The 140304-nt window shown below is 44.1% G+C and overlaps 2 protein-coding genes across 4 annotated transcripts; one reads left to right on the top strand and one right to left on the bottom strand.

Annotated features, from left to right (window-relative positions):
• Window positions 1-23503: 23503 nt before the first annotated feature.
• Window positions 23504-121450, bottom strand: PGS1 (phosphatidylglycerophosphate synthase 1). Of its 2 annotated transcripts, XR_015878837.1 has the most exons (11): window positions 121230-121450; window positions 91539-91734; window positions 82990-83067; window positions 82617-82704; window positions 82178-82367; window positions 73471-73649; window positions 62717-63211; window positions 57817-57965; window positions 48006-48132; window positions 39551-39822; window positions 23504-23754 (listed from the first exon to the last, which is right to left on the bottom strand). XR_015878837.1 is itself a non-coding variant. In XM_088475293.1 (10 exons), exons 1-9 carry the CDS (start codon window positions 121319-121321, stop codon window positions 48013-48015), a joined length of 1587 nt encoding a protein of 528 aa, XP_088331419.1. In that variant the 5' UTR covers window positions 121322-121450; the 3' UTR covers window positions 35635-39822; window positions 48006-48012. The 2 variants fall into 2 exon arrangements, 1 of the variants encoding a protein (XP_088331419.1); XM_088475293.1 differs by lacking the exon at window positions 23504-23754 and having other exon boundaries at window positions 35635-39822.
• Window positions 120823-138985, top strand: SOCS3 (suppressor of cytokine signaling 3). 2 transcript variants are annotated; one of them, XM_088475310.1, is made up of 2 exons: window positions 120823-121364; window positions 137317-138985. In XM_088475310.1, the coding sequence occupies exon 2, from the start codon at window positions 137401-137403 to the stop codon at window positions 137998-138000; it is 600 nt and encodes a 199-aa protein (XP_088331436.1). In that variant the 5' UTR covers window positions 120823-121364; window positions 137317-137400; the 3' UTR covers window positions 138001-138985. The 2 variants fall into 2 exon arrangements, with proteins under 2 accessions (XP_088331436.1, XP_088331427.1); XM_088475301.1 differs by lacking the exon at window positions 120823-121364 and adding an exon at window positions 136739-136922 and having other exon boundaries at window positions 137317-138984.
• The last annotated feature ends 1319 nt before the right edge of the window (window positions 138986-140304 follow it).

Genomic DNA, 140304 nt, shown 5'->3' with positions numbered 1-140304 from the left:
CTCCCCATTCTATGATGGCCCGCACACTCAGCTGTCTTTTTTTTAGATCAGTGCTGCGTGAGAAGCCAAAATTCCCATCATGGCTCCATCCCGAGGCAAAGCATTTCCTGACGGTGAGGACCTGAATTTATGACCGTATATGACATGATTCAGAGTAGGCTGCTAGGTGTTTAGATGCTGAAGTGTTTAGATCTTGAGTGTACTGAGCATTTAAAATCAAAATTAGCGTTAGACCAGCGTTCTTGTTAGCTGAGAAGTTACTGCCATCTTTCATCCACAGGTTAATTGACCACTACTTCCTTCAGATGCAACTGATCTATGTATTATAGCATAACAGCAATTACATTGCACAGGTAATATTAGTTGCTGGAATTAGTGATATACTGACCTCACTATGCACAGATTTAGTTAGCACCTTCTGCTGGGGGTGGAGGGCTGTTTGCTAAGGGGTGGGGGTAAATCAGGATGCACATGTTTGTAGCCTTATATATTCAGTTCAGAGTAGGCCGTTTAGGCTGCTAGGTGTTTAGATTTTTAGTGTACTGGGCATTTATAATCAAAATTAGTGTTATACCAAAGGAATCCCAACTGCAAGCCAGCAAAAACACGGATGAACTACACAAGCTATTCAGTGAGTCAACATAAACCTCAAACTACCTCCTGCAGACTGCATAACCTGCACTCTTTACACTGATCTCCCTGGTTTGGACACTGCAAAACTTTTCTCCATTAGCTGCAGCTTCCAGCATTGAAATTTCTGTTTCTGAAACACATCTGAATGCACATCCCAAACAATGTCATTTGCTTTATATGCACATGATTGCCCTGTCTAAATGTACTTCTTACCAGTGTATTATTTACTATTCATTTGACTTTTATTCCTCCACTTCTTACCTACTCTCTTCCACTACCTCACTGCCATAATACGCTGCCTAATTGTCTACCTCCCCCTTAATACCTGCATCCTCTGCTGTGCTTCCCTGCCTACAGTACCACCTATTTGCTCACTTGTCATCCTCTGCTCTCCCTCAACCCTGTCAGCCACCATGCCTCCTCGCCCCTGCCCCATACCAACCATCTCCACCGGCTTACACCTTCCCCTTAGATCTAGCCCACACCCCCTCACACACAACCCAGACAATCTCATCCACACATCCCCGTCCCCTCCCTCCCATTTTCCTGTGCCCTCAGGAATACCAGATCCGTCTGCAATAAACTGCCCGCTATCCACGACCTCTTTATATCCCACTCTTTAAATCTTCTCGCTATCACTGAAACCTGGCTCTCCTCCTCTGACACCGCCTCCCCTGCTGCGCTCTCCTATGGGGGCCTCTCCTTCACCCACTCTGTCAGACCTGACAACCGCCAAGGTGGCAGAGTCTGCATCCTCTTATCCCCCAACTGCACCTTTCACATTATCCCGCCTGAGCCCTCCCTTTCTCAGTCTCTTCTACCCCATTCATCTCCATGTTGCAGTCATCTACTGTACCCCGGGCTCCCCCACCCAATTCCTTGACAACTTTGCTGCCTGGCTTCCCCACTTCCTCTCTGCTGACCTTCCCTCTATAATCCTTGGTGATGTTAACATCCCTATTGACATCACAAATCCTACATCCACCAATCTTCTTGCCCTCTTATCCTCCTTTGGACTTTCTCAATGGACCTCCACTGTCTTGGCCACTCCCTTGACCTCATCTTCACCCATCCTGTGTGCTCTCTCTGACTTCTCCAACTCTCCCTTTCCCCTCTCTGACCACCATCTACTCTCCTTCACTCTCTCAAGTCCTCCACTCCTCCCCTCACCCAAAGCCACCATCACCAGTCACAATCTTGAGTCTCTCGACCCTGCGGTCCTGTCTTCCTCACTTGATACTCTCCTTTCTCCTCTATCAACCATGGCCTGCCCTAACCAGGCAGCCTCCTTCTACAACATCACCCTCATTTCTGCACTTGACTCCGTTGCCCCTTCCTCCTCTGTCCCCCTCCGTCAGTCCAAACCCCAGCCCTGGCACTCCAAACTGACCCGGTTTCTCCAAAAATGCTTGCGCACAGCCGTTGCGCCTCTGGAGGAAATCTCGCTCTTTGGCGGACTTCCTTTACTTGAAGTTTTTCCTCTCTTCCTACAGCTCGGCCCTCTCCCTCGCCAAGCAATCCTTCCAGTCGCTCATCTTATCTCGGTCCTCTAATCCCCGCCGCCTCTTTGGTACTTTCAACACTCTCCTCCCTCACTGCATTTGACTTTGCCTCCTTCTTCTTTTCCAAAATTGAAGCAATTCGTCACACTATATCCTCCAATCTCCCTGCTGCAACCCCACCATCCGCACCTCCCGGTCACCCCACCTTGTGCTCCCTCAGCCCCACCACGGGTGATGAGGTCCACTCCCTCATCTTGTCCTCTCCCCCTTCCACCTGCCCCCTTGACCCCCTCCCTTCTCGCCTTCTATGCTCCCTCTCCTCCACTGCCTGCTCCCACCTTGCTCACCTTTTCAACTTATCTCTCTCCACTGGCATCTTTCCCTCATTGTTCAAACATGCTCTTGTCACACCTATTCTTAAAAAACCCAACCTTGACCCATCCTCACCCGCCAATTACCGCCCCATTTCTCTTCTCCCTTTTGCCTCCAAACTACTTGAGTGGCTTGTCTATAGCCGCATCACCAGCTATCTCTCTGACAACTCCATCCTTGATCCTCTCCAATCTGGCTTTCGCCAACGTCACTCCACTGAAACTGCCCTGGCCAAAGTCACCAATAACCTGCTTGCAGCCAAATCCAGGGGCCACTTCTCTCTGCTCATCCTCCTGGACCTCTCTGCAGCCTTTGACACCGTGGATCATACTCTCCTCCTTCGCACCCTTCAGACCTTTGGCATCTCTAACACCATCCATGCCTGGTTCACTTCTTACCTCACCAACCGCTTCCTCTCTGTGACTTCCTCTGGCTCCACCTTCCACCCTTCCCGTTGGTGTTCCACAGTGTTCTGTCCTGGGCCCACTGCTCTTTTTCCCTGTACAATTCTAAACTAGGAGAACTCATCAGCTCCTTTGGCCTCCAATACCACCTCTATGCCGATGACACACAACTATACCTCTCCTCAACTGAACTCTCCCCTTCTGTCCTCTCTCAGGTAACCAGTTGCCTCTCCACCATCTCTTCCTGGATGTCAGAGCGTTCTCTGAAGCTCAACATGGACAAAACCGAACTCATCATCTTTCCCCCTAATAGAGTCTCCACTCCAACCAATCTTGCTATCACTGTTGACAACACAATCATCTCCCCTGTCCCCCAACTTCGCTGCTTGGGTGTCACCCTTGACTCCACCCTCTCCTTCACACCCCACATTCAATCTCTGGCTCAATCCTGTCAGCTCCAGCTACGCAACATCGCTCGTATTCGCCCTTTCCTCTCCCAGAATGCTACCAAACTGATTATTTATTCACTAATCATTTCTCGGCTTGACTACTGCAACCTTCTCCTTATTGGCCTCCCACGTTGCCATCTTGCTCCCCTCCAGTCTGTTCTCAATGCAGCAGCTAGACTTATCTTCCTCTCCCACCGTTCCACTTCTGCTGCTCCCCTCTGCCAAAACTTGCACTGGCTCCCATTCCCCTACAGAATCCTCTTCAAACTCCTCACCTTCACATACAAGGCCCTCTCTAACTCTACTGCTCCCTACATCTCCAACCTCATCTCCTTACATACTCCCCACTAGGGCACCTAACACTTGGCTGCTTATGCTCTGTTGCTTATCTGGGTGTTATGGTCACTAATGTAGCAATATATATAATCCATGTCCTGGTCCTGTATTGTTCTGTAAGTCGCTTGTTCTACAACTTGTTTATGTGTTTTGTAAGGCGCTGCGGAACATTTGATAATAATACTCCCTCCCGCTCACTTCGGTCTGCCAATGACTGTTACCTCTCCTCCACCCTGGTTACTTCATCTCATGCACGTATCCAAGATTTTGCTCGTGCAGCCCTTCACTTGAATGAGCTTCCTCGCTCAATTAGGCTCTCCCTGACCTTGCAGAGCTTCAAACGTGCACTGAAAACCCACCTGTTCATCAAAGCACACCCTTCCACCACATAACCGTCACCAAGTCTCTGTCCCTCCTTCCTCAGCCATCTCTACCTCGCCTACTTCCTGCACTCAGGTCCCCCTCTACACACTCTTGCCTCATGTCATCTGTCTCCCCTAGATTGTAAGCTCCTAGGAGCAGGGTCCTCCTCCCCACTGTCTCACAGCCTTCTTCTCTAGCCTTCACCTTCCCAGCTGTATTGAGTATGAAGAATTGTGTTGCTAATTGTTACTTGTGCTCTGTTTATAAGTTTTACTATAGTGTAATGTTCTGTGTACCCTTTACTGTATGTACGGCACTGCGGACCACTCGTGGCGCCCTATAAATAAAATATAATAATAATTCAGTATTAAAGCCATATAAAACTCACTATAATCTGTACTACCTAATAATGACGTTACTAACACGGCTGCAGCTGAAAAAAAAAAAAAAAAAAACAGAGACCCTGAACTTTGCACTGACATTATTTCTATTTATACCCGCAAACATTGCCATAAAGAAACGGTTTATTTATAGGTAAATGAGCTTTTCCATTATTTGGAGTATTTCCATTTCCTATGACACAATAAATGTGATTTACCTATTGTTACATAAATACTCTTTATAACTGGTCTTTTTATACATTGCAAGTGCTCAAAAACTCTGCTAAGAGGAGCAGGGCCGCCGACAGCTCTGCCAGGCCCTGATACTGGGCGATGGCATGGCCAACTCGGGGAGGTGTGCCCAGACCGCCCTCACAAATAGTATATTTTTTTTTTATCTGGGCTGGGGAGAGAGGGGTTGCTGCAATAGTCTCTTCTCTCTCCCTGCCCTGACGTGCCGCATCCTGTTGCAGGGGCGCGGGGCTGCAAGACTTGGGCTCCTCCAACAGGTCTGAGTAGAAATTATCCACACAGAGCGGGGACCTCTGTGGCAGGCAGTCAGGCATTGCCAGGCCCATTTCTGCCACAACCCTCTGTGTGTGATTTGTGTTAGGTGATTTTCTTGGGCAAGTTACAAACTACCAAAATTATTCATCTGAAAATCACCAAATGCAATTTTCAAACGTCCTGCAGCAAATAGCCATCCCGATTCTTTTCTAATAAAAAAATTGACAATACATTAACTTGCAGTTACACAAACCGCTGATACACCGTCCACGAGGAACTGTCATAGAAAGTGGTGTTTGTGATAGGCGAGGTACAGCAGCTGCTATCACAGGATGTGTCTGTATGATATGAGAGGTCTATAGAGATGTCACAGGCTGGGACCTCTAACAACATTGATGAGAACAATTATAAATCACTTTTCATATCTATTGGAGGCTTCCTTTTTTTAAATAAAGATGAAACCCTATTCTACCTTGCTGAACATGTGAAGAGACAACCTGCTGCACGGAAAGCTGCAGGGCGTGTCCGGTGCTTCCCAGGGAAAGATATTTCACATAAAGCTATGGGTGCGAGGATTGTTTTATTTATATATATATATATATATATATATATATGCACATCCCTAATATATATATATATACAAATCCATTAGAAAATATAGACAGTATAAAATATCTGAAATACATGAAGGGAGGATATGTAAACTTTTACTAAAATGGAGATAGAAAAATTGCTGTAGTTCTGAATAAAAAAAACATACACGTATAGGCATTTATAAAGTACAACACATTATTATGTTTTGAGTTGAGCAGTATTTAGGTGCATTTTGAAGCATACTTACCTACTTTTTTTTCTCTTCCAGGGAGAAGCCCGGCTAAGAGAAGCAGGAGGGTGGTGACAGGGGCGTGGCCTGACAGGTTGTGTCATTAAGCCATGCCCCTCACAGTAAATTGACGCAATTGGCTCAACTTTAAATAGGGTGTGGGGCCAAATTATACAATTCATGAAAAATCATGTCATTAAGGCCTGCCCCCTACAGAGACCCGCGATCGCTACGGAAATGCTCCCTATTCTTCCCACTTCACTAGGAAGTGGGCAGAAATGCAGGAGAAATGCCTACACTTCCAGGGGAGCGGGGGGTTACCCGAAAAATCGTGAGCTTCTCGCGAATTCCGGGAGGGTAGACATTTATGTTTTCAAGTGTAAAATTTCTTATAAATAAACACCCCAAAAAGAGACCATCAGGGAATACCCTAACTAGTGCAACTTCTAATTAGGGTATAACTGTTCTCTAAGCACATGTTTGTAAGACACAATGAGTGAGAAAAGTGTAGTGTACTTCATATCTACCAAATAATAACTGGTAAATAAAATGTGTTGTGACAGCATTTTTATGTTTACATTTACAGCTACTGGAAAAGAAGCCAGAACATCGCCTCGGGGTGTCAGACAACATCTGTGACCATCCCATCCTGCGCACCATCAGCTGGAGGGACATAGAGAGGAGGAGAGTGACACCCCCATTTCTGCCATTCATGGTACGTTACCACTTCTTGTAAACACAGGGAATTACCGCTAGATGTCTAATCCAATGTGCAATCATAAGGAAGCTGTACTTGTGCTGCACAATTGACATGCACTGACATCAGTTAGGTACAGTAATGCAGCATTGGGGGGGCATGTTACATGTCTTTATAGGTTGCCCACCCTCCCTGACTATCAGGGTTTGGTATTATTCGATATATAGCCAGATAGTTGTATTTTAAACAAAGGCAAAGAGGAAAACATTGGCAGAAGATACATGCTCCTTTCATTGTAATAGCTGTTTGTACACAATTAGCACAGACACAGATTCTATCCCAATTTGTAATTTATAGTATATTTAACCTAATATCTGATGCAATTGTAGACCCAGAAACACACAAAGATGCTGTGCATAATGTACTTTTTGTAATCTGAAATTCATAGTAAATTTATTTTGGTCTCCCCTATTGTCAGCACTAATAAACCCATGCTACATTAGATCTAGTAGTCACTGATCCAGCAGTTACTATAGGATCCATCTCAGCTTGGGTTTATTAGTAATGCATACCTCCCAACTGTCCCGTTTTTCCGGGACTGTCCCGCTGTCCCGCCCGCGGGCCGCAGTGTCCCGTGGTGGGGGGGAAGTTGGGGAGAGCACACCCGCTGCTCTGCCTAGCAGAGCAGCGGGTGTGCAGAAGGTGAACAGATGCCGTGTGCATGCACGGCATCTGTTCACTAGCATAGGGAGAGCCTGGGGGGCTGCCCAGCATCTCGGAGAGTGCTGGGCACGCCCCCTATAGTGACGAAAACGGGGGGAAGCCGTGAGGCTCCGGCCCGTTTTCAGTTGGCTCCACCCCCTTTTCAGAAGCCACGCCCTTTTTCGGACGGCACCCTGTCCCTCCTTCAGCTTTTGAAAAGTTGGAAGGTATGGTAATGCCTTCCATCTGATCTCCCCTATTGTCAGCACTAATAAATCCATGCTGCATTAGATCTAGTAGTCACTGATCCAGCAGTTACTATAGGATCCATCTCAGCGTGGGTTTATTAGTAATGCCTTGTATCTGATCTCCCCTATTGGCAGCACTAATAAATCCATGCTATATTAGCTCTAGTAGTCACTGATCCAGCAGTTACTATAGGATCCATCTCAGCTTGGGTTTATCAGTAATGCCTTGTATCTGAAGCCACAACTGCATGGGTCTATCATACAATATAGGAGACTCCAGAGACATCTCATGATGGATGCCAGTTTGTGATTTCTCTATACACTTCTACAGTAAGCAGGGTGATGTATGAATAGTGGCTTAACAGGTTGTTACCAACAGTATATACTAGGTAAAGTAAAGCTCACATGAGCATACAGTTTGTCAGTTTTAGCCATACTTGCCGATATCCTGGCTGCCCCTTCCGGGAGGGAGGCAGCCAGGTTGGCTTAGCAGGGGGGCGGGGGCGGCAAAAGGGGGTTTGACCAGGATGACACATGGCATTTGGGGTGGGGCCACATACTCGCATATTTTTGGCCCCGTCCCAGCTACACAATGCCGAGATTTCCGGCATTGTGGAGCAGGGGGCGGGGTCATGATGATGCGATTCAGCAAGAATCATATCATCAACCCCCCTGCTGCAGGTGTTTGGGGTGGTATTGTGTGGGGGACTGGAGGGGCCGGGAGACATGCTTGCTTTTCCAGGAGGTTGGGAGCAGCACCCGATTTTCGGGAGGCTCCCGACCAAATCAGGAGAGTAGGCATGTATGGTTTTAGCTTCAAAGTAGCACTGAACTGCATGATGATCTCATTTGCCAGTTTGTACTAAAGGAACCCATATGTACAGGTGATGGTTACATTAAGTTAATAAGAAGAAATTGCAAGCAGTGTTTCTATACTTATTATTATTGTAGCACCATCAGGAGCTCCAGACACTCCCTGGGCTGGAGTACAGGAGTGGCAGCCACCCATTCCCAGGATTCTCATTTTAATGGACACACAGTAAGACAGACTTTATGCACCCCTGTGACATCTGTGATCATATATTTCCTAATCTGCAACCATACTGCACATTGTGATTTCTTGAATACACAATGAACATAATATAAAATTATTATAGCTCAAAAACGTAAGAAATATCTGCTACAGGTGGAGCAGACTTTATAGCATATCTCAGTATGATGCAGCATTCGGACACTTCATGATACAGTGCATTAAACCCAGCAGCGTTATTCATGATACAGTGCATTAAACCCAGCAGCGTTATTCATGATACAGTGCATTAAACCCAAAGCTGTGTTATTGCTCTCCCTAGATTTATCATAGTGCTCCTAGGATCCATCATACTCTGTAAGATACTAATGATACTGTGGCACTAATCCTGTAATACATTAACACAGGGATCCAAACAATGTATTACCTTCTTATCCATTGTTACTTACTGTACTAATGGAATCATCCAAGTACTAGAGGTTACTGTTTTCCTTACAACCAGGGGCATAGCAAGAACTGTGGGGCCCCATAGCAAAGTTTCCATGTCCACCCCCCATGCATTACTCAGAGTAGGGCAGGCGCTCACCTCCTAAGTCCCGTGGGCGGCTTCTCTCATCACTGATGCTGGGAGGTGTAGCCATGGTCCAGGGATGTCCCAGCAGGCTCAGCACAGACACATGTCCCAGCAGGCTCAGCACAGACACATGTCCCAGCATCTGTGAGGAGAGACAGAGGTGGCCAGGACAGCAGATGTGCTGCCCTGTAGCAGCACACTGCTATTATTATTATTATTATCATCATTTATTTATATGGCGCCACAAATGTTCCGCAGCGCCTTACAAAGTACAAAAAAGTAACCATTGACTTACAATACAATACAAGACAGGACATGGATAAACATTGCTATTTTAGTGACATTAACGCCCGCATAAGCAGCCAAGTGTTAGTTGCCCTAGTGGCTAGTAAGAGATAAATTAAATTACAGTAGGGAGAAGCACAAGAGGGTAGAGGGCCCTGCTCGAAAGAGCTTACATTCTTTAAGGGAGGGGAAGACAAACAGGAGTGACTATGAAATGAAAAGTCACCCACCGGGCTCAGGAGATGAGCACCCGCACGCAGGCAGTGTAACTGGGTGCAGGGGGAGGGGCGGACCCCAGAGGTGGTCCCAGGCCCCGCAGCAGCTGCACCCCCTACACTTACTATAGCTGTGCCCTTGCTACCTATACCAATTACATAATGTAGATTCTTCTCCATGGCCTGATCACTAGCTATATTCTCCTTTTCCGGTCAGTGCTGATCTCCTATGGGACTGGCTGTACCTGCTGCTCTGTCTGTGCGACGTATAGATAAGGATGAAATGAGCTATTTCCTTCTAACAGCTACAAGACAGAGAAACAAGTGTAGCTCATCTTATAGCAACCAACAGTCACAGAGGGGAGTGGGAGAGGAGTAGCTAGTGGTCGTGTCACCTACTAGTATAGATTAGCCAGCCCATAGCTTCCTATCTCTTTACAATGGTTTGTATAGCTCACTTCCTACAACACTTTCTTTTTAGGAGTATAAAGGCCTTCAACCCAGGACAGCCAATTGCTCCTCCATCATCACCACAAATTGCCCAGCTTGAACCACCTGAAGGCCCCTGGAGACATCGATCTCCTAGATAATACCTGCTCTATGTTAAAAAAATAAAACATCACGGCCTGCACAAGGCCTATAATTCTTTTAATTCCACCAGAAGATACCATAAACACCTTGGCTGCCTCAGCCTAAATGGTCTTTTTTGCAGTCAGCCTGCAGCCAGACCCACTCCCATATCGGATAACTGAGCTAGCAGGCACCATGCTCCAGTGACATTATCCACCTCCTATCTGCTGCTATTCTGGAGCTTCTCCTTCCACTAGCAGCACTCTATATAAAGAATTCCTGGGACTCCGGCCCTCAGGACTGCACAAGAGAACATTTCAACTAATTTATTCATCAGTTACCAGATCGTTATAAAAATATCTGTCTTGTAAAGGGCTGTTGACAAGGTGGGCCTAGCAATCTCCTTTGGAGCATTGGGCTCACATACACCTTATCACCATCGGACCACTTATCACATTACTTTATTCCAGTGTTCATGCACTTTGTTGCTAATTACATTTTCTGTGTACCTGACCTTTGGCTTGTACTTCGTTCCTGAAACTTTGCTTGTGGCCCTGACCTTGGATTGTGCTGACCATTCTTCTGTCTATCAATATTGTACCTTATCTGCCTGGTGGTCACAGAACCAGACTCACTGACACTCCCAGCTGACTTCTGTATGATCAGCCTGTATATAAAATGTTTAAACTTAAACGAGGCTCCCCATCTCAGTCCCAAGATGTTGCTGGACATGTCACTTGATTTCTACCTCCTGCCTGTCTTTATATATTTCCTTCCTTGATTTTGTGTTTTAGGGTTGGTCCTGTTCGAAAGTATTTTTTTATACAATTATGTTTGAATTTTAGTTTCGATATTGCTTAGATTTTGATATCTTTTACAAAGTGCGATGCTGATTTAGGATTGGTTATTTGTTTTTCCTTCTGCAGCTATTTGCTGGAGCTTTTGATGCAGAGGCAGTTTGCCTTATTAAGCTTTATATTATTGAATGAATATATCTATGCCTCTATATGTGTATATGTTTGTTTGTATGTATGTACATGTATAACAATTTTCTAAACTAGATTCTGAGGTTTGTTAGGATCTCTCCTCCTCTCCTGTTTTTCTCAACAGCTACTATTTTTCGCCAACAGCAAGTCTGGCCATGGGAGTTTTCGGGCTCCTCATGTGTTACAGGGTGATTTTTTGGGGAATATTTTGTATATTTGTTTTCTGATGTTATGTGTTTTTCCCCTTTTTGTTTTATTTGTTTCTGTTTTTGTTACTCTTGTGTCATTGTTTGTTGCCCTTCCAGCTCTCCACAAAGTACTTCATCTCTTTTCACTGCTGGTCTTGGTTCTACAATGGTTTATCCCGCGGTTTCCCCCTCTGAGCTGATATTATGGCTACACTTGAACACTTAAACATTTCTTCTATAAATGCGAAGGGATTGAATATCCCAGAGATATGGTCTTCTGTACTTAGTTCCGTACCGAGAAGCTTGACATTGTATTTATTCAGGAAACATATTTTAAACATGGGAGTGCACCTTCGCTCAAAAAATATTATTATCCATGGGATTTCACTAGTGACAGCTCAGAGGGGAAGACTAAAGGGGTGGCTATATTAATGTCTAGGCGCATGCCTTTTACGGAAGTGGCTACTCATACTGTCTTAGAAGGTTGTGCATTAATTGTTGTGGGGAGAATTTTTCATCAATTGTATACTTTGACCCGTATTAGGGGCATAAATATTAACCAATCTGTTTTTTTTCTAAAGTATTACAATATGTACAACAAGGTATTGTTATTATAGGTGGAGACTTTAATTGGTCTTTTGATCTGGCCCTAGACTCATCTAGATCTACCTCAAATGTGTCCCTTAAAGATTTCTGTAATGTAAGAAGACTTTTTCATGATCATCAATTGCTGAATGTCTGCAAACTACAACACCCTAATGAAAAGGATTTTACTTTCTTCTCTATCCCCCATAATGTGTACTCCCGGATAGATTATTTTTGAGTGTCACATAGACATCTCCATTTGATTAAAAGTACGGCCATTGGTTCTATTACATGGTCAGACCATGCCCCTGTGTCTCTGCATATTTTTCATTCCAAACTCTCGGTCTAAATGCTGGTCCTGGAAATTAAATTAAAGTTTAATTCAGATCCCAGAGTACAAAGAAATTATTAAGAAATCTATAGAGGATTATGTGGACCTTAATAGTATCTCTGATGTTAGCAAGTGCTCCCTTTGGGAAGCCCATAAATGTCTGATTCGCGGGAAACTTATACAATTAGGTTCATTGGCAAAGAAACAAAGAGAAGCTCAGAAAGAGGCACTCCTCTCAGATAATGTCGTGAGAGCTGTACTAGTTCAGACTCTGGCAGCTTTGAATAAACTACTTTCTGATAAATCCAAATTTGGTTTCAGAAAATGGCGACACAAGTATTTTCAATGGGGTAACAAACCCGGTAGGTTTCTAGCGCGCACTTTGAGAGCAAAGAGCCTTAACCTCTGTTTCTAAGATGAAAAACTCTCAAGGTGATGTCAGTTTCCTTACTGAACAGATAGCTGAATCTTTTCAGGGGTTCTATTCTGGTTTATATTCTCTTTCTGGGTTGGTTTCCCCAGATCAGTTATCCTTACGTATTAAGGAGATAGACGATTATTTATCTCTCATTAACTATCCACAACTTTCAGAAGATGCGCATATGCTCTTAGAACAACCTATCTCGTTGACCAAATTGGAGACAGCAATTAAGGCTACTCCAATTGGTGAAAGCCCTGGCCCTGATGGGTTTACCATCTCTAATTATAAATTGTTTCAAGCCAATTTGTCCTCTCTTCTGCTTCAGGCTTTCAATGACATTGATGATGTAAAAAAAATTTCTGCTCAAATGTTTGAAGCTCATGTTACTGTTCTCCCCAAGGCAGGCAAGGACCCTATCCTGTGTTCGAGTTACTGGCCAATTTCTCTACTTAATTTAGACCTCAAATTATATGCGAAAGTGTTTGGCAAACCATCTTAAAACTTTGTTAGCTACCTTAGTCCATAGTGTTCAAGTCGGATTTGTTCCCGGTCGGGAAGCTAAAGACAACATGGCAAAGGTGATTGATTTAATTTATAAGGCCATGTCACCTCAATCCCCCACAATTCTGTTATCAACAGATGCCAAAAAAGCTTTTGATAGAGTAGATTGGCAATTTATGTCTAGTGTGCTTCAACATATGGTTTTGGGTCCAGTCTGCCTTGCAAGAATAATGGCCTTGTATAAAAATCCATATGCCCGGGTCAAGGTAAATGGAGTATTATCTGACCCATTTTTAAATTGGACCAGACAGGGGTGCCCATTGTCTCCCCTTATTTTTATTCTGACCATGGAAGCCTTGGCACGGGCTCTTAGATGCAACTCTGAAGTTAGGGGGCTTGAGTTGGGGTCTACGAAAAATAAATTAGCTCTTTTTGCAGATGATTTATTTGGCGATCATCTCCAACCCAGTGGTTTCACTACCTAATTTAACTATGGAATTTAAGAAGTTTGGTGCTGTCAAACTTTAAAATCAATTATTCCAAATCCGTGGTTTTCAATTTGAATGCCCCCGACTCTAGGATTCAAGGCCTACAGTCAGCTTTCTCATTTAATTAGCATATGGCTCATATCCATTATTTGGGTGTTAAGCTTACCAAGGATGTTAAGAGTTTATTTCAGGCCAGTTTTACTCCTCTATTACGTACAGTGGGTAAAAGACATTCAGACTTGGCAACCTAAGTCTTTTTCTTGGATAGGAAGAGTATATATTATCAAGATGCATGTCTTACCTAGAAATTTGTATTATTTACAGACACTTCCTATATGGATCCCGCCATCATTTTTAGAGATTTACAGAATTTGGTGAGAGATTTTATTTGGTTTGGTAGGAAACCCAGATTCCGCTATGATATCTTATATAGGACTAAGGTAAACGGGGGATTCCAACTCCCCATACTATCAGGCCATCCATTTAAGTAGGCCCAAATTTAACTCTGATAAGCAATGGGTTTTGGTTGAGTAGTGTTCTAGACCTATCCCGTTAGAAGCCCTACCCTGGGCCCAGGTTATTCCATTGATTGACCATCCCACTATCATCCCTACTTTGCAAATTTGGAAGAAATTGAGGATTCAAACCTTAATCTCCTCTGTCCCCTCTCCATTGTCTTCCCCTTTGCGTACCTCTGAATTCCCACTGGGTGTAGGGGGCCGTACTTTCCGACTTTGGAATTCTTTCGGGATTTTGAGGTTAGGTCAATTAGTCCACTCAGGGGGGATCCGTTCCTTTCCAGATTTGAGGACTGAACTGGGTCTTCCTCAGTCGGAATGCTGGTCCTATATGCAACTGATCTCTTATGTTAGGAAGATTGATACGCAGTTTTGACTAGAGATTTGACCCCCTTTGAACTGCTATGTTCCCAAAAGGAACCTATGCGCCACTCCATTTCTATCATTTATAAGATTCTCATAGTGTTTTTGTTTCTCTATCTAAATTTAAAAGTGCCTGGCACAATGATCTGAATATGCAGTTCATGGAACAATGGTTTAAGGCTTTCCAATATTGTCATGTTTCATCCCAGAGTTTATCAGTTATTGAGACACACTATAAGGTTATTACCAGATGGTATCGATGTCCTAGTATATTAAATAAAATGTTTCCAGGTGTTTCTAATTTATGTTGGAGATGCAATGGGAGTCTAGGCTCTCCTCTTCATATTTGGTGGCTTTGCCCTCCATTGGCCTCTTACTGGAAACAGGTCATCCAAATTACTAAGGATATTGTTGGCGAGGGGGTCCCTGATGGACCGGAGTTTGGGATTTTGAATATAATATCTTGGCCTATCTCCAAGTATAAGAAATCGCTTTTACGACATATGAATAGTGTCGCTAAGGCAGTCATACCAGTTAAATGGAGGTCATCATCACCCCCAACTGTTAAAGATTGGTTGCTCCGTTTAGATATGTACATATATGATTATGGAAGAAATTTCTCTGTCTGCAACAGATTTTCTAATTTTATGGCACATGGTTTTATTGGCTAGAATTGAAAGACTCTGCAAAATATAAAGTTTTAATGGTTTAATCTGGCTACTCTGGTGCGCCGTTCCATTTACTGATTGCTTTATCTGTTGGAGACCTGGAAAACCTTCACCTCCCCCCTTTTTCCATCTTTTTGCCCTTTTATATTAGTTTGATTAGTTTATAATATTAATTTAAAAAACTGGATGTACTTGGTTAAATGTATATTGTCTATAAGTGACATATTTGTGACTTTTTTTGTTATGCACATCTTTAAATAAAAAAATATATGTATAAAAAAAAATGTTTCAACTTTATTGGTGTACATGACAAATTAATTCTTCACCCTTAGTATGGTGAAATACTAAAATCGTGAGAACCGCAAAATGAGAATAAAGTGAATCAAGATGCTTGTATTGGTTAAAAATTAAGTAATTTATTGCAGCAATGTACATATATACCAGCTAAAGTACGAAATTCCTCCTCAAAGTCTCTTTATAATGCTCCTCGTTGCTTTGGCTCATTATCAGAAACTGATTGCTTACCTAAGGTATAATTATAGAGAGAAAGAGAGAGAGTACTGTGGAAAAAAATGCTGCAAGTAAGAATGCTTTCAAAAATAGAAGTGTTAATAGTTTATTTTTAGCAATTAACAAAATGCAAAGTGATTGAACAGAAGAGAAATTTTAATCAAATCAACACCCTTTGTCTTCAAAACAGCATCAATTCTTCTAGGTACACTTTCACAAAGTCAGGGGTTTTGTAGAATTATAGTCAGGTGTATGATTAACCAATAATATCAAACAGGTGATAATTATCATCATTTTCATATTTAGGTTGAAACACAGTCATTAACTTAAACAGCTGTGTAAGAGGCTTAAAAATGGGTGAGGAACAGCCAAACTCTGCTACAAAGGTGAGGTTGTGGAAGACACAGATCATACACTATGGCAAGATTGAGCACAGCAACAAGACACAAGGTAGTTATACTGCATCAGCAAGGTCTCTCCCAGGCAAAGATTTCAAAGCAGACTGGGGTTTCAAGATGTGCTGTTTAAGCTCTTTTTAAAAAGCTGAAAAAAACAGGCAACGTTCAGGACTGTAGACACAGTGGTCGGCTAAGGAAACTTAGTGCATCAGATGAAAGACACATCATGCTTACTTCCCTTCGGAATTGGAAGATGTCCAGCAGTGACATCAGCTCGGAACTGTCAGAAACCAGTGGGACCCAGGTACACCCATAAACTGTTTGGAGAAGTCTGGCCAGAAGTGGTCTTCATGGAAGAATTTTGGCCAAAAAGCCATACCTTCGACTTTGTTGGGTATTCGGTCAGGATCATGCAATACCATCAGGGATATGTCTGGCTCCAAATTTATTCTTCAGCAAGACAACGACCCCAAACATATAGCCAATGTCATTAAGAACTATCTTCAACATAAAGAAGAACAAGGAGTCCTGGAAGTGATGATATGACCCCCACAGAGCCCTGATCTCAACATCATCGAGTCTGTCTGGGATTACATGAAGAGACAGAAGGATTTGAGCAAGCCAACATACACGGAAGATCTGTGGTTAGTTCCCCAAGATGTTTGGAACAACCTCCCTGCCAAGTTTCTTCAAAAACTGTATACAAGTGTATTGATTTGATTTAGATTTCTCTTCTGTTCATTCACTTTGCATTTTGTTAATTGATAAAAGTAAACTATTAACACTTCTATTTTTGAAAGCATTCTTACTTTGCAGCATTTTTTCCACACCTGCCTAAAACTTTTGTTTATCACTCTCCAGAGCTTAGTACATCTCCCCCCATGTGTATAAAGTTCACTTCACAACCAGCAATGTCTGTTTAGGTGCCTACACACTTAGCAATATTTTACACGATTTGCCCGGTTCCGACGCATCGTGATGACAAATCATGTAAAATATGCCCAAATCTTGAGTGTCCGCTCACGATCACGATGCGCGTTCCCGCAGGTCGTACATCGCATCTTCAGATCTGCCATGCTGTAGGCAAGATCTGATAATCTCAGTCACGATGCACTGGAATAGTTAGGAGGCACGATAGATCGTTTGTCACATTGGACAGTTTTTAACACCAAATTGTACCGACAACTGCCAGGGAGCTGCTGTGGAGAGTTCAAGAGGAAATTGGACACGATATCGCATCGTGACCACATCGCCAAGTGTGTAGGCACCTTACGAGTATGCACCCAGTTCTTCTAACTCCACAGTGAATGCACAGCCTTGCTCTCCCCTTGGCAGTCATCTCTTATTAAAAGGGCCAATATGTCCCCACTGTCTCAGATTTCCTTTGAAACTGAAGCTGGATGTCGAAGGCTAGATGATGGAGGCTAGACAGCACAGAGCACTGTCTGAGAGCTGCTATTAACCACTGACACTGGTTTGTAGACTTGCAAATGAATTCTGGAAATAAATCAATATACTAATATTGAACAGCGGTGATTGTACTCACCTGTTAGATCTAACAAAACAAAAATGCCTAAAGCTGCCTCCATTTCACCACCTATATCATAGTTTTCTTACCTAGGGAGTATATTGGAAAATGTAGTTATAAAACAGGTTCACTCCTTCCAGCTTCACCAGCCAAAATGAAATACAGAAATGACTAAATTGTTTACCTGAATGGGAAACATTTGGCCAATCATTTGAAAATGGAATAAAAGAAATGCCTTATATCTAGCACAGTATTATTGCAGCCATCATATGGCCCAATGTGCTGCTGTCACAAAAGCTATGATTTGTACATAGTACAGTTCCACAAGAGGGCAGTGTTCACCTTTAGAAATGCATCTCTTAACGGGATTAGCTACTGAGCAAGCGGCAGTCCGACATTTTAAAGGGCAATGCTCTTACTAGCAAAGCATTGCCCTTTTACATTTCAGGAAATATGCTGGGAAGTGGGAGGTAGTAAATAAAACCCTTAGTGTTGTGTAATGTATGGCATATGACACGATACAAAAAGAGAATACAGTTGTGTCCTCCTCATACATCATTGCTGCTGTCGTGCCCCTTTCAGTGTGCCAGGTCGAGCTGAGTCTCTGAATCTATATAGGAAATGCTATGAGGCAGTGGCCTTGTTTTTTTTCATGTCAAGTTCCATTGTGCTGCGTATACAGACTGAGTCGCACACAGTGTCACATATAAAACTAATCAGCACAGTCTCTTGGTGTATCCTAGTACATTGCATTGTGTCTAAGACGCATTTCCAGCTAAAAAGACACCCAGTGCTAGCAGGTTCGTACGGGACCTGGTGGCTTGCTTGTGCCAGGCATCTCACGCCACGTGGCATCTTGAGGCTAGATGTATGAGGACAAATATGTAAGTCCAAAACCATATATCTCGCCTAAGGATGATGGGCTCAACGCATCTAAAGAGACCAGTAAATAGCACAAAAGAGCATAAATCTATGACCGATATATTTGGGGGTTATTGTTGCTAACACCATACAGCATGGAAGATGACACTGGTATTATTTTTCAAACTCCTATATGCAGCTATAGTACTAACATGGCCACCCAAACATTATGCCAGGTACGCAGCTGCATTTTGTATTTGGCACTGGGCGCAAAGCGATCGAGGCTCATAGATCGGCAGCCAATGAGGAGTAGCCACTCCTCTTTGGCTGCTGGTCCGTGAGCGGATCGCGTCCAACGATGTGGTCAAATTCAATTTGCTGCTGCTCCACCAACTTGCGGTGTCACCCTGTCACACAGCCCAGGTCCCCAGCCACTATACTCTCCATCTCTGCACACTGTCACACAGCCCCAGCCCATTGCCTCCTTGTACCAGTCATCTCAGTCATTAGCCCTTCTATATTCACACATAGTGCCCCCCATCCTCACATCCATCTCTCTCATCACCTGGTCGGGCATCTACACGCAGAGCAGATCGGCCATAGCGTGTATAATGATGTCATGTTTTGTGACGTCACTTGACGCTGAGAAAGCCCCATACTGGGTACTGAACAGGGAGGGCTAATAACCCACCATTTATTTAAATCGCACGGGTGGGTTGGGAGAAAGGCGGGGGGCCAGCGGGCTTTGAGTGGACGGCGCTGGCTGGCAGGTTGTACTGTGCAGTGTAACAGGAAAATAAAATCCTGTGTACACTACAGAAGCACAGCTTATTCTGTGGGCCTATTTTGATGGGGTGGCCTGGAGCTGCTGCTCCACCCGCCCCATTGTTAATCTGTCCCTGTCACTCACTCCTCTCTGAAGTTCATATATAATCCAGGTGCCCCATTAACCACCATTAGTGATAGTTGCACTATTTTAAACCCTATGAATTAAATTTATGCATATGACCATATTCTATAGGTAATCTGTGTATATTCTTTATGTGCTCTTATATGGAACTCATACAGGTTTTTAATCATCTATTAATACGTAACTTACTATTTTTACTATAGAATTTTCTGTAGTTAATACATTGTTCAATATTGTATGGGTTACAGCCACCAGATTCATTAGTTCACTACACTGCGCCAACTTTCATCTCCATTTCTCCAAAGATCAGTTGTCTCCGCGATCCCCATCATTGCTACTTTGTTAGCAGAGAAACTTAACACAGCCTCGTCTGACTCGGCAGGTGTTAGTGTGCAGGGGTGAACTGGGGTTCATGCATGCACACGAAGATCCCGATGTCCGACAGAAAGAACCAAAGAAGGTTGGAGGGATTTGAAAGAATCCCTTTATGCAACAAGAACCTCCTTCTTCCCATTGGAAGGAGCGGGGGTCCGGGAATCAGCACCATCTGAAGATGTAGGTTCTCGCTGTCAAGCTCCAGAAATTTTGTAGCTCAATTAAGTTAGGTCCCCATACTGTTGTATGGGTACAGCAGGCCAGATCGGGACTCAAAGGTAAGCAGAAGATATTTCTGTGATATCTCTTATTACCTTTGTTATGAAGCCCAGAATCCCGACACTTGTTAATGTTAATGTAGAAATTAAGTGATTTATGAATAAACCCGAAGGCAGCAAATATCCAAGAGAAAGTGCTAATATATTTGCATTTTAAACCATTAACCACATTGCCCCACCTTTCTGCTTTACAGCACAGTGACAGGAAGTGGTGACAAGGGAGGAAGGTGGTTCTGCCTTCATGTATTTTTAAGGTTTATCATTTTACTGTTGTTTATTAACAGGTATCAACAAAAAACTGTATCTGTAAGACCAGAGGATGCAGTCAGGCAGGATGATTCTTTTTACTTTCTAGTATCCAGTCCTGAAAGGATCAGTCATTTTCCATCAACCATCTATAAAAGGGCTGAGTTTCAAGTTTACACAGAATGAAGATGGTAATTTATACAAGGGCCAGACAACTAAAGGGAAATGAGTACAAAGAGGGGAGCTCCAGGTTTCCGTAGTATTATATTTACATATGGAGGTTTCCTGTAATTACTGCTGTATAGCGCACAGCTGAGTATTGCTCACACGGTGTGTGGTAATGTTGGAGTGGGGCTTCTGGAGACTGTCCTTGAATAACTCTAACTGCCCATGTTTTAAAGATCTTCCACTGGTTAAAGCTATATAAGCAACTTGTAGAGGAAAATTCTCCACACGTGAACCTTTGGGGCTATTTGAGTAGAGGGGTGAGAAACTGGTTAAGACAGATCAAAGTGGCCAAAAGGTTCCCATTCGTGTACATATTTTAAGAAAGCAAAAAAAAGGTGGTCCCTATATAGGAGTACATCTATGATTGCATAGATGTATTCATTCTAAAACTTAACCTTTATTAAATATTGTTAATAAACATACAATTCAGCAAAATATAATGGGTATAGATAAGTTAAGAAAATAAATGTAAAATTAATGCTATGATTATCACTATGTCCCATTATTTAATATGCTGCTTATATAGAAAATATATTGTATCTGGCCAACAGATAAATACAAATGTATTCGGGTCTGTACACAAAGGAGCGTCAATACATCAGGGAATTAATAGTTTATAACATATAAATATCCCCCCAGTTATAAAGTGTATTACAGCAGTGTACAGTGGTGGCCAAAATTGCGGACACTTTTTGAAATTTGAATGTTTTTCAACTTCGAATGCTTATAAAAACTGTTACACTTCATGCAGTGCAATGATTCATATATCAAATGAAAGGAAATGTAATGCTGAATTCAACACAATAAACAGAGGTCAAATATTTGCATTACAAGGGAAGTTATGCAGTGAAAACAACACTTAAGGGTGAAAATCCCTCTGTACTTATGATGTTACTGTCCTATCAGTATTTTGTTGGGTATCCTTTATTTTTCAAGACAGCAGCACAGTGACGTGGCATTGAGCCAACCAATATTTGGAGCTGTTCCTTCCTTATTATGTGGTGACATGAGACAATTATAGCCTCAATTAATTGTCTTTTATTGGATGGACGCCTCAGATGTACCAGTTTTTTCAAACTATACCACAAATGTTCTATGGGGTTCAGGTCTGAACTGTTTCTTGGCCATCCCAGCAGCTGTATGTCATTCTCCGTGAACCACTGTTTGCATATCCGTGCAGTGTGGTAGGGAGCTGAATCCTGATGGGAAAAAAAATGGGGCATTATCTGGAAAAAGATCCCTGATAGAAGGTAGAAGTTTTGGTTGTAGGATGATGTCAATGTACTTTCTGCTGTTCAGTGTGCCATCTATGACATAAAGGCGGCCTACAGCATCTGCTGTCATACATGCCCAGATCATAACACTTGTAGGATTCTTTGTTGTCGCTTGAATGCAATCTGGATGTACCTCTTCCCCGATGCGACGTCTCCGATATTTTCTCCCATCACTACCAAATATCGATATCTTAGTTTTGTCACTCCATATCACTTGTTTCCACTGACCTTCTGTCCATGCAATGTGTTCTTTTGCCCACTGTATTCATTTCTGCTGCTGCTTTTTATTCAGCAATGGCTTTTTTCGGGGAATCCTATCTTTTAGGCCAACCTCCGTTAAGTCTTCTCCGTACCGTTTTTGCACTGACAAAAACACTAGTTGCACGCAGGTCACTGCTAATGGCCGCAGATGACATCCACCTGTCCCTGACGCAAATTCGTTTTATTCTCCTATCATCAACAGCTGTTGTGCACTTTCCCCGGCCTTTTCCTTCTTTGTTTTGTATAGATTGTGTTTCCTGATAGCGTAAACAAAACTTTCGTACTCCTCATTTTGTCACATTCCCACCAACTTCTCTCACAATTGCTGCATACAAAAGACCATTTCACGTAACACCACAATCCTGGATCTCTTCCTGGGTGACCAGTCACCACTTTGCCTGGATGACATTGTTGTATTTATTTTTTACACCGTCAATAGCACTAAACAATACACACAAACATCCAACCGTAATTGCACTTCAGTAACCAACTTTATTCTGCAAAATGAAACAGCCAAACTGACCTTTCCCACCTTTGAACATGACCTTGCATCTGCTCGTGAACGACAGCTGATTGGTCCTCAGAACGACGATTCCGATTGGCTGGTAGTAGCTGTTACTACAATCCGCTTCTTGAATCTAATGCATCTGTGCTTCTTTGTCTGACTGAAAGTAGCATAACTTCCCTTGTAATGCAAATATTTGACCTCTGTTTATTGTGTTGAATTCAGCATTACATTTCCTTTCATTTGATATATGAATCATTGCACTGCATGAAGTGTAACAGTTTTTATAAGCAGTCGAAAAACATTAAAATTTCAAAATGTGTCCATAATTTTGGCCACCAGTGTATATGAAAAGATACAATGTCTCAAATACCATCCTCAGAAATTCCTGAAACAGTGTCTAAATATTATTGAAACTTCTCAATTATTTCACGTATTCAGCTATGTGCAACTTATTAAATTCACAGTGCTGTTTGTTTCAGTATTTATCTACATATACACTCTCATACAATATAAAATACTAGATGAGGGAACTCAATTTATTATTTTCATTGATTAAACGCTGCTGTTTGTGCCATCAGCTGTTTAAAAGACCGCTATATCATGGTAATATGAATTAGAAAAACTGCTACATTAACCCTTTTATTAACAGCTCCGTATAATAACTATTTAGTAGATTGCAAAGGCTGCTGCATTCATTCTATATTGACAGCTAAACGATTTTTGTAACTTCCCTTAATGAAAATCGTTCAGTTGGTCAGTCAGAATGAACTACAAATGGGAACGCGCATGAACGATAATCGTTCATCGTTATAACTCAGAAACTGAACGATTTTTTCAAATATTGAACGATAATGACGTCGTTATAGTTAAATCGTTCAAAAAATAGTTACGTGTGTATGCACCTTTAAGAATACATAAGTCACTGCATTCATGGATAAGGAACATAGGTGTGGCCTGAAAAAAAGAAACTATTTGAACCAACTTTATTGTGGCATGCCAAAAACACTTGTCATATTAGTAATCAGTTACGAAATTGCAAAAACAAATGTTGAATATTCACAAAATACCCACGGCTCTGGGAGTAGTTTTTGCTTTGCTTTAGAAATCATCAAAAAGTGAAATTTACAAAATAAAAAAAATAAACCATGTTTGTTTCTTTATTCTGGTGATAGTGGACACCACTCCATACCGCCATTCTTCCCACTGTCACACATGATTTTCTTAAATAGAGCCAGATTCTAATTACAAAAAAAAAAAAATACACAAGTTCTTTAAATGTAACTGGCATTCTATACAAAACACACAGTACAGTATCCGGCCCACCAACATAGATTGATAACATTTAATAACATTTCTTAGGCAAAGCTGACAGCCTCATATCATTATGCAGAAAGTAACATAGAGGAGTACATGTGAGCACAAAGCCTCCTCCTGTTCCGGGAATCATGCCATAATTGTATTTCCAGAAACAACAGGCTGTGTGTGTACATGCTTTTTAGCTGCAAATTATATTTATTGTTATGCAACATGTTTCAGAGAATTGAAATTCAGAGATAATTTCTTTCTTCTGGCAAAAACAAACATAATAGTGACAATAAAACGACAGCACGGCCTTTCTAAAGGCTACCGCCAAATGAGAGGATGATTGGACGGGTTCAGTAACTAAAATCATCTGCAAAATACAATCTGTTAATATTGCCTGGAAAATACTCTGTAAGCAAAATTTCTTAAGAAAAACAAGCTGGATGTATTAATGTAATTTAATCTAGAGCCTTTGGGTGTTCGACCAGTCCGGTCGAACAGGGGCGCCAGCTCATAGAGGGCGCACCCCTCCCCAACATCCTGATTTCAGCGGGACAGTACTGTCCCACTGTGCCACCCGTGGGCCTCCAATTAACGTCACTTAGGGGCATAGCCTATGGTAATTAGGCCACACCCCCATTTTCAGTCACGAAGCCATGCACGAGTATTGGGCGCTGTTAACTGAGCCGGCACAGGGTGCTCCGGCCCAGTGGGTAGATTTAGTCCTCCTGTCTCATGTGTGGGACTAGCTGTCAGGAATACTATAGGTCATAGGTTCTCAAACTCGGTCCTCAGGACCCCAAACAGTGCCTGTTTTCCAGGTCTCCTCACAAATTAAATAATTATCTCCACCTGTGGATCTTTTAAAATGTCAGTGAGTAATGACTACACCTGTGCACCTGCTGGGTGAACTTAAAACGTTAGCTTTGTGTGGTCCTGAGGACCGAGTTTGAGAACCATTGCTATAGGTGCTCTGGCCATACATAGAGACCTATAAAGTACGTGGTTTCTGCCATTGCGGTCCATATACATGTTTAACATGTGATGTAAAGTTACCTAAAAATAAAGAGAAATAATCAGGGGCTCGTCTCTAGCATCCAGTCACTCCAATAATTTATTCTGCTAATTGTGCCATGGTCAGGATGGCAAAGGGGGCATTAATCCAGCTATGAATGTGCAGGGCACATGTGGGCAACTCTAGGGCAGACAATGCCAGGACACTTTAGTCACATGGTATTCATGGCAAAACCAGGGCATGGAATGCTGTTGTTAAACAGATTAGCAGCATCTTAGGCTAGGCCTCAATTTGTTGCATCTGTAGGGCCAGTGGGAAATTGAAATACAAGTCAAAGCACTCAGCAATGGTAGCCTGTGGTCAGTGGGTTGTGAGTGTAGAAAGAGAACATATGTAAAGTTATATGTGAACTGTGTAGAGGGGAGGTAATTGGGGAGAATAGCTAATGGAGGTTATGTGGGTGGCTCTGGGATTTGATAAGCATGTCTGAGGAGGATTACAGGGCACCCTTAGAAGGTTTGGAGACTAGAAGAGAATCTTGCTGTGTGACGGAGGGCTTTCCACAGAGTGGGTGCAGCCTAAAGAAGTCCTGTAGATCTGCCCTTTGCCACTGCAGTGTACAGCTGGGTGTATTTACTGGTGCAAGTAAAATAACCAATTTGTTAACATTAGGCAATGTGAAAAAGTGCAAATTCAGTGAAAATGTAAAATAAAGGTTTGACTATATTTCTTACATCAAAATCAAAGTTATTCTGTAAAATATTAAGTGTTCACAACCTGCTAATAAAGTATTATTCACATGTCATTATGTGCACAGAACTTCCTAAATCTCCAGATATTGCTCATGCTTACACCATACCCCTCAGTAGTGCGTATGACGATGGGGCCAGATAGATGTCTTCATTGCACTGGTTTCCAAAGACAGGAAATATGCAAAACCTCAAGTGTGTTATAAGGATATTATTTGTCTGGTCAGCTACGCAGACGTCACATGGACATTGTTTGGTGCATACGCTCCTCGGTAAAACAATGATTGCATATTATTTCCATTGAAATGCAGGATCTCACTATCCACTTGTGCACATACCTCTGTTACAGTGACAAATTATACCTTGTGCAAATAGGTGTGAGATAAAGGCCAGTGTGCCTGTTACTGCAATAGGCGACTTCCTCACACTGCCGATCGTGGGAACCTTATGAGCTAGAAACTCATACCATGATATATTGCTGCCACTTCTATTACACTATAGTAACTGCATAAGGGATTACACACACAATATGGCAATGATGTAGCTGCTACAAGTGCAACTTGTATGGGAAGGTGCTGTACTTGCTGTCTGTGTAACTAGACCTTTCGAGGTGTAAATCAAAATCCATATTTTGTAACATGTTCCTTACATTTTAGCAACATGATTACTGCATGAGGCAAAAATAATCCAGTATAAATGATAAATGGCACAAAAGAAAATGCTGCCTCATGTTAAATGGCTTACTAGTAGATTGATGTGGTCATTGGGGACAGCACAGCAACTATAATGGGTGCATGGCGTGCAGTACATATGGGCCAATACTGTAGGTCAAGGGGGTCCCCACACCAAACTACCAGTACCTAGTAGAGATTTGCCAGTGTGTCTGTGCAGCAGTAACCCCCCCCCCCCCCCCCCCCCCACTTGTTTCTCAATACAATATTCTCTGGACTAGTATTACAATGTAACCTTTATTATTAATTTCTAAAAATATGGTGTTCAAAAATAAGGCAAATATTCAATAAAATCAAGTAGTGTATATAGAAGAGAAAGTGTGTAAAGAGTTCAGAGTAAAGCTGCATACACACAAAGATTTTCTGTCCAACCATCCAACTTGTTGATTGGTTGGAATGAAAATCTGGTAAGGTATGGGAGTAACTGATGATCAGCAATTTGCTCCTAAATGCCAGAAAACAGATAAAAATGGTCATCAAACAAGTTTGTTAAATGTTTGATCTAAATAATTTGTTCAAACAACAGTTTTTGTCCATTTTCCGGCATTTGGGAGCAAATTGCTGATTGTCATTTGCTTTCATACCTTACCAGATTTTCATTCCAACCAATCAACTAGTTGGATGGTTGGACACAAAATCTTTACGTGTATGCACAGCTTTAAGCTGCATACACACACAACGATTTAGTTAATGAACGATTTTAGTAAACGATTTTCTCCCTTGAAAAAATGAACGAAAATAGTTTACTAAAGTTGTTCATTTACTATATTCATTTAAATGTAATGAACGATTTTCTAGAACTACAAACGATTTTTGCATATTCCCTTACTGAAAATCGTTGAGTTGACAAGTCTGACTGAACTACAAACCACAAACGTGAACGCGCATGAACGAAAATCGTTCATCGTTTGACTCAGAAAGTGAACGATTTTTTCAAACAATTATCGTTAAACGATATCGTTTAACAATAATCGTTAAAAAAATCGTTGTGTGTATGCACCTTTAGTAATATATTGTAATTGGCACAGCTGTATGTAGCCCTTGTTACTAATGCCCATTTTCGACCATCACTCGGCTGCATACTATTAGAACAAGGACAGAAATGACCGGCAATAACAGGAAGCTTTTAATCACTTACTCTGAATACTTTACACACTTTCTCTTCTATATACACTACTTGATTTTATTGAATATTTCGCCTTATTTTTGAACACCATATTTTAAAAAATTAATAAAGGTTACATTTTTACACTATTCTAGAGAATAAATGTATTGAGAAACAATTCCGACCTAAGAAGTGCACTGGACATAAATCTGGTCTTTTTTCTTGTTGTACAACACCTGTTATAGAGAGATAGAGAGTGTGAGTGTGAGTGTGTGTATACCTTATCAGCATCATGTAACGGTGGTTTAAAGAAAGTGAGAACATTTAAACAGCCTTACAGGTGACAGTGACCCTGCTGAGTGATTAATAAATAAAAAAGTGAAAATAAATAAATAAAATGTTGCATAAACCACACAACCATAAATGAAGGATAGCATTATTTCCATATGTCTAATTCCCAGATGTAATATTTTGGCCTAGAAAATGACAATACAAAAGTTAAAAAAATACTGGCTGTGCCAGTGCAGCTGGTGAGTGGGGTAATAAGGGCAGCAGCACTACACTGCTTTCTGTAACTGACCCCCCTGCTGGTGTGAAACTATAATCAAAGCACAGCTCCCCCACTACTGACCCGTACCTAGGTCCCATTGTCTTAAGCAAACAGAGAGATTGGTTTTCTCAATAATCTTGTAAGAAATAAAGCATATGAAAATCAGCAAATGACTGCCATGGCAATTCTCACATGTAGTAACACAAAGAAAAAAACCAACCGCACAAGGTATAGATTATATCTCGTTGTCTATATGGCCCCTAATGCCTTCTTATTGGAAATATATATATATATATATACACATACATATATACACACACACATATATATGTATGTGGGAAGGGGGTGCTACCACTTCTTTGTCTTTCCATTTTCTACAATTCTCACGTGTGGGACGGTTAGGTTTAGGGTGCGGGGAGGGGGAGGTTAGGCTTAGGCACAAGGGAGGGTTAGGGAGAGGGGAAGGGTCACGATACCGACCGACATGTGTCGGTATCCTAACCCTGTCGGGATGCCAGCGAGTCGTGATTCTGACCGCCGGCATCCCGTACCCAACCCGACACAGCTTGTCTGAGTAAATTTATACTAAAATTACAATATATAAATCCACATTGTCCTAAACTCGCAAAAGAAAGTTTTCTGCTACCATTAGTATAGCCTCATACAAATCCATATGTTTACAGTAACAAATAACGCGGCCATTAGAGAAAAGGCAAATTCCATCCACAAAGAAAAGAGGCTAGAAGGTCCCTACACACTAGAAGATTTTATAAACTATTCCGACGCACCTTGTTTAGTGTGTACCCAGCTTAACACCCATAAACCTATCACAGCAATCTCTGCCCATACTCCCACACATGCAGTCAGCAATGTATACTTCTAGGTTTCTTAAGTAAAAGCAGACTTGTTACTTTTAAAAAGGAAGTATAAGAGAAATCTATTCACAGGTACATGACTAATCCTGAAATGGCGACAGAAGCAACGGTCACACTGAGAAAGTGGAGGGTGGAAGGAGGTTCAGTTATACAGATATCATTCACTTCATAGAAGAGTGTTTCGGCAGAGGTGGATCTGCTCCATAGAATAGGGAAACAACTCACAGGAGAGATATGACTATACAAAATGTACAACAAGAAATGCATCGAAAATACAGGGACTGGTACATTTTGTTTTTACACTTTATTAATTGTGCAACTTTGTAACCTCATTTAGTGTTAGGAGGAAACCAGCAGCCTGAAGGTTATTTCTAACTGTACTTTAAAAGAATTGGTTTTGCATCACAACTCATTCAGGAAATACCATATTCACAAAAATCAAAAAAAAAATTTCCCCACTAAGCAACTTCTATAGAGGTATTTTGTGCTCAGCAGTTTTGTGCAATGCTAGCACAGAACACACAATAGAAAAATAAATTAAAATGTGCCAACACTACATTAATGGGGATAATTCAATTTTTTGCGCTGGCGACTTTAACTACTGGGCATCCAATCGAGCTATTCAATTGTTGCGCCATTCAAACATAATAGCCACGTCGGTTCACGCCCTCTTGAGGTGGGGAGCAGAACTGTGCGATAAGTCTAGGTTTTGGGTGCCCTAACCAGGAATTTTGATAGGTTTAGCCACTTCATGCGGCTAAACCCAGTCTCTTTGGGTGCAACAAAAAGCATGGGCACCAAAAAACAACTGAATATCGCACCTTGTTCTTCTGTCAATTTTAGACGGGAGATTGGGTGCAATAAAATAATTGAATCTCCCCCTATGAGAGAAGTGCTACAACAAACAAAAAGTCAGAACAGATTCCAGGATCCAGTATGGAGACAGAACTGCTTTGTTGTACAGCTGTAACCTATTAAACAGTGATTAACATAATCTGACTGCAGGAAAACAACTATGGGTCTGTGAAGTGCATAGGACTTAATTTTAGCAATACATGTATAAATTATAATATAATCTGTTATTACAAAACAGGAGACACCAATATCTAGCTACAGCCCCAAAACAAGATCCACGCTGTATCAGTGGAGCAGCATCGGATCCCTGCCGGCTGCGTGACCATGGGATCAGGCAGACCGGCCATCGCAGATGAGGTAAAGAGGCCAGGAAATGGCCTCTTTGCTCCCCTCCTGCGGCGGCAGCACGTCGCCATTTTGGGAAACGGAGGCTGTCCCCACCCCTAAACATTAACAGACTGTCAATCACTGAAAGTCAACTACTGCTTTGCGGGCAATCACACAAGACCCGTACTGCACATGCGCAGGAAGGGGTCTGCCACCTGCACAGATTCCCCATTATCTGTAAAATGCATTTCGCACTGCTGAATGAAGCCCCAAGTGCCTCATGTGCACTGACATTTTCCACTCATGAAACAATGGTGAAAGATCTTAAGCCCACTTATGTACTACATTTCTTTCAAGGAACAGAAGCTCTTGCACCACTTTAGTTACACAGCTATCCACCAGCCAACCTTCAATCTATCCCGGGCAAATCATTCACGCTCTCCTACTACAAAAACAGTATAAGTAGTGTAACATCTGTCTTATGTGTAAGGTACCCAGTTAGAATGCAGGACAGATAAGGACACTACCATTATGTATATCCAAAAATCCCAACACCAGTATCCTGACCGTCGGCATCCCAAAGGTATCGGGGTTAGGGGGAGGTTGGGGAGTGTTACGTTTAGGCACCAGGGAGGGGTTGTTGGGTTTAGGGTGCAGGGAGGAGGAGGTTAGGCTTAAGCACTGGGTGAGGGGGGATAGGGTAGGGGTTAGGGAAAAATGTACCGTTCGTTCCTATGGGTGTCGGGATGCCGCTGTCTGTATTCTGACCAGCGGTATCCCTACAGCCGGGATTTCATACCCAACCCTATCCAAATACCTGTAGCCATGCAACGTATATAGCTAGAGCAATGTGGAAAGACACCAATTCCTGCTCAGTGAAATCTCCTTGGGTGTAGAAAGTGCTTTAGAGTAAATGTAACTGTGTCCCTCTATGACAGCGGCTTTTTTGTTGATGTGGGCCCCCGCATACCCCCACTGCATCTCTGGGAACGCTGGCCTCTGAAGCATCAGAGGCTAAAGAAGCCATTGCTACAGAGGCCAGCGTTCCCAGAGATGCAGTGCACGGCTGACGTCATGACATCACCCGCGATGTGAGGAGCCTGCTGCATCTAGTTAGATCCAGTCAGCAGCAGAGACAGCGTGGCACTGTATATGGAGCACAAATACTGGAGGCACTGCATAATGGGCACTACTACAGGGGGCTCTGTATATGGAGCACAAATACAGGAGGCACCACTACAGGGGGCACTGCATATGGAGCACAAATACAGGAGGCACTGCATATGGAGCACAAATACAGGAGGCACTGCATATGGAGCACAAATACAGGAGGCACTGCATAAGGGGCATTCAAAAATGATTGAAAACAAGGATTGTCAAAAGTCCCACTAATAAAAAGTACATCAAAGTAAAAGAAAAATAAATTTTATTGGGAAGATTATATAGATTGTGTATGTTCATTGCTCTGGGCTCGCCCCCAGCGTGACTAAAAACAGGGGTTTCACACAAGGTCATGCTTCTGCAAATGTCATACCAAAGGCATGCACCACAAATGGGACGTAGCCTTGTGACAGCTAGGACATACAACATTTTTGCACACGTGTCTGCTCTTAAACTTGACTACAGAAATGTTTGGGCTCTTTGCCACCCCTGCTCTGAGCACTACTTCTGTGTGTGTACTGCTTCAGGCATCTTACTAATTCGTAGTAAAAGTTGTAGAGTATAAAGCTACTAGTATAATGTAGTTAATTGCAGCTGTGGAAAGTGGCAGTAAAGGAAGGACTAATAGTATCACAATTAAAGCAGTAGAAGTGGAGTCATGGCATAGAACCATATACCAGTCCACTTCCAGTACTGGTTATATGTAATGATGTCTATATTATATCAAGAGATTCTCACCTCCAATTCAGTATTTGTCCAGGAACAGCGTTTCACCAGAATAGTCTGAGGTTGCCAGGCAGGGTATACATGACAACTAACTCATACCCCTTTTACACCGGAGCTAAAACCCAGGGTTTGAAGGGTTAACCCGGCAGCTCCCTGGTGTAAAAGGGAAGAGGGTTGGATCGCCGGGTCGGGTGACCCGGCAATCCAACCCAGGTAACTAGCAGGGTTTAACACGGGCGTAGCCCGTGAAACCCTGCTGTGAGAACAGCGCACGATGCCCTGGAGTGCGCTGCTACCCGGCTGATTGGTCCGGCTTCAGTGGTGCTTGGAGATGATGTCATCTCCAAGCGACCACTTTCACTCCGGAAAAGCCGGGTCTATGCAGACCCGACTCCGGAGTGAGCGCGCGCCGACTCGGGAATATCCAGAGTTGGCGCCGGCAAAAAAACGGGTCTGATCTGGATAGGAACTTTGTCCCAACTCCGGGTCAGACCCGAAATTTAGGTGGAAAAGGGATATAAGAAATCTTTGGGATAAAGTGCCAGTCAGTGACTAGTAATACATCTTAGACTTATTTTAATTCTTAGGGCTTATAGTGTGCACCTGCTCCTACTCCCCCCCCCTCTCCTTTTTGCTGTAGAACTACTGGTCTCAGCATGGTAGCACCTATTATCATGTTTAATATTAGGATGTGCAGCCCAGCCCCTCCCATTTCCTGTGTGTGTGTATTTAAGGTACATTCTGAAGGTAAGACCCCTTCTTTGGGCTAGCACTCTTCCTGCCTGCCCCAGGTGATTTTAACTGGTATGGGTCCTTGCATTGCAGTACACACATCTAATGGGCTCTATGATGGGTAAGACCTAGATAAATTAATTAGTGTGTTAGTATTAGAGATGTTAGGGACCCACCCCTGTATAAGGTTCAACGTGACGTGGTAGGTGGGCAAACATCTTTGGCCAAACATGTACTAAGAAACCTTACATTTAAAATCATGTTAATTATTGCAGTCTATTATAGATATTTTGATCATTTGTATTCTTAGTGCGTAGTGTGCACCTGCTCCTCCCCCCCTTCTTTTTTGCTGTAGAACTACAGGTCTCAGCATGGTAGCACCTATTATCATGCTTATTAGGATGTGCAGCCCAGCCCCTCCTTTTCGTGTGTTCGTGTGTGTGTGTGTGTTTTTAAGGTACATTTGAAGATGAGACCCCTTCTTTTGGGCTAGCACTCCTCCTACCCTGCCCCAGGTGATTTTAATTGGTATGGGTCCTTGCATTGCAGTACACACATCTAATGGGCCCTATGACAGGTGTCCTAGATAAATTAATTAGTCAGTTTTAGAGATGTTAGGGACCCACCTATATAAGGTTCGCCGTTACGTGGCAGGTGGCCAAACATGTACTAAGAAACCTTACATTTAAAACCATGTTAACTATTGCAGTTTATTATAGATTTTTTTTGATCATTACAATTCTTAGTGCTTATAGTGTGTACCTGCTCCTCCCCCTTCTTATTTTAATCATCTACCAGTGGCACATTATGCAGATGAGAAGACATATTATAAAAGTTAAAGCCAAACAAAGCACCCAGCATTGAGACTGTGAGGCTCCTTCTGACAAACTGTAGTTAGATATTATGCAAGTTTTCTTCAGCAATGGTTTTCCTTAACCACCCATCCCTGGGCTACTGTTCTATGAAGAGTTTCTCCTATCTCATGAAAGCCCACTAGCCCTGTAAGAGTCAATAAGCCTCTTGATGGCCATTTACATAAACCCTTCTCAGCAGGATGCTCAGTTGTGCCACTTGTCCATCATTACTAGGACTAATTTGATTGTGCTATGGAAGATTTTTTATTTTTAAATCCTATATCCATCCTCTGACTTGTGCTTTACAATAACCTTTTATTGGTTGCTTTGCTCTTTTGTGTTGAAACTCTTGTTTATTAAGACAGATTAGAAAAAAAATGCAGATATGTCAATGAAAGGTGAGGATATTTTACTATGCCGGATGTGGACCGCCAGGAATTCAATAGTGCTGCGAGTGTCATGTTTTATTTATTTCTATACAGGGAAAATACCACTTGCTTTAACATGTAACTGCTTCATTTTTACGCTGCAATGTAGAGCTAAGCTATGACGCACTGAGCACTAGATCTCTCTGCACATAATTATCTAACATCTATTTACCATAAGTCAGTGTGGCTTAATATATAGGCAGCTGTATATTAAGCCAAATATAAATACGCAACAATGGACTGTTAAAAAGCAGTCAAATGAGAAACTGTTTATTCAAGTTCAGTCATGGGGAAAAAAAAACCTAAATATTTAATTTTTAAATGTAATAGGACATTGTGCCATATATGTTAATAATAGTTAAAGGAAGATACAGTTTAGTTCTCCAGGAAGAGTTTTTAAAATTGCTAAGAAAACAGCATACAAGGTTTATAAACAGACCCAGGCAGGGAAAAAACCAAAGCAACAAAACGTTCTTCAGATACAGTAGTAAAATAAACAAAATTTTTAAAAAAAGGGAGAAGTAGTTAGGATAAAAACTGAACAGGGTGGAAGAGATTTAGGAAAGATGTACTTACCCCACCATACTGTAAGCCAAACTCTGGGCCTGATTCATTAAAGATTGCTATTGCTAAAGTGTAGGCAGATAGACGATTATTGTGTACTGCGCATGCATCGCAGTGCGCACCACTGATATCGCACTGTGATCACACAGAGCCATTGCAGAGTGATTGACAGGCAGTGAGCGTTTGGGGGTGGTGACGGGGGGAGTGTTTGGAGAAACGCAGACGTGTCAGTCCATTTGAACGCCGTTGCATGGGCATATATACATTAGCCATTGTGATTCCATATGCAGCTTGAGTACTCACTGCGTGCGATGAGGTTAGCAATTTCCAAGTAAAGTCAGGGCTGCTGGAATTCTGCGTGAAGAGGCGATGGTACTCGATGTTTATGGAGGCTTGCAATGTGTTACGGATGTCAGATAGCAGTAGTGGGCGTCTGTATGCTGGCAGTGCGACGGCATTGTAGCTGCAATAGCGATCCTTAATGAATCAGACCCTCTGTCCTCAAAGCAACCTAAGGGCGCACATCCACTAGCAGACCAAAAGACTATTGCACGATTACGACATTGTAATCGTGTATTAGTTTCACAGTCTGATGTGCCTACACTGAATGAACAGTCGTTCAGTGTAGGCACATCCATCATCCCCTAACATGGTCAACCTGACGTTATCATCAGGTTGACTAGTATGTTTGCCTGATGATAGATGTCAGAAACGACCAACGGGAGCACGTATCGCTGGTCGTTTCCGACATTACTGTGTCCGATTCATGAGCGATTGAATGATGAATCGCTCATAGAAATCGGCAAGTGCCTTAACAGTCCAGGTTTAAAGGATATCCATGCTTGACCACATGTGGCTTAATTAGTACCTCAGTCAATTTGATTTAACCACCTGTGCTCAGCAACGGATCTCTCTTAAACCTGAACTGTTGGGGTGCCTTGAGGAACCACATTTGGAAACCTCTGCTGTAGGCACAAATATACCTAGGACAGAACAGGTCTTAATTTAATTCTCAAAATTAAAAGTATATAAGAGAACATCAATAATATTTTTGTTGTATAAATTACAACGTTTACACAGTCAGTGATTGCCAATTCTTTTGGATATGTGCATAGATCAGGAGAAAAGCCAGTATGGAACATAATTCAACGGCATTGTTTTATTACAGGATATTCTTCCCTTTGGCACCACAATTTCTGATCAAACAGCAGATCAATGTACTGATCAGGTATGTAGGTAAAATTTTTATATATTAATATATATTTATTTATATATATTTTAATGTTATCATTCACATGTTCCTCACTGCTTCAGTTCTTTGTAAAACACCTCAAAGAGCAAGTACTACAAAAAAAATAAAACAGAATGAAATAGTCTGCAAACATTTCTGTTGGAAATGTTAGACATAATCCATAACATTTTCAGACATTATATACCAAGACAAACTGCTAATGTCAGACAGGTTACATTATTTGCACAAATAAAATTACAGTGAAAACCAGGTTATAAAAAAAGTGCATCACTTTTAATACAGATATGAAGAAAAATACATGTTTATACTTGGGCATCATATATGCTAAAACAGAACCTAAAAATAAGGCAATTTCTTAATTAAGGCATAGAGAAATACATTGAGCAAACAATGAAATTCAGAACTAGACTTCACTTTACCTACAACTGGACACAGATATGCAACCACTGTGCTGTACTAGCAGAAAATACATTGCATAGTTTTGAGCAATTATTATCAGTTAACTGTATAGTGTACACATATTCCACTGCGCTTTACAGAGAATATTTGGCCATTCACATCAGTCCCTGCCCCAGTGGAGCTTACAATATATATTCCCCATTACATGTACACATACATACACACAGGGGTTATTTTTGTTGGCAGCCAATTTACCTACCAGTATATTATTGGAGTATGGGAGGAAACAGGAGCACACAGAGGAAACCCACGCAAGCATGGGGAGAACATACAAACTTCAGACAGTTAGGGCCATGGTGGAATCAAACCCGTGAGGCAGTAATGCTAACCATTACACCATCTATGCTGCCCCTAAATATCAATGCCCTACAGCAGTGATTCCCAACCTCGGTCCTCAAGGCACACTAACAGTCCTGGTTTTAGTGATATCCATGATTGTGCACAGATGGTTAAATCAAAATAACTGAGGTACTAATTAAGTCACTTGTGCTCAAGTATGGCTATCCCTAAAACCTGGACTGTTAGTGTGCCTTGAGGACCGTGGTTGGGAACCCCTGCCCTACAGGCTTGGGACATCTAAACTTGTATAATCAGTGTTCCCTATATTGCAATCTATAGGACAAAGACCATGCAGAGTTTTATGACCGCCTCAAGCAAACTCATATCACAAATATTTTAACATCTTGTGATTGCTAAAAAAAAAAAAAAAAAACTTAACAGGGAAATAAAACATCTATTACAGAGACCCACAAAACCGGTTTGTTAGGTTTTACTAGGTATGCTGCACTGACTATTTACTTACCAGCAACTTAGTTTAGAATGAGTGTTTAGGCCATTACGGTCACTGTTATTATGAAGAGTATTTATAACTCCTGTCCCCCTGACCTGTCCCATCCTACAGAAATAGTAATTGTGACTGTTTCTTCTGTGCCAGTAACTAACCTGTTTTTCTAGACAAGGAAAAAATAAAAAAGTATGCATGTTTAATTTCAGCCACTTAAATTGTATGTTAAATATATTTGACATACATTGACTGGAAATTAGACCCAGAATGTTAAATGTAATAGCCTGCGATATGAGGATCGGCGAGATCCAGGTGAGTCTACCCAATTTTAAAATAGCAATCATTTAAAAAGACAAAACCTGGCTGGTTTTATAGTGCGAGTTAAGTAGGATACACACTGATAGATATAGCGCCCATTCCATTGAACGGGCAATATATCTATAGTGTATACAGCAGATATGTCTGTGAGCGACTTCATTCATAGACATACCCACTCTGCTGTGCAGCACAGTAGATGAAGATATATCTTGCAAATATTATATATTTGATATATTATTAGATAAATTGTTTCATCTTCTGGTGTGTTCGGGCGATCTGCCCAGTTGTGATGTGAGGCTGTGCGTTACCTGACACTGTTGCAAACAATGCAACCATTCAAAAATAGCCACCTGGGCGGCTGCCTGAAGATCTTCGAGCAGCCGCCAATGGCAGAAGGACCTCCCGGGCCCATCTGCATCCTTGCACCCTCCCACAGTGTCTGCCGTGAAGCTGATCACTGCTGATAGGGCAGCCAGGCAACACCGTTCCACCCGGCGGCTGCAGAGAGGAGCAGCCACCAGGGAAATGTAATTGAAGCAGCCTTCAGCTCCCCCCAGTATATAGCCGGCGGCTGCTCAGAGGGGCAAACATGAAATGCCCGATCATAAATGCACAGATAGATCTCCGTTCGATATTAACATTTATACTAGTGTTAGGAGTTTAATTGAAAAAAAAAAAAAAAAAAGTAATAAATAGATGTTCATGATCTAATTCAATCATAAAAAACCTGACAATTTCTGAGCTGCTTTTGGAAAAATATTAGCCAGGTAAGTACTTAAAGCAATTTGCTGCTGGTCCTAAACACTGCTTGTTGCTTTAAAAACAGCTGTGACAGCAGACAATATGCTCTGAAAAAAGAAAGAAGAAAAAAAAAGGAAAGAAAAAGGAAAAACAAGCAGAACAGAAAAGGGTACCACCCATAGTGGGATGCTGTACAGCCATGGCCAAAAGTTTTGATAATGACACAAGTATTGGTTCTCACAAAGTTTGCTGCTTCAGTGTTCTTGGACCTTTTTGGCAGATGTTACTATGGTATACTGAAGTAACATTACAAGCATGTCATAAGTGTCAAAGGCTTTTATTGATAATTACATTAACTTTATGCAGAGAGTCAATATTTGCAGTGTTGACCCTTCTTTTTCAAGACCTCTGCAATTCGCCCTGGCATGCTGTCAATCAACTTCTGGGCCACATACCGACTGATGGCCACCCATTCTTGCCTAATCAATGCTTGGAGTTTGTCAGAATTTGTGGGTTTTTGTTTGTCCTCCCGCTTCTTGAGGATTCACCACAAGTTCTCAATGGGATTAAGGTCTGGGGAGTTTCCTGGGTATGGACCCAAAATTTCAATGTTTTGTTCCCCGAGCCACTTAGTTATCACTTTTGCCTTATGGCAAGGTGCTCAATCATGCTGGAGAAGGCAGTGTAATCACTTTTCTGTAACGATGCAATACCCTACTCCTCTCACACTTGCAGGCATGTCAATCTATAGAATTGGGGTCCACATGTGATTCTCTTCTTCCTTCTCTGCAGACCTTGGACATTTTTATTACAGTTTTATTTTTGATGATTTTTTTTTTGTGTAAGCTATTCCAGACATTTTATAGTGTAGTAGTGTCTGTTCTCTTAATAGCATTAGGTTATTTTGTTTAATATTAGGTTTAAACATTGCAAATTGCACTCTTCTAGAGTACAAATATAGAAGTTAAAAATATGAATTTAGCTACAAGTGTGTATAGGTTAGTGCAGTGCTTCTCAAACTCTGTCCTCAGGATCCCGCACAGGTCACGTTTTCCTCGTCACCCAGCAGGTGCACAGGTGTATTCATTACTCAGTGACACATTTTTAAAGATCCACAGGTGATTCTAATAATTTCACTTTTGATTCTGTGAAGAGCCCTGGAAAACATGCACTGTGTGGGATCCTGAGAACAGAGTTTGAGAACCTGTGGGTTAGTGGTTCCCAAACTCTATCCTCAAGGCACCCTAACAGTCCAAGTTTTAAGGATAGCCATTCTTGAGCACAGATGGCTTGATTAGTACGTCAATTTGATTCAACCATCTGTACTGAAATATAGATATCCATAAATCCTGGTCTGTTAGGGTGCTTTCAATACAGAGTTTGGGAGCCATTGGCCTTGGTGACTTTTAGTAAAATGACAGCAAAGTCTATAGCAGGCTGGCTCGACAATGTTATTATAGAAGAACACAAAACCATTGTTTTATTGACTTATTGCACAATACTTACAATTCCATATTGTGTTATTGAATAGCTCTTTAAATGAGTATAACAGTTCTCATCAGGAGATCAGGAAGACCCTTTCCCAGGAAATCTTGTGTGGATAGAGAGGAAGAAGCCTAGACCCACGATGCAGTACCTTAGCTCAAGATCTCTTTAACATGCAGAGGCAATAAATATCCCCATGAAAAGGTATCTTGGTTGCTCTTCAGGAGACTGGGAATGTCTGCATATCAGCTGCCTATTTGTCACTGCTGCCTACTGACCACTTGAAACGCAGCCTGAAAAACAATGATGGAAATAACAGAAAATACATAATTTCTTTGTATGCAATAAAGGATAATGAATGATTGTTTTTAATCGTAGACATATGGTCAAAGTTTACACAAACGAAAGAAACTTATGAAAAGCACAGACTACTCTTAAGGCGCATATTCACTACACGCTAAAAATGAACGATTAAGACAATTATCGTTCATTAATTGCGCAGTGAATATCCCGGCAACGACCAGTGATGCGCACTCCCGCTGGTCATTGTTGGCATCTGTCATCGCCTGAACATTCAGGCCAACCTGCTGATATCATGTTCGGGGATGAGGGAGGGTTCCTGCACTGAACGACATATCGTTCAGTGTGGACACAATATCCACTGCACAGTATGATGAACTATTGATCGATTACAATGTTGTAATCGTACAGTCGTTCTACACTCGTGTAGTGGATACGCATCTTAAGTGATCCAACTATACCAAGCAGCTTTATTCTCCTTGGTCCCATTGGCATGGTATTTTTTTTCACCTGTATGACTCTTGCAAAATCTATTTCTCTTAAAACACTTTTTCAATATCACTTCTCATCCACATAAACTAAGGTATATTTAGTCTGTTCTATTATATGTTATTGCTACTCTTAAATACGAGGGTGGTTCAATAAGTAAGGTAACGAGACTTCTCACGTGTGTAATGTTCTCTATTTCATTCTAATTTCTTGCCAGGTCACAGCAGGTAGACCACTGCTTCCCCTCAAGGCCATTAGATTGCGCCACATATCAGTCTTACTGTACCTACATCAGATGTAAGATGGCGGGGCTGACAGAAACCTGGTCAAAGTTTGAGGTGCATAGTGTGATCAGATTTCTCAATCTAAAAGGCACATCTGCAGCTGAAATTCATCCCCAACTTGTCGAGGTGTACAGTGATAACATCACATTATGGAAACCGGTTTGGTGCAGGACAGCAGTTCAAGATGAGAAGCAATCCAGCTGGCCAAACACATCCACCACAGGTCACAATTTGTTCTGTATTTAAGGTCTGATTCAGGAGGTCAGACGCATTTGAGTTAGTGATATTGCTGATGAACTTAACATCTCAGTGGGTACTGTGCACATCGTTCAAGAGCAACCGGAGTACCGAAGCATTTGTCATTTGTGCACCTGGCGCGGTACCATAAGGTTGGAGTGCAGTTCCTGCAGTGTATTGTTACAGGCGGCGAAACGTGGGTGCATCATGTGACAGCAGAGACGAAGCAATCACCCATGACTTGCAACAGATGGTGAAGTCTAGCAAGCCGTCATGTCCTGGCTTCAAGTGCATGACACAGATTTCTTATGTGTCAGGATAGATGCCTTGGTATACCGTTGAAACAAATGCTTAGACAAGTATGAGGACTAAGGGCCTGATTCAGACCCGGTCGCAAGCGCTGAGCGCTCGCAACCGGGTCGATGGTAGCCCAGAGCGCATGCGCACGACTGAGACGGCTCAGTCATGCGCATGCGCGAGACCCGGATAGCGACGGGCAATCAGTCGCTCCAGGTCTCGCACCAAAGGGGGCATGCTATCGATGTTGAGTGACAGCACGCCCCCTTTGGTGGGCGGGTCGGGGAGGTGGCTGCCCAGACGGAGGCGTTCCCATGGGAACGCCTACCGTTTGGGGGCAGCCCCACTGACATCACAAGTGATTTCAGTGGGAGAGCTTTCGGCTCTGTTTGAGCCGAAAGCTCTCTGGGGCTTGCGGCCACGAGACCCTACCACAAGGGTCTCGTCGCAAGCCCGATAGTCGCGATGGTCTAGACCATCGCGACCATCATCCTGGCTGCTCGCGTTAGCTGTGGGTGGCAACCCACAGCAATGCGAGCGTCCAGGAGGCCGCTCTATTAAAAAAAAAAAAAAAAAGACGCCCTGATTCAGAGTGAGCGCTCTTTCAAAGCGTCTGGCTCTGAATCATGGCCTATGTGCAAAAATAATCTGTACCAATGCCATACTATTAAATTATGCATATATGTACAAGCAGAATAAATTTAAGCAATCAGAGGTCTTTTTACCTTATTTATTGTACCACCCGTACCACATACAGCCATGGCCAAAAGTTTTGAGAATTACACAAGTATTGGTTTTTAAAAAGTTTGCTGCTTCAGTGTTTTTAGACCTTTTTGTCAGATGTTACTATGGTATACTGAAGTAACATTACAAGCATTTCATAAGTGTCAAAGGCTTTTATTGACAATTACATTAACTTTATGCAGAGAGTCAATATTTGCAGTGTTGACCCTTCTTTTTCAAGACCTCTGCAATTCGCCCTGGCATGCTGTCAATCAACTTCTGGGCCACATACTGACTGATGGCCACCCATTCTTGCCTAATCAATGCTTGGAGTTTGTCAGAATTTGTGGGTTTTTATTTGTCCACCCGGCTCTTGAGGATTGACCACAAGTTCTCACTGGGATTAAAGGTCTGGGGAGTTTCCTGGCCATGGACTCATAATTTTGAAGTTTTGTTCCCCGAGCCACTTCGTTATCAACCCCCTATGTCTTGTGTCTGTTCACTTAGATAGTCCATCCAGTTAATATCAAACAGCAATACTATGCCCTCCTAGAAAGGTCCACATACTAGAAGGGTGCCTAGGTATGCAGGGACTGCGAATTTTAATGGTCACAAAGTGCAACATTGAACCACTTTATTGCCAACCCTTTCATACCCTAATGCACTTCAGTTTGTCTTATGAGCACTGCTTTGTGTAGCCTATTAAGTGTTATATCAATGAAGAAAGTGAGGGGACACCAAAGCGGTCTTTACTATGAGTCACTTTTCAGATTGTGAAGTATTTGTTTTACATTCAGCAAAGTACATCTAGAAATGCGCTTCTTCGACAAAGTACAAATGCAATGTGAAAAATGTGTCACACAAGAAATACAGGATGATACTTGATCTCAGCCTAGTTAGACAAATATTACTCACATTTATAGTGAATTCCCCTAATTGAATGAGCGGTGATCTTACAAGAGTCCCAAAGGACTTTCCTTTTCTCTCTGGCACTTCCCCTAAATCAGCTGAAACTAGTATTGGTGACGACAAGCAATCAGAGCATAGCAACACCACTGTCCAGGGGCGTACACTAAGGGTACACCAGTACCGGGCCCAAAACAGGGCCACGGAACACCGACTCACTGCTCCAGCCGGAGCGCTGCGGCTGCCTTGTAGCCCGGCGTGAGGCTTTTGAGTCAGCAATGCGGCAGCAGGATATCATAGGTCACGTTGCCGCACTTTGTCCCCGCCCATCAGGCAGGCTACGGTGGTGAGGGGCTGGGGAGATGGGGGCTGAGGAAGGTGATGAGTGGCTTTTGGGCGGAGGATGGTGATGAGAGGCTAAATTTGGGGAAGGTGATGAGGGGCTGAATTTGGGGAAGGTGATGAGGGGCTGAGGACGGCTGGCTGCAGACACCATCCCTCCTACCCCTGAGACATCTATAGCACTGTCTATAGCACTGTCACCATGAAGACCATGGAGAGACTGTAGACAAGAACTATAGCCTGCATCATCAGTGACAGAGATACAGTGTGGTCAGTCATATTGTATTTTTACTTTATAAATGCTGACATTTGTTTCAGTTAACATTATCCTGCTACACATATCACACATGCAGGGGAGGGATGCGTTGGTGCGGGGTTGGTGGTGAGAAGGTGGGGCCACGAGATTTATTTTGCTGGCCCTGCCCCTGGGTGGACAGGATTAAGTTGTAATGTGATTTAACATCTTGATATGTAATTTACATATAGATACATGGTTGTACCTTTCTATAGACTGTAAGCTCTTCAAAGCTCTATATAAACAGTGTATACATTTGAACAATTCAATGATCCCCTGTGTTACCAGCAATTGTTACCCTGATGGTGCACTACCTACAAAAGAGGGGATGTAGTCAGAATATTGACAATCATTGTCGACATTGTTAATATTCTGGGTCATTAGGGTTAGGCCGCAGCTGCGGAGAGTTTGGGTTATGGATGTTACTGCTGGATGACAGCTGTAAGTCATCATCATCATCTGACCGCCAGACCCAGAAGACAGCATCTGAGCCCTACTAGCAGTCAAGCGATCGCTCCACCACCTAGACTGTTTTGTTGACATTCTAATCATAGCTCACATTTCATCAGTGGTCTCATTTACATAATGTGCGGCAAATTGCTTTGGTTCTGCATCAATGAGCCTGAAGGTGAACAAATATTGTCCAAACTGTGACGCCTCCACAAACAAAAAAAGCGGCAAAGTATCACCTCAAAGAAGTCTGATCCAGATGAAAAGCGTAGGAATTGTGCTACTTACTAATTTCTAGAGGATATTTTCCCTTTGGACTGACTAAAGGATTGTATGGGATATTATTTGATCCCTCAAGTATTTAAAAAAAACTTTTGGAATATTTGAACTATTGGTTGCTGGATGTAGGCTTACGCTGCTGGAGGGATCTATCGCATATCCACATAACATTATATCATGTATTTAGCTGTGTACATAGAATTTAATAAACATGGGCTAACAGTTTTTGAATAAAACTAAGGAGCAGTCTGATTTGATCATCATTTTGGTAAGCAAGAACTTGGCTCTTTTACTAGCAACCCGTCCTTGCTTTGCACCGGAGCAATTTTGAATTTAAGGCGATAGTCTTTTTTAACTGACGTCTTAGAAGATTGCCTTGTTAGTCGTTTTTCTTCCTGACATCAACACGAAAAGATTTTGTTATGATGGAACACAAAGTTGTCTATGCGCAAAATAGCATCCACCTAGGTCAACTCCAGCCACATTAAGTGTCTGTCCCTGTGCTTTATTTACCGTCATGCGAAAGCAGACTCTTACCGGGAATTGGACTCATTTGAAATTTAAAATAGTTTTTCACATAAATGAAATCGGAACGGTAAATAAAGGGAAAACCTAAAATTTTGTATCAGTAAACATGGCTTACGTATTATCTGGTTTCTCCAGAATATTGATGTATCAATCTCTACATGGTATAAAATAAAGTCCATCGCTGTGATATATCTATAACTGTTTATACAGTATAAGCCAATATAGTGCTCAGATGTCCGTTTTTTCATTGACTTGCGTCACTAAAAGGTTCCCTTTTGTCATACATTAATGTTTCATACATCGAAACCTTCCTTGACAAATGCTCTATAGAATAGTGAAAACTACATCAAAATCAGTCCAGTGGTTTTCGAGAGCAAACAGACAGACACCTACCAGGGACTTTATTTTATACTATGTATAGACTTTAAAACATAACTACTACACTATTATGCACTTGTATTTTTAAGGGAGGTAGTAATTAGACCGGCGGACTGAATGCCGCCGGTCTAAATACAGGCGCCTAAAGCCCAACACAGGACATAAAATAGGCGTCAAATACCGACGCCTACTTTAATCCCAACGCTAGAAGACAGACAGACGCCGGACCAATCAAGGTAAGTGTGGAGCGTCTTAACTTTTAGCCGCGTGGGGGAGGGTTAGGTTTAGGCACTCCTGGGGGGACTTAGGGTTAGGTACCCCAGGAGAGGGTTAGGATAGGGGAAGGGGAGGTTAGGCGCCACTGAGGGGAGGTTTGGGTTAGGCACCGTCGAGCTTGTGCAGTCGGGATTTGAACCGCCGGCATTTCAATCCCATTCCCTTTTTACACCCTTCACAGATTTTCTTATCTAACCAGCAATCAAATCAGTAAAGGACTTGTGCCATCTTAGATACTTCAATAGGAGTGTATTTGCCTTTTACCGTTTTATCCATTACTACCGACCCACCCTGGCGTCGCACGGGAGCAATTTCTACTCGCCACAGCCCCCTGCATCTCATAACAATCTACGCCATGTCACCAGAGTCTCCTGCTTCTTACGCCTACCAACTGCATCTCACAACAGCCTCCTGCTTCTCAATCCTGCCCCCTGCATTTCACCACAGGCCCTTTGAATCTCACCCACAGGCCCCTTGAATCTCACTCCTGCCACTGGTTCTTACCACAGCCCCCTGCATCTCATCACAAACCCCTGCTTCTTACTCCTCCATCTCGCCAGTGTCACCACAACCCCCCCTGCTGCAACCCTTCAGCTGGCTGGGCCCCGGCCACTGGGATGTGCTGGGAAGGGCAGGAGAATCATGGATAAGAGATTTGTAGGTACACAGGGTTTAATGCGAACTCCCATAGCCTTAGCCCCGGGGACATGCTGCTGATAATGCTTACGGTAGCTGCAATACAAATCTCTCATCCATGATTCTCCTGCCCTTCTCAGCACATCCCAGTGGCTGGGCCCCAACCAGCTGCATGGCTGCAGCAGGGTATGTTGTGGTGACACTGGTGAGATGCAGGGGTTGTGATCAGATGCAGGGGGCTGTGGTAAGAACCAGTGGCAGGAGTGAGAAGTACGGGCCTTTGGTGAGATACAAGGGGCTGTGGTGAAATATAGGTTCCTGTGGTGAGATACAAGGGGCTGTGTTGAAATATAGGCTACTGTGGTGAAATGCAGTGGGCTGTGGTAAGAACCAGTGGCAGGAGTGAGAAGTACGGGCCTTTGGTGAGATACAAGGGGCTGTGGTGAAATATAGGTTCCTGTGGTGAGATACAAGGGGCTGTGTTGAAATATAGGATACTGTGGTGAAATGCAGGGGGCAGTAGTGAGAAGCAGGAGGCTGTTGTGAGATGCAAGGGGCTGTAGTGAAATATAGGATGCTGTGGTGAAATGCAGTTGGCAGAACTGAGAAGCAGGAGGCTACTGTGAGATGCAAGGGGCTGTGGTGAAACATAGGATGCTGTGGTGAAATGCAGGGGGCAGAAGTGAGAAGCAGGAGGCTGCTGTGAGATGCAAGGGGTAGGAGTAAGAAGCAAGAGGCTAGGGACTGTGAAGACATAGCGTAGATTATGGGATGCAGGGAGCAGTGGAGAGATGCAATTGCTCCCGTGTGAAGCCGGAGCGGGTCACTAGTAATGTATGTTATAAATAAGATTCAATTTGGTCACTCAACTGGGACACCTGTGTTGTTATATGCAGGGATGACAGGTCACTGGGTTATTCAAAGTCTCCTGCCAGTGCTGCTTTTGGCAGCAAACAAAAGCAGGGCAAAAGGGAGTGTGCAAGCCCTTAATGAGTCTGATGGTTACTGCAAACAAAGCTACACTGACTCTACATATCATAATATTACAAGAACATCTCTCTAAAGAACAATGACAGGCTCACAGCACTTATTTTCCTGTACTGCAGTGTCAGGGAAACCCACTCTATTTATAGGTAGAGGGTGGGAAGCAACTTAGAAATCCCAGAATTTCAGCCTGAGAGAGCAAAATTATCTAGCCTGGAATTTGCATAAATTCACTCATATCGCACTGTGAGGGAGTTTCTAGAATTCGCCCCTTCAATAAGATTTTAAACTTCTAATTTCATCTGTAATTCTGTCACAGTAGCAATTACATTAATAGGAAGTATGACCTCAGTGATGCTGTTTCTGCTGAACAACTTACTTCTGTAAAGGAGTGGGGGGGTTTACACTAAGGAGTAATGAAACACCAGACCGCTGGCTTTCTTCATTGTAAAAGTCAAATGAGTCATGTCACTCAGAACTAAAATGCATAAGAAAAGCAAAACCTATGACATCTTGGTAAAGGCCGTCAGTATGTGTGTCAGTGCTTCCTCTTCTGAGAACTGCATTGTGAAAGTTTACTCAGTGTTGTGAGGATGCAGTGATAACAGGCATCTTCAAAGTCCCTGCACTTCCCGAGAGACAGCATAAGCAGCCAAGAGCCCTGAACCAACCATATGTGAAACAATAATTGCAACACTCCCAAAATAATATATAGAGTTAGTTTCAGCTATTAAGGAGAAAATAATAAATTTATGTTTTTGCATCTGTTAATTATAGATTACTATGTGTAAGGTATAATCTGTGGTTAGATCAACAAACTACCTGTGGGCAAGTGGCGTGCAAAGTATTGCTCTACGGATTCTTGTAATCCCTAACAGAATATGCTTTAACGATTTCTCTCTTTTTCCCCAATGGAATCATTCTATTTCACAGGTAAGCAATTATTAAACCAGTTCTCAAAGATAGATTTAATTTAAAGATCTGGAGGACGGGTGTTGAGAAACCCTGATAGCGATCACTCCAATAAAGTTCTGATATTTACAAAAAAACAAACTCAGCGGAAATCACTAACCAGAAATTCAAAAAAAATTCTTTATCAGCGGTGTTACCAACTTCACCCACAGCTTCACATAGCGGCTCTGGTGCTGAAAGGTAGCAGGGGTCACTTCAGTTGATCGGTTGTACAAATGTAGCTGCTCCTTAAAAGACAAAATGACATAAACACACTGAAATCTTTCCTTTATTTATACCCCTTTCAGACATACACCAAAAACTGTTTTTTTCCTCTGCACGTGCATCAACCCGGGTCTGAACAGACACAACCTGGGTCGGAGTACTGGGTCTGCAACCCTGCAATCGGCCAAGGTCATTCCAAGGACTTGCAACTCGGGACAGTGCCCAGGCTTATGTCATAAAGGCATAACCTAGGTCTTGATGATCTGGGTCACGCCTAAAAAGACATGATTGGCAGGCATAGTAGCACTTGGAGATGACATCATCTCCAAGCATCCACTGTTAGATGGAAGGCCCAGGGTCCAGTGTGAAGGGTGATGACCTGGGAATAACCCGGGACCATCACTCAGGTGTGAAAGAGGGTAAGTACTGAAACCCCGGCTTCAACCCATGTTCAGTGTCCAAAGTTCCGAGCCGGGGTTTATGTCTGAAGGGGATATAACTGGAATCTCACCAAGAATAAAATAACCAATATTGCCCGATTAGCAGCTCCTAGCTAGCTGGACCACCTCCACCTGCCTCACAACTATCCAGGCACTGAGGCTAGGACAATCATAATGTAAGTGTCTCCATCATTTGCACTGTAATAGTAATACTGCTTGGATGTGGGATAAAGTAAACAGACTTGCAAATTAATTTGCAAGTCAACAGTTTATTGAACCAGGAATTTACATTTATATTAAAGAGATAATAGGGTTAACAGTAGTCAGAACACTAGGGGGGGGGGGATTCAATTAGCCCCGATAAATTTTGGGAGAAAAAAAGGGTAGTAGGCTCGGGCTTTATCGTCCAAGGCTATTATTATCACAACCTTCTGATGAAACAGTTTTTTATATATATATATATATATATATATATATATATAAAAAAGAGAAATGCATTAAGATCTGTTTTGGACATTAATACCGGCTGCTGGACATTTAAATTGTGATTGGTGTGATACCTTGGACACTGAACTGTGCATGTCTGCTAACAGCATGAGCTGAGACCCCCTCCACATTACATTAGGCTGTGGATGTGTTTCTTCCAGGACCGCTGCTAATAATTATTATCATCATCGCCGGCCCCTAGCCAATTTGGTGCCCTAGGCAAGATTTCAACTGGTGCCCCCTAGCTATATATATATATATATATATATATATATATACATACACACACACACATATGTATACACATACATACATACATACATACATACACACACTCAGGTGCATAAATATTGGGACATTGGGCCTGATTCAGACCCACTCGCGAGCGGCTGTCCGCTCGCAAGTGGGTCGATGGTGTGCACTGCGCATGCGCACGACGGAGGGAGCTCCGTTGTGCGCATGCGCGAGACGCGACGAGCGAAGGACTTTCCTTCGCTCGTTGTGTCTGATCAAAGGGGGCGTGCTGTCGATGTTGATTGACAGCACGCCCCCTTTGGTGGGCGTGCCTGCCAGACGGAGGCGTTCCCAAGGGAATGCCTACCGTCAGAAGCCGGCCCCACTGACATCACTAGTGATGTCAGTGGGAGTGATTTTGGCTCTGATAGAGCCAAAATCACACCTGGCCTTGCGGTTGAGAAACTCAACCGCAGGCTTCTGCTCGCACTGGCGATGGTCAAGACCATCGCGACCATCATCCTGCACGCTCGTATAGGCTGTGGGTGGTGACCCACAGCTATACGAGCGTCCAGGAGGACGCTCCATATTAATGGAGGTGGGCCCTGATTCAGAGCGAGCGCTCTGGTCAGAGCCATTGACAGAATTTTCATATTTTGGCCTCTATTCACCACCACAATGGCTTTGCAATGAAACAAACAAGATGTGCTTTAACTGCAGACTTTCAGATTTAATTTGAGGGTAATTACATCCAAATCAGGTGAAAGGTGTAGGAATTACAACGGTTTCTATATGTGCCTCCCACTTTTTAAGGGGCCAAAAGTAATGGGACTATCAACTCAAAAGCTATTTCATGGACAGGTGTGGGCTATTCCCTCATTATTTCATTATCAATTAAGCAGGTAAAAGGTCTGGAGTTGATTCTAGGTGTGACATTTGCATTTGGAATCAGTTGCTTTCGACACTCAATATGAGATCCAAAGAGCTGTCACTATCAGTGAAGCAAGCCATCATTAGGCTTAAAAATCAAAACAAACCCATCCCAGCAAAAACATTCGGTGTGGCCAAATCAACTGTTTGGAACAATCTTAAAAAGAAAGAACGCAACGGAGAGCTCAGCAACACCAAAAGACCCGGAAGACCACGGAAAACAACTGTGGTGGATGACAGAAGAATTATTTCCCTGGTGAAGAAAAACCACTACACAACAGTTGGCCAAATCAAGAACACTCTCCAGGAGGTAGGTGTATATGTGTCAAAGTCAACAATCAAGAGAAGACTTCACAAGAGTGAATATTGAGGGTTCACAACAAGATGTAAACTATTGGTGAGCCACAAAAACAGGAAGACCAGATCAGAGTTTGCCAAACAACATCTAAAAAAGCCATTACAGTTCTGGAACAACATCCTATGGACAGATGAGACAAAGATCAACTTGTACCAGAGTGATGGGAAGAGAAGAGTATGGAGAAGGAAAAACTGCTCTTGATCCAAAACATACCACCTCATCAGTGAAGCATGGTGGTGGTAGTGTCACGGCGTGGGCATGTATGGCTGCCAATGGAATTGGTTCCCTTGTATTTATTGATGATGTGACTGCTGACAAAAGCAGCAGAATGAATTCTGAAGTGTTTCAGGCAACATTATATGCTCATATTCAGTCAAATGCTTCAAAACTCATTGGACGGCGCTTCACAGTGAAGATGGACAATGACCCGAAGCATACTGCAAAAGCAACCAAAGAGTTTTTTAAGGCTAAAAAGTGGAATCTTATGCAATGGCCAAGTCAATCCCCTGACCTGAATCCGATTGAGCATGCATTTCACTTGATGAAGACAAAACTGAAGGGAAAATGCCCCAAGAACAAGCAGGAACTGAAGACATTTGCAGTAGAGGCCTGGCAGAGCATCACCAGGGATGAAACCCAGTGTCTATGCGTAGGCTGTAATTGCCTGCAAAGGATTTGCAACAAAGTATTAAAAAATGAAAGTTAGATTTAGGATTGTTTAGTTTGTCCCATTACTTTTGGCCCCTTAAAAAGTGGGAGGCACATATAGAAACCATTGTAATTCCTACCCCGTTCATGCCCCGCACACCCTGCGCCCATTATAGAAACGCCCTTACACACACACACACACATACATAAACACACATATATACACACACTCACATCCATAATACAGTTACACCAGACACAAATGCATACATACACACACTTACAGACAGGCAGTATAGTGCCACCCCCGCATTACAAGATACGGGTACACTACACTCACTGTTTAAGAGTAGCACCTCCATCCCCTCCTCTCTCCCATGCTGTGCTGGCTTGAGTGAAACTTAGTACCGTGTAGCTCCACCCCCTGCCCGACTCCACCTCCATTTCAGTCTCCCTAGCTCGAAGTGCAGTCCTGCTGCACTGGAGCTGTAATAAATGGCAGGGGGGTGGTGGAGCCTGAGAGAGGGGGCCCCGACGTGACATGCCCTCTATGCCATCCTTAATCCGGCTCTGCAGTCATGCACTAATACTGCAGCAGCTGCAGAAGCCTGAAGTCCTGCTATGCCAGGGCCTGCTAGAAGCTCATTGGTTGGCGTGTGTCAGATGTGTGGGCGGGGCACCAAATGTAAACAAGCAGCCCCGAGACTCTGTGCTCTCCGGGCTGTCAGTGTGTGTTCACTGCAGTGCGCTATGTCAGAGCGGCTGCTGTAACGGAGGTAACACACACTAAACCACCAATGTGATGAAACAAGTGTATTAAAGCAGCTGCTCTTACACAGCGCGCTGATTGTGGCAGATGTGGGGGAGCTGCAGAGCCATGGAATGCCCGTAAGGCATTCCAGATGCCCTAGACATTTGCTTAGAATGCCGATGCCTAGGGTGGCTCTGGGAAGACAGAGAGGCAGTTCAAGGAGCAAATGGCGCTTCACAGATCCGCCATTAGAACGCCATTAAATACAGGCAATAGTGAACAGCCGGTAGCCACACACGTTATGACTGCCAAACATGGAGTGGCTGACCTGAGTTCAAGAATCACTGACCACATACCACATAATATAAGGAGGGGGCAATAGGGGTAAGGCATTACTGCAGGCTGAAACCAGGTGGATATTCAAACTGGACACCCTCGCTCCGAGGGGTTTGAATAAGACACTTGGCCTCCATTGTTACCTTTAGATTCTGGATAATGTACAATAATCCCCATGTATTCTATTCTCTTCTACAATTTTACAATATACACAACATTAGTATAATATTAGTATAGGTATAAGGATACATGAAGATAAAATTAAGTCATGTTATAAGGTGTTTGCAATATTGTCAATCGAGTGATCAAATTGGCTTTTGTTGTGCTTTGAAAGTAACATTGTTTGGATATTTTAAGCATATTATCAATAGTGTCAATTGTATTTATGATTAAGTATTAAACACAATGTTTTGTTTTTAGGTTGCTATGGCAACAGAGGGAAGGCGTGATGGTGACCACCTGGGTGGCGCGGCTGACGACTTCACGAACATGCGCCTCTGAGTTCATGAGCCGCGTGAACGGGAACTGTCGGCAGTACGATCACTGACCTAATTGATGGTTCTGTGGGGTATTTAACGGTATTGCATTGAACTTGTATGTATCCTTGATAACGGACAGCAGCCCGAAACACCGTTGGATTAAAAAGTTCTTCTTTTCATCAGACGCTGAGTGCCGCCAGTTCTTTTCATCTGCATGTATTGGAGCAGCCTTGCTCCTAGGCTGCTCCAATATGTATTCCAGATGCCCTAGGCATTTGCTTAGAATGCCTAGGGCTGGCTCTGATCATCATCCTCCTTTATTTATTTGGTGCCACAAGTGTTCCGCAGCACCTTACATAGTACATAAACAAATTACAATACAATGCAGGACAAGAACGAGGTTTAAATACATTGCTGCATTAGCGATCATAACCCTCAAATAAACAACAGGGCGTAAGTGTTAGGTGCCCTAGTGGGGAGTAAGGTGTAGATAAAAGTATAAGGAGAAGCACAAGAGGGTAGAGGGCCCTGCTTGTGAGAGCTTACATTCTAATGGGGAGGGGCAGACAAACAGGTGTGACACAAATGAGGTAGACAGAGAGGAAGGAACATGTAGCAGCGAGTTAGGATGAGAGCTAGAAGGTAGTGGGTTTTGAGAGCCCGTTTGAAGATTTGTAGAGGTGGAGAGTCTGATGGGGAGAGACTTCCAGAGGTGGGGAGCAGCACGGGCAAAATCTTTGAGGTGAGAGTGGGAGGAAGTAATCAGTTGGCAGGAGAGACGGCATGCATTTGTTGAGCGAAGTGGATGGGCAGGAGTGTGAAGGGAGATGAGGTCAGAGATGTAAATGGGAGACAATTGGGTGAGGGTTTTGTAGGAGAGTGTAAGAACCTCATTGAGTTCGGAAGGGGAGCCAGTGTAGGGTTTGAAGGAGAGGGGAGGCAGATGTAGAGCGTTTGGAGAGGAAGATGCAGCAACATTAAGAACAGACTGGAGTGGAGAGAGGTGGGATTCAGAGAGACCAAATAGGAGGAGGTTACGGTAGTCCAATCTGGAGATGACCAGTGAGTGAATAAGGGTTTTAGTAGCAACCTGGGTGAGAAAGGGTCTGATCTTGGAAATATTTTTGAGATGGAAGTGACAGGACTGTGAGAGGTGCTGAATGTGTGGTTTGAAAGAGTGGGAGGAGTCCAGGATAACTCCAAGACAGTGCACTTTGGGGCTAGAGGAGATAGTTGTGCCATTAATTGATAAAGAAATTGTGGGAAGTGAGGTTATGCGGGAAGTTGGTTTAAGATGATTAGCTCAGTCTTAGACATATTAAGTTTAAGAAAGCACTGGGACATCCAGGAAGAGATAGCAGAGACAGTTGGAGATGACAGTGAGGAGAGAGGGGGAGAGATCAGGGGAGGAAAGGTAGATCTGAGTCATCAGCATAGAGATGATATTGGAGGTCAAAAGAGCTGATGAGTTCACCTAGAGAGGACGTATAGAGGAAAAATAGGAGGGGTCCAAGAACAGAAACCTGGGGAACACATACTGTAAGTGAGGGGGGGGATTGAAGAAGAGGAGTCATGAGAGGAGACACAGTAAGAATGGTCAGAGAGGTAGGAGGGCTGCCAAGCGAGAGCAGTGTAACGTAGAACAAGGGAGTGAAGGATTTGCAGGAGGAGAGAGTGGTCCACAGTGTCAAAAGTAGCAGAGAGGTAAAGGAGATCATTGCTAACTTTCTTGACTGCAGTTTCAGTGGAGTGGAGAGAACGGAGGCCAGTCTGAAGAATGGGGGAGACAAGGGCATGTTTGAATTCAGAAGGGACAGTGCCAGATGAGAAGTAGAGATTGAGGAGGTGGGCAAGATGGGAGCATGCAGAAGGAGAGAAGTAGTGGAGGAGACGGGAAGGGATAGAGTCAAGGGGGGAGAGGACTGGATGAGGGCAATGACTTCCTCTCCACATACAGGGGAGAAGGATGTCAGAGTCGGTAAGATGGATGGGGAGGGGTGGTTCAGGAAAGGAGGGAATGGAATTGTTGAGGGTCTGGTCATATGTCCTGACGTATGGAGTCATTTTTAGATGTAAAGTAGGTGTTAACGTCTGTTAAATGAATGCGTTAACACACATAGGGCAGATGGGAATGAGTATGAGGTCCCGACGCAGTCAGCCCGAAGAGGGAAGATCCCAACAGGGCATGTAAATACCCTAACCCCTCTTTCCCCCCTAACCCTAACCTCCCCTTCTAGTGCCTAACCCCAACCTCCCTCAGGGGTGCCTAACTCCCCCCTTACCGCACCCTAAACCTAACCCTCCTGGGTAGGGGTGCCTAACCTTAACCTTCCCCCTAGGATGCCCAACCCTAACCTTCCTCCCCCCCCCCCAAAAAAAACCTAAGCCCGCTGTGCTCCCTAATCCTAACCCTCCCTCCGCGGCTAACGCTAAGGGCCCCTCGGACTTGCCTCGTTCGGGCTGGAGTCCCGGCGTCGGGATTAAGATAAAATAGGTGTCGAAATACCGACACTTAAGTCCCTTGTTGGGATTTCGATGTAGGTATTGAGACCCGCGGCATCGCGACCGTCGGTCTCATAACTACATCCCGGGCAGATGTGCTAAGCTCTGGAAAGTGAAACATTGGAGAGTGATAAACTGCCAACCAATCAGCTCCTGTCATTTTTAAACACAGTCTACAACATGACAGTTAGGAGCTAAGTGGCTGGTAGTTTATCACTTTCCAATTTATCACTTTCCAGAGATTAGTACATCTCCCCATGAATCCCGGAAAAGTTCACAAACGTGTGCTTTAACTGGTTGCTATTACCAGATAACAGCAGTTATCGGGGATTTATTTTTGGGTCTCATAAAACCCAAAAAGAAATCCTTGTTAAATGGGGCTAATTGAATAGCGGCAATCAATTAACACTCTGTAAATTACTGCAGACAATTGAATCTCCTCCTAGGTAATTAACATTATCTCCCTATAAATGCTCTGTAATTCTGATCCTTGGAACCACAGATGTCAGTAATAATATTTGTAGATAGCAAATCTGTGCCAGTAACTACACAATGCAGGGTGTGTAATCTGGAAGATTATCCATTAGCATCAGGAACAGAGGCTACATCATCACCAGTACATCGCAGTGTGAGAAAAAAAAGGAATTGTGGGATTTCCTGATTTACAGTAAATCTGAGTGAAGGGAGATAAAGGAAAAGGCAATAAAGCTAAAATATGCGACATGTCGTCAATTGTGGCCTCGCATGCTGCTAAGCTCAGAGTTACACAAATAAAATAAACTCTTCTTACGCCACAGTATAATTTGTGTCAATTGTCCGAGAACATTACACGGGAGGAAACGGATACTCAAATTAGCTCTTTTTACAATAACTTACTTAAAACAAGAACTATGAGCTGTTACAAAACCTCCCATGTGGAGTGCAACTATAGCACTGCAGACAGAAAGTTTCCAAGATTATGCTACAGGGGTGAGCAAAACAAAAAATTCAGAAGAACGGTATATTTTGGGGGGAAAGTAGAGGGGGGGGGGGTAGGAGGAAGACCGATACAAGAGCATAGAACACTAAACGAGCGCTGCATGCAGTGTTGCCTGGCACATCTTTAAGGGCATGATGAAGAATAGAAATATGTGAAACGAAAATGTGGCTTTTGTTTGGGATCAATGCTCTGTAATACCTGCTCTATTTTCAATGTACATGTCACCTGAACGTTACAATCTGGCCCCACTGTAGCAAAGATTTCTAAAGAAATACATAGAAACTACTGCCAACAGGCTACGGAGATCTGGCCACTTTTACTATAGATATATCACAAACCAGTATGTGTGACTCCATGGATAGGCAGTATATACCAAACCAGTATGTGTGACTCCATGGATAGGCAGTATGTGGTTACTACATCACGAACCAGTATGTGTGACTCCATGGATAGGCAGTATATACCAAACCAGTATGTGTGACTCCATGGATAGGCAGTATGTGGTTACTACATAATAAACCAGTATGTGTGACTCCATGGATAGGCAGTATGTGGTTACTAGGTATATCACAAACCAGTATGTGTGACTCCATGGATAGGCAGTATGTGGTTATTAGGTATATCACAAACCAGTATGTGTGACTCCACTGTAGGCAGTATGATGTGCCAAACCAGTACGTGTGACTCCATGGATAGGCAGTGTGTGGTTACTATGTACAGTATATCACCAGTATGTGTGATTCCATGGATAGGCAGTATGTGGTTACTACGTACAGAATATCACCAGTATGTGTGACTCCATGGATAGGCAGTATGTGGTTACTACGTACAGAATATCACCAGTATATGTGACTCCATGGATAGGTGGTATGTGGTTACTACATCACGAACCAGTATGTTTGACTCCATGGATAGGCAGTATGTGGTTACTACATACATCACAAACCAGTATATGTGACTCCATGGATAGGCAGTATGTGGTTACTACGTACAGTATACCACCAGTATGTGTGACTCCATGATTAGGCAGTATGTGGTTACTACGTACAATATATCACAACCAGTATGTGTGACTAAATGGATAGGCAGTATGTGGTTACTACGTACAATATATCACAACCAGTATGTGTGACTGCATGGATAGGCAGTATTTGGTTCTAAAGCTGAGCTGGTGATCCCAGTAACTGTAGCAACAAAATTGTGATTGTCCAGACCTAGGTCATTTCACAGCATGAAGTTTCCAACCCATCATCACCAATTTCCCTCAGGCCAAGTCGGCTGTTTCTCAGAAGAGATATAAATAAAATCATCTGTCACAGGAGACTATCCTGGGGAGGGTCACGTGAGGCAAATGGGAGCCCTTTGCAAATTGTAAGTTGACATAACAGGGCATGAATTGCTGGGAACAGCGACTTGGCAGCCACAGAGGACGGATTTTCACTTACAAACATGTTAATGATGACAAAGGCACAGACTCTTGAAATAGAATGAGTTCTCCACTGCTAAAGAAGGAGAGTCCAGATTAAATATAGTACACCCAGAGCCCCCAGAGAAGGCGGCTCACCTCATGGAGCTGCTGCTGTAAGTCTTGACTTTCGGTCACTAAGGCAATTTGGGCTTCTAAATCACGGTGAACTGATCTGTAGCCAAAGTTTGGAGAGCCGATGAGAGTAAGGCAGGGCATTTTTTTACCTGCAGGGTACAGCCACAGACCTGCAGGGGCAGAAAAAGCAGACCGAAATGAGCAGAAAATAGGAAAACCTTATATAACATGCTACAACTATTAGTTGTACAAAAAGGACACACCACTGAATATAGAACTGGCATTGTGCTTATATAACAGAAAAAGGGATTAACACTGCCCACAAAAATATCTATGTACACACATGCATTCACTTTACTGTAGTTTACTGGCAGTCTGAGTAAATTAAGATTTACGGTCACTAGCTTGTCAAGTTCAGCCAGTTTCATAACGCCAGACACCTGAGCGGTGTTTCTGTATAACAGAGAAAGCAGAAGTGGAACCAGAGCCATTCCAGGTATTGTTCTTCCTGTAAAGATCTACACACACTCACGTAAACTTTTATTGAAGCGGAACAGGTCCTGGCTTGACCATGTTAGACACGCTTTTCAATTTCACATGTTAATGGAGACACACAACATGTTTTTACATTTAAATGCGATGCTCACCTCTGAGCTTAAAGCATTCCCTGTGGCCAGAAACATGGTGATGGGGGAGCTCAGGTAATATACACTCTATGGAGGGTATCCAATTAACCACGAATGTTGTTCGGGCACTAATGGATCCCCCAGGGCCATCCAATTAGCCCCGAAGTCTGCCTCATGCCGGCACTTATCTGTTTTTTTTTTCGGGGCCAGATGCGTCCCAAAAAATAATTCACGATAAGTGACGTTTTTTCCACCCCTGAAGTGGCAAAAACTGCTCATCGTGGATCCTATGCGTTTTCATGAGAAATATCCTATTATTTTGGATAAAATAATAGGATAGGGTGAAAAAAACCATCGGCAAAAAAAAATCCCTGTTTTTCGCCGATCGCACCTAATTGGATACCCCCTTCAGACTTTATGTACAGTACTATAGACATAGGAATGTTAAATATTTTGAACTGCTTAATTTTTAAATGCAGCCACTAAATCTGAAATACAAGTTGACTTATAGAAGAAAAAAAAAAAAAAAAAAAGTAATATTGGTAAGAGAATGGTCACATGGGCATTCAATGTCACAATTTCCTGACCAGGAAACTGCAGCATTCTAAAGAGAGGATATGCTCAGTCAGAAATACATTAGTAAATGGGAAACACTGTTCCCCTGTGACACCGGAATGATTTTGCAAGTGCTGGATGCAGTTGCTATGACAGCGGACTAGTTCTGATGACAGCATCACCAGTGCTCCTCATGTACTTCTAAAGCCATTAATTCACGTTAATGTTGCAGTCACTAAATGAACCCTAGATTTAATGTATCTGCGTTTCCTGGCCAGAAAACCATGTGTGTTCTGGAACACCAGCGTGACCTTGCCCAAACACACAATACAGAAAAAGTATTACATAAATACCAGTAATTTCGCAACGTTACCAAAGCAGAATATTTCATATGAAGCATTTAACAGAACTGCACTTACTCAGCTGCCTAGTGACGGTCACTATAAATCTCAAATATATCACGATCTGCCAAGACATTTATATATTTCTCTATCCATACATTTTGATTTACTATAATTATTTTTGACATTTTTTGAATTAGAAGATTTTACAGAATGATCAATATGTTGTTTATATCACAAGAATCCCTTTTATATAAAGGAAAAATATCAGTGTAGCGTGTCTACCATTCTAATGTTACTATATAACATTATATTCCTTATATATGACCATGTTTTGTAGAAAGGTGGTATGCAGGACTAGCCTTTCATAGGAAATAACTAGTGAAAGGCTTGAATCAGGAGCTGCCTAAAAGTACTTCCTGCAAAGTGCAAAACAAAAAAGAATAAAACCTCAAACACACAAAATGAAGGTGGGTACCTATTTATTAATGCCAATGGAAGAGTCATGGAGTGCCACCATACTCATCATTTGGGTGTAAAAGAAAAAAGGGACATAGGCTAAAAGTAATCTTTCAGACTTTGGCTCATAAAAATAGCAACATTAAGTTTTATCTATGTTTCCAAAAAAATAAAAAAATATTTGTGCGTGTCTAATTCCTCCTTCAATGCCTGTGTATTTAGAAAAAAAATAAAAAAATATCAGGCACTGCCCACTCGCAAATTTAAAAAGGTCAGATCAAACGTTTTCCATGGTGAAAAATATAGCACGAAGAGTTAAAAAAACATACCTAAACCACCTCATACAGGATGTACAAAAACTGGTGGTTTTGCCTGTGGCCACACAGAGATTCCCGTTTTAGCAAATTATTGAAACAAAGCAAGAGGAGTTTTATAATTAATTGCATAAAGACAGTGACTACACTTACAGGAATGGGATCATTGATCCCTTATTATACTACTGTAGAAGCTGAAGTCAGTGTTTTCTTAAAACAGTAAATTATGCTGTATATACAACTGCTTCAAATGCCACTGTTCAGTTTTTTAAGTTAGTCATGTTATACATTTTAACATGGTTTTCCTAATGGTATACAAATTAAGTATTTAATGACATAACACTAAATAACATTTGGGTCACATAAAAATACAACTATTATGTTTACTAACAAGCACTTTAGGTTTTAGAGAGGATCACAGGATCAGAGGCAGCAACCCTAACGTTTTGCAACATAAGGTGAGCAGGGTGAGAAGCCATGGTCACCCCAACATTTGCTTAAGAGCTCACACTTGTGTAGCTATAATAGTAGACAAAGGTGGTTGCCAACACCAACCTTCTACTCTCCAGAAGGGAAGCTAGACTGCAGCCATGGACCATCCCTGCATATCTATGTACAGTAATGCTGTACAGCAGAAGACTGATGCACCTGAAAATGCACATGGGAGAGTGAAGTGTCACTTCAAAATGTTTTCCACGTCACATTTATATATTTGTAGGCATTTATTATATCGTTAAATCTGCACCAACAATTATGCTTTGCCACAGAAGTGGACATTCACTGGACACGCCAACTCACCAGCCGCGAACCTCCGGTATGAGGCATGCATTCCACCTGTGTAGGAGGTCACCCGATACGTTTCTTCGCCCTAGACCACAGCAATTCCTTTGAGGAAACCGCCCTGGTCTAGGGCAGTTCCTTTGAAGAAACCTCCATGGCCTAGGGTGGAGTTTTGGGTCAGGTGATCTACACTGGTGATACTTAGGTGGAACACAAGTCAATATCAGAAGCTTGCGGCTGGTGAGCTGGCATGTGCCGTGAACTTGCACTTTCAAGGTGCACTTCTGTGGAAAAGCATAATTGTTGGTGCACTTTTATCAATATAAACAACTACAAATAGATATAAAAAAAAAGTGATACATGGAAAACACTTTGAAGTGACTCATGAGCTGGCGTGTGCAGTGAACGGCGCTTGCTGGTAGGAGCCGTTCGCTGCAACCTTCACCCCCCCAACTTGCACTAGTGGACACAACTGGATTCCTTGCGTCTCCCAGCCACCGGTGATTGCCGCAAAGTCTAGAGCGAGTTTTGGGATTAGGGGCCTGATTCAGAGCCACTCGTAAGTGGCAGCTCGTTCGCTCCGAGCGATGTTTGCCCAACTGCGCATGCGTACGGATCGTTATACGCATGCGCGAACCATCAGTGCGGCCGAAAATCATGTGCTCGCAAAATAGCGAATGCCTGCTAATTTGAGTGACAGGATGAGGCGTATGTGGGTGGTAACAGGGGAAGGTGCTTGAAAACGGGGAGTGGAGATCCGATCGCAGGCGTGCTTAAAGGTCAAAACGGGCGTTTTATGGGTGTGCATATTTAAAACAGCAGCATCATTGACCACGTCACTGGGTTATTTTATAGCCAGAACTGCTCGCAAAATTGTGGTAGCAAAAACCAACCACAAGAATAGCGAGCAGCTCATACCCTGTTCGATGTACTCGATTAATCTAATAAATAGCGGACATGACGTAGGATGTGAGCGGACAGGGGGCGTAGTTTCCCAAAAAACGACCGCAAGTTTTGTTCGCTCGTTCAGACCTAGAGGCGTGAACAGACCGCAAACAGCGAACGGTTCATTTGAATAGCCACCCCTATTTTCTGGACGAGCGAGCGCAAATAGCGACCGGCTCTGAATCAGGCCCTAGGTTCACTGTGTATGCATCCAGTTGCCTAATTGGATTCAAAGAAATCGTTGAGCCCCAGGCACCATCCTCCACCATTAAGTGTCCATTCCGAGTTGTTATCTTCTAAGGGGTAAGATCCATCAGTCTAGAGCTTTTTGCCAACTCATTCTGATTCCATGACTGTTTGGCATCCAATTACCTATTTCATGCCACTTTGCTACTAACTCACTGCAACATCTGCATATTACTACTGCTTATGCAACTTTATTGACTTCCTGGTAATGTTCAATATAGCTGGACACAAAAGTTATTTAATAACAAAGTCTGAGCTTACCCTCGTTCATTGTATGTGCTTTATATGAATTCTATGTACAGTATCTTGATTTTAAAAATATAGAAAACTATCATTTTCATACCAGCAGCTGATTTCAAGCAACCCTAATCCTTTTCTTAGTGTTTCTAGTGCTTTGGGCTACCAGCACTAGAAGCACTGGTGGGGGCAGCTGTTACAGCGAGTTTTAATCTAATTGCCATTAAATGAATATCTAGCGCCCACTATTTTTATATTTAACTTGAATTTTACTTGAGTTAATAGTTTAACTGAAAAAAAAAAAAGTAAAAACAAAAAGAGATTTTAGCGGCAATGATACAGTTACCAGCACTTCTGAGATTCTCATTATGTGAAAGATCAGTAGTTGAGAAATTGCTTGATCAGGCTAAAGACTTACCTTTAGCATGAAACGTCCAGTGGTCTCTGAAGTACTCTCTGAGTTTGACTCGCTGGTGCTGTCCAAGCCTACAGACTGCATTATAAAACTGATGCTCTATGTGCACATAAGCAGCCGGTATAGAACCGGCAATACCCCTAGCCCCAAAGAAGCCATTTACTTCTGGTGAAGCCAGCAGAATGTTGTAGTTAGCTCGAGTACCGAGTACTAGATCCATATATCCCTGTGTCAGGTTAAAATATCCAGTGGTCAGATGTAGCCGATCTCCTCGTTCAGCCTCTGTTAGCAATGTCTCTGTGACTAGCTCATCTATCTGGATGCCGAAAGGCTTCATTTGTACTAGTGGGTAAACCCAGGTATCCGTTGACTCTTTTTCAGAGTCAGGATCCCTGCTCTGGAAGCTGGTGCTGTGTAGCTCACATTGCTTGCGTCGTGCAGTCTCTATAACTTCCATTACTCTGTTCCTTGCAGTTTCACAGTACTTGGCCTTATCACCTGGAAAAAGCAGCAACAATCATACACTGCTATGCAAACCATTGTACATAACGGAGGTAGCCACTATGAGGCGCAGAACAGTTTTTAATTAGACTAATTTATGTAATTTAAGCTCAACAAAGAACATGGGCTAAAAGGACAATATTCTGAAAATTTATTTGATCTTCTGTACACAGATTACTTAGTCTGGATGATCAAAATCTTAGTAACATATCAAAGTGGCAGAAACTGTGCGGCACTAGCTCCTGACTGAGAACAGTGGTTGCACAATATGTAGTCATTATGTCAACATGGACACAACGTCGACAATTGATTTTACAGTGTAGGGGATAGGCTGCTGTCAAGGGTTAGGGCTTCAATCACATGAAAATGCTATGTTGCCATGCAGACTGCTGACATTCACAATATCATGTTGTACCAAACCCTATCGCAAATATGCCCTTCTAATACCATGTTCTTGCTCAATAGAGAACCTCACATGGGATGTATGACAATCTGTAGTCATAGTTTTCCACGATCAAAAAAATATCTGAATGTGTGGCCAGCCACACACCGTGCTGTATCTCCTCATCTATTCAATGATGCATATGCATGTCCAGCGCTACACCTTAAGAAAATCATATTACGAGTTTAAAAATAAACATACAAGTTATGTAAGGAAATAATCGTAAGAATTTGTACTTAATGCCAACTCTACAGGTGCAGCTGGTAGCAACCAAGGGCAAATTCAGGAAGCTAGCATTAATGTGTACTTCTAATAAACAATTTCACTTAAAGTTCACTTGTTATTCAATGCTAGACAAGCCAATTAAAATATATAATCCAAATCGTAACAGCAGTGGCAGGATTCAGCATTGGAATAATCTTGCATTACTACAGTTGTCAGGTTGAAAAAAAAACTGAATAAAGTTAGCAGAGCAAAGAAAAAAAAAAACGGCTAAAGCGGTTATGAAGATTTCAGATCATTTAAATACCGAATGGAACCCTTTATAGGTCTCATTAGTGCTTGGTTTCTAGTTGACGTCTGACTGAGAGCCTTCCTGTTATTTACTTCCTGTTCTGCATGCAACATCGTGTAACTTACTTTCATCTCAGTATATAAATAAGGTGTTTATCATATTGTCAGTTGAGGAAAAATTAGAGTTATGGTAAACTAACCTTGATAACTCCTTTTCTTCGAGGTCCATAGGGACACCAAGGGGGATAGTGTGTTGGAGAGATCCAGGCACCAAACACTTAAAAGCTTTCAGCTCCCAGGATGCCTTGGGTCATCCTCCATATATACCCCACCCCTAGACACAGGCCTTCAGTTTTGTTAACAAGCCTCAAGGCAGGAGAAGGAAAGAGGAAAAGGAAGAGCAATCGTACACCAGAAACTCACACACAAGATGAGGGAATCCGTGACCGAAAGAAAAGAAAATTTACCCAATGCGGCCAGGTGCGTCAGGGTGAGTGCCCTGTGGACCCTACGGACCTTGGAAAAAAAAAAAAAAAAAAAAGGAGTTATCAAGGCAAGTCTACCATAACTCTAATTTTCTCCTTCAGGGTCCATAGGGATCCACAGAGATACCATGGGGATGTCCTAAAGCAGTTCCCCTAGGGTGGGGGACACTCCTGAGCAGAAATGAGAACTCGTCGCCCAAAGGAAGCATCCCGAGAGGCAAAAATATCAAAGGCGTACAACCTAAGACAAGTGTGGACAGAAGAGTACGTGGCTGCCTTACACAACTGTTCAGCAGAGGCACCACGACTAAACGCCCACGATGGCCCTACAGACTGAGTAGAATGTGCGGTCACCCTGCTTGGGACAGGGAGAACAGCCTTTGAGTACACCCGAGAGATAATCATGCGCAGCCATCTCGCCAGAGTCTGCCATCCTAGTTTGTGAAAATCATAGAATACAAAAAGAGCATCTGATTTTCGAACAGATTTTGCGTGCTCCACATAGATATGGAGAGCAAGGACTACATCCAGGGAGAAAGATCTGGAGCCTGAAAAGCTGGAACTACAATTTCTTAATTCACATGGAAATGGAACACTACCTTAGGAAGGTAATTCTCCCTTGTACGAAGAACAGCTCTATCCTGGTGAAAAATCAAAAATGGGGAGTGTCAAGAGAGCGCTGCCAAATCAGAGACTCTGCGTGCAGAAGAGATAGCGACCAGAAAACGTGTCTTCGTTGTCAACCATTTCAAGTCTACAGAGTCCAGAGGTTCAAATGGGGAGCTTGTAGCCCCTTAAGAACCAAAGACAAATCCCACGGTACAACTGGTCGGACAAAAGTAGGCTGAACTCGCAGAACTCTTAGAAAAAAAAAAAAACTAACATCTGGTAATGAGGCAATCTTCATCTGGAGCCAGACTGACAGTGCAGAAACCTGCACTCTCAAAGTGGCCAGGCGGAGACCCCGGTCTAAACCTGCCTGGAGAAAAGCCAGTACCCTGGAAATCCTAAAGGTACCTTAGGTTCATACTTTGTGTGGGAACACCATTGACCAAAAGAATGCCAAACGCTGTAATAGATGCGTGCAGAGGCAGGCTTTCGTGCCCTAAGCATCGTTTGAATTACAGAACTGGAAAAACCTTTTGCTCTTAAGATAGAAAATTCAAGAGCCACACTGGTCAAAGCCAGACGAGGTAAGTCCGGATGCCGGCAGGGACCCTGCGTTAGCAGATCCTGCCATAGAGGAAGAGGCTACGGACAGTCTATAGATAGATTCTGTATGTCGGTGAACCAGTGACGTCTGGGCCAAGTCGGAGCCACCAGTATTACTGTTCCACCTTCCTACTTGAATTTCCTGAGCACTCTTGGGAGGAGGGAAATCAGAGGAAAGAGATACGTCAGCTTGAAGTCCCATCTTACTGCCAGTGCGTCCACAAAGGCTGCCGATGGGTCTCTGGACCTGGACACGTACTTGGGGACCTTGTGGTTGTGACGTGATGCCATGAGATCTATTTCTGGTAGACCCCATTTGTTTACCAGGAGCTGAAACACTCCCGGATGGAGAGACCTCTCTGACCGGAGAGTTTCCATATGGAACTTGGGTACACTGATAAATATTTGTTGAGGGTATTTAGATTTAGAATAGGGCGATGAGACCTGTTCGGTTTCTGAACCAAAAATAGATTGGAATAATAAACCTTCCTGTTGTAACACAGGATCCGGCATTATTACCCCTGAATGCAGCAGGGAAAGAATGGCCGCCTGAAGGGCCACCATTACAGCACCTGATGGAGGAATTGTGCAAAAAAAAAAAACTTCAGGGGGGGGGATGCCCCAGGAAAGTGACAGCATACCCGAGAGACCACTTCTCAGACCGAGGCATCTGTTGTTGTTATTGTTTGATGCCAGCAATCCACAAACTGAAGAAGTCTGCCCCCACCCTGGGATACCCAGGAGGAGGCCCGCCCCATCAGGCCAAGGGTTTGTCATCCAGCTTAGAAGCTGGACGTCTGACCACCCCAGACCTCTTAGTTTGTCTCCTGGTTGTCCTGCAAAAACTAGACTGCCTGGAGGAAGACTGTTGCTCGTCCATGAGGACGTAAGGACCGAAAAGAAAACTGCCTAGACTTCAATGTTGCCGTAGATGGCAGACCTGGAGATTTTGAAGCTGCCAGAGTAGCTATTATCTTATCTAACTCTGCTCCAAAAAAGTATATAGCCATAAAAACAGGAGATATGGTAAGAACTTACCTTTGTTATCTCTGTTTCTACGAGGTCCATAGGGTCCACAGGGTTGACCTTGGGGTTATAGCTGGAACAGGATCCATGGGCACCACACAGTTAAGCTTTTAGCTCCCAGGATGCACCTGGGTCCTCCTCTATACCCCGCCCCCGAGCCACAGGCACCCCAGTTGGTAAGCAGCCTAGGCCGGAGGAGAATATGGAACAGAGAGAAGGAAGACTGGAACACACAAGAAACCATACTCACAGCAATAGGAGACGGAAAACTGGTGACCAGCCACACAGCCCATTTGAAGCCAGGTGCGTCAGGGCGGGCGCCCTGTGGACCCTATGGACCTCGTAGAAACAGAGATAACAAAGGTAAGTTCTTACCATATCTCCTGTTTTCTACTTCAGGGTCCATAGGGGGTCCACAGGGTTGACCTTGGGGATGTCCCAAAGCAGTACAACTAAGGGCGGGGACGCTCCTGTGCTGAAAGGAGTACCCGGCGCCCAAAGGATGCATCCTGAGAGGCAAAGGTGTCAAACGCATAGAACCTCAAAAACGTTTGAATTGAAGACCAAGTGGCCGCCCTACACAGCTGAACAGCAGAAGCGCCACGTCTAGCAGCCCAAGAGGGACCCACAGAACGAGTGGAATGAGCCTTAACAGAGGCTGGCACAGGTAAGCCCTCCTGTGCATAAGCCTCACAAATAACGGAACGAAGCCAACGGGCTAACGTTTGTTTGTTGGCAGGCCAACCCCTCTTGTGAAAACCAAAGAGGATAAACAAGGAATCAGACTTCCTAACCGAAGCCGTCCGGTCTACATAAATTCTAAGCGCCCGGACCACATCTAAGGAAGTCTCACCAGCTGAAAGATCAGGGGACTGAAAAGCTGGCACAACAAGTTCCTGATTAATATGGAACTTCGAGACCACTTTGGGCAAAAACTCAGGACGAGTGCGGAGCACCGCTCTGTCCTGGTGAAAAATTAGGAAAGGAGGGCGACAGGAAAGCGCCCCCAATTCAGACACCCTCCTGGCCGAAGCAATTGCCAGGAGAAAAACCGTCTTAAATGTCAGCCACTTGAGCTCCACCGCCTCAAGAGGCTCAAACGGAGGACCCTGCAGGACCCGTAGCACCACCGCCAAGTCCCAAGGAGCCACCGGAGGCACAAAGGGAGGCTGGATCCTGATAACACCTTGGAAAAAGGTGTGAACGTCTGGTAGTATTGCAATCCGCCGTTGAAACCACACGGACAAGGCGGACACATGAACCTTCAGAGATGCAAGGCGTAAGCCGAGATCCAATCCTGACTGAAGAAATTCCAAGATCCTAGAAACTCGGAACACCTGAGGATCATAAAGTCTGGACTCACACCACTGAAAGTAAGTGTGCCACACTCTGTGATAAATCCGTGCTGAAGCAGGCTTGCGTGCCCTGAGCATCGTACCAATAACCGAACTGGAGAAGCCCCGAGACCTCAAGACGGCTGTCTCAAGAGCCACGCCGTCAAAGACAGCCGACCCAGATCCGGGTAAAGGCAGGGCCCCTGAGACAACAGGTCCCGACGTTGAGGAAGAAGGTACGGAACGTCGATGGAGAGGCTCCTCAGATCGGAGTACCAAGGACGTCTGGGCCAGGCCGGAGCTACCAGCACGAGCATGCCGCCGTCCTGCTTGAATTTCCGCAGAACCCGAGGAAGCAGGGATATCGGAGGAAACAGATACGCCAGGTGAAACGTCCATGTCAGCGACAGCGCGTCCACCAGACTTGCACCTGCGTCTCTTGTCCTTGACCCGTAAACGGGCAACTTGTGATTGTGACGGGAGGCCATCAAGTCCAGCTCCGGCAGTCCCCACCTGTCCACGAGTAGCTGAAACACCTCTGGGTGAAGCGACCATTCCCCGGGATGCACGTCGTGACGGCTGAGGAAGTCCGCCTCCCAATTGAGGACTCCGGGGATGAAGACCGCCGAGATCACTGGAATGTGACCCTCCGCCCAAGACAGGATACGAGACACCTCCGACATCGCTGCCTGACTGCGAGTTCCGCCTTGGTTGATTGATATACGCCACCGTGGTGGCGTTGTCGGACTGCACCTGTACCGCCCTTCCGTGAAGAGCGGGGCCGGACGACTGCAGGGCCTTGTATACTGCCCGCAGTTCCAGGATGTTGATGGGGAGAAGTGCTTCTTCCGCTGACCAACGACCCTGAAGCGACAAAGAGCCGGTCACTGCCCCCCAACCCCGGAGACTGGCATCCGTCGTGAGCAGGACCCAGTCCGGGACCCAAAATGGGCGCCCCTCGACCAGATGAGCTGTCTGAAGCCACCAAGCCAAAGATAGCCGAACGTCCGGAGACAACACCAGCACCTGAGAGCGGATCCGGTGAGGTAACCCGTTCCATTCTGATAGAATCAGCCCCTGCAGGGGCCGGGAATGGAACTGGGCAAATTCCACCATGTCGAATGTCGACACCATGGACCCCAGAACTCTCATAGCCGAATGGACCGACAGGCGGCAACGGCTCAGGCAACTGCGTATCCGCAGCTGTAGTGAGGCGACCTTCTCCGGAGTCAGGAAGATCCTTTGCTGACGCGAATCCAGCAGGGCTCCCAAATGAACCATCCGCTGTGATGGAATCAGGGAGGACTTTTTCCAATTTATCAACCACCCGTGTGCTTGCAGGCAAGCGATCGTCAGGTGGAGATGTTGAAGCAGTACCTCCGGGGAGCTCGCCAGCAACAGGAGGTCGTCCAGGTACGGCAGCAGCCGTACATTCTGGTTCCGAAGATGTGCGGCCATGACCGCCATAATCTTCGTGAACACCCTCGGTGCCGTGGAGAGACCAAAGGGTAGCGCCCGGAACTGATAGTGGTGTTGAAGGATAGCGAACCTCAGATACCGCTGGTGTGAAGATGCTATCGGAACATGGAGGTAGGCGTCCTGGATGTCCAGGGACACCATGTAATCCCCCGGTTCCATCGCCAGAATGATGGAACGTAACGTTTCCATCCTGAACTTGGGAACTCTGAGGAATTTGTTCAGAGACTTCAAGTTGAGGATAGGGCGATGAGAACCATTGGGTTTCTGCACCAGAAACAGAGACGAATAATACCCCGTCCCTCGTTGTGATAGAGGAACGGGAACAATGACCCCTGCTTTCAGCAAGGACTCTATAGCCTCCTGAACCTGTAACGCCTTGGTCTTGTCCTGAGAAGGACTTGTGCAGAAAAACTGGTGGGGTGGTCTGTGCCGAAAAGACAGGGCGTACCCCTGGGAGACCACTTCTCGAACCCAGGCATCCGTGGTGGTATTGTGCCAGCACTGGGCAAATAGAAGAAGTCGGCCTCCCACTCTGAGGTCCCCCAGAGGGAGGCCCGTCCCATCAGGCCGCAGGTTTATCTTCCTGCTTGGAAGAAGGGCGCCGAGCACTCCAGGCTTGCTTCTTGGGTTTAGAGGCCGTCTTACTCGCAGACTGTCTCGGGAAGGACTGACCTTTCGCCTTACCCTGAAACCGAAAGGAACGAAAAGCCGAACTCCGAACCTTAGCAGGCAGTGCCGCCGAAGGGAGGAAGGCCGACTTGGATTTAGCCAGGGTGTCCACTATTTTGTCCAAGTCCGGACCAAATAGTAATTCCCCATTGAAAGGTAAGGCCTCCAGACCTTTCTTTGAATCAGAGTCCGCTCTCCAGGACCGCAACCATAAGGATCGGCGGGCAGACACCGCTGCAGCCGATACCCGCGAGGTCAGCAGACTAGCATCTAAAGAAGCTTCTCCAATGTAAGAAGCGGCGTCCCTCATTTGTCCCAACAACGCCCGCTGGACATCCGGAGCGTCGTCCGGGAAGGTATCTTCCAATGCATTGGCCCACCCCTCAATGGCCTTGGCCACCCAGGAAATGGCCATGGACGGTCGGGCCACCGCCCCGGAGAGGGAGTAAATAGACTTTAAGCAAGTCTCAACTTTCCTGTCCGTGGGATCCTTCAGCGAGGATATCGACGGTAATGGTAAGGTGGCGCCCCGAGTTAAACGGGTGACATGGGAATCCACCGCCGGTGGAGTTTCCCATTTTTTACAATGTGCCTCAGGGAAGGGGTAATTAGAAGCCAACCGCTTCTGAGGAAGGAATCTCTTACTGGGCGCCTGCCAAGCTACCGCCATATGATCCGTCAACTGATCAGACAGGGGAAACACCGCAGAAGCCACCTTAGTTTTTTTGAAACTAGGAAACTTCGACCTAGGAACCGGTGCCTCATCCTCTATAAGAAGAATAGCTCGCACCGCCCTAACTAGTGCTCGCACATTAATGGACGACTTGGTATCCATTTCCTGGACCGAGGCGTCCGAGTCAGTGTCATCAGGGACCTCCCCATCATCTGAGGAACCCTCTGAGTCCGATACCTGAGCAGCCCGTGCCATGAGTGGGCGTTTAGAAATCCTAGAAGGCATGTCAGTCTGCAACATTGACTGAAAAGCCGAGGAAGCGGCCGCCAAATTTTGCACGGAGTTGGAGAGCACATCCACCCATGGTGGAGGCGTCGCCATAGGGGCCTGAAAAGGTACCACAGGCTGCTGCGGCACAGGGGAAGCCTGTATATACATAGGCAACCCCCCAAAGGGACCAACTGATTGAGACCCAGGAGGACTCCGCAATAACTGCGGGACACCCGGGGAATGGGGGATGGTCGGCTGGGGCACCGCCCTAGTAGGGAGAGCAGTCGGGACCGACAGACGGTCCGCAATAGACACCAGCACTTGAGAAAACATCGCCCACGGTGGTTCCTGCGCCAGAGAAGGTCTGGATGGGCCAGGAGCCACCTGGCATCGACTACACAGGCCATCCTGTGACAAATCCTCCCTATCTACTCCTGCAGAACAGCGTCCGCAGGAGGCCAACACCGGAGCCACTGAGCGCTCAACCTCCTCGTCTGACATGACAGAATATATTATATATCTGGCACCAGGGTAGAAGTAAAACGCACTCACCGGTGTGCTGAACAACAGCCCACAATATGGCACTGAGTAGCACACAACTGTATGTGACGGACCTCACAAATACGTGATCTATATAAGTGAGGTCAGTAGAAACGCCCCTCCCCCACACACCTGCAGGGCTTGTAGGAGAAGTAAAGGGATAAGTATAAGCTGACAGTAAGCGGAAAATAAGCACAGACAGGCAGCACTAGCAAAAAGTCACATACCATGCAGGAAGATATACTCACTGCACCTTTACACTACAATCAACCTGCCCAGATTCAGTGTCTGGGAGGGCTATAGTGCTGTGTACGCTGTCCTTAATCAGGGGAGAGGTACACAGGGGGACCGGTCCGCGTGCTCCCTGAGATCTGCGCTGCCACTGGGAAAATGGCCGCTGGAGACCTCAGAGGAGGAGTGGCCGAGGAATCTGCAGCTCAGCGACGCCAGACTGCGTGCTGAAAGGCGCGCTGAGCTGAGGGGAGGAGCCGCTGACAGGGAAGGCTTCCTCCCCTGGCTGGCCATTAACCCCAGGGATGCTGGCTTCCCGCTTGCCGGTTATCCCTGGTGGTCTAGTGGTCCCACGGGTTATGGGGGGGGCCCGCCGCCACTGCCAGCAGCCTCCGGTCTGTCCCCCGGACCGGAGGCTAAAGGACTGCATTTAAGGCATTCCGCGCGCCGCCGCTAGCCAGCGACGCGCGGCTTACCTGAATCCCCGGCGACTCCGGCAGCAGTCCTGGGAGGTAGACAGAGTCCGGCTAGTACGGACTCTGCCCTCCCGCCGCGATCCCCAGATCAGTACTGGCGTCGCGGCGCCAGTCGGGGATCAGAGCGGCAGCGTGGGCGTCTGTACAGACAGCCCTTCGCTGCCGTCTGTAGTAAAAATAGATTAAAAATAAATAAAATTTAACTTAAAATAAAAGCTTTTGGGGGCTGCTCCTGCAGCCCCCCTGCGCGGTGACCGACTCCGGCCGGGCACCAGCTTACACTGGGGTGCCTGTGGCTCGGGGGCGGGGTATAGAGGAGGACCCAGGTGCATCCTGGGAGCTAAAAGCTTAACTGTGTGGTGCCCATGGATCCTGTTCCAGCTATAACCCCAAGGTCAACCCTGTGGACCCCCTATGGACCCTGAAGTAGAAAAGGTAAAGTTTCCAGAGCCTTCTTTAATCCTGCATTAGCTTTCCAGGATCTTAACCAAAACCCTGAGCGCTACTCAAAATGCTTTAGAAGCTAAAATTCCAGAATCTATTGCAGCTGCTCCCAAATAGGAGGCCGCTTCCCGTATATGGGAGATATACTTCATCGGTTCCCTGGTAGCATCTTGTAGAGAGTCACATACAATGCATATGCAATTTAGTTGCAATGGGCTCTGACTCAACTACTCAAACACAATGCTTGGTAGGGTATAGAGCACTATATACCTGTCCCATGGGAAAGGTATACAGGGAGACTGTCCGAAAACCTCCTAAGACCAACAGCCTGGATCTCTCCAACCACATTATCCCCCATGGTATCCCTGTGGATCCTGAAGAAGAAATACAGTATACAGTTAACAGGAAAAACAAATCTGCCAATTGTAGCCTGCCAGAGAGACAGTGAAGGAGTGGTCTCACCTTTATATGGATGCACCATTGTTCCTTCTATTTCAGTTGAATCATCTGGCTGCAGCTGAAAAGAAACGTCTCCGACAGCTTCCACCAACTCACTAAAGAAATCTGCTACCTCTGAGCATCCCTGCAGCAAAATGTAACGGTCCTGGCGGTTGGTGAAGTAGGAGTCACTCAGGTTTGCTCTAAAAACAAGGTTCATTAAGAAAAGGACAAAATAATAAATGTACTGACTAAGCAGAGAACAATCACTAGAAGACTGGTCTTCACTCTAATTTAGCATACACACTAGACAATATGGTCCCTGAGTGATATCGTCTAGTGTGCCCCTGGCAGGGTGTGCTCAATGTCGTTCATGACATTGAGCACACCCGCTGAACGATATAATTAACGATATCGTTCAGCGCCCGACTCTCTCCCCCATTCCCCAACATGCAGCAACCTGATGATATCGTCAGGTTGGCCTGCATGTTTACCCGATGAACGACAATGACGAACAACTCGCGGGAACGCGCATCATCGTTATCGTTTTGGTGTAAAAAACGGACAATATAGTAGTTATCGTTCAGTCATTCACTTTATCGGGTAGTATGTACGCACCTTAACAGTACTAGATCACTCATTCCATGTGACTTATTAGACAGCATTCTCATAAAATGGCTGCCATTGTTGTGTTTAGGTTAAATGTAAGTACAAAGCCAAGGTGATGTACTGAACAGATGGCTAATTGTCAGTATAAACATGGGAGGTAATTAGGTTCTACCTGCCATTAATATTTAATACAAGGATAAAGGTAGTAGTCTCATTACGCATTCTATTATCACTAGAATTGTATGATTATCTTTAGCGATTCTGCTCCGCAGGTTTCTGTCCTCCCTGAGATAGCCTCATACAGGTTTACCATCCATAGTCCGTGAATAGTGTTGTTGCAAGTAATCAGCAGTGAAAGTCATTCATTATTTCACACTTTACAAATGAGAAAGAACGAGAGTACAATGAACAAGAAATATTTACAACCAGCAAAGAAGCGATTTTCATAATCGCCTCTTTCCATTGGACATTCTTTCATTATTAAGGAAGAGCATCATGCGAGGAACAATTTTGGGCAGCTACTCAACACCTTCACAGATCAGCTACAGAACCTGTCAATTTTTCCATACTCCTAGAAGACCATAATGCTTCTCCTGTGTTGGACCACACGTGCACAGATCAAGTGTTTATTGGCCAAACATTTTCCACACGGAGACATAAGATCTGATAGGAGTTTTGGGATGTAGTTATGAGACCGACTGACGCACAGCTGACTGTCTAAATCTCGACAGGGGAAGCCACACAAAGGGACTTAAGATAGGCGTCAAAATACCAACGCCTATCTTAATCCCGACGCCGGAATCCAGAAGGACACCAGCCCGAACAAGGCAAGTCCGGGGCACCCTTGGCGGTTAGCTGAGGGACGCAGGTACAGGTTTGGGCAGCATAGCGGGATTAACGGTAATTTTTTTAATTTATATTTTTTTTGGGGGGGGGGGGCTTAGGTTTAGGCACATAGGGGGGAGAGTTCGGTTTAGACACTAAAGGGGAGGGTTAGGGTGCGGAGGGTTAGGGCCATACCAACAGTCAGGTTGCCACTGTTGGTATTTTCACAGGAGGCATCCCGACAAGTTTACTATACAGGTAGTCTTCAAAAAAAAAAAAAAAAAAACATAATTTGGATATACTATTTGGGTAAAGATACTCTATACTTGTGCTTCATATGTGAAAATTATAAGTAAGAGTTAAGTACAGCAGACATAATCCCTAATTGGAACAAAAAAAAACAAAAAAAAACGAGACCCCAAACAAGCTTTATTTATATATACAGCAGGCTGCATCTTTATGGGAATTAAGTATGCATGTTGATACAGAGAAATGTAGAAATAAGTACTGGAGACACAACTACTGTGTGAGCCAATGAAAGCAAGGTGAAATATAAAAAATATGAGATATGGTAAGAACTTACCCTTGTTATCTCTATTTCTACGAAGTCCATAGTGTTCCACAGGATACCTTGGGGTATAGGTGTGACGTCAGTCGCAGGGCACCAAAGAGTTAAGCTTTCAGCCTCCCAGGATGCACTAGGTCCCCCTCCTATACCCCGCCCCCGGGCCAAGGCACCTCAGTTAGTTACCAAGCCATAGGCCGGAGGAGGAGAAGGAAGAGAGAGAACAAAGATCTGGACACATACAAGAATCACATTCTCACCAGAGGGAGACGGAAAACCGGTGACCAGAGCAAAGCCCATCTGCAGCACAGGTGCGACAGGGCGGGAGTCCTGTGGAACCTTATGGACTTCGTAGAAATAGAGATAACAAGGGTAAGTTCTTACCATATCTCATATTTTCTACTTCAGGGTCCATAGGGTATCCACAGGATACCTTGGGGATGTCCCAAAGCAGTATCATTTAAGGGTGGGGACGCTCCTGTGCAGAAAGGAGAATCCGCCGCCCGAAGGAAGCATCCTGAGAGGCGAAGGTGTCAAACCTGTAATACCTCACGAAGGTATGGACAGAAGACCACGTAGCAGCCTTGCAGATCTGAACTGCCGAGGCACCACGTCGAGCTGCCCACGAAGGACCCACAGACCTAGTGGAATGAGCCTGCAGAGAAGGAGGGACCGGTAGGCCTTCATGAAGATAAGCTTCAGAAATAGCCATACGGATCCAGGCTGCCAAAGTTTGCTTTGAAGCAGGCCAACCCTTTTTACGGAAGCCATAGAGGACAAACAAAGCGTCCGACTTCCTAAACGAAGAAGTGCGGTCAACATAAGTCCCTAAGGCCCGCACAACATCCAAAGAGGCCTCACCCACGGAAAGACCCGGTGAGTTAAAGGCCGGAACAACTATTTCCTCGTTAACATGAAACTGGGAAACAACTTTGGGAAGAAACTCGGGCCGAGTGCGGAGCACTGCCCTGTTCCCATGAAAAACCAAGAAAGGGGGTCTACAAGAAAGAGCCCCTAACTCAGAAACACGTCTGGCCGAAGCAATGGCCAGAAGGAAAACAGTCTTAGCTGTTAGCCATTTAATATCCACTGAGCCCAGTGGTTCAAACGGCGGTCCTTGGAGAGCCCTCAGGACCACAGCCAAATCCCAAGGCGCCACAGGTGGAACAAAGGGCGGCTGAATACGGAGAACACCTTGCATAAAGGTGCGCACATCCGGGATTGTAGCAATCCTACGGTGAAACCAGACAGATAGGGCCGAAACCTGTACCTTCAAAGAAGCAAGGCGAAGCCCATGATCTAGTCCCGCTTGCAGGAAGGTGAGAATCCGAGACAGACGAAACTCCCGCGGTGCATAACCTCTCGGTCGACACCACTGGAAGAACGTATGCCACACGCGATGGTATATCCTCGCGGAAGACGGTTTCCAAGCTCGTAACATGGTATGCACCACAGAGCTGGAAAACCCCCGGGACCTCAGCATGGCCGTCTCAACAGCCACGCCGTCAAAGACAGCCGAGTCAGGTCCGGGTGAAGGCAAGGACCCTGAGACAGAAGGTCCGGTCGTAGCGGCAACCGCAGAGGACTGTCCACGGACAGACCCTGAAGGTCTGAGAACCAGTGCCGTCTGGGCCACGCGGGAGCTATCAACAGGAGCGTCCCTCCTTCCTGTTTGAATTTCCGGATTACCCGTGGAAGAAGGGAGACCGGAGGGAACAGGTATGCGAACCGGAACGTCCACCGGACGGACAGAGCATCCACCAGAGACGCCCCCTCGTCTCTTGTGCGAGACCCGTACACCGGCAACTTGTTGTTGTGCCGGGACGCCATGAGGTCGATTTCTGGAAGACCCCACCTGTCCACCAGTAGTTGAAAAACGTCCGGGTGCAGGGACCATTCCCCTGGATGAACGTCCTGGCGACTTAGAAAGTCCGCCTCCCAATTTAGCACTCCCGGGATGAAGACCGCTGATATGGCCGGAAGATTGCGCTCCGCCCAAACCAGGATCCGAGAGACCTCTACGAGAGCCGCCCGACTGCGAGTTCCTCCTTGCCTGTTTATGTAGGCCACGGTGGTAGCGTTGTCCGACTGGACCTGCACCGGGTGACCCTGGAGAAACCGCTGTGCCTGCAGGAGAGCATTGAAGACCGCACGGAGTTCCAAGATATTTATTGGAAGCTCCGCTTCTGTCGGCGTCCACCTGTCCTGGAACAAGTGTGGACCCGAAACTGCTCCCCAGCCCCGAAGACTGGCGTCCGTTGTCAACAGGACCCAATTTGGAACCCAGAACGGACGTCCCTTGTTGAGGTGGGTCGTCTTTAACCACCACACAAGGGACAGGCGAACCTCCGGGGTGAGCACAATCGTCTGGACTGAGGCAGCCCGTTCCACTTGGACAGGATCAGGTGCTGCAGAGGTCTGGAGTGAAACTGGGCGTATTCCACCATGTCGAACACCGACACCATGGAGCCCAGTAACCTCATCGCCGAGTGTAAGGACACCCGGCGGCTGTGCAGACAACTGCGCACCCTTGACTGTAAAGCAGAGATCTTGTCCTCCGTCACGAAGATCCTTTGCTGTCCCGAGTCCAATAAGGCTCCAAGATGCAGAATCCTCCGAGACGGGATTAGAGTGGACTTCTGCCAGTTGATTAGCTAGCCGTGCCGTTGCAGCAGTGCAATGGTCAGGTCCAAGTGGTGTAACAGGAGCTCTGGAGATCCTGCCACCAATAACAGGTCGTCCAAGTACGGCAACATGCGGACTCCTTGCAGCCGCAGAGAAGCCGCCATGACCGCCATCACCTTGGTGAAAACACGTGGTGCTGTCGCCAGGCCAAAAGGTAACGCCCGAAACTGGAAGTGGTCGCTGCGGATTGCAAACCGAAGGAACTCTTGATGGCGCAAAAGAATAGGGACATGCAGGTAAGCGTCCTGTATGTCCAATGACACCATGTAGTCCCCAGGTTCCAGCGCCAGAATGATGGACCATAGGGTCTCCATCCGAAACTTCGGGACCCGCAAAGACTTGTTGAGTGCTTTGAGGTTGAGAATCGGACGATATGACCCATTGGGTTTCTGTACCAAAAACAGATTTGAATAGAAACCCTGGCCCCTCTGGGAGAATGGAACAGGCACTATAACTCCAGCCTGGAGCATAGTGTGCAATACCTTCCGCAGCTCCGTAGCCTTGTTCCGGTCTGATGGTAGACCCGTGGTGAAGAATCGAGCCGGGGGTCTGTGCCGGAAGGAGAGGGCGTACCCGTGGGAGACCACCTCCAGAACCCAAGTGTCTGTCGTAGTGAACGACCAACACCGGGAGAACTGCAGCAGGTGGCCTCCCACCCTGGGATCCCCCAAAGGGAGGCCCGGACCGTCAGGCCGCAGGCTTGTCATCTGGCTTGGGGGCCGGACGTCTGGTACTCCATGCCTGTTTCCGGGGCTTGACCGATTTCTTAGGGCCAGCCTGTCGAGGAAACGACTGTGGTTTGGGCCTGCCCTGGGCCCTAGATGACCGAAAGGACGATGGTCCAGAACCAGAAGGAGCAGCGGCCGACGGGAGACAAGCAGATTTGGCTGCCGCCAGCGTGGCCACAATCTTATCCAGATCCGGACCGAAGAGAACTTCTCCGGTAAACGGCAACGCTTCCAGACCTTTCTTGGAATCTGCGTCCGCCTTCCAGGATCGCAGCCACAAGGTGCGACGAGCAGCTACCGCTGCTGAAGAAATTCTAGACACCAGAGTACTAATGTCTAGAGCCGCCTCGTTGATGTAGGTGGCCGAATCACGGAGATTGCCAATCAACTCCGCCTCTTCGGCCGGACAGTCGGATTCAAAAGAAGCCTCTAATGAATCCGCCCAGCGCTCCATCGCTCTGGCAACACAGCAAATGGCCATAGCCGGCCGTGCTGCCCCCCCTGCAAGGGAATAAGCGGACTTCAGGCAGATTTCTACCTTGCGGTCCGTAGCATCCTTAAGGGAGGACATGGATGGCATCGGCAATGTGGCACTACGGACAAGACGGGTCACGTGAGAATCCACCTGTGGAGGGGATTCCCACTTAGCAAAATAATTATCCGCGAACGGATAAGCCACCGCCAGGCGTCTCTGCGGCTGGTATCTTTTGCCAGGTTGTTTCCACGCCTCCTCTAAATGGTCCACCAACTGACCCGAAAGAGGAAAGACTGTGGCATCGCCCTTCACATCTTTGAAAAAGGCATACTTAGATTTAGCCGCAGGGGGAACTTCGTCCTCAATCACCAAGGCTGTGCGGACCGCCCGAATAAGTCCAGGAATATATACTTTGGACTTAGCATCAGCGTCCTTAGTATGGAGAGGTTCCTGATCGTAAGGATCCAGAATCTCCCCATCATCAGACGTCCCTTCGTCATCCTCCTAAGGAGCGGACAGACGCCACCGGCCTTTTATGAGGCCACATCACAGACTCCCCTTGCAACACATCCGACAAGTGCTGTACAGAACTCGTCAGGGAGTTAACCCACGCTGGCTCCTGAGAACCCGGGAGCGGGGAAATAGGGAGACTGTGGGGTACCACCAATTGTCGTGGGAACCCCTGCATGGGTGACGACACCACAGACTGCTGGGACAAACCCATCGGAGTAAACGCGGGCTGCGGAGCTAATTGGCCCACTAAAGCTGTTAACGCCTGAGCGAAACAAGCCCAGGGCGGCTCCTGTACCGGTGCTGTAACCGTAATAGGCCGCGCCATGGACAAACACTGCCGGCAAAGGCCCTCCGTGCTACCCTCCCCCTCCGCTAACGGTACTTTGCACGTGGTACACTGTAGCCGGAGGGGAAAATCACTTTCAGACATGACGGCACCACGTATGTGACCTCTCTCACCAATTAAGTATTAAATAGGCGAGAGACCACCCTGCAGCACCGCACTGCAAGGGCTTTAGCAGAAAGAACAGGGACAGTAATAAAGCTGACAGTTTTGAGAAGATAAAGTTACAGGCAGCAGCGCTAGCACAGTCACATACAATGCAGAGAAATAACAATTCCTGCACTAACAGCGCTGATCACTCAACTACACAGACACAGGGCCTGGTAGGACACAGCGCTGCATACACAGACCTGAGCCACAGCGGAGGAGAGGTATGCGGGGGGACCCAGACCACGATGCTTCCTTCCAGGCTTCCAGCAGCGTTCACCATGCGTTGCAGAGAAGATGGCCGCCGAGGAGCAGAGAGAAGCTGGCCTGGGGGAGGAGCGCTGACACAGGACCAGTCAGCACAGTGCAGAGAGGGCTGTGTGCAGCGGGGGAGGTGCCGGCTGTGAGACAGGGAAGGCGTGCTCCCCTGGCATGCATTTAACCCCTGGGACGCCGCAGCGCTACCGCTGTGCTGCGGTCCTCTGTCCCAGGGGGTAGTGGAAAGCGCAGGTTCAGTACCTGGCTCCACGCTGCAGCCAGTCCCCAGGGAGCCCCCTGCCTGGGGACTTAGGACCATGTGACCAGCGGGGACCCACCGCGGGACCCCACTGCTTACCTTTGTCCCCCTTGGATCCGGCCATGGTCCGGAACATCTGGGGTCACCGCTAGCTGTGACCCCAGATGCTCACCAGCATCCCCGGATCGGTACCGGCGTTCTGGTACCGGCGGGGGTGTAGGGAAGACAGCATGGACGTCAGGACTGACTGTCCATGCTGTACATCCAGATGTGCAGTCACAGCTGCACTGAAGAAAGCTTCAGGGGCTCTTCTAGCCCCCACTCCGACAGGTGCACCCGACGCCGGCCGGGCACCAAACTAAACGGAGGTGCCTTGGCCCGGGGGCGGGGTATAGGAGGGGGACCTAGTGCATCCTGGGAGGCTGAAAGCTTAACTCTTTGGTGCCCTGCGACTGACGTCACACCTATACCCCAAGGTATCCTGTGGATACCCTATGGACCCTGAAGTAGAAAAATAAAATTAAAACTGGTTTAAAATTGTATTAGATATACAAAATAGAGAAAGGACAAGTTCAGACAGTGGGTATATGGAGAATGATCAAAATACTAAATATGATGGGTACACAAATGCATATCAATGTGAAACTTGGAGAGTACAACACAATTAAACCAGATGTGACTTAGGGTACTTATTAAAGTCAACGAATATGTATCTTTTTTTTTAGCTTTCAACAATGTTTGTTATTTCCCATTCTGCTCCCATTGCTGGATACAGAACGCTTTTGTGCTGCACCCAACCTGTGGAATCCCCTCTGACTTATAACAATTCTTTCTACTAGCCTCCAAACCATCAAGAATTCCCTGAATGCCCACATCTTCAAGGCAAGCGTATCAAATTCCCGAACCACATTCTTCCTGTCACATTATTGTTCTGCCCGATTACCACCTCTGCTGACAGATCACTCAGAACTTATATTTATTCTCTTTCCAGCAATGCTGTGTGACTGGATCATATAGTCCCTCTAAGCACTTCTCTCTTATTGCCATTTAGTGAGACCTCAAACTAGGTGTCAAACTCCTACTTTCTGACAGATTGTAGGTTTGCAAGGTTGTCCCTCTAACCTGTTATACAATCTTGTTGTATTACTGTGTTTGTTACCAATTATAAAAAACAGGTGCTATATCAATGTTATTATAATTGTGTAGGAAAATCACTGGCACTTATATTTTTAGTGCAGATAGGAAAGACAAAAAACAGGCACAGCCTCATGTAAATGCATGGTACCACAAACCTTTCTTGCATTAGTACTACTGGCATCCTTACCCACTAAGTATGATATTGTCATCAAATAGATAGACCTTCATGTGCTGCAGGCCTATGGTTTCATTGAATCTCTCAGGTGCAAGCATACGCAGGAGTCCCCGCAGGTTTGGTGTGTGGAAGAGGGATACACGCACACGATCTGGGTATCTGCGCAGCAAAGGCAGTAACATAGTGCGGGAATTCTTCTTGCCTGTGACAGAAGGCACATCAAATATCTAAATGTTATTCAGTCTACAAAACCCACAACTCTAAAAACTCAACATGAAAATTTAAATAGGGTGCTCAGATTTTCAAAGCAAAAATGACTTGCACACTTTTCACAGGCCATGTGCCACCATCCTCTTATGTGATTAGAGAGTATTCCAGTGATTACCATCTGATTGCCTGTTATCACATCAGAGGGGAGGGGGTCATAACCTGTTCCAGGGCCATCACTGACCCCGGGATCCTCTGGTGTAGTCCAACAGGATAGAAATTTGTAGGTTAGACGAGCCTGAGCTGATCAGCGCTTCCTCTATGCAATCCACCTGAAAAGAGGATTGATAGGGAGATTATTGGAATGTGCACTTATGAAATGCATCAGCACCTAACCAAGCCAACAACTGTAATGGGCAACCCATTTATTCCAATATAGGAGCTAAAATCATAACTCCACCCTGTACAAAGCAACTTCTTGGAATGACTCTGGACATAGATTCAAAAGAAGACAATACTTAGCCCTCATTCTATTAACGATCAAATCTATTACAAAACAGAATATTGCCAGTTTCATCCTCAACACAAAAATTTGTGAGATCCTAACAGATGCTCACCAGCTCTTGTTCCAGGGGGCCTGTACCAAGGTACAGTGATGCCAGAATGATTCGCTTCTTGGCAGTTTTCAACTGTGTCTAGAAAATATAAATGAAAAGAAAGAAAAAAAAAAGAAGGACAAGAGAGGTTACATTTACACAACAGTCTGATAACTATGCAAGATCTGTTCTTCTATTATGCAAATAAGTTTCTACCCATTATTGGCCAAATGAGCTAGCAGTTGTAAAAAATAGCTCCTTCCCCAAAATTATGTCTCTTCCCTTCAGTTTTCATGGCCTTACAAATTATATTTATTTTAGTAGTCATGGCAGACTTCCTTACAGCAACTCCTTTATTATGCTAAATAAAGCTTAAATGTGCTGGGAGTTGCTTAAACATAACAAATGGTAGCAATGTATTAATTAGTCTGCGATTCCAGGGCTGTGCAGCCAAACAAATTGTTCCCTGATAAGTATCATTGAACTATTAGGTCAATCATTTGTTTGACCTCTATTATTGCTGCAATTGTTTCTGTATTTCAGGGTTCTTAAAGGACACCCTGGAAAAAAGATTTTTGTCCTTACCTATAAAATTATTTTCTCAGACTCCATGGGGGACACACAACTCACACACAAGAGAAGAGGAAATGGTAACTATATAGGAAAACCCCACAATCCAGGTAAGTGATAAGGACAAAAATCCCCTCTCTTTCCTCCATGGGGGACACAGGGATCATGCTGGGACATCCGTAAGCTGTCTCTTTAAGGACGGGGGCGCTCCTGTGCTGCGCTAAGAACCCTACGCTAGAAACCCATATCTGCGGAGGCAAAGGTATCCACTGAAGTTTAGGCCTGGCAGATAGTCAAACGAAGCCAGAGACAAAGGCCCTCATTCAGAGGCGGTCGCAAGAAGCGATCGCTCTCTCTGAATGAGGGCGGACGCTTTTTTTTAGTGCGGCCTCCTGGTCGCTAGCTAAGCTGTGGGTTACCACCCACAGCTTAGCGACCGACCAGGGTGATGGTCGCGATGGTCAAGACCATTGCGACCATCGGGGCTTGCGACGAGACCCTAAGGTTGGGTCTCGGCAACCGCAAGCCCCAGGGAGCTTCCTCCTCTGATCGAGCAGGAAGCTCCCCACTGACATCACTGCTGATGTCAGTGCGGCCGCCCACAAAACGGCAAGTGTTCCATCAGGAACGCCTCAGTTTGTGTAGCCACCCACCCCCCCCTGCCCCGCCTACAAAACGGGGCGAGCTGTCGGTCAACATCGACAGCCGGCCCTTTTGTAGTGAAACATCGACAGCCGGCCCGTTTCTCTCTCGCTCCGGGGCTTGCCCACGCGCAGTGCGGCCGCTGCTCGTGCGCAGGGACTTATCGACCCGGTTGCGAGCGCTCAGCGCTTGCGACCGGGTCTGAATGAGGTCCAAAGTCTGTTAGGTTGCTGGCCAGCCCTGCTTATTAAAGTCTTATAAGACAAAGAGGGAATCAGAACAACGCAAATGACGTACCAAACCCTGCGTGGCCAATCTAAAGTGATGAGAATCACTGTGCTGCCCTCCAACTTTCATTTTGGGAAGAACTCGAGGCATCATGTAAATCGGAGGAAAGAGGTAAATGAGGAGAAAACGACCACCTGACCAAGAGAGCATCCACCGGAAGAGCTACCGGATCCCTGGTCCGTGAGCTGTACTTTGTCAGCTTGTGGTTGTGACGGGAAACCATCACGTCAATGTCTGGACGGCCCCAGTGATGTACCAGTGACTGAAGACCTCGGGATAGAGGGCCCACAAAGAGCTTTGTAGACCGCACGAATCTCCAGGACATTAATGGGAATTAGGCTCTACTAAGCCCCACCAACCCTGAAAAGACTGATGACAAGTCACCGCCCCCCACCCCGAAGACTGGCATCGGTGGTGAACAGAATCCAGCCCTGAATCCAGAAAGGGCGGCCCTTGTCCAAATGAGAGCTGTGGAGCCACCACATAAGGAGTGACGTACCTCCCTTGATAGAATAATTGTCTGAGACTTGAATTGTAGATGGGACTTGTTTCATTTAGTCAGAATCTCTACTTGTAGAGGACGGGAGTGAAACTGAACATACTCCATCATCTCGAATGTTGAGAGCCCAAGACCTGCATGCAAGCATGAATGGCAGCCCACCTCCAGCCCAGGAGGACCTGAACCTTGGCTTTTAAGGATAGGAGCTTGTCCAAAGGGAGGAACAACCTCTGAACCAAGGTGTCTAGTAAGGCTCCTAAATCAAGTATCTCCTGGGATTGTGTTACAGAGGATTTCTGGCAATTGATGATCCACTCACGAGTCTGTAAAAGAACCATGAGACGAAGATGGCCCTGAAGTGCATCTGGGGATTGAGCCAGAATAAGCAGGTCATGCGGACCCCCTGCGTCTGAGAGAAAACACGTGGAGCTGTTGAAAAACCAAAAGGTAAAGCCAGAAATTGGAAGTGTTACTCCCTTACTGCAAACCTGAGAAAGAGCTTATGACATTCCCTGATGGGAATGTTTAAGTAGGCATCCAGGATGTCCAAAGACACCATGAAATCCTCCGCTTCTAGGGCAAAGAATGATGAAAAGCAGCGATCCATGCGGAAACTGGGAACATAGAGATACCTGTTCAACGATTTCAGGTTGAGAATGGAACGAAATGATCCATCCGGTTTGTGGACCAGAAACAGGTTGGTATAAAATCAGACATCTCTGAGATGAGAGAAAAGGCATATTAACCTAGGAGGCCAGAAGAAAACTGATGGAGTTCTGCAGTGCTTCTGACTTCTCCGGATCAAAGACCTGTGGAGAAAAATTGGACCAGAAGACGTACCCGGAAGGTTAGGGCGTAACCCTGGGACACTATTCGTTCTATCCAAGCGTCCGACGTTATAGTTATCCAGTAATCGGAGAACAGCAAAAGACAGCCTCCCCACACTGGGCGATCCCAGGTGGAGGCCTGCCCAGTCATGTGGCAAGCTCATTTGCTGGCTTGGGAGATGGACGTAGTTTGGAACAGGCTTGCTTACCTCTCGACTCAGAGTTCCTTGAGGAAGATCCGTGAGACCTTGCAAAGGACTGACCCTTGGTCTTATCTTGTGGACGAAAGGAACAATAATTTGAGGTTCATGACCTGGATACCGCAGATGGAAGTAAAGCGGATTTGGCCACAATCTTGTCCCAAACAGAACCTCACCAGAGAAGGAAAGAGCTTTGAGAGCCTTTTTGGAGTCCACATCAGCTCGCCAATTACAGAGCCAGAGTGCTCTTCTAGAAGTGACAGCTGATGCAGATACCTGAGAAGCAAGGACACCCGAATCAATGGCAGCCTCACCATGATAAGTACTGGCTTCTCAGACATTAACAACCAGAGATGATCACGCTTTTCTGTGACCCCGACTGAAGACCAACCCCCAAACAATCCGCCCAGCATCTTAAGGCCTTGGCGACCCAGGCGGACGCAAGGGCCGAACGGACAAATGCCCCCACATTAGAGAAGATGGCTTTAAAAAAAAAATTCCAGCTTCCTATCTGTAGGATCCTTGAGGAAGGCTGCATTCGGGATAGGAAGGGCAGAGGATCTAACCACCCTTGCCACATGTGCATCCACCGGAGGCGGCGATTCCCACTTAGCTCTGTCAGTAGCTGGAAGGGAATAAAATGAAGAAATGCACTGTAAAATCAAGAAAAGCTTACTGGGTGAGCCCATACCGCCGCCAGGAGGTCCTCTAACTCAGCAAAGATAGGAAACTCAGTCGCTGATTTCTTTTGGCACTTTAATAAAAGGGCATCTGACTTACAGGCTTGGTCAGTGTCCTTAATTGAAAGTGTGGATTTCACCGCCTTGATCAGGGTTTCAACAACATCTACCTGTGGTTGGGAGTCCTCCTTAATAGAGGAGGTCTCCATGTCTGAGTCAACAGACGTTATCTGAGGTCTGGTCTGAGGAAGCCTCGGAGTCCAAGTCATTTCCAGAACGTGGCGTAGAAATGTCCAGTCTGGAATGCTTACACTTGGATGGACGGACCTTGTCTAGCATCTGTTGAAAAGATGTAACAAATAAAGAGCGCTTGTGAATAAACATGTATGAATGTAACGCAATACCTGTAAAAAAAAAAAAAAAGGGGATTAGTAAAAGATGTTTAAAACCCTTTTTAAATATTTAGGAAAGTCCATAATTGACATCAGGGTTCCGATAACATGCCTTGCAGTGCGGTGTGATACTGGAGTCAGACGTGAAAAACTAACTGTCTCTCCCTATATCTGCCTACCTTTAACGGCTTCCGCTCCGTCCGGCTGGTTCCCTGCACGGGGTGATCGTCTTCTTCGTCCGTGTAAACGGCCCGATGCTGCAAAGGTGCAGTGTGATGACGTCACTATGTCTCTGCTGTGTGTCAGATGTGCGCTAAAACCAACGCGTTTCAGGCTCCTGGCCCTTTTTCAAGGATAGCGTTCCATCCTGTGTGCTCCATTTTATTGAAAGATTTAATTGATTCAATTAAAAACCTAATTCTATAATTAGGTATAATTTCCTTTTAGAAATAAATAAAAATTAAGGTATTGCGTTTTTGTGTTTTTATTATGAGAATGGTATTATATTATAAAAAGTGATGTAAAAATTAAGAGAAATTTAAGCAATGTATAGAATTAATTGATTAATAGGTATTTAAAGGAAAGCATTTATCTCTATATCCATATTTAAACCTGCAGGTTGCAAGGTTTGCATCCAGAAAATCCATTTTGTTTCCTTTTTTCTCAATTCTTTTGAAATGTCACCTCCTCTCCAGTTAGGGCAGATTTTCTGTATGCCCATAAATGACAAACCAGAGGGATTTCGGTTGTGATGGTCTAGAAAGTGTTTGGACACGCTATGTGTCTGTAAACCTTTCTTGATGTTGAAAATATGCTCAGCAATTCTTATTTTTAGTTTTCTTTTTGTCTGACCAATATATTGGAATCCACAGGGACATTCAAGTAAATAAATTACTGCTTCTGTATCACAAGTGATAGTATCCATAATTTTGTAACTCTTATTTGATACATTTGATTTGAATCCAGTTAATGGTTGTGTCGATTGTTTTCTTAAAGTTTTGCATGGTAAACAGTTCAAACAGAAAAAATGACCTTTCTTTTTGTTCCCAAAGTTGGCTCCATTATTTAAATGAGTATGACTTTTCACCAATTGATGCTTGAGGTTGCATGCTTTTTTGTAAATAATTTTTGGTTTTGTTGGAATGACTGATTTCAATTTATTGTCCAGAAGCAATATATGCCAATGGTTATTCAATATAGATTCAATTACATGATGTTGACTATTAAATTGTGTGACAAAGGCTATATTGAAATCCTCCTTTGTATTGCGTTCTTTATATAAAAGTGTATCCTTCCTCTCTTTAAGCGATATCTCTTCTAAGGCCTCTTGTAATTTCTGTTCATCATATCCTTTTTTCAAGAACTTGTTTTTCATTGTTTCACTTTGTTGTAAAAAGAGGTCATGTTGTGAACAATTCCTTTTTAATCTACTAAATTGTCCTTTTGGGATATTCTGAATCCATTTCGTGTGATGATTACTGGTATATAACAAGGTATTGTTTCCACTGATGTCTTTCGTGTGGGTTCTTGTTTGTATGGTGTTATTGAAAATGAAGATTTCCAAATCCAAATAAACTATCATGTTCTTGCTAAAAGTTGAGATAAATTCAAGCCCAAAACTGTTATTATTAAGATACGAGAAGAAATCAGCTAAGAGATCATCAGGGCCATCCCAGATGAAAAATAAGTCATCTATATATCGTTTCCAAGATATGATGTTTTTCTGATAGGGGTTATTCTGCCAAATGTATTGCTCCTCCCATTTTGCCACAAAGAGGTTGGCGTAGCTGGGTGCGAAAGACGAACCCATCGCAGTTCCTTTTACTTGGTTGTAGTAAGAGTTACAAAATTATGGATACTATCACTTGTGATACAGAAGCAGTAATTTATTTACTTGAATGTCCCTGTGGATTCCAATATATTGGTCAGACAAAAAGCAAACTAAAAATAAGAATTGCTGAGCATATTTTCAACATCAAGAAAGGTTTACAGACACATAGCGTGTCCAAACACTTTCTAGACCATCACAACCGAAATCCCTCTGGTTTGTCATTTATGGGCATACAGAAAATCTGCCCTAACTGGAGAGGAGGTGACATTTCAAAAGAATTGAGAAAAAAGGAAACAAAATGGATTTTCTGGATGCAAACCTTGCAACCTGCAGGTTTAAATATGGATATAGAGATAAATGCTTTCCTTTAAATACCTATTAATCAATTAATTCTATACATTGCTTAAATTTCTCTAATTTTTACATCACTTTTTATAATATAATACCATTCTCATAATAAAAACACAAAAACGCAATACCTTAATTTTTATTTATTTCTAAAAGGAAATTATACCTAATTATACCTAATTATAGAATTAGGTTTTTAATTGAATCAATTAAATCTTTCAATAAAATGGAGCACACAGGATGGAACGCTATCCTTGAAAAAGGGCCAGGAGCCTGAAACGCGTTGGTTTTAGCGCACATCTGACACACAGCAGAGACATAGTGACGTCATCACACTGCACCTTTGCAGCATCGGGCCGTTTACACGGACGAAGAAGACGATCACCCCGTGCAGGGAACCAGCCGGACGGAGCGGAAGCCGTTAAAGGTAGGCAGATATAGGGAGAGACAGTTAGTTTTTCACGTCTGACTCCAGTATCACACCGCACTGCAAGGCATGTTATCGGAACCCTGATGTCAATTATGGACTTTCCTAAATATTAAAAAAGGGTTTTAAACATCTTTTACTAATCCCCTTTTTTTTTTTTTTTTTTTTTTTTTACAGGTATTGCGTTACATTCATACATGTTTATTCACAAGCGCTCTTTATTTGTTACATATTGAAATTATTTTATTAGGAGCTGCTTTCAAAATAACATCCATAGCGCAGAATATATATTTTTTTATCTGTTGAAAAGAAACACACCTGCAACCAGACCCTGAACAAACTGAAAAAGGGTTTGAACTCATGGCGGTTCTGTGTCAGCTGATAAAATATTGTCAAAATATTGGCTTTGGGATTGTAAGTTGGTTTACTACAGTGAAAATGTAGAAGCCCATGCTGGCTTCTGAGAAGATGTCGTGGCTGCCGAGACTTCAGTTTGAGTACCCAAGAAACACCGGCACATAAACAAACAAGTCATGGTCCGGGACCTGAGGAGAGAGACAGAAAATTTTCTGCAATCGCATAGCACAGCAGTACCACCCTCCCTGGGCGCTTTGGCGGCTTAACCATTGGAAGACAATAGTGTATTCCAGGTGTGTTTAGAGTTAACAAGTTGTACCAATATCAAGGGGTAGAGCACCGAATGAGATCACACCACAGAAACTAATAAGCGGTGCTATTGGGTCAGTAGTAATGGCAGAGTAGACACATTATAAACAAATGAGTGGTCACTGGGCTACAGACCTGTTATTCCAATAACCAATTTTCACAGAAATACAATAGAAAAGAGACAAAACTTTAGTATAGAAAATCCCTATAAAGAAACACAATGAAGGAAGAGAGGGACAGAAGTGAAAGGGAGAGTAGTATGCTAACAAAGTACTCCTATATACTTTGTAAAATCAACATGCACACAAACATTGAATGCATAAAATAATTGCTGCTCGACAACCAAGCCCCAACAGGGGAGGAAGGAACTTAAATATAACCAGACTTGTTGGAGTGAGGTATACAGGGAGGCAGGAGCCCGATGTATTTCTGTGTAGCTGAGGCGTTCAATGTGTAAAAATGGCCACCCAGTGTTGTAGGGAGGAAGGAGAATCCACTGTGGTGGGTATCCTGCATGGGGGACGCACCAAGGGATGGGGGAGGAGCCATTAGGGAAGGCTATCCTCCCCCGTCTGAGTGTACCCCCAGGGACATGGCAGCTACTAATTACTGATGCCCCATTGCCAGTATCTGCTTTGGAGGACTAGTGGGGGTGCAGAGACAACCTGTCCCCCAATGTCAGTACCGCCGGTGGCCTCCCTCACTGGAGGTAACAGACGCACAGTACAGCAGGGAACAGCATTATCTGTCCCCAACGCATCCAGCTGTGGCTGCCTCTCTGTGCGCTAGAGCCGGGCCGAGGTCACTAACCCAGTTGCCAGTACTCAGGCCGCCAGCGCTGGGGATCGTTGAAGCGGCAGTGACGGTATCCGTCAAGACACAGATTCACTGCCTTTCTGAAAAGAAAGTAAAAAGAAATAAAATGGGTCTACTTAATTTAATAGTAGCCTCTCTAAAAACCATGCCCACTGCTTGGGCACCAAAAGAAAAGCTGATCTTCTAGTGTTGGAGGCGGAGTATAGGGGAGAGGGAGCCTGTGCTGCCGGGAAAAAGAAATTAACTGTTTGGTGCCCAGACTCCAGCTCATCGCTTATACCCAGCGTGATCCCTGTGTCCCCCATGGAGGAAACAAAAAAAGCCTCACTTAATGCATGTAGATGACCCTAATTATTTCTAACCACACTTTCACTGACCACTTACTTTCATGACTTGGTAGAACTCGGAGGGAGTGGAAAGAATCTTCACTTTTGAACTGGAGATTCCAAACTCTGGAACCAGGTTCCCCACCCATTGGAATCTGTGTGTTCCCCGGCAGACATAACCAAAAGGAGGACAGTGGGTAGGAGCTGGCGAGACTGAAGGAGCCACAAGTGGAGCCAAAAGAAACATAGAGGTCCTAGAGAAATGAAAATATACTGTTTAGTATGCAAAATGAACTTACTAGAAATATTTAAAAGAAGATTTTAAGAAATTGTTTCATTTTGTTTTCACTGGTTGCCATCCGCAGACTTGGAAAAAGCTATTACTCATCTCGGAGTCTGTCCTAGAGTATGAAGAAACACAGATGTCATTATTTTTTTCTGACAGCCTCTGCACATTTAGGCAGAAATATGAATAGCCAATTTGATTATATTAGGCCAATCATCACTACGCATGTGCGCCCATCAATGCTATTCAACATCAGACATCTAATCTGTAGTGCCAGTGCCTGCAGTCATTGCCTGACAATGCTAACTAGGCCTATGGTATACATACAAAATGATAATGGACACGCTGTATTCAGAGGCCCATCAACATGTCCATATTCAGGAATGCTGGTCGATTGACCCCTTTCCTATTGCACTGTATAATGAGAAATACACGATAAGGAAAAGAGAAATTGTGACTGCAAGGACAGAAATACATTTCACACCAGATACTCAGTGACTGTTCAAAACTGAGGGCAGGTCACCAAAACCTGAGGGCAGGTCACGCATGTCTATTATTTTTATCCGTTTCTGCTTTCAGAGATATTTCTTCAATTTCTCTCTCTTTTTAAAGTAAAGTAGTATGGAGATTCCCAATACAATTATATTATAGGGAGAAAATGTATCTGGCAATGGGAAGTCCCGTAGTTTTTTTCGCCAGTACGCTCTTACAGTATTAGCAACTTCACAGAAATGCAACAGAAAGGAGGAACCAACAACACTTACGTAAAGACAAAAGATACTGGCTGTTAATTCTGGCATTCCTTTCATACAAGGGGAAATAGGTCAAACTATGCAAATGCCAACTGTTAACATAGCTGAATAATCAAAATTTCAGCAATGAAAAGCGGTTAAAAGAAAAAAAAACAAAAAAAACACAAAATAGTATTTTGGAGCGAAGCACAAGTTGAAAAAAAAAAAAAAATGACAATTGGTGATGTGCGATAGTTATTCTACAGATTCTCTCCACTATTTATCTATATTTCTGACTGACTTTTCAATGGGCTTTGAAAGAGAATATACTTACACATTTATTTTGAGTATACGGGCAATTTAACAGTCCTTTAGGCCAAGCTGGCCACCATTGCAAAAGTGTGCGATTCCATTAAACTACTGTATCATAAGAAAGCAGATTTGAATGGAGCAGAAGATGACTCCCATTGGAGAGTGTTAAGCCAATGGATGACGTTTAAAGTTGGATTTTGAAATCTGGTAGTCCAACCCAACACTGCCCACCACATATTCAATCAAATCTAATGGATTTGTGTGTTTACCATTTCTGGTTGCTACACGCAGAACTAAGAACCTGTACATGTTTTAGCAAACATTTATAGCACTGGTCGGGGAACAGGGGTAAATTACCCCAAATGGGGTAAAAATGAAATTACTGGGGGTAATGTACGGACAGCCAGGCATGTATATTAATCATTGCATACCCGGCTGTCCGTCCATTACCCCCAGAAATGGAGGTCACTGGCGCAAAGTGCGGCGCCAGTGAGCTCCAGCCCGGCGCCGCAGGGAAGCTCTAAGCCAGACGCCCGCTGAGATGTTATTACCAGCGGGCGCTCGGCTCCTTCCATGCAGCGCCGCGTTAGCCGGAGGCTGTAGTTCTCTGCTAAACTCCAGCTTCCGGCTCTCCCCATACGCATTATGGGAGAGACGTCATGACGTCTCTCCCATAGTTCCGAGGAGCAGCCGGGCGGACAGGACGGCGCGGATGCAGGAGCGGGGATTAAGGTAAATGTTTTTTTTCTTTGTACAAGCGACACTACAGGGGCACTATATGGGGGCACTACTACAGGGGCATTATATGGGGGCACTGCTACCGGGGCACTATATGGGGGCACTGATACAGGGGCACTATATGGGGGCACTGATACAGGGGCACTGATACAGGGGCATTATATGGGGGCACTGATACAGGAGCATTATATGGGGGATCTACTACAGGGGCATTATATGGGGGATCTACTACAGGGGCATTATATAGGGGATCTACTACAGGGGCATTATATGGGGGCACTACTATATGATTTCCTTCCTTTCAAATCAAGGGCGTAACGTCAGCGTATCTAAATATATTTTGGGGTAAAGGGTAAAAAAAAATTCCCTAACCCCTGATTTATAGAGAGGTAAAGTGCAAAAAACAGTACTTTTTTCATATTAAAAAGATGCACTAACCTGCAACTGACTTTGTGAAACAGTGTCCACCTATAACCAGACAATAAGGGGTCCTGCTCACTTGGTATAACATCTAAGTTACCAAATACATTGTTACAAGAATTTATGTAAAAAACAGTTTGTATTGTATTGGGTAATCCCCATAAATGGTTGCATTTTAAGTCCCAGTTTTGTACCTTAAAGTGAGTTTCAAAATATTTTTTTAGTTCTAAAGAAAGTGTAAAATTACATGCAGTTAAACTTTCTCTAATTATATATATTTTGACCTCCACTATCATCTCTATGCTGATGATACTCAGATATACCTTTCCTCCCGTTTTCAACCCCTCTCTTCTGACTCTTATCTCCAACTGTCTCTCTGCCATCTCTTCCTGGATGTCCCAGCGATTTCTTAAACTTAAAATTTCTAACACTGAGCTGATAGTCTTCCCACCCTCCCACATAACCTCACTTTCTACTATTTCTTTATCAATTGATGGAATAAGTATCTCATCTAGTCCCAAGGTGCGCTGTCTTGGAGTTATCCTGGACTCATCCCTCTCCTTCAAACCACATATCCATATCCAGTTCTGTCGTTTCCATCTCAAACATATTTCTAAGATCAGACCCTATCTCACCCAGGATGCTACTAACACCCTCCTCCTATCTGGCCTCCCCAAATCCCATCTCTCTCCTCTCCAGTCTATCCTTAATGCTGCTGCATGGCTGATCTTCCTCTCCAAACGCTCTAAATCTGCCTCCCCTCTCCTACAAGCCCTCCACTGGCTCCCCTTCCCTTTTAGAACCCAATTTAAGGTTCTCACGCTCACTTACACAGCCCTCAACCAATCTTCTCCCATATACATCTCTGATCTCATCTCCCTTCACTCTCCTCTCTCTTCGTTCAACTAATGCACGCCGCCATTCATGCCAGCTGATTACTTCCTCCCACTCCCGCCTCCAAGATTTTGCCCGCACTGCTCCCCACCTCTGGAACTCTCTCCCACTCCCCATCAGAGTCTCCACCTCTTTGCAATCCTTCAAACGGGCTCTTAAGACCCAATACTTCATCAAAGCCTTCCAGCTATCATTCTAACTCCCTGCTACATGCTCCTTCCTCCCCATCTACCCCATCTGTGTCACCCCTGTTTGTCTTCCCCCTACCTTTTAGAATGTAAGCTCTTACGAGCAGGGCCCTCTACCCTCTTGTGCTTCTCCCTACTTTAGTTTCATCTACAGTACTTCTTACTCACCACTAGCACCTAACACTATTGTTCTGTAAGTCGCTTGTCTACAACTTGTTTATGTACTTTGTAAGGCACTGCGGAACATTTGTTGCGCCATATAAATAAATTATATATATATATATATATATATATATATATAGACGTCGTCATGACGTCTCTCCCATTACCTACTGCGGGAGCCGGAAGATGGCTCCCACAGTGGGAGCAGCAGCAGCCGATGAGAGACTGTCTGGCTGTCTTAGAACAGCTATTGCCACTGGTTCTGGTGAACAACCAGTGGCGAGACATTTTGCCGCAGCCAGACACAATCTTGCGTCTCTTAGGTACAGAATTATTGACCATGTTCCCCCACTAACTAGAGGAGGAAACCTCTCACGTAGATTGTTACAATGTGAAACGCAGTGGCTTATAAAACTGGATACTTTGTCTCCTCTGGGCCTTAATGAAACATTAGGATTACAATGTTTCATTTGAGTCCATAAACCTGGCCCGATATTACATTGTTATGGGGTGTATGTCTTTATATATACAGATGCCTATTCATGTCATTCTGGTTATGTTAGTCACTAAATTTCATCTGTATAAATGTCATTATATTATTTTTCTAGCACACCTATATAGACTAGTGCAGACATTATCCCGGTTTGATATGTTGGTAACACAGCTGTCAGGTTGTTGCACTAGTAATAAATCTATTATAAAGTTGGTAAGATATGATTAGACCAGTTATGGGCATTATTTAGTTATACTGTTTTTTATAAATATTTTCAGTGGCACAATTTATGATATCCTATAATGTTTTATGAATGTTATTGTCATTAAGCATTTTTTATGGGTGTGTTTAAATTTGTTTATGGAGAATTTGATGTAGTGTCTGCTACATTGTGATTTTAATGGTTTGGGTTTTTTGTATATGTGGGTTGCTATGGTGATCTGAGCTCACACGTCACTTCCCTTGTGTCTGCCTGTGGGCACCGGAAGTGAGTAGTGGCGTCTCACAAGCTAGTCGTATGGTGGCTTTATAAGGCGGGTAAGTGTTGTATTGTGTTATCACTTGGCTTGACAAAAGTGCGAATAAATGTACTGAAACGCTGCTAATCAGAAGCGATTTATTGTCCATTATTTACTCGTCTGGAGTGCAACCGATTGGATTGTATGTTTACGGAATATATATAATTTTTAAATGACCTGTTCAATTCATTACTTATGTAGTATTGATCTGGGAGCACATGGGAAAACCACCAAAGGATGACATTTTAAATGGGGCATGTTTGCAGGTGGAGTGGAAAAACTACAATAAATAGAAGAATGTTAACTTTCAGTTTCATTCTGGATTTGTAGCAAAAAAATAAATAAAATGCTTTTTTTTTGTTTTGTTTTTTTAAGAATCCCATTCAAAATATATGTAGATATGTTTATGGCTGTTTAGAAGCATTCATAAAGTGTTAAAGCTCTTCAAATATCTGGGCATGGTTGTATATATTCCACGTAGAGTGACAATTTCTTGTCCTTCTGGCTGGCTTGGTATCAATCAACATAACAGATACACATGTAAGATCGTGTACAATTCAACCTAATATAACCTTCAAAAACAAAACAGTAATTACTTTTCGCATTGTATGTAAACCGTACTATTGCCAGAATCTATAGCTATGTTTGGAATAATGATGTCATTTGAATGCTATTTGTTGGAACTCCAGCCCCACCCATATTGTATAACCGCTGTCTTTAAAAAAAATAAAAAAAAAACTATGGGGTTGTTCAAATTGTTGCAGTGTTTGTATAATGTTTTCACCCAGTCCTATTCCCATTTCACAAATAATGTTTAAAAAAATAAAAATCTAATGTTTATGGACCTTGCCCCTGGGCTTGGACCATCAATATGGTACAGCTGCTTCTAAAGTATGCATGTCCTCTACAACAGGGGTATCAGCATCAGTAATCCTACTATCAATGTACTATTATTATCATTCTTTATTTATATGGCACCACAAAGGTTCCGCAGCGCCTTACACAGTACATAAGTGAGCACACAAGAAAAACAGTTAATAGTAATACAAAACAATGCAGGACAAGGTTTATAAACGTAGCTGCATAAAACAAGCAGCAGGGAGTCAGCAACAAAGTATTAGGTGCCAATTGGGGAGTTAGGAGTAAATGATAGTATAAGTAGGGGCAGGAGAAGCACGTGAGGGACGAGGGCCCTGCTCGCAAGAGCTTACATTCTAAAAGGGGAGGGGCAGACAGACAGGGGTGACACAGATGGGAGTGGATATAGATAGTGAGGAAGGAGCATGGAGCAGTGGGTTAGGATATGTGCTGTGGAATGTGTGTGTTATAAGATGACCTTATGTTTTGTCAAAATTAAGTCCTTAGTTCATCTTTCTCTATGACAAAAATAGATTTTATTCATGTGTTATTTATATGAGAGATGAACAAAATAAAATAGTTGCACTTTAATTTTTGTCTGTTACATTTTAGCATCTAGGCCCTACTAACATCACAGAGACATGAAATAGCCATTTCCATGTGGACCAATTGAGGTAGCTGTATTATCAATGGCACCGGATTTCTGGGTATATCAACTGAGGTGCAGGTTAAGCCAGCGCTGGGTTCCTTGTTATAGCAATTCAATCTGTAAATAGGTCTAGTTGTTGACTGATAGATATCTATCTAAATAGCGGGACCCGAGGCCAAAAGACAGTGTGTATGAACAACCAGCATCTGCAGATATAACTGTAGATGATGGTCGTTCTTATACACTGAAACGACCATCATCTTCCAGGAAGCCGCGGGTCCCACTGGCCGGGTACGCCCCCACCCACCCCGCGGCTGCATGTGTACAGGCGATCGGCTAATTGCCCATACATTGCCGATGGACAGATATGTCTGCAGATCTATGTGTTCATTGGCTGTGCAGCACAGCCGACGCGATATGTCTGAACGAAGTCGTTCACAGACATGTCGCTGGTACACACTGGCCGACAGGCACCAGATATATTGGCTGATCAATTGATCGGCCAATATATCTGTCAGTGTGTTCCCAGCTTAAGGCTCTTGTAGATGCACTGTGACACAGTGATTTCAAATTTCAACACAGGAGAGAGAAAAACCTTTGATTCAAATATTTGATGATGTCAGTTTATTGTTGAACTACCAATTCTGGGGTTGGAAAATCAAATGTCACATGTGGCTGAATAATCTTGCAAATTCTTATAAAAACTGAACAATTGATGAACTTCAATTTAATTTCAAATGCATTTCAAAAATACCATTAGGAAACAATGCCCATTTTATGTGGTACAAGCTAGAAATAGGCCCATAGCTACTGTAAAAAAAATTATAATAATGATAATGTTGTATGTACTGCTTATGTAACAGGATTAATTAGACTGCAAACTGGAGTGACGACTGTCTACTAGTGTGTAAATTGTTAAATTCAATTATTTAATAATACAAGTTAGTAAGAACATATTCCTTGAATGGGGGAAGGGGGGACGCTGTGGTAACCGTACATGTAACTATCATTCATATGATTTCTGGAAGTCCATTTCAACAGTCTGATTCATGACAAAAGAGAATCGCTAACAGCTCCTTACAAAGACAAGATTCCCAGAAGCCTGTTATTTGTTAATGCCAGGTCAATGCAATAAGGGTCTGAGTCACAGCACAGAAACAGTTTCCCTTAACTAGGACTGTACTTGCCAGACTACACAATACCTCCTACACCTATGTCTGTATGCCAAAGAATAAACTGTTTACACTACACAAAATATCACATAAAATTTTAAGGAATACCCTATAATATCATTTGGAATTTTAAAAGACTTGAATGGGAGTAAAGGTTGCAATAGTTCAGCCTGGAGAACACTGGTCTACTAGATTAAATAATGGCCAATGTGTGTCAAGATAGCCAGACATAAAAATGGGTGAATTAACATATTCTCTTGACATGGATACCCAACAAATATATTTAAAGAACAGCAGGTCTCAAAGAGGTTTCAAAAAGTTATCATGATCAGTGTCAGAAACACAGATTGTTATGTAGGGAGCTCAAATATATATAGTTCAGGGGATCTGGGATCCCCAAACCCAATGGCTCATAATGCCATAAGGAATTTACAAAGATGTGTGAGAAAATAGCAAGACAGAAATAATCAGCTAGTTTGTATTTTATAAGCCTCCTCCAGGGGTGGGTTGTGAGGGGCAAATTTTAGAGTAAGGTGCTAAAATGTCATGAAGCATAATGATAAAGGGCTGATTTCAAAGAAATATACCTAACAAAACAGATGATCCCAACTAATCATTTGAACCTAGAGCAATCAAATTACCATCTTACAGACATTACACCTCCTTAGTAGTTCAAATCATAACCCTTCTGTAACGTCTTCTACAACTCATACCTCTAGTATGTCTCCATTACAAAATATATAGAAATTATATTATGCACCTATCAGCCATAACATTAAAACCACTGATAGCTGAAGGGAATAACATTGATCTTATTAAAATGACACCTGTCAAGGGGAGGGAACACTCAGTTCTTGACGTTGATGTGTAGGAAGCAGGAAAAATGGGCAAGCGTAAGGATCTGAGTGACTGACAAGGGCCAAATTGTGATGGCTAGATGACTGGGTCAGAAAATCTCAAAAACGGCAGTGGGCTGTTACCGGTATGCAGTGGTTAGTACTTACCAAAAGTGGTCCAAAAAGAAATAGTGAATCAGCGACAGGGTAATGGGTGCCCAAGGCTTATTGATGCATGTGGGGAACGAAGGCTAGCAGCCTGTCTGGTCCGATCCCACAGAAGAGCTACAGTAACATAAATTGCTGAAAGAGGGTTAATGCTAGCTATGACAGAAAGGTGCCAGAACACAGTGCATCGCAGCTTGTTGCACAGCCATAGACCAGTCATTATTAACCCTCCAAAATGAACCTGTCATTAGTTTCCTCCATTACTAACCCAGCCTTTATTATTAGCTCCTACATCATTAACTACTCCTAGGAAGCTCCTACACATTTAGAGAGTGGAACTGGACATACATTGTCTGTGCCATTGAGGGGCTTGCTAAATCAAAGAGAAACTGATGTAGTGTATCAAGAAACCAGGCCATGCATAGGGCAATCAGTGGTCAGAGCTGATGTATACACAGAGTTATGTTCTCTGAGCACAGCATAACAGCAGCAATTGGAAGACAAAGAAAAGGTGTCTAGATAGACACAGATGTTCTCAGTAGTAGGTACCATGGGTCAATATGTAGTAGCCAGGATGACTTGTACTAGGACAGCAGTCAATGGACTTAGATGGTAATTAGAAACCCGTGGCATCACTGAGGCACTTTGGGCCCGATTCAGAGATGCATGCTAACTACACACATTGCAGATATGCACATGGATAGCCAATGTAGGAAGTACTGCGCATGTGTCACGATTGTTACCTCCTGGAAGACGCAAACCAAATTTGGAAGCAAAACCGAGAATTTGAATGGGTATTCCTAGGAGGTAACGGGGTGGCTAGCCAGACGCGTGCATGTCACTGATAGAGTAGCATTGGTACAGGACACCATGTTCAGAAGAAGAAATTGAACCTGGCACAGGGCTGGTGCAAACTTCGATGTTGTGACCGAAGGTGCGTCTAAAGACGGACCAAGACAAATTAGCGTTGTGGCCTTTGGGCATCTCAATAGAAACAGAATGGGCTGCGGCAAAAGATGCATCTGCGTGCACCTCTGAATCAGGCCCTTTGTGACCGATATTCATGAAACACAGATCTCTAGTTAATTGATGGGTAGAAGTTAAACTCACAAAATGACTGCCTACACTGATATCACAATGGATTCTCCTAATAGGAGTCAAAGCACTTTCCAGTAATGCAGAGGGTGAGTCAGCCATCTTGGGTGTGTTCAGTTACTGTTCTAAATAATCAGTCACACCAGTCCCTGCCCCACCGGAGCTTACAGTCTAGGGTGAATCGTCCAGTGAATGAACAGTTAACTGAATTCTCTTGTTTATGATGATGGTGTATATAGCAGATACAACATGAATTTAATAATGAGATATGTACTATCATCGTTACTATATCTACTTTTTGAAACAAATTGTGGTTTAAAGATTGTAGTAATAGGTAGGAATTTTACAGCCAAAAAAAACAGGGGAGGTACAGAAATTACCAGTGATTGAATGCTCAAAGCCAGAAAATGAACATGCAAGACCAGTGAATGAACAAGCATCTTTTTTGCCTATATTTGAGTAATTCTAAAATAGTTTCCGTGTCCAGAAGAAGGACTTTTTGCCGATTTCTGCTCGCCACCTCAGGAGGGCGCCCATCAGCAGAAACAATTGAATAGCTATGACGGGCGCGCAAAAAACTATTTAATCCTCCCCTATGTTATTTAGTTATGGTTTTTTTTCATTTGGTATAAATTAATCTAAATTGACATTGATTTTAAGAAACAAAACAATAATAATCTTTAAAAACCCCATAATTGAAAAATTTAGTCATTTACTGAAAAAACTGATCATGTTGTCCACCTTATCCAAGGCTATCCACGTAGTTTTTCACCACAGCATATACAATGCTAAACCTTTTAAAGCCCTTACCCATATTCACTGAGGTATAAACACTGTACATTGTTATATTATAAAGTGTTTAGTAAAAATTAGGCAGTACATCACCTTAGTATTTTGAGAGAAAAGCAGCTCAGACTCGTTCAAATCAGAAACAGAAAATCCATTTGAAACCTAGTCATTTGGACTTCAGGGGAAGTAGTCTGCATCACGACGGTCAGGATACTGTTGGTCAGAATCCCGGAGCAGGAATCCGACAACAGTCTGAATATTGAGTATTAGGGTAAGGGGTTAGAGTAAAGCTGGCTACACACTAGACCAACTTACATCCAACCAGCCAACTAGTTGATTGGTTGGAATGAAAATCTGGTAAGGTATGAAAGCAAATGACAATCAGCAATTTGCTCCCAAATGCCAGAAAATTGACCAAAACTGTTGTTTGAACAAATTGTTTAGATCAAACATTTAAATAACTTGTCTGACGTCCATTTCCATCTGTTTTCTGGCATTTAGGAGCAAATTGCTGATCATCAGTTACTCCCATACGTTACCAGATTTTCATTCCAACCAATCAACTAGTTGGCTGGTTGGACAGATAATCTTTAGATGTGTGGCCAGCTTAAGGCTTATAATACTTACCAAATTCTGTCAGATTCTGACTGTCAGGATGCCGCTGTTGGTATTCTGCCCGCCGGGATCCCGTGCCGAAACAGACTTCAGGATCCAATTAGACGCTTATTTTAATATTTTACATTTGAGAATATTAATTCACTGGTAGTGTTCATTCAATGGCTGATTCACCCTAAATACACTACAACACGCAGTTTAGGCTTCATTTTTGTCAGAAAGCCAATTAACCTACAAGTAAGTTTCTTGGAGATCAGGTAAAAATCAATCCCAACTTCTCAAGTTTTCCAATGTATGTAAAAAAGATACAGCGCTGAGAAGTAATATTTATATCATAAAAAAAAAAAATCTATCACAATGGGTAAGAGATAATTACATTTATCCATATAAAAAACAAAAGGCACAATATGCATAGATAGATTTTTGTTCACAGCCCAATGGGGCAGTGAACAAAATTCTGTAAGTCCGGTGATATCGTAAGTGCGGTATATAGTCGCACTTACTCGCGGCCACGACTAATTGAATGGACCCCTCAAAATCTTTGTATTTTGAGGAGCACATGAGCTAATCATGTATTACATGAGTCTATAAGCAACTAGTAGCCCTGAAAAGATCACATCACTCTCCAGACAATGCTACTTACTGCAAACAACTTTTCTATTTTGTTTTTATTCTAAGCAAATAAATTAGTTTTTTTTAATAGTCATAGTGCTTTCTTTTATTAGCATATTGTGTAATAAATATTTTATGAGATAGACTAATTCCTAAAATGTAAATCAGCTAGATCTCCAGGGTATAAGTATGCCATATATGCACAGTACTTTGTTCACAGTCTGATGTAGTTATAGGCCCATAGTCATGACACCACTGTACCTGTAGTTGAAGAACCATATTTATCTCACAAGTACAGATTTTTATATTAGCTCATGAGTCACATTACCAAGGTCCTCTGAGAGAACAGTGGTTTCTAAAAGGACACAGATAGGGGTATGCAGTCGGGAAGTCAGCGGACCTAATCCCGACAGCCAGCTTCCCGACTGCTTAATCCCGGCGAGGGTTAAATGACAGGCGTCTAAATCTAGACGCCTGTCATTTTACCGACGCCGGCAGACCGGCGCCCGGCATTCCGATTAAAGGGACGCCGTGCGCCGATAGCCATGGGGGGGGGCTTAGGTTTAGGATTCCCGGGGGGGACTTAGGGTTAGGCACCCCCCAGGAGGTTAGGTTTAGGCTAGGGGAAGGGGGGTTAGCGTCAAGCACCCCCGGGGGGGATTTAGGGTTAGGCACCCCCCCGGGGGACTTAGGTTTAGGCTAGGGGAAAGGGGGTCAGGTTTAGGCACTGGGGGGGGGGGAGGATAGGGTTAGGCACCCCTAAGGGAGGGTTAGGGGGTAGAATTAGGTTAGGGAATACTTACCTTGGACGATCGGGATTTCCTCCTCTGCTGGGATGCAGCTGTCAGGATTCCAACCGCTGGGCATGGGTCCGGTGGTAAATCATACCGATTCCCAGATAGGAGTAGGGGTATGCAAGTAGTTTGAGGGGATGTGTTATGAAATTCGTTCTATAGAAGAGTCCGGTTACTGTAACCAACACTTTTCTACTGACTGCCACTTTCTTGCACAGTTATTAACGTGAAAGCAAGCGTCACAATCTGTAGCTATGGGTAACACCAACTTATCTATGCATTTCCATAAATAAAATCTTTATGCAGGTGCTTTGAACTCATGATATAATCAGATGCTTTATAACTAAGGAAGATAATACATGGACCACTTATAAAGCCCCTTATACTCATGCAGTTTGTTTTGTTTACGTTTTTATTTATACATTTTATTGGAGGCATCAGACAATGGCCTGTATTCAAGTAAGCGGGAAAAGTCGGAAATTTTTTGCCTATTGTACCTTCTTCCGCATTCGCATGTTTGACACACGAATTTGCGGCATGCACGTCCCTGCGATTTGCCGTATTCAATTGCAGAACAGGAGAAAACGCAAATAGGCGAATGCCTAACAGGCGGAAAGTACTGAATAGATTGAAGGAATCAGTCTGTACCCCAAAATAAGAGGCACTAACACTGGAAATCATTACAGATGTGTACTATTAGCCCTATTAAAAGTACTTTGTGTCCTTAATTTGTGTTAAAAGCTTTCTAGAAGCATATTTGGAAAGGTGGTGAAAAATGATAGAGTTTCTAAAGTGCACTTTTAAAAAATGTGAAAAATCCACCTGCTGCATGCACCTGCAATCCTAAAAACACCTGCCCCATCCAAACAGCCCCCCAAGAAACCTATTTTGCTACTTTTTATCCTTGTCCCCCCACTTTTTAAAATTTTTGCCCCAAAAATTACATTTCCAAAGGGTTCCGAATTCCCCACATATACACCACAAGAGAGACATTTTGCACTTTTTTCCGTCTGCCATTCATTGGAGAAACTTTTCCGCCTGTTTCAGTGTATTGAGCTTCCGCTTAGGAGATTTGGTCTCAGAATTGAATTTGGAGATAAGACGCAAACAGTCGAAAAGTGGCAATAGGCGAAAAATTTTCTCCGATTTTGTCGTTTTGCAGCTAATTGAATACGGGCCTAATTAGAAAATTACACAATAGGAAAAGTGGAGATAAACTTATGTCCATAGAAAGGGAGCATAGAACACTCCGGCACAGAGGAGATCAGCAGTTGGGAAAGCTGGTTTGGAAAACTCATAAAAACATTTTTTCTAAAAAAGGAGGTACTGAATACACTACATCATTTGACAGTAACTATGGTCAGATGCCTAAAGTAGCAGGAGGGAAACTAGGAAGGAAACAAAGGGAAAGGGATAGAGAGAAAGGGAAAACCGTTTGAGTGACAGAGTATGGCAGGAGAATTGGGGGAGAACAGAAAAACTAAAATAGGAACAATTCAGCACAGTGGAGAGAGTGCCACGATACTGAATCCAAGAAAAGAGGTTGAGTAATCTCTATGCTAGTCATCAATTCCATCTCACAAACCAAATCTGCTTCTAGAGAGCATCCATAGGAGGAGGAGATTGCAATTTCAAGTCTCAGGAAAGGAGACAGCAGCATCACTCACAATGTGCAGTATGAGCTTGTTAAGGTGTTTAGGAGGGAATCGTTATGTAATGCCGGCGGCTAATTAGCCACCGGATGAAATAAAGGCACCGGAAGCCCGAACACTCTACATCCCAAATGGGGCTGGTAAGTACCGTAACCCTCCCCTGTCCCCCCCCCCCACCCCTCTCTTAGTGGTGCCCACCCCTAACTTTCCCCCCGGTGGTGCCTAACACCCCCTTCCCGCACCCTAAACTAAACCTTGCTGGGGTGGGGGACAGGGGTCTAGCCCTAACCTTTCCCCCCCCACGGTGGTGGCCATCCCTAACCCCCCCCTTTTAATTTAATTTTAACAGCTATTACTATGTGCATCATACAGAAAATAGGGAATGGGATTGAAATACTGGCGGCTAAATTCCGACAGCGGATGCCCAACAAGATGAAGCTTCCGACTGGGGCAGGTAAGTACCCTAACCCTCCCCTGTCCCCCCCCTAACCCTCCCTTAGTGGTGCCTAACCCTAACCTCCCCTCCTAGTGCCTAACTCTAACCTCCCACCAGGGTGCCTAACCCCCTCTTACCACTCCCTAAACCTAACCCTCCCGGGGGGGCTGCCTAACCCCAAACCTAACCATAATCCTGCTAGACTACCTAATCCTAACCCTCCCCCCCACGACTAACGCTAAAGGCGCCCCGGATTCACCTTCGATTGGGCTAGCGTCCTCGGGATTAACATAGGCGTAGGTATTTCGACGCCTATGTTAAATCCCTTGATAGGATTGAGACCAGCGGTCTCATAATTACATCCCAGAAAATAGACAGATGCTGGTAATAAAGTCCAGTACACAAGAAATAGGACAATGCTGTTCTGAAATAAATAAGGACATTACAGGCTCCTTCAAAACCTGTAACTGTCCTAGGAAATTTTTGGTACTTATGTAAAACAAATCTGGGTTACCACAAATAATGTGATACAATATTAAATAAAGTTACACATTGTTCAAACAAAAAAATATAAAAGAATTCCTGAAATTTAAAACTGCTGAACTGTGATTCAGGTCAGGGAATCACCGGTATTCCATTAGCTAAAGACACCACAAACTATGTATGTGTGTATCTTGGCACCACATCACACACGCCATTGAAAGGGAGTTACCATATTTAACTGTGTGGCATTAAAATGACTCAAGTGCTGCAGAATATTAAGGAAAACACAGGTGTGCCAGTGCGTTTGAGCTCCGCTGCTGGGGTGTGCATAAATGAGCCATTGATATGCCCTATGCAGCCTGAGGCCTCATAGCTTGCAATGAAGTTAGCAATTGCTGAGTAAGGTCTGAACTTGTGCAAGAGTGTGTGAGGCTGCGATGGTGCTCGATTCTACCGATGGTTTTGCAGTCTTGCTAAACATTACGGATGTGTGTAAGGTAAAGTGGGCGACGTTATGTAGTGCTGCAGCAGCATAGCGATCGCAATGGATTACCATACTATGGGAGTTGAACTGCGTGCGTAATCGCTATTGCAGTTGCGATCGGTAGGGAATCAGGCCCGCTGACAAGAACTGAATTACTCCTTTTACAATGAAGAGGTCTCTGTTGGCTCCATCTAAGAGGAGAAGGGGATGGTTTGTCAAATATCCTCCATTATCCTATCATGACTGGACTTGCCCAAGCAGAACGTGTTAGCACTACCCCATTCCACTGAAGTATGTAGTGGATCATAACAACGGATAACAAAACATTTGATGTTTCATCTTAGTCTCTATTGTTACACATTTTGCTTTACGTTCTGTGAAGGACCAATATAATATATGGCAAGAGACGCTCCATTTATACTTCAAAGTTTTCTACCAAAATAGACTCCAAAAATTGTGGATTGAAAAGCCAGAGGCGGTCCCACAATGCTCTTCAGATAGCATTTTCCTTAGAGTGGTTCAGGTATTCTATCCAAATGACACTTCCAAGAGGGAAATCACCTAAGAGAACTATTTAAAAATACATGTCCCTTTTTTCCCTAACTGCAGCCCCTGTAAATAGCTGTATACAGTAGCCCAGGGGCTCAAGTTAAGGTTAGGAAATTCAACCAGCAAACCAATTAAACAATAATTTAGATTGCTAGTTGTATTTGGCCCTCTCCCTCACCCCTATTTTTCTACCAGTGACACTAATCCTGTCTATATGCCCGTGAGACCCGTCATTGCTTGCTATTATGAGCCTTAAGCTGGCCATCCACTATACCATTTTCTGTCAGATATCTGTCCAATCTGGCTGGTTGGAATGAAAACCTGGTAATGTGTGGGAGCAAATGACAATCGTCCATTTGCTCACAAACACTGGAAACTAGCCAAAAATGGTTGTTCAGACAAATTGGTCAAAACACACAAATTTAACCAATTTGAACAATTATTGTTGTCCTTTTTTCAGTGTTAAAACCATATGATGGACTGTCATTTGCTCCCATACATTACCAGGTTTTCATTCCAACCAGCCAGATTGGACAGATATCTGACAGAAAATTGTATAGTGGATGCCCATCTTTAGTGAGTCACTATATACCACCCTGTACTCCTCGCTCACCCACTATTTTATTAAATGGTGTTTATGATTATCCTATGTATTATTTGCTAAATTTATTTGATCACTGTATAGCACTACGTACAACTTGTAGGACCCTATAAATAAAAGTTAATAATGATAAAGCTAGTATATTTTCCATGACTGCTTCTGAGGATTAGAACCAACATTTTTCGGGTAAGGGTGCCCAATGTTTGGAAGGGTTTGCGAAGCATGTTTTAGTATTTTGAGTCATGAGTTGGGTATTTACATTCAAGTAAATATCTGGGTGGCTTTATTTTGATGTTATTGGCTGAAAACCAGAAAAGAATGAAAGAATACTTGTACAGACACAAAAAGTGATTTGGTGGCTCCAAAGAATGACAGCTATTCTGTGATAACAGTTTAAATTAAAAAGGCGTGGTGGATCTTCCAGAAAAAAAAAGGGGAGTATATTTACTATGTGATGTTTTTCAAAGTAGCCGTGTCTTCAACTGTTTCGCCCACTGAATTTAAAAGGGGCAATAATATTTTTAAAAAAAAATTAAAAAGTCTAAATTTTTTATTTAATATAATTGCCCCTTTAAATACAGTGGCTAAAAAGCACAGACTATGCACAGGCTAGTAAAATGTAGTCTTTATAATTCCATGTTAGTTAAAATGGGTTAGGGTTCAAAATTATATTCTGGACAAAAAACTAATGTGTTGGTACCTTAGCAGCAGTGATGGGTGAAACGGAAGTTTGGGCACCCAAAACACAAACTTTTCGCACATTTCAGTTTGCCATCTCTGGAGGCTGCAAGCAACTATTGAATTGCTTTGTCGAGCACCCATTATTTAGAGCACCTGAAAAAACAATTGTATTCCGCCTAAGAATTACCTAAACCACCATAAAGCCACGTTTGTTAGCTGGAGAAACAGCTAAATCCAACAAAGGGGAAAATCAAATTAGTGCGAGTTGGCTAACACAGTGGTTTACAACTCCAGTCCCCAAGTACTCCCAACAAGTCATGTTTTCAGGATTTCTATCTATGGAAACAGGTAGGATAATTACTGACCCAACACTGCCCTGTAACCAGAGTCCTTCCTGTGTCCAACCCTAGTCGCTACTCGGGATGGATTCCCAAGTCACTGGACCCGGGTTATATTTTTAGGACCCTTTTCTACTGACCCACAGCCTTGGTAGACCCGGCAATAACCAGAGTTATTGCAGCAGTAGAAAACAAGTATTAAAGAGTCCCAATGCCTGGAATAGGGCTTAACATCACTTAATTTTGTTTGCACCATCGTGGAACTAGGATAGAAACCTGACCATCCAATCAGGTGCCACCTTTATGCTACATCTCCTTTCTATATAGTCTAAGGGGGATATTCAATTGAAAGAGTTGACTCGCACATTGTTTTACCATGGCCAAAGAGCAGAGAGTAATTCAGTTAACAATGGTATGTGCAAAAAATCAGGGATGTCAAGCTGATTCTAGGTGCTATGCTCATCACAGGACTATGTAATTTAAATACGGTCTGTACATTAGTCCCAGTAAAACATCGTGAGAGTCTAATCCAGGGATGGGGAACCTCAGGCCCGGGGCCGTATAAGGCCCCCGGAATCATTTGGTCTGGCCCTTGGAGCTTTTTTTCTGCTAGCTTCATTTGGCTAGCAGGGTGCCTAGAATGGTACCCTGCAGCCAGAATCTATACAGCAGTGCCGTCTGGAGCGTCCTTAGGATGCTTCAGACTGTCACACCACTGCCCTTGCAGCTCCCAGGAACATCCTTAGGATACTCCAGGCATTGCTGTAATTAACAGCAATTGTTGCCCCACCCCTATGTGACATCACACGGAAGAAGCATGGCCTACACCAGGCCTGCAAATAATATTATATATATATCAAAATGGCCCTCGGCAGAAAAAAGGTTCCCCACCCCTGGTCTAATCGCACATAACTGAATCTCCACCCCAGATATGAGATACAGCATAAATGTGGTACCTGATAATAGAATGAAGCTGTGATTATCCTAAGTTGCCATGTTCACTACATGCTTCCAGTGCAGGTAGTTTTACCACACACGCACAGATGTCCTGTCAGCCAACTGCTCTCCAGCAGCTCAGGTCAGGTAACAAAAGGAGACGTTATACAAAATGGATAACTCCTTGAATAAGCTGGTGCAGTAAGCAAAAACATGTATTAGTTGGCCCAATACAGGGCATGTTGGTAGGTGGGATAAGAATATTGCCATTAGCCTGTTTAAAGTTATCTTCCAACAGGCCACCATCATACCCAATGTGGGCACTACATGTTTGAACCAAATCACCCTGTGCTGTGTGGCCAGTTTTAGCATTGTAATGACAAAAAAATAAAGAAAGCAGAAGTTATTTCCTAGAAAGGATGGAATATTACATAAATCCAGAGCCAGACTGTCAATTATAGCAGCCAGACATATCTATAAAGGGAAGAAACAATGTCCCCCGTTGCTTTTAAATGTGGCCCACAACCTTAAAAATGGGGCCTGCTGTAATGTAATGAAAATGACACACATTCTACTAACGGGAGAATTACGTAATACCAGACATGGACTCTTGCCTGACAATAACATTCCAGACTTTTGAAAACGTGGGGTGGCCCGAGTGTAAACATCCACACATTCGGCACGAAGAGGAAGGAACTGGACAAGAATATGGGAATCACTACCGACTGGTCACAGCAATGACATAGCCCTGTTACACTCACCATATTTCACAAATCTGTTTGTGCGTATTTGTTTATGGATCGCAGGGTGTTATGACGAAGTTATGATAAGAAGCAAGTAGAAATATTACTCAGGGGACAGAACTGGTGGGAGAATGCTTACTCAAACCTCCCAAATCCATCCACGGTCTCTCTTTCAAATGCTTGGTGAAATAAACTGCTGATCTAATTAACACAACATAAACACAAAACTGCAGACATACACTGTACGCTTTAAAAACCATAGGCAACTTTGAAACACATGAAAACAAAGACACACAACAGGGACTACTAAGACGTACTCGAAACAAATTAGATATCACATTTTACAAATTAGTAACACTATGAGTGTTCAATTTCCGTAAATCTGACGAAATAGTAAGATTGCAAGTAGGGGTAGGTAGCTATGATCAGACTTAACACAAATTTTCATCCAGATTATAAAACACGTGCACTTCCTGCATACAGCAAAAAATCATATAGATGTCTATCTCTCTACACAACTGGTGGTCACAAGACAAAACACCAGTCATTTTTTTGCATAAAGTTCCTGTGTTTCTGTCAGTTCCCAAAAGTTGTCCAACTCAAGCAGAGTCATGGGAGGGGGATGGGATCTCAAGGATAACCGGCTGGCAATTGCTCACTCTGCAGGATATGAGGACTGCCTACCACACTGATTCAACAGATGTTTCACTTCTGGGAAAGGTTACTAAATAACCAAAGGAGAAACCTCAGTGTGAGATCACCTGAGCTGGTCCCCACAACAGCAAGACAGACAACCCCAAAAACAAACAAGCTGCTTGCTTGTAATGTAACCCTCCTACCAGAATAATGTATGCAGTGTTTGAGGCGAAGCCTCCTGGAAAAGTTGTTTTTAAATGGTTAGCGTGCAAAAGATATAAGCCCATCCCATACACCCTGCACATTTGTTTAGAAGATGGCTTTAAATAAAGCTGGCCTGATGTCTAATCTCCCCCTTTAAACTGTCGTGCTTTTTTTTATATTTATTCATAGAGACAATCTAATCACAGTTCCTCATCATAACACTTTGGGTGGAATTCAATTGTTTTCGCGTTCCGCATCTCCCGTCTAAAGTGACAGGAGATCGCGGGCCGCTATGCAATTGTCCAAGATTTTCGTGCTGATCGCGCCGATAGAGGTCAGGTTTAGCCACGTAAAGCAGCTAAACCCAACCAAAGTGCTGGGCGCGATCGCGAAAAGTGATGTTTGGGCGCCCAAACATGTCACTTTTCGCACATTTCAGCTCTCATCCCCCAGGGGCTGCGAGCTGAAATGTAACGCTGGCAGCTCATCGTGCCCGACAGGAGCAAGAATTGAATAGCTCCATCGGGCACGATAGGGGCTGGAAAGAATTGAATTCCGCCCTTTGGGGTTGATTCAATTAGATTCAGAATCAGCTATATCCCGCACTTACTGCTTTTAACACACAGATTTTTGTTTGCAGCCCCATAGGTTATGAGGTGGGGGGGTGGTTGGTGCCGTTGCTGGAGATTCCATGCTGTCGTAACGATAACTCACCCCCTGGCGTCTAATTGAATCAACCCCATAATATTAGTGTCTCTGAAGTCAAACTTTCCCATTACTTACACACAGGAAAGAAGAGCCCTGTTGAACACAATCGGATGTCAGAATTGAGGCTGGTTTTGCAGCAGCTGAAGTGACATGTGTGCAATTTAAGTAACAGCAGTATCTGCTGGAATGGGTTTCGGTGGCTGCTGAGAAGGTTCCGACAGCTACGTGCATTACTTTACAGTAGCCAATTTCTGTCCACAGCCTATGGGGGAGCGAGTAGCAATCTGCTATCGGAACGGGACGGAAAATGTGCAGCGCACGCTGCTTAATTGAATCTGCCTCACCCATTTGAATTTGCCTACCCAGTCACCAGAGGTCCCTGCTGCAAGTGTACGGGTGGGCAGCTGATCACCCGTACACACAACCAGATGCACCAATACTGTATATCTGCAGATATATCGGCTATATGCTGTGCTGTAGAGCAAATGCAATATGCTTGTGAACGACGTCGTTCACAGACATATCGGGGTACACAGCCGCAGAGGCACTCATGATATATCAGCCGTTTGATTCAACGGTCGATATATCGCCCAGTGTGTACCCAACTTAAGACTCCAGGGCCCTCATTCAGAGCCGGACGCTCTGAGCAGAGCGCTCGCTCTGAATGAGGGCCGTCCTCCATAAAAATGGAGCGTCCTCCTGGACACTCGTATAGCTGTGGGTCGCCACCCACAGCACATACGAGCGTGCAGGATGATGGTCGCGATGGTCTTGACCATCGCCAGTGCGACCAAAAGCCTGTGGTTGGGGTTTTCGACCACAAGCCCTTGAGTGATTTTGGCTCTATCAGAGCCAAAATCACTCCCACTGACATCATTAGTGATGTCAGTGGGGCCGGCTTCTAACGGTAGACGTTCCCTTGGGAACGCCTCCGTCTGGCAGGCACGCCCACCAAAGGGGGCGTGCTGTCAATCAACATCGACAGCACGCCCCCTTTGATCAGACACAACGAGCGAAGGAAAGTCCTTCGCTCGTCGCATCTGGCGCATGTGCACGACGGAGCTCCCTCCGTCGTGCGCATGCGCAGTGCACACCATCGACCCACTTGTGAGCGGACAGCCGCTTGCGAGTGGGTCTGAATGAGGCCCCAGGTACGGAGCAGTGTAAAAATGCTCAAGGAACTGTCCAGTTTTAATTACATTAAAAGAATACACCATAAAAAGAAATCAAAATATAAAAGGTTAGATTCATTTTAACTACTTTAATTGCACTGCTAACTATCGTAACTTCAAGTTGCAATATCCTACAGATTGTAAGCTTCCGAGCAGGGCCCACTTACCTCTACATCTGTCTGTTATTACCCAGTCTTGTTTTATTATGATTTGTTTCCAATTGTAAAGCACAATGGAATATGCTGGCACTAATTGTCCCAATTGTACCTATAACTCCTTAAGTAGCACATCCACTAGACGATCTACTCCCTGTCCAATCTCTAAACGATTTTCCCTTGATTTTTTCCCTTGAAATTTTATCTTTCAGTCTGAACGATTTGCAAACTATTTGCAAACTATCTTTAATAGATCAAGTGAAATTGACCTGCACGTTCAGTCGACTGACAATACGATCAAACGACCAGCGGGAGCGCGCATCGTTGATCGTTAACGACCAAACACTGCACGATTTATAAACGATTGAACGATAACGACGTCGTTATCGTTCAATCGCCTGCTAAAATCGTGTAGTGGATGCGCCCTTTTACTGTCCTTGCTACACACTCAAGATCTTCTGCCTCACTATTCTACCCCCAACCGTACAATACCAATACCAGCGTTACCAAATATCACCCATAATCATCCAGTGCCATAAGCATTTCACGTGTGAACATTCCCATTTCCTCTACTGTAAGCTTGCAAAAAGGCCATCTCTACTACCTGCCTCATGGAATCCATATGTGCCTGTAACTCTAATTTTATGTTTTGTATCGTGTTCTTTACTCTGCAAATGTAAGACATATTCATTACAAATAGGGTAATGACATGCCCCTTTCAGACATAAACCCCCGGCTTTAACCCCGGACACTAAATACGGGTTGAAGCCGGGGTTTCAGTACTTACCCCCTTTCACACCTGGGTGATGGACCCAGGGTATTTCCATGTCGTCACCCTTCACACTGGACCAGGGTCTTCCAATGACCCAAGTCTTCCAGTGGACGCTTGGGGATGTTGTCATCTTCAAGCACTACTGTGCTTGCCAATCAAGTCCTTCTAGTCATGACCTGGGTCATACCTTTCAGACATAAGCCGGGGCACTGACGTGTTCTAAATCCTGGGAATAATACTAGTCGATTGCAGAGTTGCGGACCTGGGACTGTCAACCCGGGTCAGACCCTTTCAGACATAAGCAGGACCCGGGTTGACTCGCCGCGCTATGGCAAATTCACAGATTTTTTTATTATGTCTAAAAGGGGTAGTTGCAAATAGCATTTCTGACAGTTATACAGTTACAGAAAAAGGGCAATAACATGAGCCAGAAGGTATAACTGTATACAAGTATACTGGGCAGTGAATCTGTACAGCTATAGTATAGGGAGCACTAATGCTGGAGAACACTAGGTGATATATTCGTTCGTACAGCCGACTAACGATATATATATATTTCAGTCCATCTGGCAGTGTGTACATACAATATATATATTGCATAGGCTGTGTAGCACAGCCTATCTGAAAGATAAAGCTTTCTCATCTGCTTGTGTGTACACAGAGCCGACCGACCAACATGCTGGCCACAGGAACTAGCTATAATGACAGCACTAGTTGGTTCTTCGTTTGTGCATAACCTTGCCAATTTGATAGATCGGTCAGCTTAACTAACAATACTGGTAGGTTGATTGTCTTCTGATTAAAATGTATCCTTGTATGTGCTTGTGTGTTTATGGATTAAAGGTGCGTATCCACTTGCCGACTAGGAAAGAGTAGGATTACAACATCGTAATCGTACAGTCGTTCCTCATACCCTATAGTGCCAACCCTGAACGATATGTCGTTCAGTGCAGGCACCCTCCCTCATCCCTGAACATGGCCAATCTGTCATTATCGGCAGATTGACCGGCATGTTCAGGCGATGATTGATGTCGGAAACGACCAGTGGGAGCGCGCATCACTGGTCGTTTCCGACAAACTGCCAGTTTTATGCACGATTAATGGACGACTGAACAATAACGATGTCATTATCGATCAGTCGTCCATTAATATTGGCATGTGGATACGCGGCTTTAGTCTAATGTGGGATACCTGGACCTGATTCAGACCTGCTCGCTAAGCTGCGGCCGTTCGCACTGACCGATAGTCGCCCGTCTGCGAATGCATATAATTCGCAATGTGCATGTGCTCGTAGTACACAGACTGCCCGCTACTTTGAGTGACAGAATGTACCGTTTGTGGGTGGTAACAGGGGAAGGTGCTTGTGAACGGGGGAGTGGATGTTTGAACGCAGGCGTGTCTGGCCGTCAGAATGGAGTTTATTGGGTGTGCATAATTAGCAAAGTAGCGTCATTGAACACGTCACTTGGTTGTTTTTTAGCCTGAACTGCTCGCAGTGCTTGTGGGAGGATAGAGTCAACCACAAGTGCTGCGATTGCTTCCGATGGTCCACGATGTACCAATGTTTTAAGACACTTCCTGGAGATGACTTGCGCTAGTGGGTGTCTAAATACATGCTAATGGGCGTCTACATTGACAAAGTGATCGCTCGTCAAGACATAGTGGGCGTGCTTATGCCTTGCCGAGTGAGCGGCTGCCTTGACGTCACTTTGCAAAATTTAAATACGCTGGTAGCAAGCGGCCGCAATTAGCGAACGGGTCTGAATGAGCACCTAAATCCACTAACACACTAGCACATACAAGGATACATTTTAATCAGAAGACAACCTACCAGTATATTATTTGTAGGTAGACAGAAGCCAGAATACCCAGAGATATTGTCAAAACTGGATTATTGGCTGAGACAAGATCAGTTTAAAATTGAAGCGTGTGCGACGCCATCTTGCAAATGGCAGCTAGACTCCATTTTAGAAACAAGAATCTGCAAGACGCCATTTTGTGACTAGCGTCACTTCAAGTTACAACTCAGGAGCTAAGAACAGATGGCAATGTTTTTGTTAATCTACCAAGGGCAACTGGAAGAACAAGCTTCCTGAGTAAAAGTAAATAGAATAGACAATGGGTATTTTTACATACAAATTGGGAATCCCTGGATGCAGACAAAGTATAGTTGTGGCAATTGTAATATAATCCAGGCATTGATCTACACAATTGGATTTGTCTGAATCCTAAACAGGTCTTAGCCCCACACACAGACAGGATGGCCCCAACTTCACAGCTTGAGATGATAACACAGTTTCCTTTGAACACAGGAAAGGTGGGGGCCTGCTGACAGAGGGCATGTGGAGCTATCTGGCTCAGCATGTCACACTGCTAAAGTGCACCCATCTTCATACACACATTAATACGTCTTTATATCAAACCCCGAATACTCACACATTACATATTCACACATAAGGTTTAATAAGCTTTAAAGTGTATGATTTAAGTTGGTTCAGTTAGTTTAAATGCTGAGAAATAAAGATATTTGATAACTAAGGTATTATACATGCTAAACAAGTCGTGTTTGGAGTTGTACTGATGCGTACTCTTTTTACAGTATTCCGGTGTTATCGGTGGGGAGATCGCATCATGCATTCTCGAGTTATGGATCGCAGAGCCTACAAGCAACAAAATGTATATTTTAGGAACAGCTGTTAGGATGTTGCAGGGGGCGTGAAGAGGAAGATCCCCAGCTGTTAGAGGCAGGGAGAGTCTATTTGAACTAGCCTGTTAAATGTGCTGTAACAGATGCTTCTCCCCTGGGAACCAATGACACCAGCAACAAACTTCCCTATTGTCCTGTTTATTCTGGGGGGGTATAAATATGTGTGCACGAATGCTGGTTCTCAGTCTTCGTGCTGAATGCTGTATGACTAGGGGTCTCTTGCTGATGCCTATCTCCGGGTCCGGAAGCGCCTGCGTATGTATACTGTACTTGGGTCTGTATAATTTTCCTTTTGCGCCTAAATTGTGTCTAGATCAATTGCGTGTAACTGTCTGAACTTTTACCTGAATAACACTTGTGCTTTGGAACCACAGATTCCACGTCTAAGTCTTTATTTATGGTATGACTGCGTACGCAAATTAGCGTCATCCTTAGAGGTTTATAGGAAGGATTTTAGAAGGTACAGGCAGGGGTATATAGAGGTTCATTTTAAAATTAACAATATATCTCACTCATATACGGGAAAATATACAAACGCCACACAAATTAGGCCCTGGCAAAGAATCAACTCATGTCCCCAGTGCTTTCATGCAATATTGCTAACTACTGTGACCCCATGCTGCCCATAATATACAGCACTGTGCAAAAGTTTTATGCAGGTGTGGAAAAAATGCTGTGAAGTAAGAATGCTTTAAAAAAAATAGAAGTGTTTGCATTTTGTTAATAAAAATAAAACTAAAGTGAATGAGCAGAAGAGAAATCTAAATCAAATCAATATTTGGTGTGACCACCCTTTGCCTTCAAAACGGCATCAGTTCTTCAATTCTTCTAGGTACACTTGCACAGTTTCTGAAGGAAAGGAGGTTGTTCCAAACATCTTGGAGAGCTAACGACAGACCTTCAGTGGATGTAGGCTTGCTCAAATCCTTCTGTCTCTTCATGTAATCCCAGACAGGCTCGATGATGTTGAGATCAGGGCTCTATGGGGGCCATATCACCACTTTCAGGACTCCTTGTTCTTCTTTGTGCTGAAGATAGTTGTTAATTACATTGTCTGTATGTTCGGGGTCGTTGTCCTGCTGCAGAATAAATTTATAGCCAATCAGACGCCTCCCTGATGGTATTGCATGATGGATAAGTATCTGTCTATTTCTCAGCATTGAGGACCCCATCCTGACCAAATCCCCAACTCCATTTGCTGAAATACAGCCCCAAACTTGCAAGGAACCTCTACAATGCTTCACTGTTGCTTGCAGACAATCATTATTGTACCGCTCTCCAGCTCAGAACTGGCAGGGACCAGTGGGACCCAGGTAGGTACACCCATCTACTGTTCGAAGAGGTCGGCCAAAAGTGGCCTTCATGGAAGAGCTGCAGCCAAAAGCCATACCTTCAACGTGCAAACAAGGCCAAGTGACTCAACTATGCACGAAAACATAGGAACTGGGGTGCAGAAAAATATCAGCAGGTGCTCTGGACTGATGAGTCAAAATTTAAAATATTTGGCTATAACAGATGGAAGTTTGTTCACCGAAGGGCTGGAGAGCAGTACAATAATGAGTGTCTACAGGCAACAGTAAGCATGGTGGAGGTTCCTTTCAAGTTTGGGGCTGCATTTCAGCAAATGGAGTTGGGGATTTGGTCAGGATTAATGGTGTCCTCAATGCTGAGAAATAGACGGGTACTTATCCATCATGCAATACTAGCGTTCCCGCTAGGCTGTTTTAGCGGGGCGCGGCACCCTGCCCTCCTTCTGGAGGGCGAAAAGCACCCTTCCCTCACAGCCTGCGGGTGCAGTCTTCACCCGCGGGTCACAGTGTCCCGCGGGTGGAGAAATGTGCGGTGACCCAGTCACCGCCGGAGAATAGACGCCGGACGCATGCGCCCGGCATCTATTCTTCCTGTCTGCAGCGCTTGGGGGTTGCCCGGCGGGTTCGTAAGTGCCGGGCACGCCCCCAAGAGTGACGAAAAGGGGACGCATCTTATAGACACGCCCCTTTTCAATGGCCAGGCCCCCTTTTCGGGCGCGCATGTGCGCCTTTCGGCGGGCGCACAAAGGTGCCCTCTCTGGCTCCGGCGCCCTGCCTGCCGCCGGAGCTAGAGTGAAAACTACAATACCATCAGGAAAGCATCTGATTGGCTCCAAATTTATTCTGCAGCAGGACAACGACCCCAAACATACAGCCAATGCCATTAGGAACTATCTTCAGTGCAAAGAAAAACAAGGAGTCCTGGAAGTGATGATATTGTCCTCACAGAGCCCTGATCTCAACATCATCAAGTCTATCTGGGATTACATGAAGAGACAGAAGGATTTGAGCAAGCCTACATCCACAGAAGATCTGTTAGTTCTCCAAGATGTTTGGAACAACCTCCCTGCAGAGTTCCTTCAAAAACTGTGTGCAAGTGTACCTAGAAGAATTGAAGACCTGATGCTGTTTTGAAGGCAAAGGCTGTTACACCAAATATTGATTTGATTTACATTTCTCTTCTGTTCATTCAATTTGCATTTTGTTAATTGATAAAAATAAACTATGAACACTTCTATTTTTTAAAGCATTCTAAAGGCACACATCCACTAGGTGATATTAATGAGAGATTGCATGATTACGACATCGTAATCGCTCATTAATCGTGCACTATAATGACAGAAACGACCAGCGATGCATGCTCCCACTGACCGTTTCCGACATCAATTATCGCCCGAACATGCCGGTCAATCTGCCGATAACGACAGATTGACCGGCATGCCGATAACAACAGATTGACCATGTTCGAGGATGAGGGAGGGTGCCTTACACTGAATGACTAATCATTCAGTGTAGACACTGCAGGGGATGGGGAACGATGGTACGATTACGATGTTGTAATCGTACTCTTTTTCCCTAGTCGCCTAGTAGATGTGTGGCTTTATTTTGCAGCATTTTTTTCACACCTGTCTAAAACTTTTGCACTATACTGGATAGTTATATATGTTTAGAGTAGGGCCAACTACTGGAAGTCAGAAAGCACAATTGTACAATAGTATACCAGGCAGTTATAGAAGCACATAACAGAGGCACAACTAGGAGTCAGGAAATGTAACTGTATACGAGTATATTGGCCAGTTGTATAGGTACAGAATTAAGGCACCACTAGGAACCAACAAATGTAGCTTCACATAAATGTACTGGGCACTTATATGGTTATACAGACAGTTGTGTATAAATCCCCTTCAGTTAATGTACCTAGACGTGATGTCAAGTGAGGGCGGAAGTGCGGTTCCATGCCCTTAAAGCACTGTTATTTTGTCCCAAAGATAGTATCTGGGCACCAACTGTAGAAACTGCTTCGCTCACCATGCTTCAGGCACAGTGGCTCACTCTGCTCGCCACAGGTTACTATTCTCATTTGATGTCCACATGGACAGTAAATGAGGTTGTCAGGGTACATTTACTGAAGGGGATCTATCCTCTGCCACACAGACACAGGGGGCATTACTAGGAGTAAGAAATGTAATTGCAGTTATTGCACATAATTATACTGGGCAATTACAGACCCTGCAACATGACCCATCCATTAGGTGCAAAATGCTCTGCTCCTGGACTTCCCACCTAATGTATGATTGCAGCCACCTGTGGTGAAACACCTGTCTCATCAATTATCTAGTTCAACACAGGTGACTGCAATCATACATTAGGCGGGAAGTCCAGGAGCAGAGCATTTTGTACCTAATGGAACAGGTCATGTCGGTTGTAGGCAGTTATATAGCTATATAGACAAGGGGGCATTACTAGGAGTGAAGAAATCAATGAGTAAATACCGGCCAATTATATAGGTATACATACAAAGGGAATGTGACGAACAGGGATTAAATGTAATTGCACATAACTTAAGTACATACCGGCAATTAAATAGATATACAGACACAAGGGGTATTACTACTAGGCAGTCAGGAAATGGCTGAGCCGGACCGTTACAGAATTAGGAGTACGCGGGGCAGTGGCCATGAGGGTATATGGCCGCTGAAGCTCTGCCATATAGTACTTATATGAATATAAATAAGATGGACGTAACTAGCACAGCAGAGGGCAGTTACCCTGTGCCCGGGGGCAGGTAGGGTATGATGACACAAATTTATATGACAAGGGACACACAGTCGCCTACTGACACTGGCGCATACCTGCCCGCACGGTCCCGGTCCCAGAGACGGGCAAGTAGAGCCATAAGCCCGGGACCCCGGAGCCGCCTCCAGAGCACAGAGGGCGCCGCCATCTTATCCGGATATCGCAGCGGCCGCACGGCCCCGCCCTGTGAGGTGAGAGCTGGCTGTCTGCGTGTGTGGTACAGTATGTACTCTGTATTACTCCTTCTGTCCGGGCACGTTATCTATCAGCTGATATCACTGATGTGCCGGAGCCCGACTACTAGACAGGAGCCTCAGCTAACTTATTGTGTGTATCATCATCATATAGAGCTATTACATGTGTGTGTGTGTCACGTTGCCTCAGCAGCACACTGCATCTCATCACAAGTGCCATGGAGGAGTTTTAGCTCACATACGTTTTTACAACCTCAGCTTCAGGGGCCCATACATCCACGTTTTTACACTATCAGCCTCAGCTTCAGGGGCCCATACATCCGCGCCGCAATTCCCCGATCCGTTGATCGGCGATCAAAACGGGCTCAATAATTGGCGATCCGTCGGGGAAATTATGCATGTTAAAAATCACCGATTTGCCAATTCCGATCATTTTTAGTCGGGATCAGAAAATCAGGGAAATCCAACATGTTGTATGCTCCTACCCTGGCATCTGGGGATCAGGGAATTGTGACAAACCGCCACTGATAGTTTCCGCATATTTAAGTTGCCTAGCCATTCATCATCTGGGGTCTGAATAGGACCACCTGATATTCAGCAAACTCCGAAAACTGAAAGTTTTCGGAGTTTGCATGTGAGAACAAACGCCATCCTATGGGAAGAAGGTCCTGGGATGTGAAGAGGGATACGAGTCCTCCGCTGCCTCCTCACTGACTCCAGAAGCCAGCTGCGAGGACAGGTAAGTTACTCAGCTACTCCTGTAGCTGCGCTGCTAATCGCGGGGACAGCTGCATCGGAGCAATTATGAATTGTTTCGGTGCTAAGTATCCCCCCGTGGCAAGGGGGATACTAAAGTATCCCCCACGGCCTTGTTTAGCCCCCAATGATAGATAGGCCCCTCAGTGTGAGAATTAGCCCTACTTAGTTTCCAATGTAAGCAGACTAGGTTGAATTAAATAATTGATACCACAGAATCAATTCAGTTAGGTGCAAGTTGCAGCCTGCGAGCAGTTCTTACGACAAACTTGCACTGCAAATTTCAGTTGCAAGTCAAATACAAACTTGCATTGCTTTTTCAGAAGAAATTCACGTGTTTTTTTTTTTTTGTGCTCCCCCCACCCCCCGAGCAGGTGAGAAGGAGGGAAAATCTTTATTTTATGTTAAAAATGTCTGGACACAGGGCCTGATTCATCAAGGATCGCTATTGCTAAAGCGTACGCAGATGGGCGATTGTTGTGTACGACACACGCGTATGCATCGCAGTGCGCATACGCGAATGCCTCACTGTGATCACAGAGACCATGCAGAGCGAGTGACAGGCCGAGAGCATAAATTAGCCACTACGGTGGCATACACAGTTTGAGTACTCACTGCGTGCTCTAAAAAGCTGAATAATGGGTTAGATGATGTGGGGCAGGTATGTGGAGGTGTAACTGATGTGGGGCAGGTATGTGGAGGTGTAACTGATGTGGGGCAGGTATGTGGAGGTGTAAATGATGTGGGGCAGGTACGTGGAGGTGTAAATGATGTGGGACAGGTATGTGGAGATGTATTGATGGTAGAGGTGTTTTTGATTTTGAAGATGAGAGGTAAAAGTGTCTATTCTGACTTTTTACAAACTTGTTTAAAAACACCGCAAAATCACTGTACAAGCAGACTTTAATTTGCTGAAAAACACTTGCTTCCTATCATTTTTCAACCATTTTTAAAATGTGCAAAAAAAGAACCTATAGCAATTTCGTTATGACCTCTACTAGCCAGCTATATGGTTCTGCTATCTCATTTGTCACTTTTTTCAAAATGTTTTCTAGGGATGTGCAGGCTCGGATTTGTTCGGATTTTCCCGCCAAAAATCTGGTCTCAGAAAGGCAAAACGTCATCTTTCATGGACAAACATCATCTTTAATGGACTTTTGTCCAGGAATGATGTTTGACCATGAAAGATGACGTTTTGCCTCTTCCAGAGACCAGATTATCGACAGGAAAAATCCAAATTAATCCGAGCCTGCACATCCCTAATTTTTTCATGATCAACCTTGGCACAATCTCGCTGCGGGTAGCTCAAATTAGCATTTGTAATTGGATTGTGAGGGAGATGTATTATCCGGCGATATGAGAAAGAAGTGTTATAACGTGCGCTGATACCACATCTCCCCCATGTACAATTGAGGGGTCCGGTGTTATATGACAGGGGCGAATGGCATTATCAAGCTACAAGATAGCAGTTCCAATGAGCAGGGCAATGTATGAACAGTAAGTGGCACTGACCGTTCCGACTGCTGAAGCTATCGATATCGGGGGGGAGGAGGGGGGGTGGGTATTCATTACCGACTTGTTGGAGGGGCCCGGGTTTCACAAAGAGGTCCAAAATGTAAGTTACGCAGAAGATATTTTAATTCTCAAAATATGGACAAACATACTCTTTACAAAGAGCTCTGGTTAGAAGTTTTCAACTTCTATTAGCAAATTCATACAACTGATATATAGCTTCTGGCATTGATCCACTAGCTCTTTGAGTTAGATCACTTGTGTACAAGCTCCAGCTTAGCTATATTTAAGAGGGTGGTATTCATTTTCTGTCACTGTGTTACTTTGAGGTATGTGCCATGAACTATGAGGTATCACTAAACACACATTTGTGTGCCTCCCAAACCAATAATAAACTGTTTCCTGTAATGTTTTCCCTGAAATAGGTGTAGACAAGGCTGTACCTTATCCCCATGCAATTCAAGGAACTTTTGATGTGCTTGGTGTCTTCACCCCAGAAATACTGCCCCTGGATGAAGCATGAGAAATTCTGGTTATCCTTCCAAATGATGTATAAAGTACTACTTGACTTTACACAGTGATCTAGAAATATAAAGTGTATATAAACAGCAGATGGACTGTGACAAAGCAACACCAACAGAATGTGAAGTCCCTTAAAGGCTACATTGAGTAAGCTTATGAGGAAATTTAACTGTCCACCTTTGGATTTAACGTTTACGACCTGCATCCTAGAAGGAGGAACCAGACACAGTTTATAATGGATGATAACATAGGGTAGAGGTATTTTGCCGAATAAATAGCTTTTAACCTAAAAACATAACTGATACTGACAAATAAACAAATTGCTGCAGATGATATGAAATACATCTTTAGTGACTTTTCAGCTGTTAATCTAAGTTTGGACAAAGAAGGGGCAGACACCCAGCGTGTACATAAGGAGGCATGGACCATGGTTGATGTAGTGGTTAGCATTACTGTCACACAGCACTGAGGTCATGAGTTCAGTTTCCGGTCATAGTTAGTCTGTGTGGAGTTTGTATATATACCCCGTAGGTTTTCTCCAGGTGCTTCGATTTCCTCCCACATTACAAAAACATACTGGTAGGTTAATTGGCTTCTGAGAGAAAATGAACCCTAATAGGTATATGTGAGCATGTGGTAGGGGATATAGGGCCTGATCCAGACCTGCTCGCTAGCGCTGTGCACTCGCAAGCGGCCCGATAGTTTGCGCATGCTTGGTTCTGCGCATGCGTGAACTACTCTGTGCGATCGCAGGCTGCTCGCTCACCCAGCAAAGACAGCTCAGTGAAATGAGTGACAGGAGAGGCCATTTGTGGGTGGTAGCAGGGGCAGGACACTAATAACGGGGGTGTGGAGGTGCGAACGCAGGCGTGCCTGGGTGTTTCAACGCCGTTTTTAAGGCATGCATAATTAACAGGCAGTGTCATAGTACACGTCACATGCCTGTTTTTTACACTGAAGTCCTTGCAGTGCTTGCGGCAGGGTGCTCGATGTACCAGTGTTTTAATACACTTCCTGGAGATGACGTGTGCAAGTGGGCGTCTCAACATACACTAACGGGTGTCTGCATACACAGAGCGATCACTCGCACAGCCAAAGTGGGTGTGCTTATGCCTTGGCGAGCGATCGCTTCCCATGTCGTCACTTTGAAAAATTTGCATACGCTGGATGCGAGCTGTCGCATCTTACGAGCGGGTCGGAATCAGGCCCATAGATTGTAAGTTCCACTGGGGCAGGGACTGATGGGAATGATTGAAATGCTCTTTGTAAAGCGCTGTGTACTTTGTGTATGCTCTATAAATAAAATGGTAATAAATAATAGAATAATACTAATATAGAAGAATTCCTAAAAAGAAGTATAACTTGTATAATTGCAAAAGCACAAATTGAGAAGATGACAAAATTTGTAGGAAAAGGGGACAAACCTTTTTTAGGGATGTAAGTGAAAGAAAAAAAACAAAAGGAAGAATAATAAGACTACAGACCAAGATAGATAAGGGTATAGCAAATCATCTTAATACTTATTTGCAAATAATGCTGATAGGAGTTCGCTTACAGATTATAATCTAGCAGAACGCTCAAAGCTGAAAGTGTACAAGTCAATGTGACCAGAAGAGAGATTTATAAAAGCTTGTAGAAAGAAAAAGTGGAGAGAGATAAAGTACCAACAAATCAGCTCCTGTCATTTTTTAAGCACAGCCTGTAAAATGACAGAAGCTGATTGGTTGGTGCTTTATCTGTCTCCACATTAGGCCTTACCAAGGTTTGATACATCTCCCTCCAAATGAGATAGAGCCAAGGATGCTAATGGCCGGCTTCTGAGATGGATGCATGTACCAATTTTTAGCAAACTGCATGCGCCGTACCACGCATACGTGCCTTGATGGAGGCTATCTGCACAGATGGTTCTTTCTGTTAGTTAAATGGTTGTTTCTGGTTGTCAACTGTGTGGATATCTTGCAAACGCAGACAAGGCATTTAATGGGAGTATCATGGGCATGTAGCCAGACTTCTGTGCTATTCTGAAGCGTGCATATGATGGAGGGACGCCTGTATTAAAGTACTTCTGTGCTATTCTGAGGTGTGCATATGATGGAGGGACGCCCGTATTACAGTACTTCTGTGCTATTCTGAGGCGTGCATGTGATGGAGGGACGCCCGTATTAAAGTACTTCTGTGCTATTCTGAGGCGTGCATGTGATGGAGGGACGCCTGTATTAAAGTACTTCTGTGCTATTCTGAGGCGTGCATGTGATGGAGGGACGCCCGTATTACAGTACTTCTGTGCTATTCTGAGGCGTGCATGTGATGGAGGGACGCCCGTATTACAGTACTTCTGTGCTATTCTGAGGCGTGCATGTGATGGAGGGACGCCCGTATTACAGTACTTCTGTGCTATTCTGAAGCGTGCATGTGATGGAGGGACGCCCGTATTACAGTACTTCTGTGCTATTCTGAAGCGTGCATGTGATGTGTGCTATTCTGAGGCGTGCATGTGATGGAGGGACGCCTGTATTAAAGTACTTCTGTGCTATTCTGAAGCGTGCATGTGATGTGTGCTATTCTGAGGTGTGCATATGATGGAGGGACGCCTGTATTAAAGTAATAATTAGATTCCTGTATTCATTCCAACATTAACACTGATCTCTGATGGATCTTTTGCACCCAGCATGAGGCCAGTGTACAGTAAGTGCTGATAGTAATGATGACTGCTGTGGATACAAAAACACTGGGCGGTGCAACTATATGCATGAAGCCATACAAATACTCACATTAGCATAAGGGCGTAAATCTGGCTGCACTTGCAGTTGCCTTGTGTCTGACTCAGAATCAGGCCCTGAAGAGCTTAAAGATGTGCTTGGAGCACCAGTAACATAATTATTCAGCCAGTTTTGTTATAATTAATATGTGCAATTGCAGAAGATCAGAGCGATTGTACAAAGTGGAAGTAAAAAAGAGTCTGGCAACTACAGACCAGTGAATCGGACAGGGTAGTGTATGGGAGACCGGTAGTCGGGATGCCGGCCGTTAAAAGACAGATAGCAGCATCCCGATGCTGAGAATCCCGACGGGATCAGTAAGTATATTATCCCTTCACCCCCTAACTCTCCCTTCCTGCATCCTAACCCTAACCCTCCCCATTAGTGCCTAAACCTAACCCTCACCCCTTAGTGCCTAAACCTAACCATCCTCCCTTAATGCCTAACTCCCCCGGTGGTGCCTAGATCTAACCCCCCTGCCCGCAGCCTAACCCTAACCTCCCCCCTCCCGCAGCCTAATCCTATCTCCCCAGTGGTGCCTTAAACCTAACCCTCCCTACCCCCGTGGCTACAAGCTAACTAGGCTTGCTATACTTACTTTTGGGATACCGGCTGTCGGGATTCCGGCACCGGTGTTCTGGCCGCGGGCAGGGATTCCGACCACCAGCATCCCGTGCAGCGGTAAACTAACTACATCCCATCTGACATCAGTAATGGGAAAATTAACAGAAACATCTCTGAAATAATTGTAGAATACCCAAAAACTTGCAAGATTCCAAGCATCATAGATTTAGTGGGGGAGATCACATCAACCAAATCATCTTAAGTTTTATTTACCATAGTGACTACAGTAATAGATCAGGATAAAGTCGAATATATAGCATATGTATGTTTTATGAAAGCCTCTGACACTTCTATACCGAAGGCTGCTAAATAAATTAGAAACTTTGGATTGGATTAGATGTTGGTTGAAAGATAGCAGAGTTGTAGTAAATGGACAATACTAGTTGTATTGAAGATAAAGGGGGAGATTTAGCAAAGCTTGGAGAGAGATAAAGTACCAACCATCAGCTCCTGTCATTTTTCGAACATAGCCTATAAAGTGACAATTAGGAGATGATTTGTTAGTACTTATCTCTCTCCAAGCTTTGATAAATCTGTTCCTCAGTCTGCCTTTTTGTAGTTGGTGCAATGATAGGCAACAGGGTAGACACTTTGGTCGGGTAAGAGTAAACAAAATGATTGCTGACCTAGAATGACTCTGTGAAATGGTGTATTGTGATAAAAATGCAAAACAATGTGTGGGGATGGACATCGGAAACCAATGGTTAGCAACCATTGATGTTTCCTATTTGATGGAAGCACTTTTTCCTTCGAATACCGGGAATTGGATGGTTGCCAGCCATCGGATGCAGCTTTCCGATTCCCGTCCGATGGCTGGCTGTTGGGGGGGCACACACCGCTGCTCTGCATAGCATAGCTCTGCAGCGGATGAGCAGCAGGAGAATAGCTGCCGTGTGCATGCGTTAATGGGGGTGCAGCGAGGTTCCGTCCTCTTTTTGGCCAGAAGTATAACCATCACAATGGTTATAATATCTAATGGTTGCAATACGATGGCTAGTTGCCATCACATAGCTGGATTTAATGTCGGAAGCCTGGCACCCATTCAATGCCGGCCTTCCCATGTCCATCCCTAACCATGTGCTTGGGTTTCAAAAACCTAAATATTAAATATAGTATTAAAGGCACTAAAATATCAACTAATGAAGAAGAAAAATATCTAGGAATCACCATTTCAGGAAATGTAAAGTTAGGCAGACAATGGTCCTAAATCAGAGTGGTACGCTACAGGTCGGCATACAGAATCAGGCCCAAGGTCACAAAACACTGGAAAAAGCCATCTGGAAGGTGTGGTGTATTATGTCGACATTCACAATGTAGGACATAAAAAATTTCGACATTGGTTGTAACGTTGACATTGACCATGTCAACATGGTCGTAGTTTCAACATTAACTATGTTAACATTCTGCATGTCGACACCGATGTAGTGTCATTGTGCAAATGTTGACAATGTCTGTTTGGTGTAATTCTATCATAAACCATGTCTATAGAGAAGAGTTACACATATAAATAGTTTTGTTCCTCAAAAATACATATTCATATTCCTATCAGTCTTCTTTCACAACCCTAGTCGTATTGCGTATTTACTGAGCTATGGGATATTACTCATAGAGTGATGTTTTCCACATGCAAAATAAAATACAGCAATCATCCGGGAGGGGGCAGCCAGGGTGACGCTGCAGGTGGTGTGACGGCGGCAATGGTGGGCGGTGTGGGAGTGTGGTGGATCGCGGCCCCACCCCTGATATACAATGCTGAGATTTCCGGGATTGTAAAGCTAGAGTGGGGCTACGATAACGCGATTCAGCGCAAATCGCATCATCGCCCCCCTCCAGACCCCCCACTTTTGCCCGGGAAGAGGGCTGGGGGGGCCAGTCCAGGAGACTTGCCTTCTCTTGTGGGTGGCCGGGAGCGCCATTGCAGGAGAGTTGGGAAGTATGGCCATAGAGCTCGCGGCGATATAGAAAAATGACACAGTATATTTAGGCAGAAGTAAAAGAATCCAAATCTGGGCTTAAAATCACAGCTATACTGCAAAGACTAAGGGCCTGATTGAGGGATAGGCGCAGTGTCATGGTTTACGCACTTATGAGATTATCGGTGATCTGCTCCCGATTAGCACTGTGCATGCTTCAAGTTTCATTACCGTTATTGCTCACAGTAAGGATAATTCACAAAGTGATTGACAGGCAGGGACTGTATGGGGGTGTGTGGGTGGGGGACTCAAACGCAGGCATGTCACAACTGTTTTCGGGGCAGGTCTCAGCCTGCGACTTCAATCCTGTTTGCAGTAAAAATGTCTCCAGCGTCTAAGTTCCCGCGCCCATTCTGTGCGACCATAGGGATACTCAGAAGGCTTATTGACTGATCTGCGACCAATGCTGCATCTTTGCATGCAGCTGTTTGGATTTGCGGAGCCGCCGGTGGGTGTCTCAATGCAAATCCAGGGGGCTGCAGCATTTGCATATTTTCCCACATCCACTGCGTACACATTTGCAGCTGCAGTGGCATTGGTGTCCATCTCTGAATCAGACCCTAAGACACAAAAATAAAATGACAGGAATTTGAGGCTAAAGTTCAGGTAACCTCATAAACACAATGATGCACTGTACTTAAAGTAATCATTTGTACATTCCAAAAAGTTCTGATTTCTCCTCTTTAAAACAGTAGATCTAATTTACACTTAATTACTCTTGTGAAGACACGCAAATTGATTTGTGGTGGTGCAACTAGAATTCTACTAAGGTGCACTGGTGGCATTTGCAAAGGTGCAGAATTTTGCACAGTGAAAGCATTCCTTGCTATGTATGGACTAGGGCTAGTTGCATAGGTGTGGCTAGAGAAAGTGTATTTTAGTGTTCTTTACATGGATGGGTGCACAGCCATTTTCATTTTGCAAAAGAGCTTGAATTTTACAACACACCAGGATTTGTGATCTTATAAAAGAATGCCCTTTGCATCTCTTTCTGTGATGGAAGGCATTTTTAGGTCTACTCCTTTTAACAGGGCCATAACTAGGGTGGTGTAACCTGTGCAGGGCAGGGGGCACTGTTTGGGCCTGTCAATTTCACTGTTTATTATCATTGTCACTTGTAGCTTCCTCTTCTTTTATCCCCAGCATCTCCTGGCCTCCCCTATATCTCCCCTGGTCCTTCCCCTTGAAGCCATGGCCCTATTTCAGGTGCACTATCTAATGCCCCTATTTGAAAAAATGGGGAGGGGGGGGCACCAATGCTCTCTCTGGCACAGGGCACCAAAAAGTCTAGTTACGGCTCTGCCTCATAATATAAAAAGGTCTCCTCTCTCATGAAACCATAAATGAGGCTAAGGGGCCCATTTATCAAAGTGCATTTGAGGTAAATTCCCCGAAAACACGTGTTTTCGGGGGTTTACCTCAAATACTTAGTATCCCCCGAATGTATGAAGGAGGGACCGCAGCAGGTATCTCCGATACCTGCTGCGATCCCTCCATTGCCGCCGGCAGCCGCCTCCCCCATAGGTTTCTATGGGGGATGCGATGCTGCCAAATGTATCAATATCAGGAATGCGAAGCATTCCCGATATTGGCCCCAGCAGCTAACGCTATCTAAAGATAACGTTAGCCGCTGTTTCCTATGGGCACTTACCGCATATCAGCCGGCGGAGGGATCTGCCAGATCCCTCCGCCGGCAATGGGCGCCGCTCATGTGCAGTCCGCGGGACTGCGCATGCGCAGAAGCCCCGACTGCCCTCCGGAGACATCGCAGGGACGGGCTCTTTTCGGAGCCCGTCTCCCTGCATGTCCCGGATAATACATCCGGCAGATAGGATCGCATTTTGCAATGCGATCAGGGGCGATACTGCATGCCCTGATCACATTGCAAAATGCGATCATTAATAAATGGGCCCCTAAGCCACAACAAGACAATGTCTATATTAGTAGTGGGCAGACACACGTCCATTGGGTGAATTTGCTGCTCTTAATTATAATATTGTATTAATTGATTAGCGCCCAGTCTTTTTGTTTCTCTGTTGATGAGGCTAAGCCAAGCAGCATTTTAGTAGAACACTGATTTTATGGGCTGCTCTAAAGAGCTTACAAACTACACTATGTTAAGGCCACATATCAAGATGATATAAACATACTCACCAATAAACAGATGTGTGGGGCGGTGCACCATTAATCGCATGATTACGCCTCTGACAGTGCTGCGAAGTGCTGCGAATTATGCCATTGAGAAGCGTGAGGCATGCACAGAATGAAGTGGGTCACTATCATCAAGCCCTCGCACCACCCAATTCACCAGGTAAGTGAGCAGGATCCGGGAAAGACTGGTCTACTATCTCGGGATTTCCGGAGAACTCCCTGAAATTTGGAAGTCTCCCAGACATACTAGGAGAGTAGACATGTATATAAATGACATTAGCCCTCAGTAAGCTATGTGTTGGTTTGCACTTATTCAGCTAGATGCATTCTGTACAGTGATCTTCATTAGCATCCTCTTTAACCAAAGACAGTATTGGTGACAACAAGCAGATGGTGGGAAAGGGCCAGTGAGAGATGAAAAGTCCTACGGGACTCTTGTGCTAAAGTCACCACTCATTCATTTAGGGGAATTGTAGTGGGTTTTCAGTATAAATGTGAGTAAAATGTGTCTCATGCAGAAGAGACCTTCCCCCTTCCTGGGTGTGTCAGGCTTTATTGAGAAAAATTGGTATCTCTGTCAGTGTTACAAGAAAGAGGAACTTCATGTGTTTTTAAGAGTCACTATTCAGAAACATTACTGAATTTATAAACAATATATAGTTGCTTCCTCCAAATCTTAGCAAGGTTTATGGACATTGTATAACATGCAAATCTGCATTAGACCATAGCAGCCTATCAGCAATCAGCTGGCATCAGTATTGTGGAAGTTAAACAATGTAAAGTGGGCGAATGTCTGTTTGGTTGCTATGGCTTTAGTACAGATTTAAACCGTCAATCAATATTAATAAATGACCCTATATAGCACATATTTAATTTTACATTGAGCAAGAAAATAACTATGGCGACTCCCATTAATGTTAATAAATGGCAAAATAATCATTATTAATGTTTGTTGTAAGACCCCACCAAAATCTGTAGTACTGTACAGCGGGGAAGCAGAGCATATTACAAAAGGCATATAGGACCTAAAGGCAAAGTGGACATTCAAAAACATAAAACAATACCTAAGACATTCTAGACAAGGTATATAACAAGCAAGTGTTGTAAACAACATGCAAGAAGCAGGATACGAGAACACAGACGTGGAAACCAAAAAGACAAGGAGAGAGATGGCTCTGCTCACTAGAATGTGTCTCACACAGAACAGGTCTCCCTCATACCTGAGTGCAGACCATACATGCCTACTCTCCCGATCCGGCTGGTAGCCTCCCGAAAATCGGATGGCGATCCCGGCACCCTGTAAATTAGGCAAGCGGTGGGGGGGGGGGCAGTGATGCGATTCACGCTGAATCACGTCATCATGACTCCACCCCCTGCCAGTAATCCCTGCATCGTGTAGTGGAGGCGGGGCCAAAATGATGTGATCGCGTGGCCCCGTCCCCCGCTCTACCCCTAATGCTGGGTAATATCACAAAAGCCCCAGTGTCTGGCGGAAGGAGCCGGACAGGGGCGGAGGGTTCCAAAGGGACCCCTCTTCCCAACCGAGGACTCTTTCCCATAGAGAAGGAGCGGATTGAGGGAGCAAACGCCATCCCAAGATGGCAAATGCTCCCGCAGTCAAGTCCCGAAAATATAGTATTTTTGGAGCTTGAAGAATTCTGTCCCCATACTAGTGTGGGGGGACAGCGGGCCATTCCGCGAGACAAAGGCATTCTTTTTGATGAATGGCCTGAGATGGAGCTGACCGGGAGAGAAGGTGCCCCTGCCCTGCACAGCGCGACCATGGATCAGGTAAGTCGGGGAATGAGGAGGGTACGGGGGGGCCTCAGGCCAAGGGGGGTCCACGGGTCAAGAGCGGGGGCAGTAGGTTGAGAGGGGGGGGCGCTGGCTGAGAGAGGGGCCTGTGAAATCTTTTGCTATGGGGCACCCGTAGGTATAGTTACGCCCCTGATAATGGGCCTCATCTGTTATGTACTAAAACCCACTCTATGGTATATTTCGACAACTGTACTATAGAGGAAAAGACGGGTGTAAAAATGGGCACAGCGTCAGAGTGCCAGTGCTCATAGGATAGGGATTACCTCAGCCTTTCAGTGGCGCCTACACAAGGAATGTGAGGCTTCCTCAGTAACGTCATATCAGTGTTTTTCTACATAGAATATTTTTTTCCTTTTGCTAATATAAAGTTTATTTGAGGCCGTGTAGGCTGCTCCCTGTGAGAGCACACTGAGCTCTATTCATTTTTCTCCAATGCTCAGGGCATAGGTTTTTTTTCTGCATTAAAGTATTTTCTCTCCTATTCCACAAAATGTTGCCAAGTGTGAGCTTAGGCTCCGCTGCTACGACTTCTGCCTCCAGCATACGGTTTGCATTTCATCTCAAGAGGCAGCAGCTGTGTTTTCAAAGCCCAGATTCCCAGAAGCGCAGAGTATATGTGTGGTTACAGGACACAGGGAGTCAAAGCTAAACACACACACACGTGTACATTCTGCAGATCAGATACAACGATAATTCCACACATAATCACCATGGGCCAAATGTAATAGGGTGAGAGTTTAGAAAATGTGAGAGAAAACTCACATTTTTACACTTCGCCAATGTAATAAAGTCACAGAACATGCAAACTTGCATATTTTTCGAATTAAAAAACTCATGATTTAAACTCTCATCCAGGTGTTTCCTGTATTGAAAATACAGCCCGATCAATGTATTAGTGTGAGAGTTTTACTGCTAAACTCACACATTTTCTAAACTCTCACCCTTTTACATTTGGCCCTATGCCTTTATTAACTCTGGGCCTGATTCAGCAATGAACGCAAAGGAGAGAACGAACGCACTTGGCCGATGTTTTCGCACTGCGTATGCACGAACTGGCCAGTGGGATCGAGTTAGGGGATACAGACTACACGCAGTGTGCACGCAGACTCCTCCAATATTGATTGACAGGTAGTGCCATTTGTGGGTGGTGACGGAGTGGTTAGGCGAACGCAGGCGTTATAACGCCGTTACAGGGGCATGCATAATCAAGGCGGTGCGGAGGCATACTCAGCCATACCGTAAGCTGTACACAGGAAGCGTGCAAAATCCTGCGGCAGGTCAGGTCAACCACTATTATGCTAATGGTCAGATGGTTCTCGATGTTACCGATGTTTATGATATCTTGCATGCTGATCAGGCTGTGAGTAAAAGGAGATGGGCAGCATAGCATGGGGTTGGGCGTCTGCATCTTGTGCTGCGGTCTCCGTGCGTATGCATTGATTAGCATATTCTCGCAGCGGACGGGTGTGTGCATCTCCATCCGTGCGTTCTTTGCTGAATCAGGCCCTCTGTCAGCACCAAAAGAATCTACAAGACCTCAAACGCTATAACATCATTTAATTGGCTGGAGTTCTCTCCAAAAATTAAATAGCATGCTTTATACATAAGGAACCGAAACCTAAGAAAGTTATTTGCTACTGCAAGGAATTGTCATGTGTGGTGGGTCTGGGTCACAGATTTAATGCAGACTTCTTTTTAGCAAGAGAACATGACAATTATGAGAAAATCCTATTACCAAAGGTTTCCTGGCCAGATTTTGGGTGGTGAGTAGTTAGGACTGATGGCAAGATTTGTGAATGGATTATATATGGGTATAGACTTGCTCCTGCCTAGCATAAAAGCTTTGTTTCTGAGAGGACAAATATTGCTAATATGTACAGTAGAGAAATGCTTAATTCTTCTGGAGCCCTTTGCAACTGCACAGCTTCCACACCTTCATATCAGTTATGGCTTCTACCTGCCCTACAAAAGCAGAATAAAGGAATAAGTAATTTACAAAGTGCAAAATTATCTCGGTTTGCACGTGCGCCTAAATATCTGCCAGAGCGCATGGTTTGCGATCAAGACGGCAGTGCTTGCGACGTATAAAAAATGTGCAACAGCTAATGGACGATGGGCAAAGAGAGGACATACTTTCCGACGCGTATAATCTTTGCAGAAAAGTGGGATACGTTGGTTCCTTCCCATGCAACATTAGTGGAGAAGTCTATTCATAGTCTCTTTTACATTCTAAAGAGTTAGGAGGTTGGACTGATGAACGCTTACACTTTTGCACGATGCACCTCGTCTGAGGAGAGAGAGTGCACTGGGTGGAACCATCTAGGGGTTCTGCTAAAACATCATGGCATCTGGTGGGCCAAAAATGGAAAAATAATAAACATTCAAGTAAAAAAATCGGTACTTGTGTACTTTACGGACTCATTGCAGAGAGAACCCAAGTGTCCTACACCCATTATTATTATCAGTCATGGTAATGTCTAAATCCCCTTCACAGAGAGGACCCTGTCGTCATCAGCCAGTGTCCAGCGTCATTCCCTACCATCCAAGTGGGCATAGAGGGGGAATATAACCTTGTGGCAAGCAAAGCGAGGCGAGCGGACAACTTTCTTCTTTAGGTGGGAACAGCTTTCGGTACTTGTGTATGTAAAGTACACAAGTACCATTTAAAACATTCATTGTGTTCTCTCTGCAATGAGTCCGTGAAGTACACAAGTCTCTCTGCAATGAGTCCGTAAAGTACACAAGTACAAAAAAATCAATGTATACAGCAAATGTAGAGCCTGATAAAGTGTAAAAAAAAAGTAAGATTACTAGACACATAGAGGTTATGTAGTAGAAGGCATTCCCATAACTTTAGAAAGGAAATCTCTAACCACTGCTGCTGATTATGTATATTTGCAGTAATAATGTAATGTGTTTTTGTTAGTTGAAGTTGTCAGATGGTGTGTAACATTTCAAATGATAAAATGTGATTTCCAGAATTATTGAAAAAGTCATAGTAATAGTTTGTATATCTGTGTCCTAGTGATTCTTGGAAGGAAACTGTGCCAGAGAATGGAAGAAGCCATAGCTCTGAGCATTGCCAGGAATAGGGAGGCAGGATTTGGAACCCTGCCGTCACTGAGCTTTGTGTATGATACACAGCTTTAACATTACAGGAAGAGGCTCTTCCAGGAATAGACCAGCAGAAGGAGGCGGTAGTGCAGGGGGGGAAGGAGGAGTGTCAGCTCACTGTATAAGAGGTGTGTATGTGAGCTGATGGAGTTACAGACTGATCTGTAACTAGAAGTAAGCACAATACTGGATAATAGTGTCCCCTGAATCGGACTATTCAACATCAAGCACAGGACTTTGCATTGCCTGAAACATCTAAGGATACACGTTTTGTGACTGGAGCTGTATTTGTGATCCTTAAACTTAGGCTGCTGATAATTTATCAGGTAAGGAATGTGAGGTTCAATAGTTGTTATTTCAGAGGGATTATCTGGGGTTATTTAAAAACCACTTAGAGTGTGTTTCATTTGTAAATCCTCTTCTGGCAGTTTAAAGTTTACCACGTTTCAGTAGTTTTATATTGTCAAATGAAAACCATGTGGCAGAGCTGGGTAAGAAAGGTGCAAGTGGGTAACCCTCTCTCACATAGATTGAGATTGGAAAAGATAAAATGTTATCCCTCACATTACATTAGTATAAAAACACAGCCATGCATTACATCCGTTACAATTCACGTTTTAGGCCAGTTAGTGGTTTAAAGTGTTTTCTTTGTATTAACATAATGTAATCATTTTATATACCCTGTACTGAATCCTAACATACTGTCTTGTCTTTGTTCAGAATACTGCAGCTGAAAGAAGCCTTGCATACACCAGAAGCATATAGATTGCATCCTAACTTTCAGCAACGCTGGCTCCCACCGTCATGGTCACACAGAGCAAATTCCCGAGCATGAGCCGGGCTCTGGACTCCAGCCTGCGACTCAAGACCTTCTCCTCTCGCAGTGAATACAACCTGGTGCTGAGTGCTGTGCACAAACTTCAGGAGAGTGGATTTTACTGGAGCACTGTGACAGGGACCCAAGCCAACCTGCTCCTCAGCACGGAACCAGCAGGAACCTTCCTTATCCGGGACAGCTCTGACCACAGACACTTCTTCACCCTCAGTGTCAAAACTGAATCTGGCACCAAGAACTTGCGCATCCAGTGTGAGCCTTGTGGTTTCTCTCTGCAGACTGACCCACGTAGCTCACAGCCAGTGCCACGATTTGAATGCGTACTGAAACTTTTAAGGCATTATATGCCGACCAAGGACTCTAGCAGCAACAGCAAGAGATCTTATTATATCTATTCTGGGGGTGAGCGTGTCCCATTGCTGCTGTCCAAGCCTCTCTCCTCTAGTGTATCATCCCTACAGCATCTCTGCAGGAAAGCTGTGAATGGTCAGCTAGAAGGATACGGAGCCAGAGAGCAGCTACCCCTACCGCTTAAGGACTTTCTGCAGGAATATGACTCTCCTGTGTAATAAGAAAGGGTCCACTATGAAGAAAGCATAGCCAAAATCATCAGTATCAATAAGAACAAAAGCTGGACTGTGAGACAACACAGATACACAGAGAGAGTGTTCCATGCAGAACAAAGGGGAAAATGAACACTGCTCGTGAAGAAAAGAGTACTGTACTGTGCACAGAGGTGTTCTAGGAGTGTGTTAAATAATCACCAAGTGCCCATAGCGAGAGAGCAAGATACTCAGGCATAGACTCCTAAACAATCAACTTCAATGAATCACAGCATTACTGACAGACTGTCCCAAGCCTCCCAGTTTACACTGCATGCCGGGTGCAAGACAAAGGAGGGGCGAAGTGGAGTGTCAGCTGCTGTTCCACAGGCTTCAGTTCTGGTTTCCCTCCCTGGCAAAAGACCAGAACTGTCCGTCTGCCATGCACTGAATGTCCACAACGGTGAAATAGAAGAAATATTTATTACAATGTCACCTACGTAGCCTTAGTCTGCTGGAAGGGCAGAGGATAAACGCACACATTGCAGGGCATTACCTGTATATGTAAAGAGTATACATCTAGCAATGTGGGCATGAAACGAACAGAAGTTTGAATACAGGCCTCCAGCAGACATAACTTTTGCACAAACTTTCATAAAGTGACTTTGATATTTTATCATAAAAGGACTTGTTTAAAGCTTGACTCCTAAGTTTTTAGACCAAAGATGGGTAAAATGGCAAGATGAAAGACATGAAGTTAATGTAAAGTTAAATATGTAAGTACCTTGGCTGATCACTACAGCCAACAGACTTTGACTGCAGAATTCTATTTTGCACAACAACTATGGACCAGAATAACCACCTGCCCTAGGGCAGAATATGTGATCCTGACCTCACTTATGTTTACATGGCTCCCCCTAAAGGTGCCAAATACCCAGGATGTTTGCACTTATTTATATTTTACACATGTTGGTAAATTATAATAAAAATAATTTGTTTTTCTAAAGAAAAATACATGTCTGCCTTTAAATGATTATTTGTGACAGATATCTGACCTTCCAGCCTCACACGCCACTGGCCTCATTTTACATAGAAGTGCAAAAGAGATACTTAAGGTATTGGTAAATATGTTATGCAGTTCTATGGGTATCAATGCTACAGCAACACAATAGGGTATATTTACTAAAGTGTGGCTTTTAAGAAGTGGAGATGTTGCCCATAGCAAAAAATCAGATCCTATCTATTATCTTCTATAAGGTACTAGATAAATGTTAAGTAGCATCTGATTGGTAGCTATGGGCAACATCTCCACTTCTAAAAATCCGCAATTCAGTAAATATACCCCAATCCATCTTGATACACATTGCAAGAGTACTAATATACTGTACACAGGATTCCATAAAAGGTTACATTGATGACCCTAGCGTTGACTTTAACAAAGTGAGTTTCTGTCACTGATTTAAAAATGAGTTAATAGTGTTCTGTCCAAAATAGGGCTAACACCTTTTCCCACACACAGATGTAAGAGAAGTGACACAGTGGCATCTGTTACAGTGTCCAGTCACACATGGGGTAATCATAGGTACCAGAGTATGTCACAACCAGGTTTAACTGTTATGACACCAAGTGCTGTCTAGCTTGTGGTTATTAGAGCTGTTAAGTAATGCAATACACAAAATTAATCATTGTGCCACAACATGCTGTCACAGACTAGTTTACATCGATTTCACAGAATCTTGACAAAATAGATTTAATAAAGGTTTCACAGAACATGGTCATGGTGTTAAAGTGTTTGTCATGTATTCCTGTAACACAGGTAATGAAGTATTGCACAATCATTACGCCATACATGATCGGGAACTCAGAGTGTTAATCGTGGTGTCGCAAATTATTGCCTCGGCAGGGTTAATGGCATGCTGTATCCTTCAGGGAAGTCATTCCTTCCTCTGTTATAGTTAGGAATGTTGCCTGTGCGTCATAATCAAGATAATTATATTCCTGTTCGCACTGCATGAAACGCACTTCCTTGTTTCCAGGACAACAGGATCATTGAAGAAACACAGAAATTCCTATCGGTGTGCCAGGAAATTTAGGAGAGGGGTTGTTAGTGGTTGTGATCCTCAACACCTGCATGAACACGTCCTATAAAACAGAAAACTCTGTTCCAGACACTATATACATTTCTCTGGCTGGGGGAAAGGGGACTTTGAACACTGCAGTCAGACACATAAGCTTATACTGTCACATACAATCTTATTATTGTCACATTACACAATGAACCAAGACACCTACAATCACTTCATAGCCATACATAAGTGTCATAAGACAGAT

The sequence above is a fragment of the Taudactylus pleione genome, unplaced genomic scaffold (genome assembly GCF_031769625.1).
Source record: "Taudactylus pleione unplaced genomic scaffold, aTauple2 ptg000016l, whole genome shotgun sequence".
In the NCBI taxonomy this organism is placed as follows: Eukaryota; Metazoa; Chordata; class Amphibia; order Anura; family Myobatrachidae; genus Taudactylus; species Taudactylus pleione.
This window is presented reverse-complemented; position numbering and strand designations above follow the sequence as displayed.

Bases quoted from the DNA above. Each gene is read 5' to 3' on its own strand.
- SOCS3 (XM_088475310.1), top strand. From the start codon at position 137,401: ATGGTCACACAGAGCAAATTCCCGAGCATGAGCCGGGCTCTGGACTCC.
- PGS1 (XM_088475293.1), bottom strand. From the start codon at position 121,321: ATGGCGGCGCCCTCTGTGCTCTGGAGGCGGCTCCGGGGTCCCGGGCTT. The intron at 83,068-91,538 runs GTAAGTGGTCAG...TATATTTTCTAG, and splicing joins AGTTCTACCAAGTCATGAAA to ACACAGTTGAAAACTGCCAA. The intron at 57,966-62,716 runs GTAAGTCTTTAG...CTGCCCCTGCAG, and splicing joins CTGGACGTTTCATGCTAAAG to GTCTGTGGCTGTACCCTGCA.